The sequence below is a fragment of the Oreochromis aureus genome, linkage group 3 (genome assembly GCF_013358895.1).
Source record: "Oreochromis aureus strain Israel breed Guangdong linkage group 3, ZZ_aureus, whole genome shotgun sequence".
Taxonomy (NCBI): Eukaryota; Metazoa; Chordata; class Actinopteri; order Cichliformes; family Cichlidae; genus Oreochromis; species Oreochromis aureus.
The window spans coordinates 53,624,769-53,768,947 of NC_052944.1; the positions used below are offsets into that span (position 1 = coordinate 53,624,769).

The 144,179-nt window shown below is 39.1% G+C and overlaps 6 protein-coding genes across 9 annotated transcripts; 3 read left to right on the top strand and 3 right to left on the bottom strand.

Annotated features, from left to right (window-relative positions):
• Window positions 1-1,527: 1,527 nt before the first annotated feature.
• Window positions 1,528-30,598, bottom strand: LOC120434433 (butyrophilin subfamily 3 member A2-like). Of its 2 annotated transcripts, XM_039602531.1 has the most exons (7): window positions 30,486-30,595; window positions 5,394-5,484; window positions 4,856-5,197; window positions 3,908-4,186; window positions 3,702-3,821; window positions 2,000-2,526; window positions 1,528-1,871 (listed from the first exon to the last, which is right to left on the bottom strand). In XM_039602531.1, exons 1-7 carry the CDS (start codon window positions 30,498-30,500, stop codon window positions 1,857-1,859), a joined length of 1,389 nt encoding a protein of 462 aa, XP_039458465.1. In that variant the 5' UTR covers window positions 30,501-30,595; the 3' UTR covers window positions 1,528-1,856. The 2 variants fall into 2 exon arrangements, with proteins under 2 accessions (XP_039458465.1, XP_039458458.1); XM_039602524.1 differs by lacking the exon at window positions 1,528-1,871 and having other exon boundaries at window positions 1,893-2,526; window positions 30,486-30,598.
• A 7,380-nt stretch (window positions 30,599-37,978) lies between these two features.
• Window positions 37,979-44,993, bottom strand: LOC120434446 (butyrophilin subfamily 3 member A2-like). Its single transcript, XM_039602563.1, has 8 exons — window positions 44,893-44,993; window positions 44,153-44,313; window positions 42,638-42,725; window positions 42,111-42,449; window positions 41,168-41,446; window positions 39,519-39,638; window positions 38,593-39,117; window positions 37,979-38,464 (listed from the first exon to the last, which is right to left on the bottom strand). Exons 3-7 carry the CDS (start codon window positions 42,714-42,716, stop codon window positions 38,597-38,599), a joined length of 1,338 nt encoding a protein of 445 aa, XP_039458497.1. The 5' UTR covers window positions 42,717-42,725; window positions 44,153-44,313; window positions 44,893-44,993; the 3' UTR covers window positions 37,979-38,464; window positions 38,593-38,596.
• A 9,590-nt stretch (window positions 44,994-54,583) lies between these two features.
• Window positions 54,584-69,002, top strand: LOC120434450 (low affinity immunoglobulin gamma Fc region receptor II-b-like). 3 transcript variants are annotated; one of them, XM_039602572.1, is made up of 7 exons: window positions 54,584-55,364; window positions 55,595-55,654; window positions 55,939-56,205; window positions 56,649-56,894; window positions 57,110-57,277; window positions 67,943-68,012; window positions 68,240-69,002. In XM_039602572.1, the coding sequence occupies exons 1-7, from the start codon at window positions 55,334-55,336 to the stop codon at window positions 68,244-68,246; spliced, it is 849 nt and encodes a 282-aa protein (XP_039458506.1). In that variant the 5' UTR covers window positions 54,584-55,333; the 3' UTR covers window positions 68,247-69,002. The 3 variants fall into 3 exon arrangements, with proteins under 3 accessions (XP_039458506.1, XP_039458510.1, XP_039458516.1); XM_039602576.1 differs by having other exon boundaries at window positions 67,946-68,012; XM_039602582.1 differs by lacking the exon at window positions 55,595-55,654.
• A 6,225-nt stretch (window positions 69,003-75,227) lies between these two features.
• On the top strand, window positions 75,228-84,123 carry LOC120434447 (low affinity immunoglobulin gamma Fc region receptor II-like). The gene is made up of 10 exons (XM_039602569.1): window positions 75,228-75,258; window positions 76,248-76,279; window positions 76,387-76,446; window positions 77,437-77,703; window positions 78,070-78,321; window positions 79,803-79,964; window positions 80,093-80,143; window positions 81,324-81,422; window positions 82,955-83,020; window positions 83,464-84,123. Coding segments are annotated over exons 2-10 (1,050 nt in total). The 5' UTR covers window positions 75,228-75,258; window positions 76,248-76,278; the 3' UTR covers window positions 83,556-84,123.
• Window positions 84,124-92,597: 8,474 nt separating this feature from the next.
• Window positions 92,598-101,382, bottom strand: LOC116330720 (butyrophilin subfamily 3 member A2-like). Its single transcript, XM_039602557.1, has 7 exons — window positions 101,329-101,382; window positions 98,081-98,185; window positions 97,688-97,812; window positions 97,142-97,483; window positions 93,835-94,122; window positions 93,599-93,718; window positions 92,598-93,500 (listed from the first exon to the last, which is right to left on the bottom strand). The coding sequence occupies exons 3-7, from the start codon at window positions 97,794-97,796 to the stop codon at window positions 93,001-93,003; spliced, it is 1,359 nt and encodes a 452-aa protein (XP_039458491.1). The 5' UTR covers window positions 97,797-97,812; window positions 98,081-98,185; window positions 101,329-101,382; the 3' UTR covers window positions 92,598-93,000.
• A 5,752-nt stretch (window positions 101,383-107,134) lies between these two features.
• Window positions 107,135-115,852, top strand: LOC120434494 (low affinity immunoglobulin gamma Fc region receptor II-like). The gene is made up of 9 exons (XM_039602666.1): window positions 107,135-109,282; window positions 109,509-109,547; window positions 110,123-110,392; window positions 110,474-110,734; window positions 110,983-111,102; window positions 111,233-111,304; window positions 111,624-111,689; window positions 112,418-112,506; window positions 113,006-115,852. Exons 1-8 carry the CDS (start codon window positions 109,093-109,095, stop codon window positions 112,504-112,506), a joined length of 1,107 nt encoding a protein of 368 aa, XP_039458600.1. The 5' UTR covers window positions 107,135-109,092; the 3' UTR covers window positions 113,006-115,852.
• Window positions 115,853-144,179: the final 28,327 nt, after the last annotated feature.

Here is a 144,179-nt window from a genome sequence, read left to right on the forward strand (position 1 = left end):
TCATAGCCCGGCCCTGATACAGGCAGAGGCGTCCCCTCTGCCTTCTGTGGATTTCACACATCGCCTCCCGCTGTTACTATTCTGTCCGTCGGAACTGGATTGCCGGAAGTCTCGCGACGCCTCACAGGCAGGCCAGTCCTTCTATACATGTGCTCGTCTGCACCACACGTTCGGTTTCCTGTTCTTCGCTGTTCATGTGTCTCTCTCCGCCTTTGCGCTCACCATCTCCCTTAAGTCCGTTTACGGCCAATAGGTCACCTCGGGGGCACGCCCCCACCTCACAGGTGCACGCAATTATCTGTCCAATCCACAGTGGAATAAAAAAAGAATACTATACAGCGACACAAAACACAGTATAAACATGGGGATAAAATCATGCAATAAGAACATCAATAAACAATCATGCAAGAGCACTATAACAATAAAACATGCAAATAAAATCACTATGTAGCAATACACAGTCTGATTCAAAACAAAATATAAAAACACAATTTTCCACTGTGTGACATCTGTCTGACCTACATGATTTAACACAAAGTTTGTACTTTTAAACCTTAAATTCAATTTATTACATTTTCTTTGTTATTCTTAACATGCAGAATTTGTCTTCAGCACATTTTTATATGTAGATTCATTGTAACATAATCTCTTTTCAGACACTTTCTGAGATTAGTGGTTCCAGTGTGTCTCTTTCACCCCCATCCTGCACCACATGCACACGCATGTACACGCCACACACACACACACACACACACACACACACACACACACACACACCAAGGTCAGACTCTCGGTGAGGCCTGTTATTAGAAACACAAAACTGCCACGGATGAAGCTGCTCATGAGCACTCACACATTTCACCACAAAACTCAGTTATTTTTATTAAACTATGTTTGTCATTAATATATTCATTACATTTGTATTTCATTTATCTTGATTAAGAATAAAATGCTTAATTATTAGGAAATAGATGAAAGCTCTGTTTTAGAACTTTGATCACTTTTACTCACATGAGTCTGATTATTAAGAACTTTTAACATCTGTTAGCTGTGATGCGGAGGCAGCCGGGGTATTCTTTTCTACCCCAGGTCTCATGCAGACAATATATTTTCTTCTTCCTCTCACGGTGTAATTCTTACTTTCACACAGACAAAAGATTTAAAGAATCACAAAAATGTTTATCTCCTATGATAAAATACAGTCAAACTGCATTTCAGAATAACATCTGAGGGAAAGTTGGATTACATCATGGAGCAGCTCACTGCAGTCGTGAGTTCTCAGAATCGGCTCTCTGAGCACAAGAATGACAAGACCACAGAGCAAGTTTGATAACATCATGGAGAAGCTCGCGGCTCTCCAACGGGAGATTGAGAGACCAGTGTTGGTGTCGGCGTGTTAAAGAGCAGCTTTGAAATTCTCATGAGTTGCTCGCATAAAAGAAAAATCACCATTTATTGCAGCTATCCCTTCGGCGCCAGCTGTGGGCTCAAGGCTGGAGCTGAACAAAAACTCCCTGATAACGACTGTGTTTAGACTGTTCCTTCCCACTCAAGGCCACCTGGGTTGGCTGGAAGACTGTTTACTTAGCCTGGCAGGGCGAAGGACACTGTCTCAGCTGAACTATGGACACGCACACACATACATATACTGATATGCACACACTTCCATTTCACCATGGGGTCCCATTTCACTGCAGGGCAACCTGCATGTGGCGAATAAAGCCTTGATTGATTGATTGATTGTTTAAATGTATGTAGTATAAATTTAAAGCAAACAAATAAAGAAACATTAGGCATCACATTGCAAAATGACAGCAAGAGGAAAAAACAGCAAAATCCATGTTTTGTTTGTTGTGTTACTCTGTCCTTTGCTGAGGAAGAAAAGCAAAAAGACGAGTTAGGTTCATAACTGAAGACACTGGAAATGTAAACTGAACACAACACGACAGTTTGTCCATGTGATTTTAGCAAGAAATATATTAAAGAAAAACTTACACACCTGCTCAGTGTTTCTCACTTGTTTCTCTGACAGTTTCTTCTGAATCTCTTCTATTTCTTTCTCTTTCTCTCTCAAGTGTTTATTAATTTGTTCCTTATCTTTTTCTATTTTTCCCTTTTTTTCTGTCATTTGGATAATAATGTTCTCTGTTTCCTCCATTAGTTTTTCTGTCATCTTTAACAGTTCTTCATGTACTTCTGTTCTCTTTTCTAGGTTAACTTTTGTATCTCCACGCTTCTGCATTTTTTTCTCTCTGTCAGTTTTTGGTTCTATCTCCAACTTTTTCATGGCCTCTTTCATCTCTGTCTTGTCCTCCTGCAGTAGTGTGATGAGTTTTTCTCTCTGGTTCTTCAGAAATGTCTTCTGCTCCATCAGTTTTTCAATGGTTTGTCTGACATGTTTTAAGTCTTCCTCATTGTTCTGCAACTCATCTTCAAGTCTTTTCTTTTCCTCACATTCTCTGTGTGATTTCTCCTCCATCTCTGTTTGATGTAGTTCATTTACATCCTCATCATGTCTACTGATTTCTGTGTGATCAAATTGCAGGAAAAAATATTTGGAAAATAGGGAAAACATATGGGTCATTTTTATGTGTTCACATGTGTTGACAGTATTAATTTACTATACCAGTAATCAAATATAAATGGAAATAAACAGTCTGAAGCATTACTATAGAGACTGACACTATGGTTACCACCCTACAACAATGTAGAGTCTAGAACAAAAGTTTTCTTTTGAGAAGGACTGACTTTCAGATGTATTTCAAAATTCAGTGAAAATAGATTTTCAGAAATCACTAATGAAGGATATTTAAATTAACATTAGATGTACTGAAATTGCTATGCATGAATCAGAGAGGTTTGGCAAATTTTATTCAAAACCACATCTATCTGTTCATGCATATCTAATTTTCACATTTAATTTTCTTTCACTGCTTTGTTTATATGAGTAAACAAGTGCAAACATGACATTTTGGTCACAATTCCTATAACAAGGATAAAGCACAAAAAGTTTTAATTTATATTATTACTATAACTATAATTTTACAGTGGGTGATTTCCTCAAATATTTTTACCTTTGCCCCCAAAATGTCTCAGTCACATTAGAGGAAAACAATAGGAAGGCAACTTGTGGAATTTCTACACACTCAGCAGGTGGTTGTGGCAACCACCTTGGTCTTCTAGAGGTTGAGGGTGCTCTATGCTCCACTTTGATCACAAGGCAATTGCACAGGTTGCTAATAGGATGCAAACTGCCAACACAGCGTGCCTTGAACTAAGTCTAGTTACTCTCCTACAGACGGGCAACCACTTCCCAATAATTAACACTTAGTTTATAAATGCAGACAGAGAGTCAAGATATTGCAATCAATCTCAGTCAGTCTGCACTGATGAGACCAACGTTTCATGTCTTAACACATCTCTTTACAACACAGGACACAGGGTTATATTCCTTTATAAAAGTAAAGTTGCTGAGAGCCTCCAATTTTGCTAGTAAATCACTGTAATTTCTGCAATCTCCATCCACTCTTTTCCCTAGGGTCCCTTTAACATAACTGTTTGTGTTTGTGTCATTTTTATTTGAATCACGTTTCTACTACTTAGCCCTTAATTTTAAAGGCAGTTACACTAAAACAAGACATTAAAAAGTTCAGATGATAATTTGAGGTTGGGGTAAAAAGTGCTATGAAGTTTGAACTTACTGGTTTTCTTTTGTCCACGTTTCCATATTAGGATTGCTGCTGTCCCGACAGTTATTAAACAAACAGCCAAGTTGATGATAATGTGAACAGCAGTATTAGACTGGACCATAAAGAGATCACCTGTGAATATAAAGAGACAAAATGTTCTAGATTCTACTTTCTGTAACTGAAAATTAATGTGTGTCATTAAAAAAAAGCATTTCTACCTGAAACATGGATGTGTGTCTCTTTGATTTGACTGATATTCTTCTGTTGAACTTTGCAGCTGAAGCTGTAGCTCTGTCCTTTCTCCACAGTCACTTTACTGCTGACACTATAGAGCCCATCAGAACCTCTGACATTCTTTGTAGGTTCCACAGAAATAGGTTTTTCCTCACTGTCCACCCACAACATCTGAGGCTCTGGATACCAGCCATTAGATTTACACTCTAACACCATTTCATTTTTGACATTAGTGAGTTCTATGACTGGTGAGGAAACTGAACCTGCAAAGAAAAGAATGAATGAAAGCCAAAATATTGAAATGTAGTTGCCTATATATATATATATATATATATATATATATATATATATATATATATATATATATATATATATATATATATATATATATATATATATATCAGCTTTCCTCTGGTTCATCTTGGTAAAAGGGCCTCCTTGGCTGAATTGTTTTTCTCATAGGGCCAGATACCCCTCATTTAGTGGGTGCAAAGGTCCCCTGTGATTCTAAGTACTTTTGTTTTTTGTTATATATCTCCCTTATTTGTCCAGTTGCACTGCTTAATAACTTAGCTGCTCCATGTGCTACACTGGTCATGTTGTGTGCCCTAATGGCCAGAAAATCAGAATGCCAATGACTTTGTAGTCATTCCCTTGTCAGTTCATGTCAATATGCTCAGTCCAAATATCTGTCCAGGAAGTATTTTCTAGCCCAAGTAAGAGCTATTTTGGTTACCCAGAATAAATGCACTTCTATTCTCAACTCATATGTCTCTGTGAATGATTCACTTTCTATTGTAGCTGACCCAAGTGTTCCTTTATCCCTCTTGTCATTCTGTGCCCTTTGACCCTTAATATCTATGTTACTTAATTTCTTTCTTTACATCTAAATTGCAAAGTGAAGAAATTAATCTAAATGTAATTAAACTTACCTACAGCAAGCATCACCACAGTTTCTGCATTAAATTTAGGTACAAGGCATTTGTATGTTCCTGCATCAGAGAGTTTTACTGTGGAGAGTTTCAATGAAACGTCTCCACACTGCAGTTTGTTGACAGACAGTGATGTTCTTCCTGTGTACAAAGGATTCTGCTCAGTCAGAAGCTCCACACCCTCTCGCCTCACATAGACAGATCTAGGTTTGAGGTCAGTTCTGGACCAATCCACAGTCAGGTCAACAACATCCACAGCAGGTTCCAGGTGGCATGGCAAAGTGATGTCATCACCAATCATGGCCACTACTGGCTGAGTTGGACCAATCATCTGATGCTGACCTAAACAAATTTAGGGACACATACAGTTCAGCAGTTTTGTAATTGTGAAGATCAGGCTGAGTAAGATATGTAATTGATTTATTTAACTACATCAACATAAACTGTTGCTGTGACAGTGTGTGTTTTCATCATCTGTGTAAGACTACAGGTAAGCACTTTAAATTGTGGATTTTATAAATGTTTGTGTGCAACTTACCATCACAAGATTGTGTTAGAAAAAGGAGGACGACAACAACATGATGCAAAACCAAGAGATGTTTATTCTTTATAGGACTCATTCTAGATGTCTGCAAAAAAAAAAGGGGGGGGGGTGGCATAGCAACACACACGTTTTTATAATAAGCCATTCTCTGATAGAAAAAAATGAAACAGTGAAAGACTGATTTGTAGACTGTCACGGTAATATCACATTTGAAAAAAGTATTTAATTATGTTAAATTTATTTGTAATCATTTAGAAATGTGCTCCTTTCCAGGAGTAAGAGTAACAAGAGAGATCAAGGACATTGTAGGAAATCTGGACATTCAATTGAAAGACAAACTGTCAGGATCTGGAGACATGACTAGAAATTTCTATCAGGCACCCGAGTTCCTTGGTCTCCACCCCTGGGCAGAGCCATTGAGAGGTTTGTAGCTTGAACCTATTCGCTGGAACGTTGAAGACAATTTAATTACACAGCAAGCAAGACACGAAGTAGGCAAAGTTCTTTATGTTTCACGTGCACAGGAGAGAACCGGACAAACGCCGTTCCTTCGCTTGACCCCAGTTGCTCTCGTCCGCTCTCCCGTAACACTGCTCTTTTATTGTGGTTACATGAATATGCATAGGTTCATTAACATATGACATCTTACATAGGTATGCATGTGAACAAAGAATACCGTGTGTGTGTGTGTGTGTGTGTGTGTGTGTGTGTGTGTGTGTGTGTGTGACTCCCCAAAGCCATCCATCTAAACAAAATGCACTTAGACTAAAACACGTTTATCCTACCATAAAACAATAAGACAAGGTACGACCTCTCCCATGCTCCATAAATGTGGGGGGTGAATACCAGAATGCTCTGGAATGCACACAAAGCCTTTTACAGCCTACTGAAGATCACACATCCTATCATTACACAATCGATTATACACAGTGTTGGGAAGGTTACTTTTAAAATGTATTCCATTACAGAATACTGAATACATGCCCCAAAATGTATTCTGTAACGTATTCCGTTACGTTACTCAGTGAGAGTAACGTATTCTGAATACTTTGGATTACTTAATATATTATCGTGCTGTTTACAACTATGTGAATGTACTATTGCTGTGATTTATTACTGATACTGAAGGTCCGCGGCTCCGAACAGTAGTAAAGGGACCTCTGGCTAATACGGTGGGTTCCGTGTCGGGCTGGTAGCCAAAAACTAGCTTTACTTTGTTGTCTGGGTCAACTTTGCTTGCGGGAGACAGAGAGAGGCGTTGAAAGGCTGCGCCAACGGAACTTATTTTTTCCGGAGGAAAACACGAACACAGTGTACAGTTGAGTCTTAATAGCTTACTTACAGCTGGGCTCGTCAGGCACTCTTCTTGGCTGCTGTGGTTATTATTATATTTACATGCTTCCAGCTCCCGTTTTTGCTCCGTGACAGCTCGGACTTTTCCTTTCTCTCCCTCCCTCGCTCACAGACACATAACAGGTATGGCAGTCCATTCTCGCTGCAGCACGGACTACACTGCCCATGATGCTACATTCTTTAGGACCATGCCTGTAGCATTCTGCCTTTTAGCTTAGCACAACAACAACAACAACAACAACAAAAAAGTGCTCTCTCACCCAGGAAACACGCAGAGAGAGAGCGCGTCCCCCTGTAACCATGGCAACCGTAACGCTGCCGCCTGGAACAACAGAACGTAGCTGTCAAACAAACCCAAACAGTCCTGACCCGCGACAATATGAAACAGGAAAGTACCGCCGTGTAATCCATTTATTTCAATAAAGTAACTGTATTCTGAATACCACCTTTTTAAACGGTAACTGTAACGGAATACAGTTACTCATATTTTGTATTCTGAATACGTAACGGCGGTACATGTATTCCGTTACTCCCCAACACTGATTATACACCTCTAAGCATATATGGTTAAATATTTCTAAGCATAAATGACAATCACAATACAAAAACCTAACAGCCATCATCCATGCTGCAGTCCTGCACACCTGAAACTGATTCGGGGCAATCAGGTTGAGGATTTAAGGCCCCCTCAGACTCTCCTTCACCGCCAGTTTGTCAACGACCTCACGTTGGCATTGACTCTACGGCTTTTTACGCTCTTGTCACTTTTTCATTGTTAACCTTGGTGTCATGTGCTTTAGATTTCCGGGACCTTCATTGTCATCACCCTCAAACCCAGCTGTCCTTGGATTATCTTCATATTCAGGAAGAATACAAGGACCCTCACCTGCCTGCCCTCCAGCCTCACTCACCACCTTAGACACAGCAGAACTCAGGTCTGCCAGCCTTTCCACTACTCCCCTGGATTATCACCACCTGTCCCTCAAAGCGAGGTTCACGCCGGTCACCAGTAAGCATTATAAGTCAGTTCCACCTCTGCTAGGATACTCTGCACCTGCCGCCTTCTTAGCCCTGTTCTCTTTTCTTCCCAGACACAACCGCTCCGTTCCCGTCACAACCTGCTAAATCCCTGTTCACCTCCACTGGCCCACGGCTACATCGTTAGCAAAACCTTGCCACAAATTCACTTGTTGACTAAATAATAAACACTGCAAGAACGTTTGAGCCATCTCTGTTTGTAGTTATCTACAATCGAGTCCAATTTAGCTATCGGCCCGTGGCCATTGTGACACAAACTGGGAATTGTTGACTTTTTTTCTTAGCTCTTGATGAGAGTTACCATGTCATCTGGACACAGGCCAGTTACTCATCTTTAAGAAGTCATTAAACTACAAGCAAAATAACAAAAGCCCTTTTTACAAAATCAAAGGTCTGTAAAAATTTGCACATAAAATATGTTTTTGTTAATAAAACATTGGCTGTTTTACTGCGCCTTTTTCACATTTTCTGGTTGCCACATCTACTATTACCAGTAACCGCTAAAGAGATCAAATTAATAGAGCGATGAAAGTAGAGAGACAAGAGACATATGTAATATTGAGTTCAGTATATCCATGAGGTCCTCCTCCAATAAGCTGTGTCTGTGCATAGGTCATGGTTTCTATTGTCCTGTTTGCAATTAATACTTACTCTATTTAATGCTGATAGAAGATATGGATTTTGTTTCAAATTGCAAACTCTCCAAGTAGCTACCAATAACAGCATGTAATTAAAAGTTCACATTTTAAATATTTATGAATGCACAAGTATCCAGAAATAATAAATATCTTACTTTCACTCCTTAACTACAAAAAATTTTTCCGCGTACACACTCTTTTTGCCTTTGGTAACTGTAAATGCTTATGTGGACTAAGGAGCTTAGAAAGAAAAGCGTCTGGACTTCTTTAAGTTGCTTGAAGACGTTTCACCTCTCATCCGAGAAGCTTCTTCAGTTCTAAGGGTCAATGGTGGAGAGTCCCAGATTTAAACCCAGTGGGAGTTTCCCCGCCAAAGAGGGACAAAGGACCCCCTGGTGATCCTCTAATCACATGAGCCAAGGTGTGAAAGCAGGTGTGGGTCCTAATCAGCCAGAGTTTCGGGTGAGCTCATTGTGAAACCTGGCCCCACCCTATCATGTGATTTCCTGAGGTCAGATGGCCCAGGATGTGAGTGGGCATTAAGGCGTCTGGGGAGGGAACTCAAAACTGAATTATAAATGGCAGACAGTTGGTGTCGTAAACCACCGCCTCTGTTCAAAGATGGTCGCTCACAGTGGACGTAAATGGCTTCTTTCACTCCTCTTTCAAACCATCTGTCCTCTCTGTTCAAAATGTGAACGTTGGCATCCTCGAAAGAGTGACCTTTGTCCTTTAGATGCAGATGAACTGCTGAGTCTTGTCCTGTGGAGGTGGCTCTTCTATGTTGTGCCATGCGCTTGTGAAGTGGCTGTTTGGTTTCTCCGATGTAGAGGTCTGGGAATTCCTCGCTGCACTGTACAGCATACACCACGTTGTTAAGTTTGTGTTTAGGAGTTTTGTCTTTCGGGTGAACCAGTTTCTGTCTGAGTGTGTTGCTGGGTCTGAAGTACACTGGGATGTCGTGCTTGGAGAAAACTCTCCTGAGTTTCTCTGATACACCGGCTACATAGGGGATGACAACGTTGTCGCGTCTGTCTTTCTTATGCTCCATAGCTGGTGTCTGATCTTCTTTTCTGTGCATCTTTGCTGACTTTATAAATGCCATGGGCCATCTGACCTCAGAAAATCACATGATAGGGTGGGGCCAGGTTTCACAACGAGCTCACCCGAAACTCTGGCTGATTAGGACCCACACCCGCTTTCACACCTTGGCTCATGTGATTAGGTAGAGGATCACCAGGGGGTCCTTTGTCCCCCTTTGGGGGGGAAACTCCCACTAGGTTTAAATCTGGGACTCTCCACCATTGACCCTTAGAACTGAAGAAGCTTCTCGGATGAGACGTGAAACGTCTTCAAGCAACTCAAGAAGTCCAGACGCTTTTCTTTCTAAGCTCCTTAGTCTACGATGACCTGGATGACTGAGAACCTTCACAGACTAAATGCTTATGTGATTAATCAGATTTTATGTATTATAAACGCCTGCTAGATAATTTCGTAAGTAAAGTAAGTAAATAATCAAAATAAATAAAGAAGGAAATGATTACAGTGTAGCTTATATGGTAAAAATCTACATACCCGTTGACCTGCTTCAAACCATCACCACTGCTCAAAGAAAGTAGGTTGTAATAAAACAATCTGCACTCTCAGCCCAACCCTCTGTTAATAACGTGTGTTGACTTTATAGTTCCTGATATCAAAGGTCAGTTCTTTTCATAAAATAAGTTGAACTTTGTTTAAATGAACAAATGAATCAAATTGAAAGTTTAAGTCAGAGCTATGTTTTAACAGTTGAATATGTTTCAACATCGCACATGCTGTGAATTCCGTGTTGAGGAGTTTAGGAATAAACAAGGACATTATGTTTGTGAAAGGTGTCATATATAACTAACTGTGTACAAGGAGTGATATGAAACTCAAGGTGTAGTTTTATCAGTTAGTTAGTAGAGTGTTAGGTGAAAACAGAGAGAGAAAGACAGAAAAGAAACTGAAACACATTTTATGTTTAGATGTCTTTATGTAAAGTGTAGATATAATGCATACAGTTTTCTTGGTGTATGTATGCAAGAGCAGCACTTCAGTAATTGCATGAGCCATTCCATCAAATACAATTAATTGTTAAGGGTGTCAAAAAAGATGTTCTTAGCTATATTTGCATTGGGACTTTAAAATTATTCAACACCATGGCCATTCCTCATCTGAGAGAAAAAGCTTCAGCTCACTCACGGCACAGCTGGCAATTTTAAAAATAAGTGTTTTCTTAAAGAGAAACACTAGGACAAAAAATTTCTGAATGGCTGTTTTGGTCTCCAATCAGCTCGCTAGCTACTGTAGCAAAACCCAGGCAAATATCCCAGAATGCATTTTGTCCAAAACTAAAACGAGGCAATGGCGGAGGAATGCGGCTAAAAAGTTTGAAATATTACTTTTTCTGGATCACAAAATAAACTTCTTGTCATGTTTTGGGTGAGTCTGAGTAATTTTCCATAGCATCGGCTCTCCTACCCTGGGTGGAGCTCTCCTCGCTCCTCCCTGCTCCTCACCTGTTGGTAATTACTAGTGGTGTGAGATACTGCATATTTTGGTATCGATCTGATACCAAGTAAATACGGGCCAGTATCGCCGATACCAATACCGATACCGATACTTTTCAATAAATAAGGTGCCTCATTGAATTGCTAAATCGCAATTAATTTTCATGACCTTAAGTGTTTTTTGTGATTTTTTCCTTTTGTATTATTAATTACTTAAAATCCGGGACATAATTAGGAGAAATAATTAATTTATAATTAAATAAAAAATACTTTATTATTGTGGCGGCCGTGGTCTGCGATGCTGCTGCAGGTGAGATGGACTCACCTTCATTGCATCTACAATCATGCCTCACCGACTTAAAACCTGTGCGCTGCTTGTGCTGTTGTTGTTTTTGGTGTTGATGTGTACAGCTGGCAGCAGGAGGGCTGCAGCCGTTTAATGTAGGCTACTGTTACAGCAACCGTGTGATCACTGTAAGGGTGGACAGCGCACGGCTCGGGGTGAGCCGGAGGCTGGCGCGCCAGTGGGACCTGCCAAGCTGGAGATGGAGGTCGAGGTGCGCGGGGGTCCTGCCTGAGGGCGGCATGCTGTCCACTTCTGCCGTCTGCCCAGCTGCCTCTGAGCCCCGGCTCACTTTCACTCCTGCCTCTGTTTGCCATATGGGTGGCCATCAGGCCAGCTCCCGGGCTCCCACTGGAGGCGCGGGCGACCGCCAGAGTGGACACTTCCCCGTCGCTGGGCCGGGGCATGGGGCGCCGACGGTCCGGGCCGATTCCCTCACCTGCTCGCGGGGTGGGGGTATGTGGCAGGGCGTGTTCTGCGATGCCGCTGCAGGTTTGGTGGTGGTGATGTGTACGGCTGCCAGCGGTAGAGCTGCAGCCGTTGAATGTACTATTACAGCAACCGTGGGATTATTGTAAGAATAAATGATGTGAAGCATGAAAATGCCATCGGGTCTGCGGTGGTGGCGATCTTTTTTTTTTTTTTTTTTTTAAATCTTAAGTGCAGGCAAACCAGTAAACAAATTAAAACAAATACTGTTGATAAACTGTAATACAAAAATGACAATTAAAATTCTCAACAACAAAAACAATATATATTAAAGCTGCAAGCAGCGTTATGAGGGCCCTCGCACCCCGGCACGTCGGGCCACACCCAACACCTACAACCAGCACGTCCGATCTGATGTCACATTGATGGATTTCATGCCTAGAACCACCAGCTAACGATTCATCTCATTCAATCATTATTATAGTCGTCCCACTAGGTGGCGCTCTAACCATTACTGACAAATGGGATAACAAACATTTCCGACCTTGAGTCTCATCACGCCTGCGAACTTTGGGAGAGATTGGACATTGTGTTTTTGAGTGACAGCAGATTACTGCTTTTTGGCGAGGGATTGAAACTCCACGTGCCGCCATGGCCACCCCGTTTCCCTGAACGTAAAAAGCTTCGCAATTTAACATCACAAAGGTCTTTAGATTCCACGCACAGGAGATCGGGTTAATCTGATGAAATCCCTTGGAGGAGTTCGTCAAAGTATGAGGCCTGAAAAGAGGCGAAAAAGTGGCTAAAATTACACATTAATTTTAAAATGGCTGACTTCCTGTTGGATTTGGGATATTGCTCCAAGAGACTTTTTTGTACATCTTGATATCCTCCATAAGCTTACCAGGTTTCAGACTTATAAATAAAACACAGAGCAGGGGCTGATGTTTTGAAATTTTGTAGAGGCCGCTGTGGAGCCATTTTGCACTATTCAAGGAAAATGATCACATAACAACAAAGCCCTCATCACATTGGAGGTTTGGGCCAAATTCCAAGACTTTTAAAAATTCCCAAGCCCCTCAAAAGCCACTTCGTCTTTCATGGTGAACCGCGTTGCCACCAGGGTGCGCCGTTCAGTTTAAAGTCACAATTTTCGCACAGAAGCATCATGAAGGACTGATGGTGATACTCACCGCTTTTGAGGTGGCCACAATGAACCTGTGAAAATCAGTACAACAAAATGAAAGACATGACATTTCCTGTTGCCACTAGGTGGCGCTCTACGTATTCCTGACAATGGGCATATCAATCTGTTCAGGGCGGGTCTGACATCATCCCTTTAAAGTCTGGTACTGATCAGACTGGATTTCATTGAGTTATACTAATTTGTTTCTTCATGGCGAGATATCAAAGTTCGCCATGCTGCAGGGGTCACACCCTTTCGCGAAAACTCACAGTTTTCACTGTAAGCCAAGACCAACTCCTTAAGGCTTTCCTGGAAAAATTTGAGGCTGCAAATGTCACGCATCACAATACTATACCCCAAAGTGTAAAACATGACACTTCCTGTTCCCACTAGGTGGCGCTGTCCCTGGTGTCAAATATGGCAGTTGAAATATGTTCAGGGCTGGAGCCTTATCATATGTGTGCTCTTTGGTCCACGTCGGACCATGTATGAGGTAATGAGAGACAATAAGATTTTCATGGCGAGTCATCGAAATTCGCCGTGGCGCCACGTCCTCACCGTATCGCGAAAACTCAAAAGCTCCGCAATTTAACATGGCCCAGGTGTGTAGTTGGCACTGTCCAAATATGAAGTTTCTATGACAAAATCCCAAGGAGGAGTTCGAAAAAGTTCGAGGCATGGAAATGGCAAAATTGGAGCCAAAATGTCACCTTCACTTCGAAATGGCGGACTTCCTGTTGGGTCTGCGTCAATGGTCCCATTGACTTTTTGTTCGTCTTGGCATGATACACATGTGTGCCAAATTTCATACATGTAGCTCAAAAGATGTGTTCGTAGGGCTGCATTTAACAACGCATAGGTGGCGCTACAGAGCCATTTCCCAGTGCTCATATATAAAACCATTAAAATACAAAATTTTTCACCAGACCTGGCATGTGTGCAAAATTTCATGAGTTTTTGAGCATGTTAAAGCCCTCAAAAAGGCAATTCATTTCAATGAAAAATAATAATAATAATAATAATAATAATAATAATAATAATAATAATAATAATAAACAGAGCAGATACAATAGGGCCTTCGCACTCGAAGTGCTCGGGCCCTAATTATTAATATGTAAACAACTTAACAACCCCCAAAGTGTCTAAGTCACGTGACGTGTCAGCGCAACACCAAAACATAAGAGGGGGAGCAAAGTGTGCCTCCTCTCCGCTGTCACAGGAGCGGCGAGTCCAGCGACCTGGCTGTTTCGTTTTTGCCGAAAGCACAGCGTATCAAACAAGCAGAACTCAAAATAAAGAATCGATCTAACCAGGCTAGTATCGATCCGATACCGATCCCGACTTGGGATCGATACTATCGATATTTGGATCGATCCGCCCACCACTAGTAATTACTCCAGCAGTATTTATGACCAGTGCTCACAATGAACCTTCGCCAGATTGTCTGCTTGCTATAGTCAGTTCTCTGCCTCACATTTTGTCTTGAGTTCCTCAGCGTGTTTCACTTAACCCTTTTTTTTTCTGCTCGCTAGTCGGCACCTGGATATATTTTCCAACTCTCGCCATAGTCACGTCTCAGGATTCTGGTCTGCTGCTGCTGGTAAAACTCACTCTTGCTCATTGGTCGTGTCCAAAGTCATGGGCTGCATCCTCCTGAGGCCGCATTTGTAGACCGATTACCTCATAGCGATGCGCCGAAGGCTGTCCAAATTCGTAGACTCCTCCGAATGCAGCCGACAAATGCGTCCTCTTTTTTCCCCGAATTTGAAGGATGGGTCAGGTGTGTCCTTCGTGGCCTACCATATCCCAGAATTCAAATATCTGCTCGGTTTATCAAGATATCGCATATTTGCAAAAGTGCTTCGACGTTTTCGGAGACGTCTGCTACCCACCAGCTCGATAGGTAGCCGGGAGCTCGAGGGTCACTGAAGCCGCCGACAACAGCACAACTCCCGGCACATCATTTCATCAGATCACCGCGGACTTTCGCTACTCACGTTAAACGTAATATATAAGTCACTTAGACAACCTAAAAATGTTATTGTTGGACTTTTTTTCAGTGTTTTGTTTGTTCGTGAGTAAATCAGTTTGACTGAGATTAAAGTTATTAGATTAGATTAGATAAAATAAAACTTTATTAATCCTTCAGGTGGGTTCCTCCTTGGTTTTTACAGAGCTGACTAAACGTCAAACAGAAAACTGATTAAACAGAAGTGTGAGACTGTCAACAATTTACGCCAGTGTCCTGTTATATTTTACATAGCAAGGAGCAGACAGCCGAGTTTATTAAACTCCACCGAGACAGCGGTGACGCTAATCAGAAGGCTAGACCATCCAATTTCCCCAGCCGTTTACTTCTGGCCTACCTGACCTTCTGAGGAACCAGCCCACGTAGACCGCAAAGGCCGGGTCCTCAGGAGGATGCAGCCCATGAATTTGGACACGACCATTGTGTCAGATGTTTAGTTACCCCTCGGCCTCCTTTAGCAGTAATGATACTTGTAAGAAATGTAGCTTATTTGCAGCTCTGGAGGCCAGGATTACTGAATTGGAGACTCGGCTTCGCACCCTTCATTCTCCCGTAGCTTGCCAGGCCCCTGTAGCTGGTGCAGCCGAAGATAGCGTAGGCCCCGCTAGCTGTTTCCCGGCAGACCCCAAGCAGCTGGGGAAAGAGGGCGGCTGGGTGACGGTGAGGAGGAAACATAGTCTTAAACAGAAGCCCCAGGTACACCACCACCCTGTTCATGTGTCTAACCATTTTTCCCCACTCGGCGACACACCCGCCGGGGTCAAACTCTGGTAATTGGTGATTCTGTTCTCAGACACGTGAAGCTAGAGACACTGGCAACCATAGTCAATTGTCTTCCAGGGGCCAGAGCAGGCGACATTGAAGGAAATTTAAAACTGCTGGCTAAGGGTAAACGTAAATACAGTAAAATAATAATTCACGTCGGCAGTAATGACACCCGGTTACGCCAATTGGAGGTCACTAAAATCAATATTGAATCGGTGTGTAACTTTGCCAAAACAATTTCGGACTCTGTAGTTTTCTCTGGTCCCCTCCCCAATCAGACCAGGAGTGACATGTTTAGCCGCATGTTCTCCTTAAATTGCTGGCTATCTCAGTGGTGTCCCAGAAACGATGTGGGCTTCATAGATAATTGGCAAACCTTCTGGAGGAAACCTGGTCTTGTTAGGAGAGACGGCATCCATCCCACTTTGGATGGAGCAGCTCTCATTTCTAGAAATATGGACAAATTTATTAAACCACCCAAAATATGACTGTCCAGAGTTGGGACCAGGAAGCAGAGTTGCAGTCTTACACGCCTCTCTGTAGCTTCTCTCCTCCTGCTACCCCCCCCCAAAAAAACCCATCTCCATTGAGACTGTGTCAGTTCCCAAACAGACAAAAAACAAACTAAAAACCAGCAATAAACATTTTAAACATAAAAAAATCAAAAAGAAAGAACAATACAGTATCCACATCTGAACCAAAGAGTAAAACAGTGAAATGTGGATTATTAAATATTAGGTCTCTCTCCTCCAAGTCTCTGTTAGTACATGACTTAATAATTGATCAACAAATCGATTTACTCTGCCTTACAGAAACCCGGTTGCAGCAGGATGATTATGTTAGTTTAAATGAATCAACACCCCGAGTCATTCTAACTACCAGAAACCTCGAAGCACAGGCCGAGGGGCGGTGTGGCAGCAATTTTCACACCAGCCTATTAATTAACGAAAGACCAAGACAGACTTTTAATTCATTTGAAAGCTTGATGCTTAGCCTTGTCCACCCCAGCTGTAAAACTCAGAAACCAGTCTTACTTGTTATCATCTATCGTCCACCTGGGCCTTACTCAGAGTTTCTCTCTGATTTCTCAGACTTTTTATCTGATTTAGTGCTCAGCTCAGATAAAATAATTATTGTGGGTGATTTTAACATCCATGTAGATGCTAAGAATGACAGCCTCAACATTGCATTTAATCTGTTATTAGACTCAATTGGCTTCTCTCAAAATGTAAAAGAACCCACCCACCACTTTAATCACACTCTAGATCTTGTTTTAACATATGGCATAGAAACTGAACATTGAACAGTGTTTCCTGAAAACCCTCTCCTGTCTGATCATTTCCTGATAACATTTACATTTACAATAATTGATTACACAGCAGTGGAGAGTGGACTTTATCAAAGTAGATGTCTTTCTGAAAGCGCTGTAAGTAAGTTTAAGAATATAATCCACCCACTGTTATCATCTTCAATGCCCTGTACCAACACAGAGCAGAGCAGCTATCTGAATGCTACGCCAACAGAGGTCGATTATCTTGTTAATAATTTTACCTCCTCACTACGTACGACTCTGGATACTGTAGCTCCTGTGAAAACTAAGGCCTCAAATCCGAGGTACCTGACTCTGTGGTATAATTCTCAAACACGTAGCCTAAAGCAGATAACTCGTAAGCTGGAGAGGAAATGGCGTGTCACAAATTTAGAGGATCATCATTTAGCCTGGAGAAATAGTTTGCTGCTTTATAAGAAAGCCCTCCATAAAAGCCAGAACATCTTACTATTCGTCACTGATTGAAGAAAATAAGAACAACCCCAGGTTTCTCTTCAGCACTGTAGCCAGGCTGACAAAAAGTCAGAGCTCTACTGAGCCAACTATCCCTTTAACATTAACTAGTAATGACTTCATGAACTTCTTCACAAATAAAATTTTTATTAGAGAAAAAACTACCAATAATCATCTCACAGATGTAATATTATCTACAGCTACTTTTAGTACCATTGATGTTATTTTAGACTCTTTTTCTCCAATTGATCTTTCTGAGTTAACTTCAACGTGTCTTTTAGACCCCATTCCTACAAAACTGCTCAAAGAAGTCCTGCCATTAATTAATTCTTCGATCTTAAATATGATCAACCTATCTCAAATAATCGGCTATGTACCACAGGCCTTCAAGCTGGCTGTAGTTAAACCCTTACTCAAAAAGCCATCTCTAGACCCTGCAGTCTTAGCTAGTGTGGAATTACAGGGATTATTTTATATAACCATCATCTTTGTCATTGCATTAATTATCATTTCATCAAAGTGTTTATTGAAGTTGCTGGCATTATGTTATAATTTATATTATAGGGGTTATCATAATCAAATATTAACATGTTTATTACAGGTGCAGTTATAACTACTTTAAAATGATTGAGTTAAATATATACGTATCATAACTCATAGGCTGAGTACATGGTTACAGTAAAATAGTAGCTGAGCAAAGGCCTGAATGTATTCAGCTTCTTGTGGTATTTGAGTTTGCTTAGTTACAGGTGACGTAAGGATGTCCAGTCCATGGTGACCTCAAAGGCCTTAGGTCATCATCATATTCGGAAGAGTATGCCACAAGGAGGAACCTCTATGTTGCAGTTAATTCTTAAAATACATGAATGTTCTGTACATGCAAATTATGTGCTTGTAAACGCAAGAAGGGGCGTTACAATACCCTGATGTTATAAAAGCAATCTAGAGTGTATTTTGGGTAGAGATGTACAACTGTTTTGCAGTTTACACCTCTCCACGCTGCGTGTATTCATTAAAATCAATTGTTTGATTGACCTCTTCTGGACCATCATTGTTTTACTCTCGTCCTCAATTTCGGACCCGTAACATTTGGTGCATTGGCCGGTTGAGGGAGAAAAGTTGGAGGTTGAGACTGAGAGGGTCCAAGGTGCTCAAACAGGCAGACACGAGTCAGTGGTCGAAGTGAGTGGACATAAGCCGGCTTATTCAAAGGTAAGGCACTACCTGTTGAATTATTTCCAAACAGTGCTGAATTGGTTCTGACAAAATTGAAAGTCTACTCACTGAAAATTACTGGTGAAAGTCTGTTTTGATTTTGGTGAAAATCTCATGAGAATTGAAGTTGAAGTAATGATAATGTAAGGTTAAGTGACAGTACTGATTAAAGGAAATGCAGTTGGACTGCTAAGGAAAGAGAATTTAAAGTAGTTGGACTACTGAATTTAGGATATAGGTCATTTGAAATCTGTATATGGTAATACAGTCATAATTGAATATAAAGCTGGGCTTGGACATCAATACAGTCGGTTTTGTGGTTTCATAGGATGTCTTTAAAATACAAGTAAATTTCTGTAGAACGGAACTGTGGGAAGTTCTAAGAAAGTGCATTGTTCGGAGGTGACGCTCCCAATTTCCTGGGGCGCTCAGGATTTTCCGTTGGACGGGATAGTCCGATTGGCAATCGTGGACAACTGAGGACGGTCCAAAATAGCTACTGATTGGATCAGTTGACCGTTTGGAACGGTGTTTGCACTTTGTTTGGGTAATAAAGGTTGGACCTTGGGCGTTGGACGCTTTTAAATTTACTTAGGATATTTAGGGATTAGAGCAGATACAGTTTGGAACTGAGACTGTCATTGATTATCAAAAACTTGGAGTTTGTCCCTTGGAGGGTTAATTCAAATTTTGTCTAAATTATGTAGGTTGTGCAATTTAAGGCCTTGTAAATATTATTTAATTTATCAGACGTCTCTGTGTTATAATTTCTATGTTTGTATATAGGCTCTGTCTGCCACGGGCACTGCAGCAGGCTGTTTATTTTGAGAGTGTGTCTGTGTCTATGTAAATGAGATGCCTGTGACTTATTTAGAGTGACATTTCCTGTTTACTAATGAGTGGCTAATGACTGACTGCAGAGCCTGGGTTAAGGACGACTTATATTGGTGTTTTAAGGGAAGAATTGTTTTTATTTCTACTTTGTTGGTATTACGGTTGTTAATTATGATGACTACTTTATGATACATGTAGAATTGGAGTATGGGTTTTGCTTTACACGTCCTTGAACGACGTAATACTTGTTGAGAGTAATAGGACTCATGTTTTATTGACTCTTTGTAATCACACCGTGTTTTTTGACCAACATTTTATAACAGTTTGTGTAAATACACATGTTGGATTCAGGGTATTGTGTAATGATTGTGTGACTGATGCTACAAAACTGACCTAAAGAATGGTGATGTGTGTGGAGAAGCGGGGTGTGAGACGATGAGAGGTTTCAGTTTTCTTTTTCTTTTTTCTTTTGACTTGCTCTTTCTGATTATGGAAGGCATGTCCAAAATACTCGTATGAAAGCGTATTTTGTGTGATTTTAACTGTGTGAATGCTGTCAGTATTTGATTTGAGTGACTGGGTGATTTGTCTGAGTAAGTGAAAAGGGGAAGTCTGAGAGAGAGAAAGGCAGTGCGTGTGAGACGATTTATGGCGTCTGAAAGAGGTTAGAGCATTTAAAAGGTGTGTATGGAATAAAGGAGTGTGAAATATATTTTGTGTGTGATGAAAAGTAGGATGTGCTAAAGTTTGAAAGTGTTTTAATTCAAGAAAACAAAAAAAAAAACAAGGAGTTAGATTAGTTTGAGGAACAGGAACTATTGCTCTATGTACCGGGGCTGCAGCGACAGGAAATAGTGAACAGGAACTGTGCATGCCCATATATATGGGAACTGAGTGTGTACAGAAAGAACACAGAGAGAGAGATTTAACTCTAGGCACATGAAGCAAATGAAGCCTTTAAGAAAAAATGAATATAATACTAATTATATGGTTTAGTGTGTCAATACAGGTGGGCGTCTTTCAACTTTGCAACCTTGAGTTCAGCAGCAGAAAAGTAGATTAAAAGAATTGGGAGAATAAGCCAGTTTTGGCTCGAAATTGTGCGGCTGGATCTCTCACTTTGTCCCTGAAGCGGAGAAGAAGTTCAAAGGACAGTTAATCGCCTGATGAAGACCGATAGAACATCGTGGACTTGAATACAGCAGGCAAACGGCAGTGCCACTGATCCAGTAACACTGATGATGACTGACGACCAGCAGCAGCATGTAAGTGTACTGTAACATGTACTGTGAAAATACAGGCTGGGCAGTTGAACAGTGGGATAAAGAATTGTGGAAGAGCACTACACATTGAGTGATATTTTGCCATGCTGGGACTTAATCTGAAAGAAAGACTGTAAAGAAACAGAGAAGAAGACAGCAGCTGAGTTGAGACTGTGTTTGCGGGAGCTTTGAAGCCCGAACAGGACATTGTGCAGAGAGGACCAGTGAGAGATGAAGCTGGACGAGTTTGACTGCGAGAATATAGGATATAATTGGATTGAAAATTGAAACCTGAACTCATGAATTGTTTAGGGATGTCCACCATAGCATAACAAAGAGGTAAACATTAGAAAAGGTAAGAATAATGAAAGAAATAATTGTTATTACCTTAATGAATAGAAAACACACATACAAATTGTTACATGTGAGATTATTTTTGAAATGAATCAGAAGTGAGATAGTTTGAATCTAAAGCTCAGTGGTGAAATGCATAAATTAAATATGAATATATAGGATGCAATGAAGAAACAGCTTACACGTAGTGTACATTAACATGAATACATAGAAATGCAATGAGAAACTCAATGAATTAATTTAATGAAGAAGCAGTTTACACCCAATTAACATAAAATGCAGGGAAGAACACGCTTACATGCCTGGCATAATTGGTGTTTCTGACCAGAGACAGAGAAATGGGTTATTTAACCACTGGGGAATAATGAAAATGTCTTAGTTTTGTTATTTTCAGGAGTAAAGCAGACTTGGACCGGCTCTCCACAGCAGCAGTCGGAAGAAAGTTAGAGGTTAACATCTATGGATAAGTTAAGGCAAGTTTCTGGTTGAATTGTTCACAGCATGATGTGTCCAGGAACCTGAAAAGCAAGCCCCAGCTCCTGGCTGAAGACCAGGAGGGCGGTAATTTAAGGTGGGAAATCAAAATGTGGGTTAGTAACTCGGGGAAAAGAAAACTGACTGCTTAACTGGAGAGTTGGGAAGAAGTCTGGGAGACTGTGAAGTCATAGATGCAAAATAACATATACCCATACACACACAAACAGAAAATGCATTAACCTTATAAAGACAAGCTCCTGGAGCTTAATGAACAGATATTGATTAAAAACCTGGCTAAGAACATAAGCATATGCAATGAAGATCTGCTTGCTGCTTGTATGAGTGAGAGAATGGTGTGAATGGTTCATAAAATAGATGGAAAAACAAAAGAAAAGTGTCTATAAGAGTGACTCAGGAGTGCTCTTGCACTGAGTGATCAGAACAAGTGATTAGTATAGAAAGAAAATGAAAATAATTCAATAATGTGATAAAGTTTAAACATGTATTTCTTTTGCCAAGTTAAATTGTTGAGATATGGCTGAGTATGGAAAAAGTTTGAGAGCTTGTGTGAATGTGGACAGAGGAGCTTGCTGTGTGTGTGTGATTCAGGCCTTAAAGGAGGGGTAGATTGTTCAGAGGTGCAAATTTGATTAGGAGGTTTATAAATTAGTGTTGACACATTGTTGTAAGATCTTAGGCTGAATCTGAGTATGGTAAAGTGCCTAACCGGGGTTATTGTTGTGTACGAAACGGTGCAGCTTTTGGCGAGGTTTTCAGTGTGTCGAACGGGTGAAATTCAAGATTGTTGAAGATTTTTGAGGTTGTTGTTTTATTTTTAAAGAGGGAGTGTTAATAAACATGGACATGTTTAAGGGGTTTTGTAACAGTGCACTTATAAAGAAAAACCTGTCAGGTGATTTTGTTTTGTACTTTGATGAGCTAATACTCAGCTCTCTTTTTTCTCATTTTTGTTGTAAGCAGGCCTGCAAAAGAGTGGATAACAGCGCTGACAAAGTAAAAGGATTGCCGCGAGCCAATCCAGTCTAAAAGCAGAAAGAACTATTTTCTTAAAAACAAAGTAAAACAAATAAATGAGTTGATGTTGCTGAGAGTGAAGACTGAATATTTGCGAGATAGTCTCCACTGTCAGCAAGACCTGATGTTAATGCATGTGAGTGAATGTGTGTAAATGGATGGTGACTGGACGGACGAGGCAGACCATAGGGTGGACCGACTGGACACTGACAAAAGACTGGACTAAGGTTGGACACATGACTGATAACTGTTCTGTTTTAACTTTTCTGTTATAACACAGGTTGGATCATAAGTGGAAAACTGAGTATAAAAGGTGACGTTCTGGTTAACACACAGGTTTTGTTTCCAGGTCAAGGATGTAGGCTGTGGATGGAGCCAAGAAAGGATTTGACATGATGATTAATTTGATTTCATTCCTTAAATACAGGTTTGAAGGGCCGGAGCATGTATGCCTAATATGATAGGACTAACTTTTTTCTTTTAATTTCCTAAGGTTGAGTGAAGGATTTTGAGTTTGTAACACATGAGATGTGTCACAAAAAGGGGGGTGTTAATATATGCGATTAGCTACATGAAATGTGCTCTTTTAGGGTTACTAAGCAAATGTCTACGTGACCTTTCTGAGTTCTGAGAATAACTCTGTTAAGTTGACAGGAAACACGTCGAGACAGCAATATAGGGCAAATATGTTTGAGCTTGTAATTAAATGTGGGGCTTGAAAAGAGGAAGCAAATTTGGTACAGGACGTGCTTGAGATGATCAGACGAGAGAAAGGAGAAGAACAGAGCACAAATACACCGAGTTGTTTATATTACAAAGAAGATCAAAAGCTTGTTAGACACAGGTTATAATGGAAGCATAAAAGGGATGAGAGGAACTTTACATAACATAGAAATCCTGCAACAATTAGTAAATTGCCCAAACACAGTGTTCAGACCGGATATGCGCTACCCGTTAAAGGGGCGAAGAAATCAGGCCTAAGTTTGAAAAATGAAATGGGTTAACTCGATAGAGGATGTTTCCAAAGGTAGAGAAAATAATGTAGGACCTTTTACCAGGAGAAAGCTAACTGTATCTTTTACACTTTACAGTGTGCATTGAGGGAAGTCAGGAATAGTTTAAATTAGGATTGAAAAAAATTAAACTAGGTGAAAAGGGGGTGTAGCAAGTAGATTTAGGGCAGCTCACAGCCTGGCGTAAACGCAAGGTGCTGTCACACAGCTTAAGTTATTTGGTTGATTTATTTTATGACAAAATAATAACAAATGAAGAACAATACAGAATCCAAATCTGAACCAAAGAACAAAATAGTGAAATGTGGATTATTGGGTTTTTCTGTATATATGAAGTATTTGTAATGTGTATCTGCTAATGAAGGCTTGTAGAGGCCAGTTTATACTCACAAACAAGTGCTCAGCCAGACTGAAAAACAGGAAGCTTTAGTGCACAAGGCATATTAATAAATATAGACACAAAAAGAGGAACTCCCCATATAAACAACGTTCAAAAATGTGTGAAGTATAAAGTACCGAAATAACACTATATAAGTCACAGTTGATGATTCTAATGTTAAAGAGCTCTTGCAACTGGCGTCTGAGCTGTGCAGAGGTCTCTCTTAAGACAGGTACTTATGTAGGTTAGCATGAGGTTGAGTTAATTTTATACACAATGCATAACTGTGCTTGTTTAGAGTTGATGTTCTATCCAAGAGGGTTTTAAGCTTCACTGGTGAGAGTGTCCAGGTGATACATGTTGAAGGATGATGAGAACATAGCAGGTGAATTGCACGCACGCTTACAAACACACATGATTTATATATAGGCCAGGCCAAAGGCCTGGACTTGATGTAGCTTTCAACTTTACAGCTCCTAACTTGTAGGAATGGCGTGGAGTGTAATGAATGAATGCAAAACATGCTTACGGACACAAACATGATATGAGTTTATTTTACAGGGTAAAGGTGGACCACAGGTTGCTTTGTTTCTGCTTAGCAACTACTGAGGTAAAAGGTGTTAAAGATAAATATGCAATAAGTGAACAGGAAATGTGTAAGGGTGAGCCGGGTGAAACAAAATGTTGTAGATAATGGAAACTTGTCTAACGGGCATTAACAGTAACCCTTGCATGTTATGTATATGCTTGAGGCCAAAAGAGGCGTAAATCCAGATAGAAAACTTTGAAGTGTGCTTTTAGCGGAGATTTAGGCTGACATGGGGATGGTGTGCATTTTACTTGGGTTGTGTTTAATAAGACTAAAAGCGTTGCTCACACACATAAAAGTATTGAGATTGAATAAAGTTAATATAATGGATAGAGCCCAGAACATGATAATATATAAGTGAAATCAAATGCAATGTGTGATTTCACTTTTATTGGGAAAATAATTAGCCAAGAAATGTGTATTGAACTCTCCACATACTTTGAAACTGCGCAACTCTGAGTGGGCAATGTAATGAAGCAACTGTTACATATTTGCATTAAACTAGCCAACATAGACTCACCACCACATGATGTTGCCCTGCAGCGGGGGCAGAAAATCATTTGCAAACCAGGGATCTTAGGTTGATTATTATATTCTTACTTATGTACACACACACACACAGAAGGGAAAAATTTCAAAACAAAACAAAAAACAACTTCGCTTAACCTGTCAAGCACAGGAGTAAAATAAAAATCTCTTTGGGCTCTGTTAAAATTTCTTTAGTAAAAGTGTAAAAGGCCAAACCTAGGAGGCTGGGCAACCCGGAAAGTTCCTTGAGTATCAGGAGTTAATAGTCAGGAAACATTTCTCACATTAACACCTTATATCTGACAAATCATTGACTCATAGATGCAGATAGACATACAAGTGCACATACATCCAGATGTGCATTTAGACATTAAAAGTGTAGAGGCATGTACACACAGATTGGCAAACCGGTACAGAGTCTAGCTGAGGAGCTTAACAAAGCAGACGTGGAAGTAGGGTTTATCATTTTGCCTGATATGATATTGGGAACCAATTTTGAATAATGACAGGAACCTGAGATGAACACAGTAAGTTAGTAAGGTATAGCAGAGAAAGGTTGTTTGTTTTCTATCCCTTACAGGAGAAGATTTCCACTAGAGAGGGACCCAGGAAAGGAGCAGAGACCACTTAAGCATGAAGTGTTTTCAAGTGGGAGCTGGCGTTTTATTACTGGACCACCGAGAGGACATGAGGTTGTTGTCGGATTTGCTGAGTCAGGGGGCGGCTAGAGAGGGTCAGAGCGAAGGTAGTGGACCTGGGAATAGTGTAGTGACGTCTCTGGAAGAGACGTCAAAAGGGGGAATTGTGGAATTACAGGGATTATTTTATATAACCATCATCTTTGTCATTGCATTAATTATCATTTCATCAAAGTGTTTATTGAAGTTGCTGGCATTATGTTATAATTTATATTATAGGGGTTATCATAATCAAATATTAACATGTTTATTACAGGTGCAGTTATAACTACTTTAAAATGATTGAGTTAAATATATACGTATCATAACTCATAGGCTGAGTACATGGTTACAGTAAAATAGTAGCTGAGCAAAGGCCTGAATGTATTCAGCTTCTTGTGGTATTTGAGTTTGCTTAGTTACAGGTGACGTAAGGATGTCCAGTCCATGGTGACCTCAAAGGCCTTAGGTCATCATCATATTCGGAAGAGTATGCCACAAGGAGGAACCTCTATGTTGCAGTTAATTCTTAAAATACATGAATGTTCTGTACATGCAAATTATGTGCTTGTAAACGCAAGAAGGGGCGTTACAATACCCTGATGTTATAAAAGCAATCTAGAGTGTATTTTGGGTAGAGATGTACAACTGTTTTGCAGTTTACACCTCTCCACGCTGCGTGTATTCATTAAAATCAATTGTTTGATTGACCTCTTCTGGACCATCATTGTTTTACTCTCGTCCTCAATTTCGGACCCGTAACACTAGTTATAGGCCAACCTTCCTTTCATATCAAAAATCCTTGAAAGAGTAGTTGTCAAACAGCTAACATCATCTGCAGAGGAATGGCTTATTTGAAGAGTTTCAGTCAGGTTTCAGAGCTCATCACAGCACAGAAACAGCTTTAGTGAAGGTTACAAATGATCTTCTTATGGCCTCTGACAGTGGACTCATCTCTGTGCTTGTCTTGCTAGACCTTAGTGCTGCGTTCGATACTGTTGACCAATATATCCTATTAGAGCGATTAGAGCACGTTGTAGGTATTAAAGGCACTGCAGTGGTTTGTATCATATCTACCTAATAGACTCCAATTTGTACATGTAAATGGAGAGTCCTCTTCACACACTGAGGTCAATTATGGAGTTCCACAGGGTTCAGTGCTAGGACCAATTCAATTTACATTATACATGCTTCCCTTAGGCAGTATCATTTGAAGACATAGCATACATTTTCACTGCTATGCAGATGACACCCAGCTCTATCTATCCATGAAGCCAGATAACACACACCAATTAGTTAAACTGCAGAAATGTCTTAAAGACATAAAGACCTGGATGGCCGCTAACTTTCTGCTTCTTAATTCAGATAAAACTGAGGTTATTGTACTCGGCCCTGAAAATCTTAGAAATATGGTATCTAACCAGATTCTTACTCTGGATGGCATTACCTTGGCCTCCATTAATGCTGTGAGGAACCTTGTAGTCATTTTGGACCACGATATGTCCTTCAACGCACATATTAAACAAATATGTAAGACTGCTTTCTTCCATTTGTGCAACATCTCTAAAATTAGAAATATCCTGTCTCAGAGTGATGCTGAAAAACTAGTTCATGCATTCATTACTTCCAGGCTGGACTACTGTAATTCACTATTATCAGGATGTCCTAAAAACTCGCTGAAAAGTCTTCAGCTAATCCAAAATGCTGCAGCAAGAGTACTGACAGGGACTAGAAAGAGAGAGCATATTTCTCCTGTTTTGGCTTCCCTTCATTGGCTTCCTGTTAAATCCAGAATTGAATTCAAAATCCTGCTCCTCACATACAAGGTCTTAAATAATAAGGCCCCGTCTTATCTTAATGACCTTGTAGTACCATATCACCCTATTAGAGCACTTCACTCTTGCTCTGCAGGCCTACTTGTTGTTCCTAGAGTATTTAAAAGTAGAATGGGAGGGAGAGCCTTGAGTTTTCAGGCCCCTCTTCTGTGGAACCAGCTTCCAGTTTGGATTCAGGAGACAGACACTATCTCTACTTTCAAGATTAGGCTTAAAACTTTCCTTTTTGCTAAAGCATATAGTTAGGGCTGGGCCAGGTGACCTTGAATCCTCCCTTAGTTATGCTGCAATAGACGTAGGCTGCCGGGGATTCCCATGATGCATTGAGTTTTTTCTTTCCAGTGACCTTTCTCACTCACTATGTGTTAATAGACCTCTCTGCATCGAATCATATCTGTTATTAATCTCTGTCTCTCTTCCACAGCATGTCTTTATCCTGTTTTCCTTCTCTCACCCCAACCGGTCTCAGCAGATGGCCGCCCCTCCCTGAGCCTGGTTCTGCCGGAGGTTTCTTCCTGTTAAAAGGGAGTTTTTCCTTCCCACTGTCGCCGAAGTGCTTGCTCATAGGGGGTCATATGATTGTTGGGTTTTTTTTCTGTATCTATTATTGTGCGATCTACTGTACAATATAAAGCACCTTCAGGCGACTTTTGTTGTGATTTGGCGCTATATAGATAAAATTTAAATAAATAAATTTAATTGAATTGAATACTTGTGAATACTTTAATACAAGTGATATATGAAAACAAGCAGAAGAAATATTGTTGGTTAAGGTTTTTCTGGCAGATTTTGAGCGTGTAGATTTTTGTACACAAAGATATTGAAATGGTGCAAAATGCATAAGCAGAGTATGGATGACTAAAAGACTAACGGTGCGTTCACACCGGACGCGAAAGAGGCGAGCGAAAACGCCCAAACGCCCCTAATGTCACGCGTGCACATTTGCACCTCAAGCGTGTCCAGGGAAAATCCACCGCGCCTCAAAATTGCATCTTTCCACGCGCGTGAACCGGAAATGTGGGAGGAAGTTGTGCCAGATGTGTTGTGCTGCAGATGTCCTCTGAATAAACACATTATCTTGTTAGCGGAAAGGTATTTGTACATCAGTGGGAAAATATTGGGACAGTAGGCGGGCTTGCTAGCTTTTGCACGGTTTCATCGGGTCAGTCTGGAAATTAAAAAGCAGAATGAATGAACTTACCAGGTTGCCCAATCTCCTGACTAATGTGCCTCCAAGCTAGGTCCATTTTATTCCTGTCTCGGTAGAAGTAGCAACTTGCATCATTTAGCTCTGGATGATTAGCCACGGCACAGATGAGCTTTTCCTCCATACGGAGTGACTGGATCTGCCCCTTTGACCTAGTTACAGCCACGTCATCGGCCTCCTGATTGGTTGTCGGGGCGTGATTTGACACCGGAGTTCATATTTTCCAACTCAGCGTGTGCACAAAATGCAACACACGACCTGATGCGCGTGGTTTTCTTTCGCGAGTCACACGCGCCCCACGCGGTACACTGACGTGCGTTTCACGGGTTTTGGCGTTTTCCCGACGCAAATCTGCCTCCGCATTTTCGCCGGACGCGCAATCGCGTGTCATCGTGCTCTTTCCATTGACTTTACATGTGAACCTGACGCTCTGGCCGCCTCTTTCGCGTTCGGTGTGTGCGCACCGTAAGACACTCTAGATTTTTAAAGAAGATGTCGCGCAAAAATCCATGGTGCAAGCTATAACGCAGCTAAAATGTAGTCACATTCCTTTGTTTCACTGACTAGATTAACACTGCTGACATTGTACTAATGCCTGACTGTCACACTCCCACAACTGACTGCGGATGATATGTCATCATCAGGGTAACCGGTTTTGGGGTTTTTTTGTTTGTTTTTTTCAGCATGAACTGTGAGTCTTTGGGCTAGTGCTCTCACCCATCGAGCCAATACAATATTTTCCTTTGAAAGTAGAAAAGTGAGGTCTCTAGCTATGATTGACAGAGTGCAGAACAAACCTGATGAGTCTAAAGCTTAAAATCAACAAAACACCTCCAAACTTTCAGGATTTTTTCTGATGACTAAACTGACTCTTGTTCTCAAGAGTTTGTATCAAGCAGTCATTTTCAGAGGAGAAACCGAAACAATTCATGTGAGTTGACTCCACCCACTCTGTACACAGCAGACCAATCAGCACCAGCCTGTGGCATTGACAGAAAGAAAATCTGAGAAACCTGCTGCTGCAGTCAGCTCTGTGTTTTATCTCTGTTTGCTAGATACATTAAAGAAAAGCACAAAGGCTCAGCCAAGGTTAGAGATGACCCATCAAACACTCACTAAACTTAGACTATGACCTTTTATTTTGAATTTAACCTGCTCCATAGCAGTGTAACTTAGGTACATAACTAAAACTGAAAGCTCAGAGTTTCTTTTAAGTCACCTCGATGAGACAAAGTCCTGCTTTAAGTGCAGGTCTCTGCACGACTCCAAGAACAGTTCTTTATAAACATAAATACAGCTTTTCTCACACTTTGCTGCTACATTTGGAGCTTTGTGGAAGCTTTTAACAACTGACAGATACATTTGTCATCTTGTATGTGCTCACAGTTTGACAGAGAAACAACAGTCTGACTTTATCCAAAGTTTATTCAGTGACATGTAGAAAAAAATCACTTAGTTTTTTTTTCTTTTTTTTACCACATATTTCAGTGTTTTTTATAAGGTTCTTGTTTGTTTGTTCTCTGAATCAAAAACAAAACAACAAACAAAACAACAAAGAACCAAACAAATAAATAAAAAAGACTTACCACGGATAAAGACATAGTGATCCAAACTGTCGCTGTTAAAGTGAAATGAATCGTTGGAGCTGAGCAGGAAACAGGAACTGAGACAAGTATTAACGAGTCACTGCAAAGCAGACACTCGAGTCTGATCAGTTTCTAACGTTCATTGCTGCACATTCCTTTGTGTTTATCAGATAAACACTGAGCATGACGAACACAGGGACGGTTGACCTTGATTGCATATTGCATCAGATCAGTACAGATCATGTGTAGATAGCTCAGCAGTTTCTTATTACCTTCAACAAGGAGCTCATGTTTTTGGTAGTGTTTGCATTACGTTCTGTCTGTAAACACAACAGCTCTAAAAACTCTATAGGGTGTAGAGCAGGATGATGTTATAACAATCCATTAAAATCTGGTTTGCATCCACCAAGGTCTTCAAGGTCAACTTTATGACTTGTTGGTGGAACATTGACAAAAAGTCTTAAAATGTGTACACCTTTATAAGTGCACTGTGTAACAACATTTATAAAGTATAAAGATTTAAAATATCATGTCACGTTTGACCTCTGACCTCTCCCTGAGTTCAACAGATCAACCTGAAAGTCAAAGTAATGATAATGCTATATAGAGCTGTTTATTTAAAACTATGTCCCTGTTGGTACTGACAGCATGTAGGGAATGATACATGGGGATTGTAAATATCAGGTTACTTTAGTCTGACCTTTTCTTTAGGGTCAAATATGGTCAAACTTTCATAAAATGTATTTTATCTATAATTCAAATTCTACTGCCTTTATATTGGTGACATTTTTCATGACTTTATTTTGTGCACTACAGTAACAGGTTGCAACCACTTAAATACAAAACAGTACATGTACAATGTTCCTGAATGTTTTTAAATAAACTGTTTCTTATAAAAACCTTTTTGGTATTTATCATTAAAAATGTATTTGAGTCAAAATCAAATGAATGCTACACATGTTTCTATTTATGTGGATATAGTACTAATTATACTCGAAAATTATGTCATGTATATCAAATTAGTTTTTAAACATTTTAATATTCCTTGTATACATCTTTTGCAAAAAGTTTCTTTGGTGCCCCTTGCACCAAACTTTGATGTATTGCTGGTTACATACAGCCAATTTTGATTTTTGCGAATTAACCTTTTTGTGATATTGTTGTGGAGAACAAAAAACGGCTCAATTTATTAAAATGAGGAGATAATGATCACCTCTTCCCTGGGGTGAAGAATTTGGCCACTCTGGCATGGAGGTACAAGAATAAATCAATTTACACATCATATTAACATGAGTACGGTTTTATTAACCCTCATGCTGTACAGAACCTGTGATGTCCAGGTGGTATTCCTCTGGTGTTCTGCTGTGAAAACTTGTGGATTTAGGGATTAACATAGTTGCAATGTTTTCCTCTCTTCTCTTATTTAATGTGTGTGATCAGAACAATTCTGGAGAAGATGGGCCTACAGGGGAAAGTCACCCCCTTGCAGGCCAAAAAGAAATGGGATAACTTACAAAGTATCGATGTGTGTTATCAAGAAGATAATTCTTAAGAACACAAGTTAACCCTTTAAAACCGGTCGGAGTGGGCATGTTCCGTTTTGCGTAACTATTTTTAAATCCCTGTAGAACTGCAACCACGTAAGGTAGTGCAATATTTTTTTTTGCATATGAAACCGGAGGAGTTGTACTTACATCTTATGCCATCAGCTTGTTGTAGGTCACGGTTTCCTTCCACATATAGCTTTGCAAAAATTGCATAAAAAGTGCTTGCAGCAACAAAAACATAATATTCCAGAAACACACTTTGCCGATCTGATCAGCTGTTCATAACACTTCCTACGTTGGCATAGACGTCAGCGCGAACTAGCTCATGACCGCCATTATTGCCCGAAACAGGAATTGAAGCCATTTTTTAAAAATTTATTTATTTATTTATTTTTTTTACCTTCAGGGCCTTATAAGCCTATAGTTGTGTTTTTTAAAGTCATGTTTGACTTTATGCTTTTCTGTATCGTTTCTTCGGACTTAATGCATATATATTATTAAAATTTGGCCTATAACGGTTGTATTGATGTATAGCAACTTGAAATACTCCCAAAAATGGCACTACAGCATTTAAAAATATAAAGATAAGCTCTGGCGGACTTGGTTCTATGCTAGGTCTTAAAGGGTTAATAAATCTACAATTACTAAGAGTTGTTATGTTGTTTTTATTTGTCTATTGACATTTTTTGATTTCCTCTGCCTGTAGGATTGCAAGTATTCAGGGTCAGGAGAAGGAGTCAGTGGGAACCCCACTGCTGCTACTTGGCCCTGGTTTGCCCTCATGAATGAGGTAATAGGACAGATGCCTTCCATTAGGCCTCCTATCCTAATTTCCTCTCTCGGGGAGAGAGGAAATTAGGACACTCCAGGGCCAAGCACAGCAGTGGGTGACCAAAACAAAAGCTAGGGGGAAGAGAAAAAGAGGTAGGAATGATGAGCTGCTACACCTCATCAGAGAGGACATGAGAAAGCAAAAGAGAGGCTGAGGAGAGGAGAGCAGGGAGAGGACACACTGTTTTCAATTTCTGAAAGATTAGTTCCAAAATGAGAAATATATTTATTTGAATATATTTGTTACATTGTTACATGTGTTGTGTTACTTTAAAAGTTTTGTTATGAATAAATTGATTACAAAAAACAGTAATTGTCACTGAACTTTATTTACAGGTATTTGCAGCATGTATGAACATAACGCTAACTTTGTCATCAAATAAATATCCATATAAAATTGTTCAAAGTAAATAACAATAACAATTAAACAAGAATATTTCTAATACACCAACAATATTTAAAGAAAGAAAAACAATGTTTACAGTTTTTCACACAGGACTAAGCTGAGTGACCTGTTCCTGAACTGTTTCTTTAACAACTGTAATAGATTACAGGAAGTCTCTGGCAGTGTTGCTGAAGCTGCAAAGCAAGATCAGAAATGGATGGGGTGCTGCAACTGAGACCTGCGGTTTAGAGCTTTAGGATGCTTCCTCCCACTGTTTACTGCATCGTCCATCCACAGGGTTTGCAGGACTGGCTCAATCAACGGCTGCTACACCACTAAGATATGCAAGCAGGAGACGGTGGATGCTACATTACTACTAGTATAATACTTGTAACTCTTTAGCAGACAACAGTTTGATTAAGAAAAAGATTAAAAGAAGATTAGATTCTATAAGTTTCAAAGACATTTTGTCACGGTTTGCCGTGGCAAGCCGTGTGGGAATTATTTAGGACCAGGAAGCAGCAGCTCAGGTGCAGGTGAGTATTTATTGACAGGAGTGAAATAAACAACAATGGCGGGTGACATGAACAGGAAAACCTAAACTGGGTAAAACTAACAAAACAAACCAGAAACCAAGATGCAGGGAGGTCCGGGGAAATACACATGGAGAGACGCAGGGAGACCGAGGGGAAACAACACAGATGAACCAGCAACTACTAAGACAAAAGACACGACTAAAATACACTCAGAGAACACAGGGAGATTACACACAGGTGGGGGACACAGCTGGGAGAGATTAACCTGACGAGACAAGGGAGGCAAACTGAAAACACTCACATCAGATGCAGACCTTCACAATAAAACAGGAAACACATACACGCAATGCCACAACACACAGACTGGGGAACACAGAACATAGGAACATGAAACGTGAACAGGGAATGTACAAGAACCCCAAAATAACCAAAACCACAGAATAATAACATAAACACGGAGTCGCAGACTCCAGATCATGACACATTTAGTTTATATATTTTATATAACACAGTAAATGTGTACGGTCGTACACATGTTATGTGTTATATAACAGTCACTGTAATTATCCATGAAACTAGTAATTCCTAAATGCGTGTAGATAAAAAAAAAACATGCCAGTTTTTCTAGCTCCTCGAGAATTAAAAATGTACAAAAAAACCGAGCGACATTTCTGGGTCTATTTTAAAGTTTCCGCGCTGTGGCGCTAGTGACCAGAAAAATGCGGAGGTAAGGGCAGACTTGAATGAAGGCTGGAAGACTGTCCAATTTCATAGCCGCTCACTTCCGTCCTACCCGGCCGTCGAAGGATCCTACCTACGTGGAGCAGGTAGGTAGGATTCTTCGGAGCATCCTTCCCCTGAATTTGGACAGAGCAAACGAATCCTGCTACACATGTTCAAATACTCCTGCATAAGAAAGTCACTGGGAGCTGCTTTCATGTCACGGTGAAAATCTTTGGAGCAAAGCGTTAGAGGTCACCACATAAAGAAACAGCAGACAGAGAGTGTTTTCAGACTTCATCTCAAACACCAAAGAACTATTTCAGCTGGAGTTGTTGATCCATTTCCACTTTGCAGTAATCTTTTCTGTTCTCTGCTCGTCCATCACTGTTTGTTTGGATCAGCCACCAAACAGGACAAGAACAGACCACAGCAGACAGTGAGGTCTGCAGAAAACATCACTGCTGCAGAACTGACCTCCAATCGGGAAACAAGTGGGTATCGTCACTGCAGATCCATCACACCCATCACACTGTAACAGCTGCTAACCTCTGGCCAAAAACAAGGTAAAGCAAGCAGACGTGTACAGTTTCTTTCAACAGGCCATAAAAAACATGCTGAACCACAGCGTGTTGTTTATACACTTAACTGTACACACCCATGTATGTACTGTATATATAGTATAAACGAAGAGTTGTTATATTTTCATATTTGAGGTATTCCTCATAAAACATATTTGTGACATGAGGCCCTTTGCATTTTTATTTATATTTTCATTAATTTTAAGAAATTGGAGTTTTTGTATCACTTGTATCACTTTTGTATGCTTGCTCTGCATATACTGCAGAAGCTGGGTCTTCCCTCTGAAAGGCACAAGTTGTTCATCCACTGTAACACGATAAATGAGGATGAATGTATGCCTGCAGTTGACCAGGAACAGGCTCCATATGTAGCGGAAAGCTGCCATGTGGTTTGTTTTCAGTCGGTAGGCTCTGGTCCTCTTGTCATCAAAGTGCAAGAAACGGCGAATATCTTTAAATCTTTGAATTGACATAGTGGCCCTGTACAATGGGTTATGCAGAGGACTCCCAAAAAGCACACCGACTGGTACATCCCAGTTCTTCTCACTTCCTGCAAGAATGGTCAGTCAAATGAGGGCCAGGAGCTTATGTTTGATTACATTTTTCCACTCTTTTCCCCTGTCTGTGGCGACTCTTCATGCCTCCATGTTTGTGCATGTCAGCACCTCTTCTATTATATTATCAGACATGAACATCTTCCATGCATCTATTGGGGAGACAGTACTAAACCCAGGTGCAAGCCCTGGCCGTCTAATTCGTCTAATTCAGACCTTCCCAAAGTGTGGGGCCCATTGCAGGGGGGGCGCGGCATGAAAGAGGGGGGGAAACAAAACGCTTGGACACTGCTAGCACGGGGTGGCCACAGAAACGCAAAGCAGGAGATGAAGCATCCCTGAATATGTTTCCAAACCAACTTCATTCTAAGCCAAAGACTAGAAAATATGGTGAAGCATATCTTCCCTTTGGCTTCACCTGCACAAGTGCTGAGGTAGGTCTCCCCTGCAGAATTGGTTTTCCCTGTGTCGGGAGCAGCGCTGGGTTCTCCAAATCACAGACAAACAGTATCCCACAGCTGTTTATGCTTTTGAACCCATTTTGCACAGAGAGGCATTTTTTGAAAAATGTATTGATAGCAATGTTGAATATTATTACACAGGGGAAAAAAAACAACTACACGTAAAATAATTACACCGTGAGGCCTCTGCCTTTCTAAATGGAGGGACAGTAACTGCGTGAGTATATGTAAGCATCTAAAACCTGCAGACAGTCAGATAAACAGTATTTTGTCTCTATGTGCCATTCTGCAATTCATCTCATGTAAACAATAACGTGGCGCACAGCGTGACGTGAAAAAAGGCACATACCTTTGACGTGGCGTGATGAACTCTGTATTCCTTGTCCACACGTAAACGCAAAAAAGGAGTTTTAAAAAATCTCAGTTTTTGGTGATTCGAAATGCCGTTTACGTGTGGACGAAACAGCTGCGCTTTCAAAAATACCCGTGTAGGTGTGGACGTAGCGTGAAAGAGTTAGTAGTTTATTTTATTACTACCTGTAATTTATTGCAGATTACTTGTATTTGCTTAATTTTTTTACTAAGTGTTTGAGGTGTGAAATAAACCGCAATGGAGCAAAATATGGGTGTGTGTGGTTAGAGGATGTGCGTGCGTGCGAGCGTGCATGCGCGCGTGCGGTGGGGGGGCGCGAACATTTTTCTCTTAAACAAAGGGGGGCCCGGCAAAAAAAGTTTGGGAACCACTGGTCTAATTCATTCTGTTAGACTCAATATCCATTTCCTCTTCAGAGGACTCATCAGAGGACTCCTCTGTATCTGACTGGCCTTGTTCAGTGGGGGGGACAATAGTCTGGGTCCTCTATATCTGAGATGTCCGATTCTGAGTCAATGCCTCCGATGGCCTTTTCATCCCATCCGTCCTGGATCATTTGTAGGGCAAGGTCCATAGGGATTCTAGCTGGCCTCATAGCAGCCATGTTACTTTAGATATTTAAAAAAACATCAGAAAGTACAATGTTTGAAATGCACAGAAAACTATAAACAGATCTGCACATAAATGGTCCACAGGTGCGCATTCGCTGTAAAAATAAAAGACGCGTACCAGATAAGAAGTTGGAACGCGCATTTGCGTACATAAGATAATCTGGAGGAGGACAGACATTTGTTCAGAACTCTTAAAGATGTCGAAGAAGCAAGCTCCGTAAGCAATTACTTTGGTGTTCCTCCACCGCAAAAGGAGCTCATATTCTCGGAATTTCTTGGAATACTTTTACTTTTGACACCGAATGCGCACCTTCAGACCACTTATGTGCCGCCCTGACTATAAATCATGTATGTTACTGTGTAAAAATGAATTCGTGATCCATCAGATGTGTAAGTGGGACAGTCAGAGTTGCTAAGAATGAAAGTTTCATAGAAGATTCCATAGGAACTGCTTGGGGTCAGGATTTTGGTCCTCATAAGGGCTGTTGGTCCCAACAAGTATGGCTGACTTCCAAATTTTGGTCCCCACCAAGATAAGAATACATGGTTACACACAGATGTGCTTTCATCACTGATCAGTTTAGATGATTAAATCATCAGAATAAATTATAACAGTAAAATTATTATTAGAAATCAACTTAAATAATAAACACATCAATATATTTTTTTGTAACACAGAAAAAAAATTCAAGTAAAATAAACATCTGACTTCTTAGACAGATGTTCATCAAGTGAGTTTCTTCTGAATCTCTTCTATTTTGTTCTAAAGAAACAAAATACAATCTTCTATGATAAAATTCACTCAAAATGCATGTCTTGTTAAACTGTATATAGTATAAATTTAAAGCAAAAAAATATAGAAATATCAGGCATCACATTGCAAAATGACAGCACTGACAAAAATAACCCATGTTTTATTTGTTGTGTTACTCTGTCCTTCGCTGATTAAAACAAGGAGAGACACTAAAGACACTGGGAACGTAAATTGAACACAACACGACAGTTTGTACATGTGATTTTAGCAAGAAATATATTCCAGAAAAACTCATCCTGACTTCTTGGACAGTTGTTCATTGTTTCTCGCTTCTTTCTCTGACAGTTTCTTCTAAATCTCTTTCATTTCTTTATTTCTCTCTCAAGTGTATCCCCATGTGATGTCTGTCTTGTGTGTGTATGGTCGGGGGGGGGGTCCCATTTCACTGCAGGGCAACCTGCATGTGGCGAATAAAGCCTTGATTGATTGATTGATTGCTTAAATGTATATAGTATAAATTTAAAGCAAACAAAGAAAGAAACATTAGGTCTCACATTGCAAAATGACAGCAAGAGAAAAAAAACAGCAAAATCCATGTTTTGTTTGTTGTGTTACTCTGTCCTTTGCTGAGGAAGAAAAGCAAAAAAATGGGTTAGGTTCATAACTGACGACACTGGGAATGTAAACTGAACACAACACGACAGTTTGTACATGTGATTTTAGCAAGAAATATATTAAAGAAAAACGTACACACCTGCTCAGTGTTTCTCACTTGTTTCTCTGACAGTTTCTTCTAAATCTCTTTCATTTCTTTGTTTCTCTCTCAAGTGTTTAATAATTTGTTCCTTGTCTTTTTCTAGCTTTCCCTTTCTTTCTGTCATTTGGATTATAATGTTCTCTGTTTCCTCCATTAGCTTTTCTGTCATCTTTAACAGTTCTTCATGTACTTCTGTTCTCTTTTCTAGGTTAACTTTTTTATCTCCACGCTTCTGCATTCTTTTCTCTCTGTCAGTTTTTGGTTCTATCTCCAACTTTTTCACGGCCTCTTTCATCTCTGTCTTGTCCTCCTGCAGTAGTGTGATGAGTTTTTCTCTCTGGTTCTTCAGAAATGTCTTCTGCTCCATCAGTTTTTCAATGGTTTGTCTGACATGTTTTAAGTCTTCCTCATTGTTCTGCAACTCATCTTCAAGTCTTTTCTTTTCCTCACATTCTCTCTGTAATTTCTCCTCCATCTCTGTTTGATGTAGTTCATTTACATCCTCATCATGTATCCTGATTTCTGTGTGAATAAAAATGCAAAAAAAAAAATTTTCAAAAGTAATATCACTGAGAGCTAAAAAAAAAAAAAAAAAAAAACAGACTTGCTTGCTACAGTAAACATTTTTCCCTCAAAATTTCACACTTGCAGGGGAAAATGAAATCATAAACAACATCACAAAAAAGTTAAATAATTCGCACTGAAACAGTGTTAATGAAACCTAATAAATATCAGGTAGATATATATATTATGTTTTTAAGAAACATTTTAAACTAAAACACTAAAAAAATATAGATTATGTTGGTTCCAAAGGTAGGGATAAATTTAGTAATCAGTACGTGTTTAAAGTTCCAAACTACTGCATCCATGAATGTAATGATTATCTGCGTTTGTCAGAAAAGTTTGATAAAGTTAGAACTTACTGGTTTTCTTTTGTCCGCATTTCCATATTAGTAATACTGTTGTAACAATCACTATTAAGCAAACAGCTAGGTTGATAGTAATCTGAACAGCAGGATTACACTGGACCAAGTAGAATTCACCTTAAATCAGAAAGCACACAGAATATACTGTCTGTAAATAAGAAGTAATGTGAATAACTAATAAAGGCAGGCCATAGCTGGACTGGCCATCGGGCATACCGGGCATTTGCCCGGTGGGCCGATGGTGATTTTTCATTTTCATGGGCCGATGGGGGGTTTTTTTGTTTGTCTTTTGAAATGGTATAAAAAATGAAAGGTGGTGGATTGGCCAGATGTTGGCAGATGTGTAAAAATAGCTCAGTTGTTTGGTAGTGGCTATGGCGGAGCTTCCACTGAGGCCAGCAGGTGGATTAGGGAAAGGTGAGGCAGGAGGAGGAGAGACCTGAGGCAGCTGCAGGTGAACTGAACTTCAGGTAAGAAGTTATGACCTGCAGTCTATCTGGGTCAGATATAAACCAAGTTTAGGTGGAGTTTATTTTCGTTGTGCTGACTTTTTACAGTCAGTTACAATAACTCGTACTGCGTACTAGCTAGCATGACGGAGTTTCTATACAGCTGGGTGGGTGCTATGATGTTACTGATAGTGAACTTTATTTTATTCATAAGGGTAGTTAGTAGAGTTGCCCACCATCCCGTAAAAAATGGAATGGTCTCGTATTCAGAGAAAATACTACGTGTTTATTGTTGAGCTGAAAAGAAACAAAGTTTGTCCCGAACTTCAGCTAGAATGAAAAAAGACACAAAGCTGGATTTATTCTGTGTCTTTGCTGCACAGCTGCCGCTTCTTCTGTTATTCTCTCCCCCTCCCTCTCCTGTTGCTACTTCAATCACGAAACTGATCAATGATCAGCTGATCGGCTTTTCTCTCTTGTTTATTTATCGCCCACTTTGCGCCAGAAAGAGGAAATAAGCGAATGTCGCGTTAAACAACAGCAGCACGTTTAAGCTTGATCAGCTGTTGTTAGAATTTATTTAATATTACTTTCTAGTATCAGCTGATGTTTGCTGGAGCAACAGCCATAGAGCTGCTGGTCATGATATCGGTTTGGATATGTGGTGAGAGGAAACATGAAGATGAAACCAGGAGATGTCCTTACTGAATCATCAGAGCTGAACAGGTGATGGAGAAACAGGTTTACCTTTTAGGTGACATGGATGAGCTAAAGGGAAGTTATGAGCTATTTCTGAGAGACAAATAACACCAGGATCCTTTTCTACGTAGTTAACAGCTGGAAACTGTGCAGGGGACGGTCTAGCAAAGTTTTGCCACGGGGCCAGGTAGGGAAAATAACAGGAATGGGGGGGCACAAAGAAATACTTTTCTTTCTTATTCTCATTTAAAATGTCTAGCTTTTAATAAATAAATATCTGAATCTTACAACCAAAGTTTTAATCTTATGTAAAATGTATAGAAATCCTACATAAATACCAACAAGACATTTTACATCACTGTCACAATAGCGTTTGTTTTCATTCAAAGGCTTTTTGGCTCTTCCTATAATACCTGTTGGGCCGGTCTCTACTCAAAAAGCCCGGGCCGTTTTTTTGTCCCATTCCAGCCCTGAGTCAGTCATATATCATTTTTCTACCTGAAACATGCATATGTGCTTCTTCAATCTGGTTGATGTTCTTCTGTTGGACTCTGCAGGTGAGACTGTAGGTCTGTCTCTTGCTCACAGTCACAGTGCTGCTGACAGTATAGAGGCCATCAGAACCTTTGGCACTGTTTGTAGATTCAGCTGTGATTTGGTTTCCCTGACTGTTCAGCCAAAACACCTGAGGCTCTGGATACCAGCCGTTAGATTTGCATTTAAAGAAGATTTCATTTTTGACTTTGAATATCTCCACGACTACAGAAGAAACAGAACCTACAGAGGAAATAAGGGTAAAAGTTACTTGGAATGCAAAGTTCAGAATTAAAACATTTTTGAATTATTTCAATGGTTCATGTTAGTCCAAATTCCTTCCAGATTACCTTTGATTACCCTGTGGTCATGCCATATACTTAAGCTTTTTGTTGAAATGGTACAGTGGCCTAAATTGTAATTATAAATACTACTATGCTCTTTTAAAGATCCATCATGGTTGTCTGATTTAATCCTGTTACATGTTTAAATGTCCATCTGGTCAGGTCAAATGCTTTTTTCTTTTGTTGTCTTTTACCCACCTGCCCAAATGTTCCTCTCATTGGCCTTAACGCCCTATGAAATGTCTCTAATTCTAAATACCCTGACTATCTTCCACACTTCTCTGCTGTTAGTAAAATGCACTTCTTGAGAACTCAAACTATGCCATGCATCTGGTCAGTCCAAATCTCAATCCAGTTAGCTATGTTAGCTCAAGTAAGAACTAATCTGTCTTTCCCAAATTTTATTCAACTTATATACTCCTGTAGATGATTCCCTTCCCAGTAGAATATCCATCTTGTCATCCAAGGTAACCTTCTGGTATTTGTCAATATCCCATCCCTTAATGTTTTTCTTTTTTTCTTTTTTTCCTTTTTAAGAGCATATGGGATTGATGTCAACTTACCAACAACGAGCTCCATCCCAGTTTCTGCACCAATTTCAGGAACAAGGCAGTTATACATTCCTGCATCAGAGACTTGCACTTTGGAGAGTTTCAATGAAATGTCACCACATTTCAGTTTGTTGATAGACAGTGATGTTCTTCTGGAGTACAAAGCATTCTGAGTCAGGAGCTCCGCATCGTCCCGCTTTAAGTGGACAAATCTAGGTTTAAGGTCACGTCTAGACCATTCCACAGTCAGGTCAACAGCATCCCTAGCTGGTTCTAGCTGGCATGGTAAAATGATGTCATCCCCTGTCATTGCAACCAATGGTTGAGTTGGACCAATCATCTGAGACTGACCTGCGGATAAAGTATAATTAATAATAATTACACTTCATTTGGGTAATTTTTCTTGGGCTGCAGTTTCCCAGGTGGTGTTGTCTTCATATCTTTCTTCCAGTTGTCTTGCAACACTCCCATCACATATACACAAAAACTCTCACCACATTAAAATTATGTTCATTGTTCAGTATTACTCTGCAACTTACCTCCACAATGCCATGTTAGAAGAAGAAGGATGACATCATGATAGAAAACCAAGAGAAGCTTGTCCTTCATTGAACTCATTCTCGATTTCTGCATAGTAAAAAAAATATAAATAAATAAAAATATAAAAATGGGTATGGAAAGTATTCAGACCCCCTTAAATTTTTCACTCTTTGTTGTATTGCATTTTTGCAGATTTGGAGGAGGTAGAGCAGGTCATCTGCTAATCTGAAGGTTGGTGGTTGGATTTGCATGTAAGATTGAAAGCACACACCTAGAGAAAACATTCTGTGAATGAAGCCCTTTCAGTACTCAGAGTAGAAAATTGCTAAGAACATTTACCTGTGATATCAGTTACACAGTTTCAAATTTATACATATATTCTGTTGTGCTTATCTTTTGTTATTAAGGTTTTCAGTGCTGGTGCAGTTTGCATAATAAATGTGCTCAATAATGAAACAGATGTTGATTTAAAAGTAGTTTCACACACATGCATATAAATCACTCTTGGGGCTCCCTGGTGGTCACACCAGTTACAAAAAGACAATAATTTCGTGCATTAGCCTACAATGGCAAAATGGTTGAATCTGAGGGAATACAGTAAAAATGTCAAAAACCACAACTTTTCTTCAAAATAAAATGCTGGTTTTATACTACAACAGTACTACAAGAGACATTAAAAAAATGTGGTTTCAGTAGAAGTGAATGGGGCATTTTTGTGTCGAAAGACTACACAAAAATAATAATGGAATCAAATCAATGTTGTTGTTGTTCTTTGACATGCCCAAGAATCTAATCACCCCAATGTCCCATCCTCATCCTATTTATTACATGGAAAATTAGTTTTTCGTGAGTTTGTTTGAATAAATAATTAATACATCAGATGTTTAAACAGTCATTTAAAGGCTTAAAATCCTAAAAACAATTTAATGTTTTATAATTTTGAAAAGCACTCAATTTGATTAAGTGATTAATCAGAAGAGTATGGATGACATGTCAGAGTAAATGTGACTAAAAACAAGATTTCCTTCAAATTGTCACAATCTATAACACGGCCAACATGATTGCCAAATAAATAAAAGTCCTGAGAAGGGCATGTGGGTTTTTACAGTGTAGTAAACAGTAGTCACTCCCCTGTGGTTCACTCACAACAGTAACATTCTTACATTGTACTAATGCTTGACTATCACATTCCCACAACTGATCAAGGGTGATATGTTATCGCCAGGATAACCAGTTTTGTTTTTGTTCTTTCAGCATGAACCACGAGGTTTGGGCTGTTCCTTTCGCCTCTTGAGCTGCTGCTATATTTTCCTTTGAAAGCAGAAAAGTGAGGTCTCTAGCTATGATTGACAGAGTGCAGAACAAACCTGATGACTCTAAAGCTTAAAATCAACCAAACACCTCCAAACATCCAGGGTTTTTTCTGAGGAGGAAACTGTCTCTGCCCCCAAAGAACTGAAAAGTCGTGTTAACTGATGATTGTCACAGTTCAACACAGACAGGTACATACTCACTTTAATCTCAGTAAATTCAGCAAACGTGCTTCATCTTCAGTTGTTTCAGACAGCTGGGCTCCTGAGTTTGTATCAAGCAGTCATTTTCAAAGAAGAAACTGAGATTATTCATGTGAGTTGACTCCGCCCACTCTGTACACAGCAGACCAATCAGCACCAGCCTGTGGCATTGACAGAAAAAAAAATCTGAGAATGCTGCTGCTGCAGTCAGCTCTGTGTTTTATCTCTTTTTGGCAAATAAATTAAAGAAAAGCACAAAGGCTCAGCCAAGGCTGGAGGTGACCCATCAAGCACTCACCAGGAACACAGATAAGCTTAGACTATGACCTTTTATTTTGAAATTAAGCTGCTCCATAGCAGTGTAACTTAGGTACATAACTAAAACTGAAAGCTCAGAGTTTCTTTTAAGTCACCTCGATGAGACAAAGTCCTGCTTTAAGTGCAGGCCTCTGCACGATTCCAAGAACAGTTCTTTATAAACATAATACAGCTTTTTGCCGCTACATTTGGAGCTTTGTGGGAGCTTTTAATAACTGAAAACATTTGTCATCTTGTATGTGCTCACAGTTTGACAGAGAAACAACAGTCTGACTTTATTCAGAGTTTATTCAGTAACATGTAGAAAAAAATCCCTTTGTTTTTCACATTTTTAGTGTTTTGTTATAAGGTTCTTGTTTGTTTGTTCTCTGACTCAACACAAATGAAAAACAAAACAAACAAATTAAAAAAAAAAGACTTACCACAGATAAAGACCCTAGACGCTGACATAGTGATTCAATCTGTCACTCTCAAAGTGAAACAAGTCGCTGGAGCCGAGCAGGAAACGAAGACTGAGACAATGATTAACAAGTCACTGCAAACCAGACACTCGAGTCTGATCAGTTTCTAACGTTCATTGCAGCACATTCCTTGGTGTTTATCATATAAACACTGAGCATGACGAACACAGGGACGGTTGACCTTGATTGTACATTGCATCAGTTCAGTGCCGAATCCGATCATGTGTAAACCAAAGAGGAGCTCAAAATGGTTTCAGGAGTTTATTACCTTCAACAAGAAGCTCTTGTTTTTGGGAACATTTGCATTTCATTCTGTCTGTAAACACAACAGCTCTAAAAGTTTTGAATGTATTCTGATAAAACTCTGTAGGGTGTAGAGCAGGATCATGTTATAACAATCCAATAAAATCTGGCTTACATCTACTGAGGTCTTCACGGTAAACTTTATGAGTTGTTGGTTGAAAATTGACAAAAAGACTTAAAAGTCATTATTATGATTCTTAAAAGTGTGCTGTTTTTAAGAACAGCACACTTCTATATATATATTGTAAGTACAAAGACTTACAATATCATATCACATTTGACCTCTGACCTCTCCCCAAGTTCAGAAGTCATAGTAATGATAATGTTATGTTGAGCCATTTATTTAAAACTATGTCATTGTTGGTACTGACAGCATGTAGGGAATGATACGTGGGGATTGTAAATATCAGGTTACTTTGGACCTCTGACCTCTTCTTTAGGGTCAAATATAGTCAAACTTTCATAAAATGATTTTCATCTATGCTTCAAATTCTGTTGCCTTTATTATACTGCTGTGCTTCATGACTCTGTTTTGTGCATTAAAGTAACAGGTTACAACCATTTAAATACAAAACAGTACATGTACAATGTTCCTGAATGTTTTTTAAATAAATCTTTTTCTTATCAGTTATAAGTTATAAGTTATAAGTTTTTTTCACTTCATATTTATCATGTATATGAATTTGACTAAAAATCAAATGTATGCTACACATGTAGTCACATAAATAGAAAATAATTATATTTAAAATGATGTAAAGTATATAAGATTATACAGCGATCGTGGCTCAAAGAGTTGGCAGTTCATCTTGTAATCGGAAGGTTGCCGGTTCGAGCCCCGGCTCGGACAGTGTCGGCCGTTGTGTCCTTGGGCAAGACACTTCACCTACCGCCTACTGGTGCTGGCCACAGGGGCCAATGGCGCGATATGGTAGCCTTGCTTCTGTCAGTCTGCCCCAGGGCAGCTGTGGCTACGACTGTAGCTTGCCTCCAACCGTGAGTGAATGAATAGTGGAATTGTAAAGCACTTTGAGGGTCTCGAAAAGTGCTATATAAATGCAATCCATTATTATTGTTATTATTTTTAAAACACTCTCTGACATGTTTATATGCTGGAAGCAGAGGCTCCCACTCATGTGTGGAACAAGTCAGCGTCAGTGTTTTTAATGTTTTGACACTAAATTAAATGGTGACCTCTAGTGTCCAGCTCTGTTACTGCACTGAAAGGACGCAGCACAGCTGGAGCTCTGTGAGTTCAGCCTCTGAGGTCTTCAGGTGAACCGGCCCGTAGCTCCAGGTTGGCTGCAGAGTTTCTGACCTTAAAAGACAAACATCAGAGGTCTTTGTGATCAGATCAGGTTCTTTGTGTCCTTCCTTCATTTCCCGACTCTGACATCAGCTCACAGCTTCTAATGAGTGACTGGTGTTGAGATTCAAGATGAAATCCAAACTTCTGCTCAATAAGAAATGTTCAGGTTTTCTCTTCAGCAGCTTCCAAGATCTCTTCTTCTGACTCTTTGTGTCCAGCTGTTAGTTTCCACATGCTGAGGCTCTCTTCATCAAGGCCTCTACACTGGTGTGTGAGCACGAGTCACTCTGTTTAAAACAAAACACAACTGAATATCACAAGTTTAACAAACGTCAAAGCAGAGACGGGACAACAGAAACAATAATATTTGATGAAAGTGCTCTGATAGAGACTGACCTCTGTCTAAGTCAGTATCCACCTGCTCCACCCAGGATCAGCAGGATGAAGCAAACCACTGCAGCAGCAGCAGCGATCAGTCCTCCTTCGCCTAAAAATAAGAACGTCCCACAGAGGAGACATTACTGAAGTAGAACCTAAATGTGACCCGTGGTAGGTACCTATTTAAAATAGGACGGAGCCGTAGGCGCACAGTCAGTTAAAAAGAATTTAATTTTTAATACAAAATAAAAGTAACAATGTAACAGCGGCACTAAAAAACAATTAAAAACTTTACCTTATTTAAAAGCGATAAAACTGTATGATTGCCCGGGAGACAGGACAAGCGCTGCGGGAACCATTAAGAACAAATCAACATAACACAGGTTAAAAAGGACGGCAACTGACACACAACCCCAGATGGGCAAAAAAACTAGAAACAAACAAAAGCTTCAGTGCCGTCTTCACTCAGGCCCACCGCTGTGCATGCAGAAGCGGTGAGAAAAAAAAAAATTTGTTTTCCTGCAGCGCCTTTACCGTTCATGACTACATATATACATACATATATACATATATATATATATATATATATATATATATATATATAAAAAAAAACCCAGCACGCCTCACGGGCGGTTTATCCTTCAAGCTCGGGTCCTCTACCAGAGGCCTGGGAGCTTGAGGGTCCCTTGCAGTATCTTGGCTGTTCCCAGGACTGCGCTCTTCTGGACAGAGATCTCCGATGTTGTTCCCGGGATCTGCTGGAGCCACTCGCCTAGCTTGGGAGTCACCGCACCTAGTGCTCCGATTACCACGGGACCACCGTTACCTTCACCCTCCACATCCTCTCGAGCTCTTCTCTGAGCCCTTGGTATTTCTCCAGCTTCTCGTGTTCCTTCTTCCTGATATTGCTGTCATTCGAACCGCTACATCGATCACTACAGCCGTCTTCTTCTGTTTGTCTACCACCACTATGTCCGGTTGGTTAGCCACCACCATTTTGTCCGTCTGCATCTGGAAGTCCCACAGGATCTTAGCTCGGTCATTCTCCATCACCCTTGGGGCATCTCCCATTTTGACCTTGGGACTTCCAGGTTATACTCGGCACAGATGTTCCTGTACACTATGCCGCCCACTTGGTTATGGCGTTCCATGTATGCCTTGCCTGCTAGCATCTTGCACCCTGCTGTTATGTGCTGGATTGTCTCTGGGGCATCTTTACACAGCCTGCACCTGGGGTCTTGCCTGGTGTGATAGACCCCAGCCTCTATGGATCTTGTACTCAGAGCTTGTTCTTGTGCTGCCATGATTAGTGCCTCTGTGCTGTCTTTCAGTCCAGCTTTGTCCAGCCACTGGTAGGATTTCTGGATATCAGCCACCTCCTCTATCTGCCGGTGGTACATACCGTGCAGGGGCCTGTCCTTCCATGATGGTTCCTCGCCTTCCTCCTCTTTCTTGGGTTTCTGCTGCCTGAGGTATTCACTGAGCACACTGTCAGTTGGGGCCATCTTCGTGATGTATTCGTGGATGTTTCTTGTCTCATCCTGGACTGTGGTGCTGACACTCACCAGTCCTCGGCCCCTTCCTTCCGCTTAGCGTACAACCTCAGGGTGCTAGACTTGGGGTGAAACCCTCCATGCATGGTAAGGAGCTTTCTTGTCTTGATGTCAGTGGCTTCTATCTCCTCCTTTGGCCAGCCTATTACCCCAGCAGGGTACCTGATCACGGGCAGGGCGTAGGTGTTGATGGCCCGGATCTTGTTCTTACCATTCAGCTGACTCCTCAGGACTTGCCTGACCCTCTGCAGGTACTTGGTGGTTGCAGCTTTCCTAGCGGCCTCTTCATGGTTCCCATTCGCCTGTGGGATCCCCAGGTACTTGTAACTGTCCTCTATGTCTGCAATGTTGCCTTCTGGTAGTTCAATCCCTTCAGTTCTGACTACCTTCCCTCTCTTTGTTACCATCCGACTACACTTCTCCAGCCCGAATGACATTCCAATGTCATTGCTGTATAGCCTGGTAGTGTGTATCAGTGAATCGATGTCTCGTTCACTCTTGGCATACAGCTTGATGTCATCCATGTACAGGGGTTACATGAATAGGATGAGGGACCTATGGATTCTTCGATACCCAACATCCACAGTGACGGCGAAACAACTAGTAGCTCAGTGTTCCAACATTCGAAAGAAGGGACTGCTCTCACAGCTAGAGATTGACGAGGTACAACATAAATGCTACGGCAAGGAGGAGTCAGGACGCCAGGTCAGGGGAGATATCATCACCCCACCCGAGATTGGGTACATAGCCCCAAGTGCGATAGGAGAAGGATCGTTGAGTGCGAGAGGAACTGACCTGAAAGATAGGATCATGGCCAAGCTTGAAACCTGGACCCCCCCTAGCCGGTTACCAAGATTACATGAAGTACCCTCAGAAGGTCTGCTAGATGATGTTAATGCAGCGCTACGGACGATACCTACAACCACGATTACCGACACTAACAAGCTGATCTACACTACGGCAGCAGTGATCAGTGAGATGCTTGGCTACAAGTTGAACAGCCACAAGGGGCAGTACCCTCCATGGAGAAGGAGGCTAGAGGGCAAGATCAAAGTAGCACGGAGGAGGTTAGCCAACTAACGGAGTTGCAGAAAGGCGGGACAAAGAAGGTGCATAAGAAATACAGCAAGCTGTCCATACCTGAGGCCTTGAAACTGCCAAGCAACGACTCACAGCCTTGGCCAGCCGCTTGAGGAGGTACACCAGAGAGATAGAAGGCAGGAGAATAAACCAGCTGTTCTCCACAGAACCAGCAAAGGTGTACTCTCAGTGGCAAGGGAACAATAACAGAACAGCACCACCAAGGCTGGAGACGGAGCAATACTGGAAGAGCATATGGGAGAAGGACGCAACCCATAACGGCAATGCTCAGTGGCTAGTGGATCTGAGGGCAGACCATAGCGACCTCCCTGAACAGGGTCCGGTAACCATCACAGTGGCAGACATCCAAGAAAGGGTCTCCAGTATGAAGAGTTGGACAGCACCAGGGCCCGACATGGTTCACGCCTACTGGCTGAAGAAGCTGACTGCACTCCACGGCGTCTGGCAGCACAAATGAACCAGCTGCTAGTTAACGAGAGACACCGGAATGGCTAACCGAAGGTCGGACGGTCCTGATCCCCAAGGACCCCAAGAAGGACCGGTCCCATCCAACTACCGACCAATAACCTGCCTCAGTACTACATGGAAGCTCCTGTCAGGCATCATATCGGCTAAGATGAACAGGCACATGGGTCAATACATGAGCGGGGCACAGAAAGGGATTGGCAAGAATACCAGAGGCGCAAAACACCAGCTACTGGTAGACAGAACAGTCAGCCGAGACTGCAAGACCAGACTGACCAACCTGTGCACAGCCTGGATTGATTACAAGAAGGCCTATGACTCAATGCCCCACAGCTGGATACTGGAATGCCTAGAATTGTACAAGATCAACAGGACCCTAAGAGCCTTCATCAGGAACTCAATGGGGATGTGGCACACAACACTAGAGGCCAACTCAAGCCCATAGCACAAGTCACCATCAAGTGCGGGATCTACCAAGGAGATGCTCTGTCCCCACTGCTGTTCTGCATAGGCCTGGATATATATATGTATATATATATATATATATATATATATATATATATATATATATATATATATATATATATATATATATATATATATATATATATATATATATATATATATATATATATATATATATATATATATATATATATATATATATATATATATATATATATATATATATATATATATATATATATATATATATATATATATATATATATATATATATATATATATATATATATATATATATATATATATATATATATATATATATATATATATATATATATATATATATATATATATATATATATATATATATATATATATATATATATATATATATATATATATATATATATATATATATATATATATATATATATATATATATATATATATATATATATATACATATATATATATATATATATATATATATATATATATATATATATATATATATATATATATATATATATATATATATATATATATATATATATATATATATATATATATATATATATATATATATATATATATATATATATATATATATATATATATATATATATATATATATATATATATATATATATATATATATATATATATATATATATATATATATATATATATATATATATATATATATATATATATATAATATATATATATATATATATATAAAAAAGGGTTAAAATACTAAAAGAAACAACATTTGTAGTGCCTACTGATACAGAAAAAATAAAAAAAAAGACAAAACAATCGACAGCCGCAGCAGTCGGGCCGTCGACTTACACCAGTTTAAAACAAATTAAAACACTGATGTGTCGGGTCCTTTGCCCGCAACCAGAAATCCACCTGGCAAAGCAGCAGCTCGGTACTCTGTCCACAAGTTCGTGTCACACCCTAATAACTGTGGGTCAGTGGCGATGAAGTCCACTGTACCGTTCTCACGGGAGCAATGTTTCCCACCGTTCTAAAAGAAGTTTAGGGGAGAACCCATATCAGACTTTCATAGAAAGAAGTTACAAACAGCAACTTGCCCAACTTGGACTGAGCACTTGCAGCTTCAGGTTTGCAGAGAAAATGCCCAATTGCCCACACCTGCGCTTATCAAAGGAGCAAAGACCAGCTCCGCCCACCAGGGGCGGTTCCCAGACTCAGGTCTCACCTGTCACATAAAGTCTTTGCACTTTGATTCTGAAGTTGTTCCATGGTTAGTAGAAACAGGTTTTTTGCTGACAGGTGAAGCTCTGCCTCTTTTTATTTCATGTTACTGACCTGCTACCAGGTAGTGACAAACTATCCCTCCAACTTTTTTGTGTTGTTGCCATCAGCTTCAAACTGAGCTGATGTTTTTTTTCAATAAATAGTAAAAGGTCTCAATTTAAACACTTGGTGTTTTCTATGTTCTGCTGTGAATCAAATGAGTTTATGTGATTTGCAAATCACTGTTTTTATTTATATTTTCTACAAAGCTCCAACTTATTTGAGAATAGGGCATAAAACAGGTCACTGTTTATTGTGATCTTTACAAAGAATATTTTTACCTCTAATTTTGTTATTTTTCATTCACAGCTGCTGTTTGCAGAGGTCTGGATCGCAGCGCTGTTGTTGTCACCACAGTTTTAGCAACGTTTGACTGTGAAAAAAAAATGTTTTTAATTAACAGAGAGAGGAAAAAAAAACTTGGCTCTGTAACTCTGGGAGTAAACATCTGTATATTCCTTCACCTGAGAGCTCCACCTTCTTGATCTTGATCAATGTGTTGCAGCTTTTCAGGCAATCCTTGAAAAGCTCCATCCTACCAGATTTCGGTTTTAACAGTGCACATGCCTGTGCTGGCTCCGTGGATCTTCGGGGTCAGGAGGAAGGTCCAGTCTCCACCACTCATGGTCCTCTACCAGAGGCTCAACATGACATGGCAGGATGGCATGATTGTCATGAGTGGCCACGATTAGCTGAGATGAACTGATAAACATGAAACATTTTAGTGTTTTTAAAACAGGGTGAGGCTCAAATATTCACATATTCCCTGAGCATCCGGCCAGAGTCAAAGAGCCCTGCTACACATGTTCAAACACTACTGCATATTAGAGTCACTGATAGCTGACTCTCACATCATGGTGAAAATCTTTGTAACAAACCGATAGAGGAGGTCACAACATGAAGGAGTAGCAGACAGAGAACTGTTTCAGCTGAAGTTGTTGATCCATCTTCACTCTGCAGTAATCCTCTTTGTTCTCTGCTCATCCATCACAGCTTTTTTGGATCAGCCACCAAAAAGGACAAGAACAGACCACAGCAGACAGTGAGGTCTGCAGAAAACATCACTGCTGCGGAACTGACCTCCAATCAGGAAACAAGCAGGTATCATCACTGCAGACCCATCACACCCTGAACACTGTAACAGTTGCTAACCTCTGACATGTGTACGGTTTCTTTCCACAGGCTAAACTGTCTGTATTTAAAACATCCACCATACCTGCTGCCAGTGTTGGGGAGTAACGGAATACATGTACCGCCGTTACGTATTCAGAATACAAAATATGAGTAACTGTATTCCGTTACAGTTACCGTTTAAAAAGGTGGTATTCAGAATACAGTTACTTTGTTGAAATAAATGGATTACACGGCGGTACTTCCCTGTTTCATATTGTCGCGGGTCAGGACTGTTTGGGTTTGTTTGACAGCTACGTTCTGTTGTTCCAGGCGGCAGCGTTACGGTTGCCATGGTTACAGGGTGACGCTCTCTCTCTGCGTGTTTCCTGGGTGAGAGAGCGCTTTTTTGTTGTTGTTGTTGTGCTAAGCTAACAGGCAGAATGCTACAGGCATAGCTCTAAAGAATGTAGCCTCATGGGCAGTGTAGTCCGTGCTGCAGGGAGGATGGACTGCCATACACGTTATGTGTCTGTGAGCGAGGGAGGGAGAGAAAGGAAAAGTCCGAGCTGTCACGGAGCAAAAACGGGAGCTGGAAGCATGTAAATATAATAATAACCACTGCAGCCAAGAAGAGTGCCTGACGAGCCCATTTGTAAGTAAGCTATTAAGACTCGACTGTACACTGTGTTCGTGTTTTCCTCCGGAAAAAATAAGTTCCGTTGGAGCAGCCTTTCAACGCCTCTCTCTGTCTCTGGCAAGCAAAGTTGACCCAGACAACAAAGTAAAGCTAGTTTTCAGCTTCCAGCCCGACACGGAACCCGACGTATTAGCCAGAGGTCCCTTTACTACGGTTCGGAGCCGCGGACCTTCAGTAACAGTAATAAATCACAGCAATAGGACATTCATGTAGTTGTAAACAGCATGATAATATATTAAGTATTCCAAAGTATTCAGAATACGTTACTCTCATTGAGTAACGTAACGGAATACGTTACAGAATACATTTTGGGGCATGTATTCAGTATTCTGTAATGGAATACATTTTAAAAGTAACCTTCCCAACACTGCCTGCTGCTGAACCACAGCGTGCTGTTTATACTCCTTACTGTACACACCCGTGTATATACTGTATGTATAGAAAGCAATTATGCACTCTTTATTTATTCCATGATTTATTCCAAAAAATATAAATATTTAATGGAAACTGATTAAGAAAAAGCTGCTTTTTATTTAATTTTTCACATGTTAACCTTTCAAATATCTTCAGCAGAAATGAATAGCTGTTATTTGAATCTCAAATTTCTTTCTGAGCTTCCCGCTTAAAAACACCACACCCAAAATGAACAGTATTTCTTTGCTATAACAAACTCCATGTAAACAATCTTGGTATTAAAATAAAGCTATTGCATCTGGGTCACAGGGTGTCACTGTTGAGCTGCATATACACTGTAGATTTGAGCAATTTTGACAATTGTCCCCTACAGGACACCCTAGACCAAGTTCCCTGTTTGTGCTTGGCACAGAGTTTTCTGTGATTGCTTTGCAAAGTAAGCACTATCATGGCACTGTCATGACATTCCACATGGGTTTAGTTTAAAAATCAGTATTATACTTTGTAAAATGGTGATTGTCCAGTCAAACTATGAATATACTGTATTTATTGAGATGTTCATATACTGTCTGATGAGAGTGTGTTTATGTTTCATTTAGAAATGTCTGTGGCGAAATGGGGCTACACTTCTGCTTGCTAACAGAGGACTCATTGATGCAATGATGAAGAAGATGAAGATTTAGTTCTTCAGCTACAGTTTGCTAGTACCGTTGTTATGTAAATTTTGCCTCATACACGTACCTGAAACCAAAAAATGTTGTAAAGATGCCAGCAGCTGAGTTGGAGTTTTTTGTGCCCCAGTGTCTAAATAAGTGGTGTGGTCTGAACCACATATTGAATGCCTGTACCTGGCCGGTCTTTCTACTGTGCACTCCAATCCAAACCAAAATCGCACAACGCAGAATCAAGGGTGATCCTTGGACTGGCAGGGTTACATATACATGATTATTATGTGATCTTATACATTCTTCCGCTGCATAGAAACAGACATTTTTTAATCATGTGAAACAAAGAACAGTACATAAAACAATCACAATTAGGCTGAATTAGGGGCTTTTTGATTCGATTGCTTGTAAATAGAGTGGAAACCACATCCTTGTTTATCCTGTTATGCACACTGCTTATGTCCTTTTAGATGTTCTTTAAAACACAGAGCATTTCTCTCTCTCAAGAAGACTAAAACATGTCGGTGAGTTAACCAGAAACACAGGAAGAGGAAGTTCTTACAAACAACACAATCTCATTTCAGTCTGACACTCACACAGTCAGCAGAAAGACAACATGGAGATCAGAGCTGGTGATATCAGAGTCTGTGAGTACTGATCGTTGTCTATCTATACAAACATACTGAATCAACTATTGAAGAAATGCACGTATGAAATTAAAGGGCAAATTAACATATCTAAAACACACTCATAAATATTATTGAATTAATTATGGAATTTGTAACTGCTCAGTTCTAAATGCAGGAATCAACACTAATGATGAAGAAAAAATATTCAAAAAGTTGAAATGTTTAACTGTCATTCTTAATCCCTACAGTGATTAATGTGCTGTTGATCTCAGTTACAGTAGCTGAGTTCAGTGACTCTCAAACACATAGTAAGTAGTAAAAAATTCATATTGATCTATTTATAACAAAATTATAATAGGTAAATATTGTCTCATGACAATTTGAAAGGTACTTTTGGGCTAAAATAGAGCTGCAAAAGGATAATACATTCCAACACAACATTATATTAGAATACAACTTTGGAAAAAATCGGTATTTAAGAAAAACCTAAAAATACAACATACAAGTGCATTTGTTTCAGTAAATATAGTAATATTGTCCATTTGTGTGTTGAAAGACAGAAGCACTAACACATCTTGATTTTCTGTTTTAGATCCAGGTTTTCCTGAAGTTGTTCCAAACAGACAACAATTCTTTGAATTAGAATCTATAGCAATCAGCTGTGAAGGGCTAAATGGACTGACTGGATGGAGAGTGATGAAAAAGATAAATGGAGACATTAGAACATGTGCTCCAACCTGGGATAGAGCTACTGGGCCTTGCAATATTAGTAATGCATATCCAAAAACTGACAGTGGAGAATACTGGTGTGAAATGGGAAGAACACAAAGAAGCAACACTGTCAACATCACTGTAACTGGTATGCACATACACCAAAAAAAATATAAAAACATATTTAGTCCATCCACTTTTTAGATCTGTTGGTTTGGTATGTCATATACAGTTGTGCGTGCATGTGTGTGTGTGTGTGTGTGTGTGTGTGTGTGTGTGTGTGTGTGTGTGTGTGTGTTTAAACAGGTAAATAAGAATCATTTTACACATTTCTCTTAAGGAATGACATATGACCAATTTTTAGGTCAGTTGTTTTTGGTAGCAAATACAACACTATTAAGTTTAGAAATTAAGCATTACTCTGATAACAAAAGAATCTTCATCACAGTAAAGTTTGTATAATGTGTTATGCATTTTTTCTTAAAAATGATATATGACCTATTGCCTGTAGTATTTGAAAGATTACATATTTTCTTTAGAAATCAAGTTTTCTATGAGAAACGTTTTAAGTCATGTGCCATTCACATTCAGATGGTCCTGTGATCCTGGAGAGTCCTGCCTATCCTTTGTTGGAGGGAGATAATGTGACCCTGCTTTGTAAAAAGAAGCATGCACACCCCAATTTCACCGCTGAATTCTATAAAAATGGCGCCTTCATTGGGATTGGTTCAACAGGAAAGATGATGAACCCCATTGTCTCCAAGTCTGATGAAGGCTTCTACAAATGCAGCATCTCTAAGACTGAAGAATCACCAGAGAGCTGGCTAGCTGTTGGAAGTAAGTTAATTAAAAACCGTGTATCTAAAATGTATTTTAAAGCTTTGCATAAACATGAAGTTCATGTGTAGATAAGATAAGCATTATTTGATGAATGTATACCATAACTTGATGGTTTAGGGTTTGTGTTTTTTTTATATTAATATAAATTGTTTACATTTATTTACATCATTATAATTATCTCTAATACACAATGCATGCAATTATCTTTCCAGGAGCCGATGATCCACCTGAAGTGCTTCGCTTAGACCTCTACCTGGTGTTCGGCACCGGCTTCTGTGTTTTAATGGTGATTATTTTGCTCCTTCTGGCTGGAGTATTTCAACATCAGAAACATCAACAGACCATCAGACGTCACATAGAAGAAACTTCTTTGACACCAAGTATGGCTCATCATTAGCATGACTTCTTGTTTAGCTTTGAAACCAATAAACACACTATAAGCATTGATTGCACTGGTCCTCTCTGATGTCACTCCAGAGTAGAAATGAAGACTTACACCTTTTTTAGATTTTGCAGATTTTAAAAACTAATACATGCCCATGCTACATTTCTTTTAGAGTTTCAGAGTTTGTAATTTTAGGCTGTTCTTAGGTGGGTACTAGGTAACACAATAATGTCATAATCAATGTTCCCTCTAAGCTGCGCACGTGCGCAATTGCGCACAGCTGGCACGGTCTCTGCGCACAGAAAATCTGCGTTGCGCACAAGAAAAATCTAACCTGAATTGAAATTAAAATTAATACTTTAACAATTCTGTTTTGCAGTGTTAGTCAGTATGCTCCCGTATGGGATTAGAACAATGCCACCTTATCCCATAGTCCAGCCAATAATGCGATTCATATTCGTATATACGCATCTAATCAACGTCGTTAACAGGCTATGACAGCGTCCTTGTGTGCCGACACCGGTGTTTTAGCTAGCAAAGCGGCATGGCTGATGTGGAGTGAAGCCACGTTAATGACAACGTGCACAACCACTGGAGATGTGAGCAGGACAGACGGAACAATTGACGGAAAAAGTGTGGACTTTATACCAGTTTTTAAATTGTGTTGATAGGCCACGTAAAACCAGACTTATGATAAAAAAAAAAATCTGCAATGTTTGGTTTTCTTCCTGAATACTGTCGTTGTTTATATTTACTGCAGGAAGAAACTGTAAAAACTGTGTTTTATAAGGAAAACGCTGGAAAGCACTATCCACCTGTGAGCGAAACCAAAACCAAAACCCTCCCCCACCCTTTCCTATTGGTTGAAAAAAGTACCATGTCGACCAATCAAAAAATGATATGGGAAGTTGTTAAAAAACGGGGCAAAGTTTTAGGGGTGACGGCGGTGTTTTGAGATGTGAGAGATTTGTGACATTTAGCACAAATCTTGTGTAGTTAGTGTGTAGTGTAGTCAATAGTTGTGTTGTGTGTGTCAGAACAATGAGGCGACTGCTGAATGTTACAGGTGTTACAGGAGTGATACATCTCCTGTTGTCAGGCCTGCAGGTATCAGGCTGTTGTTCTCCTTTATCTCATAGTGGACAGAAATTATTTTTTGAAGTGGCACAAATAATTTATGTGGCATCAGATTTGATGCAGAACAGCTGATTGTTCTGTAAATAGTTTGAAATGTTTATTTAAAAATGCCTTGGCTGCATTTTTAGGTATAGAGCTGCAAAAAACGTTGTTGTTTGCCAAACTCAGTTGCTTTTTTTGAAGAAGTAACTATATAATAATTGCCCAACATTGGTCATTATTTACTGTATTTGGCAGACAGAGTTACAGGACTCTTTACCAGACCACATAATCATATTTATAATACAAGTTAGAGCTTTAAAAAAAAAAAAAAGAAAAAAGAAAGAATGTTGTGTTTTCAAACTTGGAGTTCAAATTATTTTTACTTCCAATAGTGTTACAGTTTTTCTCAGTTGCTTTGGTGCATTTCTCACAACAGAATAGATCTCTGCACCACTACTAAGGCTTTTCTCAAAACAATTAGTGCAAACTGCAAAACATGGTGGATAACTTGCAAAAGTGAGTCACTTCATCAAAAAGAAAAGTCAGTTGCTCAAAATAAGTAGTCAGTACTTCAAAAGCAAGTCCCTTAATCAAAACAGATAATATATTCATCAAAAGCAAGTACTTATATCAATCAAAGTGTCAGGGCTGTCACAATTACAAGTCATTACACCAGCACCTTTGGTCACAAAATCAAATGGTTTGAACATGTTCTCATTGTGACGGATTTCTTTGTAGGTGCTTCCCAATGACATGTGAAGTCTGGACAGCATGCATGGCATGTTGAAAACCATAAGCCTACCTTCTGACATGTCTCCCCAATGTGATGTTTGTGTAATGTTTGTCAGAAGGTTCCTTTGTAAGTGCGCATGCGCCATTAGCGTGCTGCCTGCTGTAACCCTAATTTCCCTCGGGATTACAGTTTTTCTCAGTCGCTTTGGTGCGTTTCTCAGATCAGAATTGAAATTCTCATAACTATTAGTTCAACCTCCACAACACTCAGTCATTTGTGCACATCATAGTAGCAATTTCTCCCCTCTCTGAACAAACTGCAAATGATCTTGGACATGAATCAGTTGCTTCCATACATTTCCCTGCTGCTTCCTGACATTTCCATTTGCTTATGTCATGTCAGTCAAAAGTAATCATACCTATGGATGCTGAATAGTCGTTCCCAATAAAACTAATAGTCATACATCCATTGCTTGAGTCATCACACACAAAATTGTTGAACTAGTTATCACATGCCAAATATTGGACATCTGTCAAGCAAATCCTATACCTTTCTGTATCATTTTTCCTGGAAATGGCTCCGAAATTGAACAATTGATCTCAGGTGAATTACAGCTGTCACTCATGAGGAGGCGTGTGAAAGTTCAGTTGTAACCAATGACAAACAACTTGTTCACTGTCAATTGTGGATGAATCCTGTGAATCCCCAATTGGCAAGCATATATAAACTGCGCAGGAGCTAGTGTGTACCATTTCTACACTTCTGTGACACAAAATGGAAGGTCAGCACCGTGGAAGAGGGGTGAGGATGCGGGGAGGAAGGGGAAGGGGAAGAGGGAGAAGAGGCAGATATAGGCGGATTCCTAATGAAATAAGGGCTACAATTGTGGACCATGTTGTCAATCACGGCCTCACCATGGAGGAGGCTGGTCGAAGGGTGCAACCCAATATTGGAAGAACTACTGTCAGTTCAATCATTCAAACATTCCGTAGGGAAAACAGGTATGCAAACAGTAATTCACTGTACTGTACTGTGCCATCTCAGACACATCACATGTTACTGTACTGTATTTGCAAATTCACAAAAGTCCACTCTGCACCACATAGGATTGTCAGACAACCTCGCGGAGGCGAAGAGGGCCCTTTTACCCCACAGCAAGAAGAAGCCATTTGTGCAATGGTCATTGCAAACAATGCAATAAAGCTGAGGGAAATACAAAGCGCTGTCATAGAGAACTACACGGTATTTGGCAATATTGAATCTGTTTCAATTTTAACAATTGACAGAGTACTCAAGAAGAATGAAATCCACATGAAGCAATTGTATAAAGTGCCATTTGAACGAAACACTGACAGGGTGAAGGAGATCCGTCACCAGTATGTGCAGGTAAAGCTGGTCTTCTATGTTCTGCACTGCAAACTGTTTTACAGTACTTCGTAGTTTCATGCAGTACACTTGCAATTCCACAGCACATACTCTACAATGTGTTTTACCAAATGCATGCATTACTGTTTGTTACTGTACACAGGCATATTGTGACATTGCATTTCTGTCTCTCTCTAAAGCGTGTACTGGAGCTGGAAGCCAGGGAAACACTACACACATTCATATATGTTGATGAGGCAGGTTTCAATCTGGCCAAAGGCAGAAGGCGTGGAAGAAATCGCATTGGACAGAGGGCAACCACTGAAGTCCCTGGTCAGCGCGGAGGGAATATTACCATGTGTGCAGCCATCTCAGACAACGGCGTCCTCACCCATATCCCCCTTCTTGGTCCATACAATACCCAACATCTCCTGACATTTTTAGACACTCTTTACAGGGACCTAGTCCCTGAGAATGAGAGAGGTGGAGGCCAACTCAGCAAGTATGTTGTTGTCTGGGATAATGTCCGTTTTCACCACTCCCATCAGGTCAGAGAGTGGTTTGCAGCACATGACAGAATTCTGGTTGAATATCTCCTCCATATTCCCCATTCCTTAATCCAATAGAGGAGTTTTTCTCTGCCTGGAGGTGGAAAGTTTATGACCGGCATCCACATGAGCAAATGGCCCTGCTAGCAGCCATGGATGCAGCATGTGACGACATCACAGCAGGGTCCTGCAGAGGATGGATTCGCCACTCCAGGAGATACTTTCCTCGCTGCATTGCGAGGGATAACATCTGTTGTGATGTAGATGAAAATATGTGGCCAGACAGACAGGAACGTCTGGATGTGCCAGAATGATTTACCGTACTGTTACATGTGCTGTTTATTGTTCACATTAGTGCACAGCTCTACCAAATGGGTGATTTTATGTTTACATGTATTCTACAGTGAACAAGTGACTGTAGCATATTTTTCTTTTGCACAATTCTGTAGGATTACAAACACTTCTATACAATGGAAATGTGAAACGTACGTATTCAGTGTCTCAGTTACTCCCAAGACTCCCATAACATCTACAGTGACTTCACTGCACATTTCAGATGGCTGTACAGGTAGGCCATAGTGCTGTCGTCAGCATTTTCAGGTGTCACCAATTGTTTTTGCAATGGGAAACACTGAAATTATAAACTGTCATAGTGGAAACATGACAATGCCATTTGACTATCTTGTTCATACAGATGGTGTCAAGACTTTTCATTTTGATGGCACTGGCAGTTTCATTGACATGGATACTTGCTTTTGCGGTATGGATAATCAATTCTGTGCATGTGACGTGCTTTTGCAGGCTATCCACTAGGTTTTGCAGTTTGCACTAATTGTTTTGGGAAATGCACTAACTGCTGTGCAAATGTTGATGGTGTTCTGAGAAACGCACCAAAGCGACTGAGAAAAACTGTAATAAAGTATATTGATTGATTGATTGATAAATTGTAAAGGAAAATCAAGACACTTCATATGCAGTCTTGATAATATTCAATTGAAATTGTGCACAGCATTGTGCAACTGGGGAAATACAGTAAATCAAACATTTTACAGCAAACATAAACTCACTTAGACAGTAAACCTTACTGCAGTAGTTATGAAACAAAAAAAACCCCCTGAGAGACAGACACTGTTGCATATCAACCATTGATATCTAGACGCTCCTGTCTGTCTGCCCACATATTTGCATCAACATCACAGCAAATGTCAGCTCTATCGATGCATCGGGGAAAGTATCTTCTGGAGTGTCGAATCCACCCTCTGCAGGACTCTGCTGTGATGTCATCACAAGCTGCATCCATAGCTGCTAGCAGGGTCATTTGGGTATGTGGATGCCTGTCATATACCTTCCACATCCAGGAAGAGAAAAACTCATCAATTGGATTTAGGAATGGAGTGTGAGGAGGAAGAAACTCCATAAGCATCCTGTCGTTTGCTGCAAACCACTGCCTGACTACAGCAGAGTGATGGAAGCTAACATTATCCCAAACCACTACATACATTGTCTGATTGTCACCAGGATCATCCCTTTCATTTTGTGGGATTAGGTCCCTATAAAGAGCGTCCAGAAAAGCCAACAGGTGTTGTGTATTGTATGCACCAATACGAGGAATATGGGTGTGAACGCCATTTTCTGAGATTGCTGCACACATTGTAATATTTCCTCCTCGTTGGCCTGGGACATCAATGGTGGCTCTTTCTCCAATGTGATTTCGTCCATGCCGTCTGCCTTTTGCGAGATTGAATCCCGCTTCGTCAAGATATACAAACGTGTGCAGGGGTTCCCTGGCCTCCAATTCCAGGATACGCTATACAAAGGATGAGAATAAAAAAGTCTGTAATGGTGCATTTGGCACAACAGATTGTACAGTGTGAATTGTAAAAAGGGTTACAGTAACATGCATAAATGTAAGTGCAGTACATGGCCTACACTTTTACAGTAAACAGAGGTACATATGCACGACAGTTCTTTGTATTTCTCTCAGTCTCAAAGCGGTGTTTGCAGCCACCATTGCACAAGTTCTTTCCTCTTGCTGTGGAGTCAAAAGTGGACCTCTTTCACCTCTTCTAGATTGTCTGGCAGTCCTTTTTGAGATGCAGATGAAAAAACACAAACATGAATAAGCGCAAACATGCTTACAGTAATTGTTACAGGACTATCATTCAAAACTCCTTTCTTTACAGCATTACTGTATTGTACCACAGCACACTGCGCCACACCTGGGCCAAGTCTGCGCTTCAGTTACAGTACGTCTATATGTAAAGATCTATAAGGTCATGTCCGAATGCAAGTCTCCTGTATGACTATGAAAGTGCAGAGCAAATTAGTTTGTGCTGAATACCTACATTACAGTATGCTCACCTGTTTTCCCGACGAAATGTCTGAATAATAGAACTTACAGTAGTTCTCCCAACATTTTATGACCAAGATGGCGGCACGTGAACAACGCGAGGCTCAGTGTCTCTCCAGAATCTGCTATTTAGCGGTTTTTTATCTACTTTTAACCGGATTATTCATCCAGAATTGCTGTGCGTTGCTGACCTACAGCAGACAAGAGATTCTGGACATCTGGACTCACAACTCCAACAGTTTTATCGCCGATCTCCGACTCATCCCAGAGATCTCCAGAACACCGGAGGCTGCCCACTCTCCCCGGCCGGGCGGAAGTGCACGCAGACGGCGCCGAGAACGTAAACAAAGGCGAGGTAGGCGCGGAGGGCTACGGGCTAAGCTAAAGCTAACACCACATCGGCTGCCTTTACCCAGTATTTTCCTCGCCAATGTCCGTTCTCTGGCAAACAAAATGGATGAGATACGGCTCACCATGACTAACAACAGACGGATTATGGATTCAAATGTCATGTTTTTCACTGAAACATGGTTGAACAACAGCTGCCCGGACAATGCTATCGAGTTAGCAGGACGCCACACACACCGAGCCGACAGGCTAGCAGATGACTCCGGCAAGACCAGAGGTGGAGGTTTGTGCATTTATATTAACAATGCTTGGTGCATGAACTCCACTACTACTGAGAGTCACTGCTCACCTAATGCGGAGTTTTAATGGTCAAATGCAGACCTTATTATCTCCCCAGAGAGCTCACTTCGATCATACTCACTGCAGTATATATCCCCCGACGCTAATGCTAGGTTGGCCATGAAAGAACTTTCTGCAGCCATTAACAAACACCAGAATAAACACCCGAGGCTGCTTTTATTGTTGCTGGCGACTTCAACCACACCAACTTAAAGACAGTCCTCCCCAGATTCCACCAACATGTCTCCTGCCACACCAGAGGAGACAAGACTTTAGACCATGTTTATTCCAACTTGGCTGGAGCCTACAAAGCAACACCCTCCCCACATTGGACAATCGGACCATCTCTCCTGTTCCTTACACCTAGGTATTCACCACTCATCCAACGTGTGAAACCTGCTGTGAGGACAATTAAAGTGTGGCCAGAGGGGACAGACGCAGTGCTCCAGGACAGATTTAAAAACACAGACTGGAATATGTTCACCAACACAGACTTGGACCAGTACGCCTCAACTGTACTGGATTACATCTCCGAAACCACAGACAGTGTCACCACCCAGAAACGGATCACCATGTACCCCAACCAGAAGCCTTGGATGAACCAGGATGTTCGTCTCCTCCTGAAGGCCCGCAACACTGCTTTTAGGTCAGGAGATGCACACGCCTACAGTACAGCCAGGGCTAATCTAAAGAAGGGCATCAAAAAAGCCAAACACCATTACAAAAAGAAGGTAGAAGAACACTTCTCTAACTCCAACCCCCGACGCATGTGGCAAGGACTCCAGACCATTACAGACTACAGGACCACCAAACCCTCCCCCGCATCCTCTGATGTCTCCTTCCTCAATGAGCTCAACAACTTTTATGCTCGTTTTGAGCGAGGGAACCCCACAACCACAACCATAACAGGCATGACGCCAGACCACCAACCTCTGACTCTCTCCCCCACCGATGTAGGAGCGGTGCTGAGCAGGATCAATGTACACAAGGCTGCAGGTCCTGATGGCATCCCCGGGCGTGTTCTCCGAGCGTGTTCTGGGGAGCTTGCAGGAGTGCTCACAGACATATTCAACCTGTCCTTGGCCCACGCTGTGGTACCGGCCTGCTTCAAATCCACCTCCATCGTCCCCATACCCAAAAACTCCAACCCATCTAGCCTCAACGACTACCGCCCAGTAGCACTCACCCCCATCATCACTAAGTGCTTAGAGCAGCTGGTCTTAGCACACTTCAAATCCTGTCTCCCCCCCACCCTGGACCCCCACCAATTTGCATACCGCCAGAACAGGAGCACAGAGGATGCAGTCTCCATCGCACTGCACTCTGTCCTCTCACACCTGGACAACAACAACACCTACGCCAGAATGCTGTTTATAGACTTCAGTTCAGCATTCAATACAATCCACCCCTCACAACTCATTAGGAAACTGACAGACCTGGGCATCAGTTCCCTCATCTGCAAATGGTTACTGGACTTCCTGACCAACCGCCCTCAACATGTCCGACTGGATAACCGCTGCTCATCAACAATCACAATGAACACCGGTGTACCACAAGGCTGTGTGATGAGCCCTTTCCTCTACTCCCTCTTCACCCACGACTGCAGACCTGCTGATGGTTCTAACACCATCATTAAGTTTGCAGATGACACCACGGTGATTGGCCTCATCAGTGACAACGATGAGGCCGCCTACAAGGAGGAGGTGGATCGTCTGGCTGAGTGGTGCGACACAAACAACCTGCTGCTTAACACTGAGAAGACTAAGGAGCTCATCGTGGACTACAGGAGGAATGCTGACCCACATTCACCCATCCACATTAAGGGGACGGCTGTGGAGCGTGTGAGCAGCTTCAAGTTCCTGGGAGTCCACATCTCCGAGGATCTCACCTGGACAACCAACTGCTCCAAGCTGGTCAAGAAGGCTCACCAGCGCCTCTTCTTCTTGAGGACTCTGAGGAAGAACCACCTGTCCTCAGACATCCTGGTGAACTTCTACCGCTGCACAATCGAGAGCATCCTGACCAGCTGTATAACAGTCTGGTACGGGAACTGCTCCGCCTCGGACCGGAAGGCGTTGCAGAGGGTCGTGAAAACTGCCCAGCACATCGCCGGAGCACCACTTCCTGCCATAAAGGACATCTACAGGAAGCGGTGTCTGAAAAGGGCTGGGAAAATCATCAGAGACCCCAGTCACCCATCACATGGACTCTTCACCCTCCTGCCCTCTGGGAGGCGCTACAGGAGCCTCCGGACTAAGACCACCAGGTACCGGAACAGCTTCTTCCCCACAGCTGTCAGACTCCTGAACTCTGCCTCCTGACATCTGACCCACATTAAACTCATGGACTGAACATACACACACCCACAACCACTAGCACTTTACCACTACTGTATAGTTCTGTGTAAATAATCATTCTGTACATATAATTTTTAATCCTACAACTGTTTATAACTTGCGTAGTTCACATTTCTGTATAACTGTATATCTCAGATTTCTGTATAGTTTTTATTTCATATTTATATCCTGTTCATAGCCTGTACATAGCCTGTACTCACTACAGCCTGTACATACTTATAGTTATAGAATATTCATAACATACTTCACACTGTGTACATTATAACATACCATAATAGACCCATTTCTGTAATTATACTTACACACCTATATTATTGCTAATATATATTGTAATATATCACGGCTAAAGCACTTTCTGGATAGATGCAAACTGCATTTCGTTGCCCTGTACCTGTGCATGTGCAATGACAATAAAGTTGAATTCTATTCTATTCTATTCTATTCTATTCTATTCTAACATTTGGCTGCACCCTTTGACCAGCCTCGGCCATTGTGAGGCCATGGTTTATCACACAAGTGTTGCCCTGATTTTGTCAGGAACGTGTCTATGTGGTTGGCAAAATGGGTGTACAAATTGTTTGACAAGATGTTCAACAATTTTGAGTGCACTGACACAAGCAATGAAATGAAGACTATTAGTTGTATGGACAATGACTATTCAGCCGGTACAAGTATAAATAATTGTGACATTCATGATGAACGCAAGGAGATAGTGATGAATAGCAAGTCAAAAGTGACCATTCTTTAGATATTTGTACTTACTCAACTGCTTCATGTCCAAAGGCATTTGCCGAAATGAACATGAAACCGCCACAAGGTTGTGCCAAAATGACTACATGTTGTGGAGGTTGAACTAACTGTTGTGCAAAGTGTAATTCTGTTGTGAGAAATGCACCAAACCAACTGAGAAAAACTGTAACATACTACACAGGTCATGAACATTTTTTTTTAAATTTCCATTGTAAGTGGGCTAAAGCAGTTAATTAAAAGTAGTCTAACATAAATGTAAATGCTGTAATTTGATTATTTTAATAAACCATGTAACTTGGATGGATTCGATGCTGGCATGACCACAGTGCACACGTCTGCTGTCGCTCACAGTGGTCCAAGAGACCACTCAGGGAGTTTGAGTGTTCGCTCAGACACATGAAAAATTAGAGGGAACATTGGTCATAATATAACATACATAGTTGAGGCTTTGTGAATACATATTGTATGCTACTGTCATGAAATTAAAATCATGCTGTCCTTTTTTTTAAGATGTTCTAGTGCTGAAACACTGTAAATTTGGCATTATTATTTGGTATGTTGTTGCTAGACAATATGATGATCTCATAATACTTACAAAATACATAGTACTTACATAATATCATAAATGTGTATATTTTATGTTACACTCTCTGTCCTTTGTGAATAGCCTTGACATGTGCTAGTCAAGCTGGGGAAACAATTTTCATCTTCCTCTGCAATGATCTTTGAACTTTCTATATTTCAATGTCAGCAGGGGCCAGCATGACTGAATACGCCCAAGTGACGCATACCCTCATTACAAGAAGCAAGGTTGATGAAAGGTAATTTGCCTAACATGTGAAAATTTTGTAACTATAACATCCGTAGCTGTTTAAAAAGCTAGTTGAAGAAACAATGTAATGATACAAAAAGAAAAATAAATGATTTTTTCAGCAGTCCATCAATTTTCTGCTCCAGACAGAAATTATTGGGCAAGACTTAAATTTATGTGATATTTTTGTGAGCATTTGTCTTGTCATTAATCAATTATTGTTACCCTGTGTTTCAGCAGCTGAATCTTCTTACAGAGAGAAAGGCAAACTTTACCAGCTTCTTTTTTAACAGAAGGTTGTGATATCTGAGAGTAACCACACCAGAAACCCAGATACAAAAGTGTATGTAGCTGAGCACCCTCAGTTCAACATGTAGGTTGTTTGAAGGCTGTGGAGTATCATAATGAATGTGCACATAAGATATATTTTTAACTGGTGGTCACATGCTCAGCCACTCGACAGCTTAAGTAGTGTGTCTGCAAGTGAAATAAAAAAAAAAGACAAGACGTTTTTAAACTTGGTACTTTAGTTTATTCATAATTGCATTTCATAAATGAACAAATTTTATTAGAGTAAATGATATAGAAGAGCAACAATTTATAAATTATGTCTTGTTTCAAATATAATTCATTTAAAAGAAAAAGAGTATTTTGAAATTTAATTGGTACTCAAAACAGAATCAACCGTAGCCAGCTGACTGGAAACAGTTCATGAAGGTACCAACTCAGCTTTAACAGAAAAGGGTTTGAAACGCTTCTTTTGTACAACCACAAATGAAGAATATATGAGTCTCTTATGTTATTTTTTTTGAGTTTTAATGTTATTGAAGCTATGGATGTATAGAAAGAAAACTGTCAAAAGAGTTGCATTTAGACACAAGACAATGAGCATTTCTGTGTTTATTAGCAGAATTTTAAAGTTTTAGATTTTGGTTTTATATAAACAGTGATTGTGTTGATTTATAATTGATAAAAAGGTGTCAGTTTGCATGAAATAAAACATGACCCCAACCACATGTCATTTCATTGTCTTTATTCTTCTCATGAAAGACGAAACTTCACCCACCTCACATCATCACTTCTAATTTAAAAGGTAGCAGTGTGTTAAAATTGAACATGAAAGAGAGAGACGGTTCTATTTACTCTGCCTCATTACAGGTATGAAAGTGCTGTTGCAATTTTTTAAAATATACTTACTGTGGCCTCTGTGGCAACACAATGTGACAAATGTAGTTTAAGACATGAAGCTAAAATGTCATAAGCCATCAACACAATGTTTATTTATAGGAAAAATTGTGAAAATATTGTAAACACAAGACTTGTCTTATGTGAAACAGTGAAGATGGGGTAAGGTAATTCTAAAACACATGTTGAATCTTGACATCTTGAAAGGGTAGTTGTCGAAACAGCTAACAGATCATCTGCAGAGGAATGGCTTATTTGAAGAGTTTCAGTCAGGTTTCAGAGCTCATCACAGCACAGAAACAGCTATAGTGAAGGTTGTTCATTGTATTTAGTTTCACTTCCCCTTTCCTGTCATTAGGTGCCAGCTGAACTCCCTCATGTATTTCCACTTCCCCTATCATCCCTGCGGGTATTTAGTCTCTGTGTTTCATTCAGTCTGCGTCGCGTCATCTGTTACCATCCCTGTCACTTTAGCTACACGTCATGATCCATAGTTCTTAAGACTCTGGTATTGGTCATGTTCATCGTTTTCTGCTCCTGTTGTGTTTTCATAGTCTTTCATGTACCAGGGTTAGGGTTTAGGTTATTGCCATAGTTTATGTTTGGTTATTTTTGCTTTACTGTTTACTGGCCCTAATAAAGGGCCCTGGGTCCTCCAAAACACCCACCGTGACAATCTATCCTTGAAGCCAGATAACACAAACCATTTAGTTAAATTCCAGCAATGTCTTAAAGACACAAAGAGCTGTTTGGACTCAAATTTTTAATTTTAAAAATCATTTTCTCAGTTAATATCATGGTTGTACTTGGTTCTCCTGGTTTTCATTAAAATGAAAACATGTTAACTAACAAAGTTTTGGATTTGGGAGGCAGACACTATCTCTGCTATTAGCATAAGGCTTAAAACTTTCCTTTTAGGGCTGGATCAGGTGACCCTGAATCCTCCTTTAGTTATGCTGAGTTTCTGCTGGATTTTTATATGTATATGTGTATATGTACAAAATGAGAAAAAGTTAAATTGCACAATAAATCTTTAAACAGTTTGAAGAAATAAAAAAGCCAGATGAAGCAAATATGATAGAAATTAAAAGTCATGTATGGAAATTAAAGTATTTGTCAGGTAATATAATATTTTTTTTACATTTTGTCCCATTCATTTTCTATGGCGGCCTCTTTTGACAGGGAACACCACAGATGTAACAAGGTTGATTAAAACACTCATAATTCAACAAAGGAGGTGCTCATCACTTTAATATGTTCAAGTGCATAGTGTGGAGGATGTCATAAGGCCTTAAAACGTGGAGCAATCTACCTCTCCACATTAGAAAGGCCCCAACTGTTACTCTTTTTAAATCACATTTTAAATCATATTTTTTCACTTTGGCTTTTAATACTGCATCAGAGTTACCAATTCTTTTATCCTAATTTTCTTTTAATTTTCTTACCTGTTGTTGATGTTAATGCCACTGTTTAATTATTACTTTGTACAGCACTTTGGTCAACTCTCTTCTGCGCCCGCGTACAGTAAGTCCAGTGTTTTACTGTCTCTGGTTGGGCATGTCACATACTGGGTGAAGGTGGGCAGTGTGGAGTTCATTGAGGATTGAATAAAGGCCTCTAATATTAGGAGAAGAGCTCTCAGAGATTGTGTCTGCAGTCTTCTGAGCACAGTATTCAAAGCGTCACAGGCTGCATCCACGTTCGCCAAGGGAGGGACATACGCTGTTATCACGATAACATGCGAGAATTCCCGGGGGATGTAGAACGGACATATACTAACGATTAACCGCTCAATGTCTCTGCTGCAGAGTTGTGCTTTCACAGTGATGTTCCCAGGGTTACCCCATCTGTCGTTCACAACGGTATTCCCTCTGTGACCAGGTTAGCGACGTGAACTCTTAAATTAATTAATTAATTAATTAATTAATGTATTTTTTTTTTTTATCAACAACAGAAAGAGTAGCTTTCTAGACATCTAATTTTAAGTCCACATTTTAAGTCTACATTTTAGAGATTTTACATTTTAGAGACATAATTGGAGAATACTGATGTGAAATTGGAGGGATGCACAGTCAACATACATAATTCATAATTCATAATATTCACATTTTTGGCATATTTAGTGGGATCCAGATATAAATTTGTTTCCCTGTTGATGAAACGGCATCTCTCTTTTAATGTATAGCATAGAATAGTTATGTACAGTGCATATGAGGCATGAGGAGAAAAAAAAGACATTTTGTAATAATTTATTCATGAATTGTAATGAAGCTTAAAAAATTATAATGATACCTGGGACAACATGCACTATATGGAAAAAAAAATATTATGCCACACCACTTAATCTGAATCTTTCCTAAAAATGTTGTGTGGAATAAAATGCCATAATGATTCAGGAGATTCTAAGCATTCTTTTAGCCTACAGCTTTAGCTGTACATTTTCACCTTAAATGTACAGTTCAGGTCTATGAAGTCCAGAAGGCCAAAACCACCTTTATCCTTAGGTCACAAGGCAATGATTTGTTCTTAGTCTCATTAAATCAAGCACCTATCCATGCTTCTACAAACCTGGTCACTGATTTAAAGGGTTGTACCGTAAAAGGAACAACACCATTTGTGAATCTCTTTCGTTCCTTGGAAAATTCCACAACATATGCTCTGTTATTTCAAAATGGCTTTGAGGAATCACAGCAACTCGGCCACAAAGTGGAAGAAAAAAACAGTTACAAAGCAGGGGTTAGAGCACATGTGTCAAAATCAAGGTCTGCGGCCCAGTGTACATTTATATCCGGCCTGCGAGATCATTTTATATAAATGTACTATTATTCATATGCATGGCCCAGCAATATGAGGCACTAATAATATACAAACTACAAATCCCATAATACAGCGCTGCAGCCTCCTTGCTGAACGCTAGGCTAACTGGGAACATTCCGGCGTCAATCAAGGCAAACTTCCATTACTGCAAAGCTAGCCGCTCACAATGATGGAGAGAAAAGTTGATTCTGAAAGGAGGGCCTTTCAGCACCGGCGGTGGGAGACTGAATATATGTTTACAGACATTGCCGGTAAACACGTGTCTTATTAGTGGAGCTAATGTGGCTGTAATTAAGGAATTTAATTTAAGATGGCACTACGACACAAAACCTCAGGATAAGCTGAAAAACCTAAATGCAGAGCAGAAACTACAGAAAGTAGAAGAGTCAAAGAAGAATCTGACATTTCAGCAGACTTTTTTCACCAGAGCAACAGTGTTGTGAAAGCAAGTTTTGTTGTAGCAGAGGAGATAGCGAAATCACCCTGGCTATTTACGAGGGAGAGTTTCTGAAGAGCTGCTCGGGTTGGTGAGATGGCCATGAACACAGTTGTGTGAAAGAAGCAAAAACTTTATTACATCCTCTCTTGCTGTGGATGAAAGTGTAGACATGATGGACATTGCACAGCTGACCATCTTCATCCGTGGAGAGGAAATATTGAACATTAAATCGATGCACGGGACAACGACATGAAAAGACATTTTTGAAAACGTATTTCAAAGTGTAACCAACATGAAACTGCCCTGGGACAAACTTGTTGGGAATTACAACAGATGTAGTGCTTGTGTTGTGCGGTGAAAAAAGTGGACTAGTCAGCAGGATGCGAGTAAAGATGCAGGAGGAGAAATATACCGGTGAGTTAACAGCATATCACTGGATCATACACCAAGAAAGGCTGTGTGGTAAAGTCCTAAAAACCGAACATGCAATTATCACCGTAACGCAAACCGTAAATTTAACTGAGTTGGGATAAAAATTCTTAATAGATTTTTTGAGCTCAGCAAGGAAATCTGTCAGTTCATGGACATGGCATGTATGATGCGGTGAAGGCATTTCAAGTGAAGCTGTCACAAATGCACCAGTGCAACCTGCCTCATTTTCTCTGTTGCCAAGTAATGTTGAACCAAGTCAGCAGACTTTGCTGAACTGCACCTGTGCAGATTCAGATGGAGCTGCAGTGTAATGACGTTCAAGGGAAAGTGCAACACTGAATGGGCCGCACAGTTTATTAGTTCCATTCCTGAGGCAATGCTCCTTCTACATGCTTGTGTATTCTTTCGTTCTTTTTTTTTCTGGGGTTTTGGCAGCATGTACATATTTCTAACTTGCATAATTTTGAGAGGACATGTTTTTATGAAGAGCAACATATTTAAAGTTAAAGTTTATTTTTTAAGTTTATTTAACACTTTAAAGCCGGTCAGAGCGGGCACGCTCCGTTTTGCGTAACTATTTTTAAATCCCAGTAGAACTGCAACCATGTAAGCTAGCACAATTAATTTTTTTTGCATATGAAACCGGAGGAGTTGTACTTACATCTTATGACATCAGTTGCCCTAGGTCACGGTTTCCTTCCACATATAGCTTTGCAAAAAATGCATAAAAAGCACTTGCAGCAACAAAAACATAATATTCCTGAGACACACTTTGCCGATCCGATCAGCTGTTCGTAACACTTCCTAGGCTGGAATAGATGTCAGCACCAACTATTGCATGTCTGCTATTACCTGCCCGAAACCTGAAGTGACGTGACATTCGCGGAAATGTAGTTTTTATTATTATTATTATTATTATCAGGGCCTTGCAAGCCTATAGTGGTGTTTTTAAAAGTTATCTTTGACTTTATGACTTTCTGTGTCATTTCTGGGAGGCTTAGAACTCAAATTGCACAGCTGGAAATAGTTTATTTTGATGCATATGCTTTTTTTTGCAAATTTGCACTATAATATTTATTTTTGTTTTTCCTGCAGTATATAAAAATTGGTGTATTTCAAAAATAAAACTATGAAGGCACTTAAATAAATTTCCTGTGGTGGGAAACTAGTTTGTGCAACTTTTTTGTATTTACAGTTTTGAGGGATAAGCTTCTTAAATTTCTCTAACTAGAAATATATGTTAAAAAAAATAAAAATGAATTTCATTTTTTTTGTAGTTTATTGCACTTTTTTGCAATTTCTGTAATTACTATGCACTTAATGCAACAATTATATTACATTTGGGCTATAATGGTTGTATTGATGTATAGCAACTTGAAATGCTCCCAAAAATGGCACTACAGCATGTAAAAATATAATATAAGCTCTGGCGGACTTGGTTCTATGGTAGGTCTTAAAGGGTTAATCTGGAATAATATCCCTGTCTGTTTTTTTTTTTTCATATTTATGTTTCAAAAGCATGGTTTTAGTGTGTTCAATAAATGTTTATCTTGTTTGGCCCGCGACCTAAAGTGTGCCTTGAGTTTTGGCCCCCTGTGCAATTGAGTTTGACACCCCTGGGTTAGAGGCATAGTGCTTTAACCTCCTAGGACCTGGCGTCCACATATGTGGACATCACATTTTGGGTTATTTACATAAAATACTCAATTTTGCTCTTCAAGTACCTGATATCCACTTACGAGGACATTATACTGCTACTGTTCCATCTAAACTTGAAAAGAATGTCTTCATATGTTGCTCTCAGTTTTCTTAGAAACAAAAATCAGGTAAAAAAAAAAAAAAAATCTTGTAACTCTTTGTTTTTACATTCACCGGGTCCCAATACCCTCAAATATCAAAGAGAAATTAAAAATGCATGCTGTGGAAGAGTTCAGATCTTAGGACATTAAAGTCCTCTCTATTACCAAAACTCTGCTGACTCAGTAACTGCAGAAATCTTAAACTATGGCATTACCATCAGCAAAAAAAACAAACAAAAAAACAAAAAACAAAAACTGTGCACTGTGGGTTTCTATGACTGAGCAGTTACTTTACTTTATTTTTTAAATTTTCAACATATCCCAAAAAGTAGGCTGAATTATCAAAATCTAAAATTGAGCAAACACAAAATTCAATGAATAAAAGGGCATGAAACAAATACTAGGCTGTAGGGACGTTTTCGTGCAATCGCTTGTGACTGAAATGGAACCCTGTTGGGCCTCAGTCACCACAGAAGCACAGGAAGAGGAAGTTCTTACAAAATAATATATCCTCAATTTAGTCTGATGCTCATGCAGTCAGCAGCAAGACAGCATGGGGGTCAGATTTCCCACCAGCAGACTTTGTGAGTACTGACATTGTCTTAAAAAAATACATGGACAGACTAAAGGGCGAATTAATATATCCAAAATACACCCATATATTTTCATGTATTTTTGTGGTGAGCTGTTTGTAACAGCTGTTTGTAACAGCTCACTAATAAATGCATAGGACTTATTATTAATGATGCAAAAATCCATGGTAATACTTTATAATATGAACCATAAATAAGGTGCAAGTACCCTATTCTAAGTCTGTGAATGTTCTCAGTCATACAGGTCATCGTACACTAAGGAGCTTGGAGAGAAAAGCGTCTGGACTTCTTTGAGTTGCGTGAAGACGTTTCACCTCTCATCCGAGAAGCTTCTTCAGTTCTAAGGGTCGATTGGTGGGGAGTCCCAGATTTAAACCTAGTGGGATTTTCCCCCCAAAGAGGGACAAAGATCCTCTACCTAATCACATGAGCCAAGGTGTGAAAGCAACTCAAAGAAGTCCAGACGCTTTTCTTTCCAAGCTCCTTAGTCTACCCTATTCTAACATGCATTTTGCAGCCAACAAGGCACAAATAAACCATACTTACATGCAGTTTTCAAGCAACAATTTGCAAGAAGCAATCAAAGAAGTACATTGTAAGTACAATTCATGTTTTTGAAGTAAACAATGAAACAAGTAGAATGTAAGAACTGTGTACTTTCTGAAATGTGAGCCATATTATGGAGTCACCTGCAAGACCCCCGAGACAATGAAACAATTACACTGTAGCACACATGACTAAGGCACAAGTAGCCTGTAATTTCATGTAACCAGTCAGGTTGTTGCAAGAGACAATAAAATAATTACATTGTTAGACCACAAGTATCCTGTAATGACATGTAATTTCATGTAACAAGTTTTGTACAGGAAACACTAAAATAATAACATAAAATTTAATTAAATCATTTTAATACTGGGTGATTTCATGGGAAAATTCTGGAAAAACAAAACAAAAACAACAACTGCATTTCTCCATCTTAGATCTTCTGCCTGTACTTTCCTGCAAAATGCAAGTAAGTACAGGGTACTTGCGCTTTATTAGCTAGCTGCGTTTAAAAGTGTTATCATAAACACTGACAAAAATATTAAATATTAAAACTCTCATTCTTAATCTTTTCAGTGCTGAATGTTCTGTTAATGTTGAGTATAGTAGCTGAATTCAGTGATTCTCAAACACATGGTAAGTTTTTAATTATTCATGTTTTTTCTGTGTTTTTAAGTGTCTCTCTGTGTGTAATAGTGTGTGTAATAGATTATATAATGTCTTAACAATCTGAATGGTTTTGAAACTAATGCAGTTGTTGTTTTCCAGCTAATGAAAAGAATGAAATTTGAATATATATAGAATGATCTTCTGAATATATTTAATGAAATGTGACATTACATTTCTTTGCATTTATTTTACTTATCTTGGCCTTTATGACTTATCTGGGATGTAAAATGGTATAATGGTTTCAGTGATATGGTATCATGTGTTATCATTCAATTCAATTCAATTCAATTTTATTTATATAGTGCCAAATCACAACAAAAGTCGCCTCAAGGCGCTTCATAGATACAGAGAAAAACCCAACAATCATATGACGCTCTTTGAGCAAGCACTTTGGCAACAGTGAGAAGGAAAAACTCCCTTTAGAAAAGGAAGAAACCTCCGGCAGAACCAGGCTCAGGGAGGGGCGGCCATCTGCTGCGACCGGAGGGGGTGAGAGATGGAAGACAGGATAAAGACATGCTGTAGAAGAGAGACAGAGATTAATAAAATATATGATTCAATGCAGAGAGGTCTATCATGTGCTTCAGCTTCTGCTTGACATGTTATCTCAGTTGACATCTCCGTTTTGATTGATACATTCTCTCAAGTATTGTGCAAAATCTTCTTTTCATAATCTTCATAAGTATTAGAAATGTTTCAATAATAAAAATATGATCTTCAAGGTGATGCAATATAGACTACAAATTATGTATACCATTTGCGGTTTGAACAGCTGTCACAAAACAGTTGTCAAACTCTTCAAACTACTGAAATAGTTCTGCTGTTGCTATTTTGTAAAGGCGGAGAATTCAGAAAACCTCAACACAAAACATGAGGTTCACTCATTCTATATATCCAAGTTTTATTCTATATATTCAGACACTGACAGAAGAGTCTTTATTTGATTTTGTGTCGCAGATTCAGGTTTTCCTCAAGTTGTTCCAAACAGACAGCAGTTCTTTAAATCAGAGCCTATCACTATCAGCTGTGAAGGGCTAAATGGGCTGACTGGATGGAGAGTGATGAAAAAGATAAATGGAGATGTTAGAACATGTGCTTCAACCTGGGAAGCATCGACTGGACCTTGCAAAATTAGTAATGCATATCCAACAACTGACAGCGGAGAATACTGGTGTGAAATGGGAGGAATACAAAAAAGCAACTCCGTCAATGTCACTGTAACTGGTAAGTACATAGAAATGAAATTATATGTTAACATATTTAGTCCATTCATCATTTTTTCCTGTTTAGTATGTCACTTACAGTAATGCACAATGTCATATTTGATATATATTTTCATAGCAGTAAGGTATAATTTGTCTTCATAAAATGCATCACCATCATAATAAAAAAAACATATAGATATATATTTACTGCATCTGCATTGTAATAATCAGAAGTAACATATGTTTTGAAAAAGATTTCTATTTAAAAATGATGTGAGCTATTATCGTTAGTAATGAATGAATATAATGAATGATTTCCATATATGTATAATTTTAACAAATATCACTTTTTGAAACAATAACTGTTATACATTCTGCCATTTAGATTTAGAGACTCATGTGATCCTGGAGATTCCCGCCCAACCTGTGATGCAGGGAGAAAACGTGACCTTGCATTGTAGAAAAAAGGATGCAAACTCCAACTACACTGCAAAATTCTATAAAAATGGCATCTCCATTGGGAGCAGCTCATCAGGAAACATAATGGCTCCCACTGTATCCAAATCTGATGAGGGACTTTACAAATGTAGCATTGCTGATGCTGGAGAATCACCGGAGAGCTGGCTAACTGTTGGAAGTAAGATGCATCAATATTTTCGAAATAAAATTGGAGACAAACTTTGTACCCGTGGCAGTAAAGACGGACCTGACCACACTTCAACACTTTTCAGCATCTTTATTTACTCAGTTGCTTGCGTCTTACACTCACAGCTGTAGCTTTTCAGCTGCCAGCCACATGTACACAACAGCAACACAGTCAGGACCCAGTTCACTCTCATATGCAGGGGAGGCGTGACGAGCTGATGCAGCTCAGGTTTATCAGTCTCACTCGCAGCCACACCACAGTACCCAAACTATATTTTAAAGCTTCATGATAAAGTGTGTAAATGACAATGTTCAAAGAGACATCAGAATGATGCCTTTACATGTCATTTTTGGAGGTTCAGTTCTGAAGTTGGTTGTTTTGTAACATAAGGCAACATCTTTATTTCGACATATCGATGTCCATAGGATTTCTGTACATAGGTATGTGTAGTCAAAATGTGGTCATTATTGACATCTCTTTGTTTTAACAACAAACTTTTAGGTTATATTGAAATATCTGAAGTTCTTGTGGTGTTATTCTTAGTTAGGGTTTAGTTGACGTTTAGTCTAGTTGTGTTTTCACCTATGTCTCTGTGTTTGTGTCTTTTCCTGTCTTCTGTCTTAGTCTGTCATAGGTTTCTTGTCTGCATGTTCATGTTGTCAAGTTTGTGTTATCATGTCTACGTCTCTACATGTTTCCTATTTTATTTTGAAAGTCTGGTGTTTCTTTGTTCAGTGTGTTTAGTTTTACTCTTCTCCTACGATGTTATGTTAATTTGTGTCAACTGTTTCACTATGTGTTTTCACTTCCCCCGATTACGTCCTGTGTGCATTTAGTCTGTGTGTTGTCATTTAGTCTTTGACAGGTCATCTGTTTTTCTTTCCTCCAAATCACGTCGAGATTAAGGCTTTCACGATTCTGCTCAGGTTATGTTCATGTTCATGCTTCTTGTCCACGTAAACTCTTCATAGTTTCTAACATAGAAATGTGCAGAATCGTGTTCATGTCACTGTTTTCATAGTCACTGTTTCTTCCGATTTAAGCCTTAGTTTAGTTTTGTCCTAGTTCTTTTTTTTTAACCTTGGTTTGTGTACTCATGTTGTCAGCCTCTATAAGAGGCTCACTTTTTGTTTATCCAAGTTGTTTGTTGTCTGTATTTGAGTCTATCATTCATGCAACACACAGTCAGCTCCAGCTGGCTGTGATGCCTTTTGTGGTCCCATGTTTCGTAGCACATCTTTTCTATTGGCTACAGGTTCATTTTTATGTAACTTTGTGTACAGTCATGTCCAGTTATCATGTGACTTGGACAAGTCATTAGAAAATGATTGGATCAGTATGCCACCTTTATTTATATATGTATATATATATATATATATATATATATATATATATATATATATATATGTATATGAGAGAGTAATTTAAAACATTTTAATCCTTTCTAATGCACGTTGCAATTATCTTTCCAGCAGGTCATCCTACAGTGCCTTACTTAGAGATCTACCTGGGGCTCTGCATTGGATTGGGTGTTTTATTGGTGGTCATTCTGCTAATACTGGTAGTAGTGTTTCAACGTAATAAACATCAACAAACCATCAGAAATGACACAGAAGAAACTTCTTTGACACCAGGTATGTTGACAGCATGTTCATCAAAACATGTCTTTTTATTTTATAACAATAAGCATGCATAGTGATTCCTGGTGGCCATCACTAATTAACTTTTTTTTCTTGTTGATTTTGTCTTTTTTTATAAACAGGTGCTCAAAATTCTACTGCCTCCTCTCAGCCTCCCTCTTCTCCACAAACAGGTCAGGAAGGCAAACATTTGTTTAGGAACAAAAAACATGTACAGGGTGGGCCATTTATATGGATACATTTACACATATAAATGGCCCATCCTGTACTTCAAATCTGCAGGATCATGGAAATCCAAAGTAGAAACACAGCACTTTAGTAAATCCTATACCTGAGGACATGCACCTGCTATTACATTGTTTGGTCTGTGATTTTTTTACCCTCAGCAGGTTTTTTTAGTGTTAATTTTGATATCAAATGTTTCATTTAGCTTTTAATTTAGTCTAATTTAATTTATTTTGTTTTGTGGATAAAACAACATTTAGGCATCAAAATCCTTTGAATTTTTTATCATGTCTTAGTTGACTGAATATGACTAATATTATAACAGACTTTTGATTAAATTGTTGAATAAAACATTATTTTGTTTTAGTCATAATTTAGTCAACTAAATTCATAGTTTTAGTCGACTCAATATCATAAGACTTTAGGAGACTAAAAATGTATTCAGCTGACTGAAATAGAAAATATAAAGGTTTGAAGTATTTTTACTGGTGTGAATTTCTCCAGACAACTTATTTTCCTTGACATAAAATGTATCTATATATCTACTCTTAAAATTTTGCCACATTTTCGTGAGACAGCGGGAGCACGAGAGCTAGATCTACCTCCCTCTCTGCAAAAAAAGGGCTTTACCATTTCACAGTATAACCTTACTGCACATGCAAGATTGGTCAATAAAATTAATATTAGCTTTTATTAGGCAGCATGCTGTTATCATGTATAATAACATTTTTTGAATATAAATTGCATGTTACAGTTATGAAACAACTTGTGTTGTGTTTTCATGTGGTAGAAGCATAAATCCTATAAATGTGTCCCACACTGCTGGTAGGTGGTTGCTAGGAAAGACAATGACATGGTAATCAGTAATATATATAAGAACTATCAGGGTCCTAAGATGTGAGTAATATAATAATAATTATGACAGTTAAATATCATTTAACTGGGGCAGCACGGTGGCCTGGTGGTTAGGACTGTTGCCGCATAGTAAGAAGGTCCCGAGTTCAATTCCACCATCAGGCCAGGGTCTATCTTAACTTAGAGATGGTTATCATATAGAGCAAGTGTCTAGAATGAGGTATTTAAAAAAATAACTAAATTGTCTGCCCATATCTGTATACTTTCTTTAAGGTTTGGCTTATCTCTATATTTCAGTGCCTGCAGTGGTAAGCAGAGCTGAACAAAACAATGAGACATATTCTGTCATCACAAAACCAAGCATGACCAAAGGTAATTTGCCTAAACTGGAAAACATTGAAGTCATAATACCCTTAATTGCTTACAGTTTTTTCTGATGGCTTAAGCACATTTTTTGTAACTATTGGCTATTTTTGCAAAACTCTACACACAAATAAGAAACTCTTCACCAAATCAGCAAAAACATTGTAGTTTTCTTATAAAAGCGAATAACCCTTGCTTAACTCTCCACACCTTTGTAGAAATGGTATTTTTGTATCCAACAGTTAACACAAGTCATCATATTAATAAGCACACAATGCACCAACTACACACTGATGGTAATAATGAAAAACACATCTGGCTTTGGCTTCTGGCTCTGTGCACAAGGTAGGCCATGTCAGATTGAGGTCATACTTTTGTCATAGATCCGTAAGCATAGAGGGATCCAAACTTCAAGTACTGGTGTTTATTCACACACATCAAAACAAACACAAGTGTTTATTTCCAAGTATAGGATTATTTGCAATCGCCATATTGACTATATGGGTTTCTTGGTCTGCAGTGAACATGCTTCCTCTGCCCCAGCATCTGGTCGTCTAGCAAATCTGTAAAGTAACAATTTCAGTATTTTTACATCTATGGTATTGTTGTGTTTCTCATTAGCATGGCAGTGCTACAAATCTTAGTGCAGAGTGACTGTACTAACCGACTCTCATTTCAAAATGTCCTTATGATGCTTGCTACAATGTAGCGGCTCGAGTTAGGCTGAACCCGTTGGCCAGCTTCCCTCAGGGTCACTCCATGGTTGATTACATGGTCCACTATTGTAGCTCTGATGTCATCAGCAATTCAATTTTCTCTTGTTACCCTTCCTCTCCCCCCTCCTCTCCCCCCTCCTCGTCTTCCTCTCCGCCCTCCTCGTCCTCGTCTTGCTCCTCCTTGTTCTTGTCGTCCTCTTCATCCTACTTCTTCCCCTCCACGTCCTCTTCCTCGGCCTCCTCTACTTCTCACTCTTCCTGCTCCCTCCATTGTAGTCCACACACACAGCTCACCTGTATTATAGTGGTTAGGCTGATTGCAAAGTGAACTAATTATCTAAAAAAAGTTTTCACATGTAACAGTGTGCCAGACAGTTGGCAAAATAGTGTAAATAACAGCCATAAATGTGTTTAGTTTTGCTAGGAGTGTGTTGATCATTTGGAAATTGAGTGTAAAGCAGTGAGTTGTGTTTACAGTTCTGCAAAAAGAGTGCTTTGCAGTGGATTGTAGCTACAGGTTGTCAAAGTGTGTGGCAAACTGAGTGCAAAGCAGTGTTTGTGCTTTTAGTTTTGCAAACTCAGTGAGTGGTTTTGCTATAAGTATTAATAGTTTTAGAAATTGTGCTATAAGAATCACAGTTAGGGTTTAAGCATTCAGAAAAAACTGTAAATGCCTAGTGGAAGAGAAATATCCTATCATATAAAAAGTAACATCTTCCACATGTCCACAAATGTCCCAGCCGGAAATAAGTGAGGACAATTTACATTTAAATGTAACGAAAAGAAAAGTCATTCTTATGATGTTTTGTTGTTATATGCCTGCAGAGGACCGTGCACTTGAATCAGTCCAGAAGACGTATGCTATGGTCAGAAAACCCAGAGATGTGAAAGGTAATTGACACTGAAAAATAGAATATTTAACATCCTTTATGCTCACGCCTATGTTTTGAGAACAACTAAAATGTATTTTAGTTTTTGTGCTTTAGGGGGATTTCTGACAGTAATGTTATATGTTTTTTCTTTTTTAAATTATATTTCTTTTAAACACAGCCTGTGTGTGTTTCATGCTGTTGATATTTTGAGCTTTGTTTTGTGGATCTCAGAAAAAAACCCACACAAGAAACTCACAGAAAAATATGTTGATGAGTCCCCTCAGTCTATCAGATTTAAAACAGTCACATAACACTGTTTTAAATTTGGGGCCTTAATTTGTCATAGTTGGCAACAAATTCGAAATAGTTGGTTCAAATATAGTTTCCAAAATTTCTGATAGCTTAGTTCTTAATTCAAAATAAATAATTAACTGTTTGGAAATTGATTGTGTCTCCAAACAGAGATGGCAGCTGCGAGCTGGTTGCAGAGAGGTACCAGTCAACGAATTACTAGCATGGATCCGGATAACTTTTACTGTTCAATACAAAACTAAAAATAAAGGAAATGCTAGTTATCAGAGTGCCTTTTATTTCCTTTGGTAAAAGTGGCATTTATATAAAATATAATGAAATTTTTTTGTGGTTATTAACACATTTCATTCCTTTTGTATAAACAGTTAATGTCTAATTGGTAAAAAGATGGTTGTTTATGGAAACTTGCAAACATCTCACCCTCATGGTTTGTTTTGTTAATTATCTCCATTCTTCATCTGAGAGTGAAACTGTCTGCCACCTCACATCATCATGTCTATTTTTAAGGGTAGCAGTTTTGTTTTAAAATAATTAAGCCCAGGGCTACTTGCTTTGCCTCATGCCTCATTATAAATATGAATACACTGTTGCAATTTTTCAATATACTCACTGTGGCTTCTGTGGCAACACAGTGTGTCAAATGTTAGTGTTGTGTCAGCTATCAACAGAATATCTGTTTAAAGATGGTGATACTTTCAACACAAGGTGTTAAAGTTGGGAGAATAACTTAAATGCAAAAAAGTCTGCATTTTGTTAGAAAAGAAATTTATCTAAGATGATTGTGTTGTTAATATAAATATATATATATATATATATATATATATATATATATATATATATATATATATATATAGATAGATAGATAGATAGATAGAAAGATAGATCGATTATTGATTAATATTATTAATTAATTATTAATTTCTATTTTTTCATGTGATTGGTTTGGAGTCTTATTAAAAACACTGGCCAAATAACTCATTTGTAGTTAATATAATTATTTTTTGTGTCTTTCTATCATGTACTGAGTGACTAATTATTGTTGCTATACCTAGTGAATTGACATAGTAAGGTATTTAATCTCAGAATTCTTTCCTCACACAACAGCACTATTTCTTCAGCATTGTGACCAGCACTACAAGTACTCTAAGTTGTGTTTTTTTCTCCTCCTGGTTTCAAGTCAGGAAACTTTTGAATGCAAAATGAATGTGATAACATCTACATCATAAACCTCCTTCGTTTAGTCACAAAAGAACGTAAAGGACACAAATGTGTTTACGCGGTACAGGTGATAAATCAATGTAAATGGGCAACATTTAGTACTCCAAGGTAGTAGTGAGACATGTTTTATGATTTAACCTCCTAAGACCTGCCGTCCACCAATGTTCCCTCTAAGCTGCGCACGTGCGCAATTGCGCACTGCTGGCTGTCTCTGCGCAAAGAAAATCTGCGTTGCGCACAAAAAAAAAAAAAAAATCTAACCTGAATTGAAATTAAAATTAATACTTCGACAATCCTGTTTTGCAGTGTTAGTCAGTGAGTGACTGGCTGCTCCCATAGATTAGATTAAAACGATGCCGCCTTATCCCATAGTTGAGCCAATAATGCGTATATAGGCAGCCAATCAACGTCATTGACTGGCTATGACAGCGTCCTTATGTGCCAACACCGGTGTTTTAGCTGGGAAAGAGGCGTGGCTGATGTGGAGTGAAGCCACGTTAATGACAACGTGTACAACCATTGGAGATGTGAGTAGGACAGACGGAACAATTGACGGGAAAAAGTGTGGACTTTATACCAGTTTTTAAATTGTGTTGATAGGCCACGTAAAACCAGAGTTGTGATTTCAACAAATATGCAATGTTTGCAATGCAATTCAATGTTTGGTTTTCTTCCTGAATAGGTTGTTTATATTTACTGTGGGAAGAAAGGCTCGAAAGCACTCTCCGCCTGTGAGCAAAAACAAACTCCACCCCCTCTACCTTTCCTATTCGTCCCAAAAAGTACCATTTCGACCAATCAAAAAATGATATGGCAACGAGGCATCTAGTTGTTAAGAAACGGGGGGAAGTTTTAGGAGTGACGGTGGCGTTTTGAGATGTGAGAGATTTGAGACGTTTAGCACAAATCTTTGTGTAGTTAGTGTGTAGTGTAGTCAATAGTTTTGTTGTGTGTGTCAGAACAATGAGGGACTGCTGAATGTTACAGGTGTTACACACTGTAAAAAGAAAATAGGTGAACCAACTTAATTGAATTGTTTCAATTGGTAACACCTAATTTAATTAAGCGCTTTGAAATGAAGTTAATACATTAGATAAATCAGTTGTGCACTCTAATGTATTAACTTCATTTCAAAGAACTTAATTAAATTAGGTGTTACCAATTGAAACAATTCAATTAAGTTGGTTCTTTTTTCAGTGCAGGAGTGATACATCTCCTGTTGTCAGGCCTGCAGGTATCAGGCTGTTGTTCTCCTTTATCTCATAGTGGACAGAAATAATTTTTTGGAACTGCACAAATAATTTGTGTGGCATCAGATTTGATGGAGAACAGCTGATTGTTCTGTAAATAGTTTGAAATGTTTATTTTAAAAAAAAACCTTGGCTGCATTTAAAAAAATAGCTGCAAAAAACTTGTTGTTTGGCAAACTGAGTTACTTTTTTGAAGAAGTAACTATATAATTAATTGCCCATCATTGGTCATTATATACTGTGTTTTGCAGACAGAGAGTTACAGGACTCTCTCCCAGACCACAGACTCATAATACAAGTCAGAGCTTTATAAAAAAATAAAGAATAAAAAAAACAAAGTTGTGTTTTCGAAATTGGAGTTCAAGTCATTTTTACTTCTAATAGTGTTAACATACTACACAGGTCAATGACTAGATTTTTTAAAATTTTCATTGTAAGTGGGCTAAAGCAGTTAATTACAAGTAGTCTAACATAAATGCAAACACTGTAATCTGATTATTTTTAATAAACCATGTAACTTGGATGGATTTGATGCTGGCGTGACCACAGTGCACACGTCTGATGTCGCTCACAGTGGTCCAAGGGATCGCTCAGGGAGTTTGTGTGTTCGCTCAGACAAGTGAAAAATTAGAGGGAACATTGCCATCCACATATGTGGACATCACATTTTAGGTTGTCTAGACCAAAATACTAAATTTTGCTCTACAAGGGCCTGATATCTACTTACGAGGACATTATACTGTCAGTGTTTCATTAAAATTTATAATTCATATGCGGATCTCATTTTTCTTAGAAACAAAAATCGTGTAAAAATAAATTGTTGATTCTTTGTTTTTACATTCATTGGGTCACAATCCAAATATCAAAGAGAAATTAAAAATGCATGCCGTGGAAGAGTTTGGGTCTTAGGAGGTTAAAGATGGTGAAAAGTAAATACACCATGTTTCATTCTGCCTTTTAACAAACACATCCATAAAAACACAATTTTCTATGTTTCTATGTATTTTCTGTGCTGGTTTGATGGAAGAGGATGCTAGGCACAGGATAAGATGGAGATCAGAAAACCGCTGTGGCAAATCTCAAAGGGAATAGTCGAAAAAAGAGCTTAGGCTGATGGACAGAGAAGTGCTGTTTTATCTGTGAAATAACCTTTTTTGACAACTGTTGCATTTTAGGGAGAAAATGAAATTAAGATCGTTAAATATCCAAGTCACCTCATCTGTCTCATCCAATGAAGGTCTAAGCACTAAAACATCAGGTTAATGAAGTGACTTGACGTGTTTTGTCTTTCTTTCTTTCACCTTGCAATATTCAAGAACTGTAAAGTAAAAATATCCTCCAAGTTGATTTGTAAAGTATCAGCTGGGTACTGTATAATGTTCAACTTTCAGTAAATATATTGTGAAACTGTTTAAGACAGTCATTTTTAGACATCATTGTGTATATTTACAGTATTTTATATAGCCATTTATTTAAGTAGCTATTAACTGGCAATAAGCTGAACAGGAAATTTTCTCATGTGGTTATCACCGTGTTCATCGGAATTTGTTTATTAAGAGATATCCATTCAGCATAACAGTTCTACCGTTTTTTTTTTCCTTTTATCTTTTCCTGTCAACTAGAAGATGTTGCTGATATGAAGAGCTATTAATACACTGACTGGTCATGCTAGTTTCACTTGTAACCATACTGAGGCTTAAAAACATGACATCATGTGACAGATCATAACTATCTTTAAATAGCTGGTGCATTTAATAGTGATAGTATTACATAAGTAGTACATTCTGCTGAGAATGTGAATTCTGCTGTCATGGTTCTGACTTATTTTACACTTTTAATGTCTTATTTGACATTTTGACACAACATTTCTGAAAATTATTATTTTATTATTATTATATACTGATAAAATATTAATATTTTTTTATATTATTGTTATTATTATTATAATAGACACTATCTCTACTTTTAAGATTAGGCTTCAATCTTTCCTTTTTGCTAAAGCATATAGTTAGGGCTGGACCAGGTGACCCTGAATCCTCCCTTAGTTTTGCTGCAATAGACGTAGGCTGCCGGGAATTCCCATGATGCATTGAGTTTTTCCCTTCCAGTCACCTTTCTCACTCACTATGTGTTAATAGACCTCTCTGCATTGAATCATATATGTTATTAATCTCTGTCTCTCTTCCACAGCATGTCTTTATCCTGTTTTCCTTCTCTCACCCCAACCGGTCGCAGCAGATGGCTGCCCCTACCTGATCCTGGTTCTGCCGGAGGTTTCTTCCTGTTAAAAGGGAGTTTTTCTTTCCCACTGTTGCCCAAGTGCTTGCTCATAGGGGGGTCATATGATTGTTGAGTTTTTCTCTGTATCTATGAATTGCCTTGAGGCAACTTTTGTTGCGATTTGGTGCTATATAAATAAAATTGAATTGAATTGAATGTAGAATGTGAATGCATGGACTGGTACATGGCACCAAAGTGCACGAATATTCAGTTTATATTAAAGTCATCATCAGTATTGGGTTATCATTACCAGTAAGAAAAGAAAAAAGCTACACAAAAATGTAATTTCCTCGACACAGGCAACTCCATCTTCCATCAGTATCTACTCATATATTTTTGTCATAAATCTTATAGCCACTAGAGGTCACTGAGGCATATTTTAATATTGTGTGAGTGGGGCAACTTAACCAATGCCTTCTACTGTGTTTATCTCTTGATGTTTTATTGATGAACTCTTTCCTGTAGTGGTTATGTCAATGTTAGAGACTCTTCAAATAAGTCCTTAAAAGAATTATGTGACAGTTTTTAGGCTTTACTTTTATGCCTCTAAATTTCCAAATTGGAGTTGCATTTGAGCTTCATTTGTGTTCTTTATTTTCTCCAGCTGTTCAAGAATTGTTTCTCAAGTCTAATTCTTTCTTCTTCTCTGCCATTACATGAACCGCATACACTACTGATTCCTTTTCGTGCATTTTTTTTTTTTATCAAGAACTTGCTTCATTAATTTAAGATCAGTTTTTGTTTCCTCATCTTGATTTATTTTCACAGACTGTATATTATTTTGTTCTGTTGGTTCCATATTTGTTACCAGATGACTCTGATTTTTATCTTGCTGTTTCTCTAGCTCCTTCACTTTGGAAGTAAGTTCATTAATATCTATTTCTAAATTACATTTATGATTCATTAATAATTGAACTGCCATTAACATAAAATGTAATAAATAAATCATATAATGCAAAAACAAACTACTCACAGTTCAACTTTTAACTATTTAAATTTTCACCTTTTTTCTTTTAAACAAATTTAAAGTGAAACAACACAAAACACTGCAAACCACAACACAATTAAATATAAATTAAAATATGAAAAGAAGATGCATATTCTCTGTCATATGGGCCTGCATGAATAAACTTTCTGAATCCTTTATCATCTGCAACTGAAAATAGTTGTGGATGATTACTATACCTTTCTAATGTGTACTCTCTGCAGTGTTTAAATGCTTACATATACACACACAGTCACTGTCCCTCCACACATACGACTCGGTTCTGCTTCTATGCCCCATCTTTGTTTACTATTTCCCACCGAGGCTTCTAGACTTCGGATTGGCCAACATTTCTACACGTTTAGGAATATATCGGCACCTGTTGCTTTGACATGCTCCTAGCAGCGTTTTCCTTCATTTCTGCATTTACATGTGGACGGGATTATTTTTTAAAACGAAAACGCAAAATCTCTGTTTTCAAAAATACTCGTGTACGTGTGGACGTAGCCTCAGAAGCTCGTACAAATTCCAAAACATGTAGAAAAGACAACAGAAGTGCTCCAGAATGCTAGGCGCACAGTGTTGAGCTTTTGTTACCTAGAGGCTACACAAGCCAGCAAGTACCAACGACCGGATTTGGTGTGTGGTAGTAGCAGGTAAATGAACATTTTTTTTTTTAATTATTTGATTATATATGAGTGCTTGTGTATAAATACACAAACAACACACATATGCTTTCAATTGTGTAATTTAAGTGATCTAGGTAGCTCTGTTTTGGAAGTTCAGTTCATGCTAGAAATGTGCGACGTGTTCTGTCTCTAGGGGCCACCGCATATATTTATATATAAATAAAACCACTTTTTTTTTACATTAGTAATTCCTTTTGTGCATAAATTAATTAAAGCAACAAAACAACCTGAAGATCCGGTTCGGAGCCGAAAGAGCCGGCTCTTTTTAGTGAGCCGAACCGAAAGAGCCGGTTCTCTAAAAAGAGTCGAAAATCCCGTCACTAGTCCCTGGCTCTCTTTCTCTCTCTCTCCCTCCCGCTCTGTTCCTGTGCTACTGCGACTGTAACTACCGCCCCTCCCCCTTCTGCCCAGCTCAAAGCACAACGCTCGCATGACGAGTGAATGGGGAAAAAAGTACGAGAGAGAGGGTGAGAGAACGGGGAAAAAAAACCCCACGGCTCTCGATAAGGAGCTGGCTCGCGTTGCTCACATCAAAGATCCGGCTCTAAGAGCCATTTCATTCGCGCAGGACGCACAGATAAAGGTTATACCGTCTTTACTGTGATTCCTTAGTTTAACAGCACAGTACAGCAACCACAGGCTTACAGAGCGGTGAGGGGGGTGTGGTCTGTGAACAGAACATATACAGAATACTGAATGTAATTTTTGGATTTGTTATTTTATAATTGTCATTTGTATTGATATTATATTAAGAAACATAATAATTTATGTTTGGAAGTATATAGTTGCATATTGAAAGAATGTCTCATCCTAGGAGGTCTGTAACAACTCTGTGTAGCATGAAAAGGGGAGTGCGTTCACTCCTCTTCAGAGTGTTCTGGCATAGATCACGCACGTCCTAGGGTCCTGGGAAAGGTCATATCTTCTCTTTATGATATATGGTATAGCAAACACACATATATCTGGTTAAGTATAAGAGACTTTTGTTTAGATATCCCGCTAGACTCCTGGGGAGTCTTCGCAGGATCACATCTTCACACACACACACACACACACTTACACAACGCACAGACAAGGTACTCTTTGTTCACATGTATACCTATGTAAGACGTCATATGTTCATGAACCTATGCATATTCATGTAACCACAACAAAAGGAGTGCTACAGGTAACCTGACTGAGGTCAGGTCTCCCTCATGCATGAGTAACACAAAGAACTTTGCCTGCTTGTGTCTTGCTTTGCTGTTTAGTTGAATTCCCTCAGTTCCAGCAGCGGGTTTGTGCTAGACAGACCCACCATTATTAAATATCTAAGTCATGAATTATGATTCATTAACTTTCTTCGAATCTAACCAGAACTGCAAATGGAAATTCCAATATGAACATCAGCATACATCTGCAAGTTTCATACACTACTCCCAAACCCTTACAGCACATGACATTGTGCTGTAAGGGTTTGTTATGTGACAGTTATGTGACAGATCATAACTGCCTTTAAATTTGTATAATTAATAGTAATTGTATATTTATTAAATGTATTTTGCTGATAATGTTAATTCTGCTATAAGCTACTAAAATGTTTTACCCATTTGAAATATTTTAATGTCTTGCTTCATATTTTTACACCAACCTTTATTAAAACTGATTTATTTTTTACGAAACAAGAAAGAAATACACACGTGTACATTTAAAGCAAAACTTAAGCTTTAGGAAGACAAAGTTAAAGACAGAAATTAAATGAGGATCTTATATTATCTAAAAATATATTTGAAAAAAATGTAACATTAAAAACGTTAAAAAAAGAGCAAAGACAACAAAAAGTTTAAAAAAGTAAGAGTATAATAGATAAGAATGAATGCATGACCTGGCACATGACACCAAATATGTAAAATCCTATATTATTAGGTTTATGTGCCCCAGGGCAGCTGTGGCTACAACTGTAGCTTGCCTCCATCAGTGTGTGAATGTGAGAGTGAATGAATAGTGGAATTGTAAAGTGCTTTGAGGGTCTCGAAAAGCACTAAATAAATGCAATCGATTAACATTATCATCATCATCATCATTATTATTATCTCCAGTATTCGTTGTACCTAACAGTAAGACAAAATTTTGCAGTCGACTGCTTCAAGTTTCACAGCATTTATATTTGTGAAAAGCAGTTTACACATGAGGTTTATCCTGGTATAACCCTATTTTTTTTTCAGTTTTATGCATTAGTGTTTGTTCATAACAAAATACCAAAGAGTTCATTTATAAAGAGAATTCAAATTATAATGTACAACTATCTATGAAATGTGTGGATATCGATTAGAATTTTATTAAAATGGAACAATAAAACTGTAATGTTTTTTGTGACTAAAAGAGCGCAACTCTCTTTTGACTCTGAAACACATTTCTCCTTGTATGCAGTTGTTATTAATCATATGACTACTAGAGGTCAAAAAAGGACATTTAAAATTATGTCACTCGGTCTCTCAACCAATTTCTGCTCCTGTGTTAATCTGGCGATGACAACCAACCATCTTCTGTAGAACAAATAAAATTCATCTTGTCTGTAGTCTAAGGAGCTTGGAAAGAAAAGCTTCTGGACTTCTTTAAGTTGCTTGAAGTCGTTTCACCTCTCATCCGAGAAGCTTTCACAGTTCTACGGTCAGATGGTGGATAGTCCCAGATTTAAACCCTGTGGGAGTCCCCCCCCCCCAAAGAGGTACAAAAGGACCCCCTGATGATCCTCGTCCTAATCACATGAGCCAAGGTGTGAAAGCGGGTGTGGGTCACAATCAGCCAGGGTTTCAGGTGAGCTCATTGTGAAGCCTGGCCCCACCCTATCATGTGATTTCCTGAGGTCAGATGGCCCAGGATGTGAGTGGGCATTAAGGGGTCTGGGAAGGGATCTCAAAATTGGATTATAGATGGCAGACAGTTGGTGTCGTAAACCACCGCCTCTGTTCAAAGATGGTCGCTCACAGTGGACGTAAATGGCCTCTTTTACTCCTCTGCTTGAAGACTGAAACATCTTCAAGCAACTTCAAGAAGTCCAGACGCTTTTCTTTCCAAGCTCCTTAGACTACAATGACCTGGATGACTGAGAACCTTTGCAGACACATCTTGTCTTTACTTTAGCTGCTGTTGTGGATTTGCTTTCATTCATGTAATATGTCCTGTAGTACTTGTTTCAATGTTAGAGACTGTAAATGTGTTACTTTTTGAACTGTGACATTATTAATTTAAGCAGACATTTATCAGTGTTTGTTAAGGTTTACATTTATGCCTCTGAATTCTCCCTCTGTGTTTGAGTTTTCTTTATAGTATCTTCTAACTCATTCTTCTTCTTTGCGATTACATCAACCACATACGATACTGAATTTATTTGTGTTTCCTTTTCATCTATTTCTTTTTCAATGTTTTTCTTCATTGTTTTAAAATTAGTTGTCTCTTCTTCATTTATTTTGTCAAATTTTAGGCTTTCTTGGTCTGCCGGTTTTTTATTATTTTTTACCAGCCGACTCTGATTTTCATTTTGCTGTTTCTGTAGATCACGCAGTGTCTTTTTAAGTTCATGAATATCATTGTCTAAATCATATTTATGAGCCATTAAAAATTGAACCACCACTATCAATTCAGTTTTGTCTTTCTCTTCTTTTTTAATCCGAGCATTGATGTTTTCTTGATCTATATTAAAGTCGACAGTGTCAACATCTTTTGTGAGATGATGTGTTTCTGTTCTCTCCTCAGTGAAGACCTGATCAGTTCTTGTGTTTCTGTCTGTTGTAGAAAAAAAAACAATTAAATTGACAGACATATGTTATGCCAACATTTTTTAAAGATATTTTTTAGTCACTTTTTCCAACAAGAAACTGTACCTTGACATTTGGAACGATATTTCCACACAACAAAGACAACTGCAAGAATAAGCAGGACTATCACAACTACACTTATGGCGATGTGACCAGCAGAACTACATGAAGAGTTAAATAAATCACCTGTAATGAGAACACCCAGAATATCAACAAGCAGACTGAAGCAATTTTACACACACACACACACACACACACACAAAAAAAAAAAAATACATATGACTAAATAACGTGTTTTTTACCAGGAACATGTATGTGTGTCTCTCTGCTCTGGTTGGTGTTCCTCTGTTGGACTCTGCAGGTGATGTTGTTGCTGTGTCTCTTCTCCACAGTCACTCTGCTGCTGACAGTATAGAGGTCATCAGGACCTCTGAGGGTCTCTGTAGGTCCAGCAGAGAGGAGGTTTCCCTCACCGTCCAACCACAGCAGCTCAGGCTCTGGATACCAGCCTGCAGACTCACACTGCAACACTACTTTACTGCTGTCCTCACTATTTCCCATTACAGTGATGATAAGTGATGAAACTACACCTAATGATTAGGAAAGGAGAAAACACATTGGTAACTATAACTAGTAGCAACACTACAGAGCCAAGATTAAAATTATTGCAATCACCAATTGTATTTAAAGCACTTAACAGTGACACGAAAAACACTAACTTCTATAATGTCCTGGCATAAAAAAAATAAGCTGCTGACATTCATGCGGAGCCTTCTTTAACATATCCTCCTGAGAACCAGCCTATTTATTTATTTCCTCTATCATTGGCATTTGTTCTTTGTCAATATCTTTTGACTTATTTTAGCTACAAAGATGCAGGAAATCACAAAAAGAGTTTATTGGGATGATTCCTTTTTCATTGGTTCTCAGGAAGATGTACCTTGACTGTAAACAGTCAAGCAACTGTAATGGCACTACATAATCAATGTATTTTTAGTTCAATTCAATTCAGCTTCAGCACAAAATCGCAACACCAGCCATCTCAAGGTGCTATATATTGCCAAGGCAGAGACATTTTAATACTAAAGGGAAAACCCCAACAATCCGATGATTCCCTATGATCAAGCACTTGGCAACAGTGGGAAGGAAAATTTCCCTTTAAACAGGAAGAAACCTCCAGTAAAACCAGGTTCAAGTAGGGGCAGCGATCTGCCATAACTGGCTGAGGATGATGGGAAGAAGGCAGGGAAAGATACACATTATAAGATCCTTATACTGTCCTCCACTGTTCCGTAAAAAAACCATAAGCAACGTAATTTGTGTGTTACCGATACGCATGAATACTTAAAGGTAGCCGTGTTACAGGCGCTGTTCGAGGAAAAAAGCATTTAAAGTATGTATTTTTGTATGTTACCATAACGTTTATGTTACCAAGTTTAATGTTACCTTACGGATTAAATTAAATGTTAAAAATCCTCACGTGTAATATTTCTGTGTAGATATCTCATATTACAAGTGAAACGCACAACATTGATTTTCTTTCTAAAAGTAGAGCATGCAGCTTTTAAACAGGTGTACTCTGTAGTCCAGGATTTACGGTACACACCCATTAACAGCCCCTCACACTCAGTTGTTTGCATTTGCTCTTGCTCAGATCTCTGCTGTGTAGTGATGTGCGGACCGATACTGAAATATCAATTCCTCCGATACCAGTCATTTATATTCTAGAATCCATTCTCACATTAAAATATCGATATTTTAGTAATTTGGGGTAAATTAGTAGTTTATCATTAACAGGAACACATTGGAAAGAAACTATATCATTTAGATTGTCTACATTGGAAGGAACTACTTCCTCTTCCGACTTTCATAGTCATGTGTGAAATACGGCTGTATAAATGTGTCGCAGCCCCTTGGCGTGCGCACTCACAACAATGGCTGAGTGTAAAAGGAGTCATGTGCACACGTATTTTACCTCCACAAACAGCCAAGACGCGGTCTGCGATACATGTGGCCAGACAGTGAGGTGTTGTGGCAACACCACTAACCTTGTCAAACACCTCAGAGTAAATCATATCACAGAATATGACAAGTGTATGTTGAGGTGAACTGAAGAGGAGGACAGGGACAAGTGCTGCTAGGGCAAGACAGACGTCTCTCAGGCAACATGCTCAAATAGTGCACAACTTCAGTTTTTTTTTTATTTCTATATGATAATTCTGCAAGTGATAAGAACAAGTTATCTGATGTCCTAAAATCATTATGAACCTATAATTTGAGATACAATAAAAGATAAAATTTAAAAAAATTAAGTTTTTGTACAAAGTATCGGTATCGGATCAGTATCATCAATACCACCCTGAATTTTACTTGGTATCGGATTAGAAAGGAAATCAGTGGTATCACACATCACTAGCTCTGTGTGCTCACAGACATCTGCCGACCTGCTCTCAGTGTGTCGTTTGCACTCACAACATCTTTGCTTCATGCACGCTCAACTTTCTTTACACCGCTATTAGTGTGCCACAAAACCAAGCAATCACAGAGTTGGATGGAAAAAATTCTCATTGGCTATTTTGGTCTCCAATAGGCTCACTAGCTAATGTAGCCAAACCGAGACAAATATCCCAGAATACATTTCATCTGAAACTCAAACAAGGCAGTTACGGAGGAACGCAGAGTGGCGGAGTTTAAAATATTACTCTTTCTCGATCACAAAATAAACTTTAAGATATTTTCAGACGAGAATGTTGCTGTGAAAACTTATTTGCTCGATTTATCAAGACATCACATATTTACAAAGGTGCTCTAACATTTTCGGCTGACCGGGTGGTCAAGAGGCAAACTCCTGGCACAGCGTTTTCACAGCGGGGGTCTTTCGCTACTCGGGTTAAACATGGTATATAAATCAGTTAGATAACTTCTAAATGTTAATGTTTGGTTTATTTCAGTGTTTGATTTTTTTCCAGACTAAATCGGTTTGGCTGAGATGAAAGTTCAGCTTCCTAACTGGACCGTTTTATTTAATACTGAAGTCTTACTTGGAGAGCTGATAGCAACAATTAGAATTCACTTGTTTCATTGTTAAACAATTGTTAAACTCTCATTTAACAATAGTTTTAGTTTTTTGGGATTCAATATATACATAATAACACAACAGAATGTAACAAAACCAGAGCAAAATGTTGTTTACAAGGAAAACTGATTCATATAAACATGAGTTGCCTTGGCTGAAATTGTAAAATAGAATAAGCAGGCCAATATGTGTCTTTTAGCTGAGAAAACAGCTTGACTTCATCTAAAATTATAGATGAATAATTTCCTCTTTCAGTGATGACATGCTAATTTTTCTTAGCAGTTTGTCATCATTTTGAGCACAAATATTGACTCTACTCTCATTAAACATTGTCATTGGTTTGATTTTAGTGCTATACCATATGTTCTTTTGCACATATTTAAAAAATAATAGCGCAGCATGGTATGTTTATTTTACGCTTATGATTTTATAATAGTAACATTGTATTTTTCTAAAGTAAATAATGACTGCTTATATTTCTAACATTAGATATCATCTTGAGCTTTCTGTACAAGGATTATATCTCCACTTACCAACAACAAGCTCAACACTGGCTTGTCCACTAAGTGCAGGACTGAAGCATTTGTATGATCCCCTATCTGACAGTTTCACTTTGGAGAGTTTTAATGAAATGTCTCCGAGCTTCAGGTTGTTAATGGGTAGTGACGTTCTTTCCATGTAGGCTTCATTTTTTTTATTCACGAGCTCCACACCGTCACGCCAAACATGGACAAATCTGGGTGTGAGGTCGGATCTTGTCCACTCTACTGTCATATCGGCAGCATTCACAGCAGGATCCAGATGACACGGTAAGACAGTGTCATCACCAACTATTGCCACAACTGGGTCAGATGGACCAACCACCTGAGACACACCTAAAGGAAAATTACAAATACGTGTTAAACATGTTAAAAAAAAGGGTTCAGAAGTCCAGGTGATGTAACCCTTTTATATTTGCTGTTTTAGCCTATGACATAAATTAAATGGCGAATTTCATCAATAACAGAAATATTTGTGTAATTAATAGATTAAGATTTGTTGCATAATTTTGTAACTCCATAAAGATAAGACTTATTTACCTCCACAAAAGTGTGCTAAGTGAAAGAAAAAAATAGAGTGATGAAAAAGAAAGACACAGATGGTCCCAAGTGGCATTTTACAGCATCGTCCATCCTTCAGGCGAAACATTGTAGAAGTTCGAAGACTAAAATGAAAAATATGGTAAAAAAAAAAAAAAAATTCACAAAAGGCACATAAAATTTAAAATTATTCATACAAATACTCACTATAAACAATTATGATTTGGCTTTTCACATTACAATTGTAGACATATACATCTTGAGGCAACTGGGGCAACTACAGAAGAGCCTTACCTGTAAATCATTAATAAAGAACAATCTGTACCTTGTTTAAGAGGCATATCAAAGCATTTAGAGTTTACTGGCTCTTTTGCCTGTGTGGGCGTGTCCTACCCTTTTTCCAGCCTTATGTAGCACCTCTGTGTAGAGCTGTTTCTCCACAGAGTGGAGGCACCCAGGCAATTGGTACTCAAGGCCAGAGAGCCTTTGTGTTACAGCCTGTGGACAGAGATTGTTCAGGTTGAAATTGGCAAGAGCAATCATGTATGTAGTCTTAATTTAGATATAAATTTTTGGCAAGCTGTAAAATTATTTTCTTTTCCCAAAAACAAAATACTCAAGTTGATTAATCAGATCTCCTTACAGGGATTTCAAATATAAAACTGACTTTTAAAGAAACAAAAAATAATTAAGTGTAGTGGTCTCTGGTGGACAGTTACAGTTTTTATTACCACGTTTTTCTTAGACAAATAAAAGGACATAAAAATCTGTTTTAGCCCGTATAGCAGGGAAATTGGTTAACTAGAACTAGGCAAACCAGGAAGAAACTCACAACTACAAGGAACACAGCAACATGGAACAACGCAACAACAATAACAGAGCCTAAATACACAAAGGATAACAAAGGAATGAGACACAGGAGGAAAACACAGCTGGGACAAATCTGAAAAAATGAGACAAGGAGGAAGCAAAATTGGAAACACTGAACACAAGACTTGGAACTAAATAAAATAAAACAGACAGAAACTCAGACTCAAGACACGTGAGATTAACACAGTGACTGGGGAGACAAATGAATAATCTTGGAGACGTAACATGTACAAGAGACATGGAAAAACAAAGAAACTGAATCATGAACAATACTAAATCACAGACTAAAGGAAGAGGAGCCAGAAGAAGTCACTTGATTCACTAAAATGAGATGTTACAATCCCTGATAATGCATTGCTTCAAATGGGGAAAGTCTTGAGCGATGGCTGCTATGAGGAAAGGTAGCCCAGAAACTTTACCAGCGGGACACATCGTTGTGTGCCTGAACTTTTTGTTTTTTACCTTCCTTGGTTAGGGTTAGAAATTAGAGATCTTATCTAGATTATAATATTAAAATATTTGGGACACATCATCAGTTGTGGACCTTGGATTAATTGTGTGTTTCGGCCATTATCACTAGACACCCTCATCCAAGGAGGCCCTGCCAGGGTTGATCAGTGTCACTGGTTTATGTTAAATGGTATTTTTCTTCTACTTTCTTCTGTTTAGTTTTTTACAATTTTTTTTTTTTTTTTCATAAATTCACTGCAAAATTAGAAGTAATACTTGCCTCTTTAATATTTAAGGAGCCTCACTTCTTCAAAGGGACAGAAAAGGTAGAAATAGAAGAGAGCAGAGAGGAGAGCCGGAAGGGGGGCACCTGATCTGCTATCCCACACCTCCCCGCCAGATCGGGCTATAGGCTCTACCTCCCCACTGCCTCCCAGAAAAGGGAAAAAGATTAGAAGGGAGAAGAGCGGAACATTTTTTTTCTTCCTCCGTTAGGTTTCACTACCATGAGGTTAGCTGCACAGCCCCCACGAGGCCCTGAGACAGCTATATGAGTCAACGAGTAAAATTTCTAGTGGTAGGTGTTCTACCCTTTTGACACGCTCAACTGAGGCAGGCCAACCACGGGTTGATCAATCCTGGGCGTGTGTCTTGCGGTTAACTGACTGCCTTAGCAGCCCAAGTGATGTCAGCCCTCTTTTGCCACAGCCAGTGACTGGTCCTCTCAGCAGTGTTAGCTAATATGCCAAGTTGGCATACTGCAGCTTCTTACGCTCAAATGCTTTCTAAATTGCATCCTTCCACAGTACTGTCAGCTCAGTGACCTAAACACGTTTTCAGGAGTTAGACCAAAGGACGTGGTCTGGTCGCAGAGTAGTTGTTACGATCTCTGTAGGAAAAATTAACTTCTGATCCAAGTCACTCATCCAAGTGGATGAGTGAGGAAACATTTCTCCCACTGAAAATGCTACATCCAAATAAATAGAGTCAACCTTTTAGGGACTAAATCCCAGAGGATAAGTTAAACCTGAAAATTACTGGGTCACTGGGTCACAGGTACAGTGCCATGACAATGGTTAAATTCAAGACTACTATTTGCAATAAAGGTATTTACACATAAAACAGAACATTATTTTTTAGCATTTATAGGCAAGGTCTGTAAATAAATATTCATGTAGGATTTGCTAGTACTTTACACTGCATTGAATTCAAGTCTGTTTAACACCCTGGTTATTTATTTATTTATTTTTTGTTCTCAGTTTTAGACATCATCCTGAGAACTAAAGAAAAATTAATATTCCCGTTTAACTTCATGTGACTTCCTGTCTCTTTGCAACGAAAAGAAGCCACCCAAACATATGAGATATCATTGAAAAGCCCAGGATGTCCTCTATTTCATACATCGGGACTTAGTGGGGTAGCTCAAATAATTCAAAAAATATAGATTAAGAACAAATTTCCATTACATAGAGCATAAATAAATAGCCTCGGGAGGCTTGGGAGGATATAGGCATGTTTTTCTGGCTGAACAGAAAATTCTCCTTATCTTAGATTTCCTGGAATCTACCTGCGCTGTACTCTGAGTGCCTGTATTTTCCTGCTTCTCATCTTTCAGTCTCTTTATTGTCTTCACTTGTTTATCCTCACCTGTTATTATCATTCTAACCCCTTCATTTAATTTAAAAGGCCGTCAGTTTTCTGTAGACATTATTTGATCTCTGTTTTTGCCTTCTCCAGCTCTTGAGCTACTGCAGTCAGCTCTGTGTTTTATCTCTATTTGGCAAATAGATTAAAGAAAAACATAAAGGCTCAGCCAAGGCTGGAGGTGAACCATCAAATGCTCACCAGGAGCACTGATCAGCTTAGACTATGACCTTTTAGTTTTAAATTAACCTGCTCCATGTCAGTGTAACTTAAGCACATAACAAAACTGAAGGCTCAGAGTTTCTTTTAAGTCACCTCAATGAGACAAAGCCCTGCTTTAAGTGCAGGTCTCTGCACGATTCCAAGGACAGTTCGTTATAAACATAATTACTTTTCTCACACTTTTCTGTAACATTTGGAGCTTTGTGGAAGCTTTTAACTGATAAAATTTATCATCTTGTATGTGCTCATGGTCTGTCAGAGAAAAAACAGCTTGACTTTATTTAAAGTTTATTCAGTGACATGTAGAAAAAATCCCTCTTCTTTTTTTTTACTACATTTTTAGTGTTTTGTCACAAGGTTCTTTTTTTGTTTGTTCTGTGACTCAAAAACTAAAACTAAACAAAAACCAAACAAACACAAAAGAAACCAAACAAACAAATAAAAAGAAGACTTACCACAGATAAAGACCCCAGACTCCGACACACTGATCCAGACTGTCGCTGTCAAAGTGAAATGACTTATTGGAGCCGAGCAGGAAACAGGAACTGACACAAGAATTAATGAGTCACTGCAAGCCGACAATCCAGTCTGATCACCTTCTAGCATTCCTTGGTCTATTCATCAGGTAAACACTAAGCACTATGAACACAGGGACAGTTTCACTTGTGTAAATCATATGTAAACCAAGGACGAGCAATTGTTTCCTCAGTTTCTTATTACCTTCAACAAGGATCTCATGATTTTGCCAGCATTTGCTTTTCATTCTTTCTGTAAACACAACAGCTCTAAAAGTTTTTGAATGTATTCTGGTAAAACTCGGTAGGGTGTAGAGCAGGATCATGTTAAAACAATCCATTAAAATCTGGCTTAAATCCACCGACGTCTTCAAGGTCAACTTTATGACTTGTTGGTGGAAAATTGACAAAAAAGCCTTAAAAGTTGATGATTCTAAAAACTGTGCTGTGCTGTGTAATATCAACATTTATAAAATATAAAGATTTAAAATATCATATCACATTTGACCTCTGACCCTAAGTTCAACGGATGAACCTGAAAGTTAAAGTAATGATAATGATATATAGATCGGTGCGTTGGTGGTTCTTTGTGTCTGGGGGTGGGCGTCCAGGTACACACCGGCTCACTCCTTGGTGGCTGCTTATCGGGGCCTGGAGCCTGGGGCTTGCTCGGGCCTCTTCGGGGGTGGGGTGCCCTCGGCCTCTCGGCCTGGGGCTCAGTCACTCTGGCGCAGCTGGCTGCCGGCGGAGCTCCCGGGCACGTCACTGCAACCCCCCTGGCTTCTGCTCCGCGGCTGCTGAGTGACCCCTCATCTGGGACTCTCCTCAGCTCTTTCTGGGATAGTGGTGCAGCTGCCCCTCTGTTGGTCTTCCTTGGTCTCTTGTGTTCTGGGGGCCTCTGGATGTCTGGAGTTTTGATCTCCTCCATACCTGCTTCATGCCCTGGAGAACGGGGCAGTGGCCCCCCACACCCTCTAACAGATCATTACATGAAGGAACCTTTTTAAAAACAAGTGCGTCCATGCTCACAGGTGCACACACGGGTGCTCACACACACAAACTACACCCTTTTTGGCTCTGTAAGGAAGGAAGTATTATTATTTTTTTGTTATTTTTATTATTTCCATTTATTATTTTATTCTTATTAATTCTATTTTTATTATTTTGTTATTACTGTTGCATCATAATCATATAGCAAGCATTTGCATTGATACATTTATTGAAGTATTGATATTGTATTCATAGGTTGAACATATTGGCACCCAATTAATCAGTCTTTATTACAGGTCCAGTAAGAACCACTTTAAACTGTGGAGTTGAATCTATAATTCTAAAGGCTTTTGAATGTTTTTTATATTCTTACACTGAAGTCCAGACTTCAGTGGGTGAGAGACTGAGTTGCAGGCTGACAGGAAACGCCAGGCTTTGCAAAAGTGAAACCGAAAGCAGAGTCTGAGTGCTTGTATTCATGTATACATTTTATTAAATTTTAAGTAGTGGCATTTGATTGAAACATTTGTTTAACACATTTCACATATGAGTCAAGATTATTACATACAGGATAAGGGCCTCGGTTTGGTTGCATAAGCAAGAGGTCAAAGACAGTTCAAGTGAGGCTAACACACACATAGTGTATATATATATATATATATAGAGGGAGAGAGAGAGAGAGAGAGAGAGAGAGTATCTGATTATTTGCACAGGAGGCTCCACTATCAGCAAAAATCTCGTGTGAATGTGTGTGACTGGACAAAGGTGGGGATGAATAAATGTGGACAAACAATTTACTATGCCAGCAAGAGAAAGGTAATGCTTTGTTTTGCTTTTGCCATAAGCAGGAGGAGTGGAAGACTTGATTCTGGGGATGCTGATAACACACACATACACCCACATACAGTTAGTGAGTTCATTTTGTAGGTGAAAGTTAAGCATGCTTTGCTAGATCTGCATTTTCATGTCTGTGTATACGTGACTGTCTGATGAAGAAGCAGGTGCAAGATGTTCCAGAAGCTATGCTTGAGCTGTGGTGGAGGGACTGCACCTGCGGGAGGATGGCAGCGAGTGTTCTTTTAAACTATGTTAAAAGTCATTGTGGTTTTGATTTGAGGTACACATGTATTGAATCATTTGACGTAGAAAGGACGTCGGTAAATATACCTTGACAAATAAAACCATTGTTGTGATGTTGTGGGTTCAGAGATCAAGGCTGTCTGCGTGCAGGCTTCATCTCTCCACACGTGTGTATCAATAAATCGCTTGACTTAACCTCCTGAACTGATGTGGTTATTCTCCTCCGTCGTCCCCCTCAAGTTTAGTGTAAAGGCTTATTAATAAGGCATATTAATAAAATAAAATACAGGAATTTAATTTTAAATATGTTTAACCTATCTATAATAATCGGCTATGTACCACAGGTTTCATTTTCATACATTTTCACTGCTATGCATACTGTAATCCATTACTATCAGGAAGTCCTAAAACTCCTAAAAATCCTTCAGTTAATCCAAAATGTCGCAGCACGAGTACTGACAGGGACTAGAAAGAGAGAACATATTTCTCCTGTATTGGCTTATCAAATCCAGAATTGACTCGAAAATCTTGCTCCTCAAATAAAATGTCCTAAATAATCAGACCCCATCTTATCTTAATGACCTTGTAGTACCACCTCACCCTATTAGAGCACTTCGCTCTCCAGGGGAGGGAGAGGTGATGAACTGTATGCCTCTTCTGCATTGGCATACAGTAAGTCCAGTGTTTTATTGTCTCTGGTTGGGCAGGTCACATACTGGGTGAAGGTGGGCAGCAGTGTTGGTCAAGTTACTTGAAAAAAGTAATCAGTTACTAATTACTGATTACTTCCCCCAAAAAGTAATCCCGTTACTTTACTGATTACTTATTTTCAAAAGTAATCAATTACTTAGTTACTTAGTTACTTAGTTACTTTTTAAAAACACGATTTACAACCTGAATAGGTGATAAAGCGATAGATCTTTCAGCCCAATTCTACTTTTTCTGCATAATTCATCATACAAAATGTAATCAAATGGAAAAGTCTCTTTTAAAACTTGTTTTATTAGTTTTAATCTTTTAACTTTATGCATCAAGCAAAAATTAAATTATATGCAACATTCTCTGACTGGAAGAAATTTGTTTAACATTTAAACCTATTTTCTGCACATTCCAGCACATAAAATATTTTTTGTGTTTACACTCACTCTTTCAAATAGATGCAAGTAAAACACAGCAGAAAATAAATAAAATCAAAGACTAGCGGTCCTGTTGCTCTATTTTCACCTGTAAAGCAGGACTGGGGTAGGCGGAGGAGGTTTACCCTGGTGCAGGTGTGCTGCAGCGGTCAGTGGAAGAATCCGCGAGAGTTTCTCTGTGAATTTCACATTACGTCGTAGTACACTCGGTGCTTGCTTGGAAGTTTAGGGGTTTTTTCGCTGTAAAAGAAGTTTTCTTCCCACGCACAACGGACACTAATGTTTTTGTCACTTTTATGGACTCAAACTCAAAATAAGGTCAGTACTTCCACGCTTTAAACGCTGCATGCTACACTCTGTCCCGCACTCGATATATTATGATCTGCAGACAGCTGTTGTCACGAACGTCGCACTCGCTTACGTCACTGTTATGAGACGTTCTCGCAAAAAATCACGGTTTTAGTAACGCAGTAACGCAGCGTTCCTACGTGAAAGTAACGGTAATCTAATTACCGTTTTTGCAATAGTAATCCCTTACATTACTCGTTACTTGAAAAAAGTAATCAGATTACAGTAACGCGTTACAAGTAACGCGTTACTGCCCATCTCTGGTGGGCAGTGTGGAGTCCAGTGAGGCATGATTAAAGTCCCCTGATATTATGAGAAGGGCTCTCGGAGATTGTGTTTGCAGTCTGCTGACCACAGTGTGGAGAGAGTCACAGGCTGCATCCGCGTTGGCCGAGAGGGGGGCATACGCTGTTATCGCGATAACATGCGAGAATTCCCGGAGCAGGTAGTACGGATGCATGCAAAGCAGTGTTTTTGCTTTTAGTTTTGCAAACTTAGTGAGTGGTTTTGCTATAAGTATTAATAGTTTTAGAAATTGTGCAACAAGAATCAAAGTTAGGGTTTAAGCATTCAGAAAAAACTGTAAGCAATTGTTGGTATTTTGAAGGGATGGTATGAAAACAGTTTTTTTTAATGTCTTGCTGCATTTTGTAAAAGTTCATACTGAAATTAAAAAAAAAAAAAACTACTAAAAGCTACTCTATTATATATGTATGCAAAAAATACACTGCACCCAAAATATTTTGCAATTCAGCAATACTGACCTTTTTAGTTTAACTTTTAGCAGAACTTTAAAGTACTTAAAGTATTTAAAGTAATAAAAGTAATATTAGAGTAATATATGTAATATATATGTAATATATAAAGTAATAATAAAAAGTAATTTACAATGCAATTTTATGCATTTTAAAAAAACTCTGGTTCTGAATAAAAGTAAGTATAAGTGCAATATCAGTACAAAGTAATGTTTTTATTCAACAACTTAAAAAAGCTGATTGTAGAATGGACCCTTTTATACTTATAGCTGAAAATAAATAGACATCCAGAGTGGAAAGCAGTGCAAATAAATGCAAACACGGCTTCATGACACTCATCTTTTATCAAGATGGATTTCAGTGTAAATCATTTCTATCACATTTAACCTGAATTTTGTACAATTTCCATACAAAACTGTATTTTTCATAAATTTATTTTAGAACCACAAAACTGTTAAGCCTGCAACACTGCTTTTCGTAAAACCTGAGTCTATTCATCGTATGGTCAGACTTAGCAATGACAACAGATGGGAATGCTTTACAAACATTAAGAACTTACATACCTGCTTTACTTGTCTTGGTTGGCCTGCTCGGAGATGAAATGCTGGTTTGGCAGCACCAAGTGACACTCCAGATGCTCCAAATGCTTTCAGTGTGAAGTAACTCTTTCATGTGACGGATACTGCTCATACTGCTGAGGTTACTACCTGGATTATGTCATGTCGTAAGTTTTGTGAGGTGCTTTTTACATACAAGGTCTTAAATAATCAGGCCCCATCTTATCTTAATGACCTTGTAGTACCATATCACCCTATTAGAGCACTTCGCTCTCACACTGCAGGCCTACTTGTTGTTCCTAGAGTATTTAAAAGTAGAATGGGAGGCAGAGCCTTCAGTTTTCAGGCCCCTCTTCTGTGGAACCAGCTTCCAGTTTGGATTCGGGAGACAGACACTATCTCTACTTTCAAGATTAGGCTTAAAACTTTCCTTTTTGCTAAAGCATATAGTTAGGGCTGGACCAGGTGACCCTGAATCCTCCCTTAGTTATGCTGCAATAGACGTAGGCTGCCGGGGATTCCCATGATGCATTGAGTTTTTCCTTTCCAGTCACCTTTCTCACTCACTATGTGTTAATAGACCTCTCTGCATCGAATCATATCTGTTATTAATCTCTGTCTCTCTTCCACAGCATGTCTTTATCCTGTTTTCCTTCTCTCACCCCAACCGGTCTCAGCAGATGGCCCCGCCCCTCCCTGAGCCTGGTTCTGCCGGAGGTTTCTTCCTGTTAAAAGGGAGTTTTTCCTTCCCACTGTTGCCAAAGTGCTTGCTCATAGGGGGTCATATGATTGTTGAGTTTTTCTCTGTACCTATGAAGCACCTTGAGGCGACTTTTGTTGTGGTTTGGCGCTATATAAATAAAATTTAATTTAATTTAATTGCTTTTGTGATATTTAAAGGATTGGATTACATTTTTATTTTTCACTGATCTCCGACCCAGTAATTTAGGTCAGGATTGGACTGATATCGATGCTGTATATTGGATCAGTCTATCTCTAGTAGATACCACCGTGGTCTCGCAGAGAATCATACCCACAACTATTCCTTCTATATGGAGGTCTCTGATGAATTATTAGTTGAAGGTGTGGGAAACGGGGAGACCAGGAAGGCAAATCTTCAGAAAGGGGCCTCCCAAATTATTTGTGCAAGATGCCTCCAAATCTGTTGACAGTCACTGGGTGAGGCAGTGGCCTTTTTAATTATTGTGTTATTAGTTTTATACTATTTTAAATTAAGCTAAAAAAGAAGGGCTCAAATGATGAAGAAGAAAAGAGAACAGAATATTTAGGACTGCCAGGACCTTCAGTTTAAGCACTGTTGTCTTTGATTGTTATTTATGATGCTAAACACAAGGCCCAGAAGATAAGATAAGATAAGATACCTTTATTAGTCCCACAAGGGGAAATTTCATGTTAAGGCCGCCGACCTATTGCACGCAATGGTGGCGGCGATGAAGTCATGTCGAGTAATTTGTGATTTTCTGAAGGTATCTCAACACTGTTTTGACCTATATGTTGAAAATATGTGCTTATACTCTAATGGGTGTGTGATATATCTAGAAGCTGGTCCACTGAAATAAGTCAGGTGCAGTGGTTAATGTGTTTTTCTTGTTTGTTTCAAGCTTATGTACTTGATATTTGATTTTCTTTTAGAAATATAAATATTTCTAAAATATATATTGCTTTAGGCTTGATAATAAAGTGACTCGTCCTATGAGCTTCACCATGGTGTGATCAAAAGCTAGAATGATGCTATTGATCGAGACAGAGAGCAGGAGAGAGAGATTTAGAGAGAGAGGCAGACTAAGTCTTGAAGGTCATTTTAAGTGATAAATAGCAGAAGTAGGGATTCAAAAGCCAATTCGTAAGTCAAATAATATTTTTAGAACATCTTTATTCTGTTTTTATTTACTGATTCCTTTGACATTACTCCAACATGTCACTAGGTGGCGCATGGCACTAAGGAGAAATGGAAGCCCTGTTAGATGCAAGTGCCTCCAGCTGTAAACAAGCTCATGCTCTGCCCCTCTTTATTATAATATACTGGCAACATAACCCTCAAGAAGGCACCATCCAGACCTCTGTGTCTCATATAGAAGACCCCTTTTCTCCCTCTCCTAAGAAATCCTTAAAGCAGTCCAGTCTTATTTACCTTTTAAACTGATGATAACATCGTGTGTGTTGCTGTGTGGGAAAATGTCTACACTGCTTCATGATGTACTTATACATGTATTGAAAGGTACTGCCAGTACTACGGAGGCATTGACTTGTAAATTCGTCTCTGCACACTTGCAGTGTAATATGTATATGTAAAGATAGTTTTAAGCACATTCTGAGGTACGCATTGCTGCAACATTTCCACTGCAGATTACGACCAGTTTAGTTCAGTGCTATGAATCAAACGTAAAAAAAAAGTGAATATGAAATGACTACACGTTGTGCTGAAGGCAGCACTAGTGTGACTTTCTGGTTATAAATGGAATTTCTGAGGTTTAACCCATATAACAGCAGCTCTGGTTGTTTGAAAATTATTTAGAGTTGTTTCAAGTCTGTTTTTGTGTCTGATGCAAAACATCGCTGAGCTCAGTGTTTGTCTCTGTGTCAGACTGTGAGAACACAGCTTTGTTGTTGACTCTGGTGTCCCACCAGTTTAATATCTGTACAATTACACAGTGCAAAATATTCATTTATTCAATGCTTTTGCATTAGTGAGGAATTTCAATCACTTAAAGCTACTTGAGTTTTTTTTTTTTAGTGCTACCATGGAAATTTAGTTATAAGCTGTTAGGATTAATGTGACTGGCAAGGTTGTCACTGGTATAATGCAAGCATAAAAAGATGAATGTTAAATGGCTACAAATAGATTTGAAAGCATCAGTATGTGCTCTGCCTCACCCACCACAGCAACAGCTCTGCTTCTCTGAAAACTATTTTCACATAGTTGTTTCACAAAGGTCATACAGGAAGCATCTATTGGTTGGTCTGCGGCAAGACATCATGGAGGTCAGAGCTCTGTGCATCAGACTGTGTAAGTACTGTCTCAGTTTATACATTAAAATGAAACTATAAAGAGTTTGTTAAGGTTAACAATGTTGTTAAAATGCTGTGATGATTTAAAGCTTTCACGTAGCAGAAACATGTAGTCACACCTTAGAAATGTAATAAGGAATAGCACTGTTAACTCTAAGAGTTGGCAAGTCTAAACATGTCTGAAGATGTGGGTACATCTTATAGTAACTATTTGGTCTTTTTAGTGATGACTGTGCTGATTCTACTGTGTGCACAGAAAGTTGGTGAGTAACATCTGTTTCCTTATTTATCATTTTGTGATTGGAGGAAAAGATGGTTTATTTAAACACCAAAAAGAACATTTTGGTCAATCACCACCTCTACTGGGTTTGGTCACAAAAGCTGTAATGCACATTTTATTGGTTATCACATTTTTAATTTACAACTTAAATCCATATTTTTGGACTGTGGGAGGAAGCCGTGGAGAACCAATGCATATACAGGGAGAACATGCAAACTCAACAAAGAAAGACCCTGGCCTGGTGGAACTGAACTCATAGCCGTCTTGCTCTGAGGCAACAGTGGTAATCACCATGTCACCATGCTGCCACCTGCACTTAGTGGGGATAGGTTAATTGGAAACTCTAAATTGCCCATAGGTGTGAATGCGGGAGTGAATGTGAGTGCAAATGGTTGTCTGTGTCTATGTGTTAGCCCTGTGACAGATTGGCAATCTGTCCAGGGTGTACCCCGCCTCTGGCCTTTAGACTGCTGGGAAAGGTTCCAACTTAAGTCCAGCACTTTGTTATTTCAGCAATAACATTGAATCTTTTTTTGTATTTTGTCATTTTTTTCTCAGATGCAATTTTTCTTCGTATTGATCCAAACAAATCCCAGTTTTTTGAATATGAGTCAGTTAGTTTTTACTGTGAAGAGCCTTCTCATGGAGATGTATTATATAAGGTGAAGGAGGAAGTAGAGCAATGCAACAAAACCACTAAGAAAACAACAGTAATAACAACAGAATCAAAGTGCACCATTCATCCTCTTTATGCAAGTGACAGTGGAGAATACTGGTGTGGGACAGCAGGAGGGAAGAGAAGCAACATTATCAACATCACTGTCACTGGTATGATTTAGTGAAGGCAGTATTTTGTCACAAACAAACACAAGTTCAACATTTTATAACTTGAAATCACTTGTCATTCAGCTGGTTCTGTGATCCTGGAGATTCCTGCTGTTCCTGTGATGGAGGGAGAAGCTGTGACTCTGCGCTGCAGAAACAAGACGTCTTCATCCAATACCGCAGCTGATTTCTACAAAAATGGAGTTCACAACAGCAGCAGCTCCTCAAGAAGCATGACCATCCACAAAGTTTTAAAGTCTGATGAAGGACTTTACAAGTGCAAGATCTCAGGAGGTGGAGAATCACCAGAGAGCTGGCTGTCTGTCTATCTGCCATGTCTCATAGGTGAGAAACAGCAATGTTTCAAAATAATTATACATATGTGTGATGCAAATATTTGCAAAGCTTTTCAATATGTTTGTTTCTTTGTGGGGTTAATCATCAGTTATTGAAGAAGGATCTTTGAACCTTTTAGAGGACTTTGGTACAAGAGATGTAACATTTAAAACATGCAAGTGCGAAATTATTATTAGTGAAATTTATACTTAATCTTTCTTCAAACTCACCAAATGTCAATTCAACAACTTATCTAGACAGTCACAACAAGAGGAGTCACTGTGCCGCTACTACACCTTGGATCGTTGCCACTATTTTACTGAGCACTCTGATTGCAGTGGTGGGACTCTATCACTTCCGCAAAGATTGGTACAGAGGTAAAAAAGGGGGAAAATATATATATGCTTTATTCTTCAGTTGCTAATGTTTCTTCAGTTTCTTTAACTACTCTATTCATCTGTTTTGATTATTGGTTATTGCAGTTATTTTTCCTTTTTTTTACTGCAGCTTTGGTCTATTGGTCAACAATGGCATATGGTTCAGGCTCAACAGAAGATCAAACAGGACAGAACACAAACAGTAAGAATGCCTTTACTATTAGGGTGCACTAGCAAGCCTCCCTTTATTAGAATCAAATAAAGAACTTTTAGAGTTACGTTAGATAAGTTTCTCATAAGAAATCTTTTTATTTTATTTTATTTTATTTACTTATTTTTTTAATTTTATTTATTTAATTTAATTTTGTTTTATTTTATTTTATTTTTACCTTATTTAAGAATAACTGTGTAATCTGGTGTGATACTTTCCTATTATTCATGATGAGTGGCAGACATGGGTTGTAATTACTGATGTTGCTGTGGTTTTCTCCTCCCTCACTCCCACTGTTTGTCTCCATCAGATGAAGTTGAATTGTGTCCTAATCCAGTTTATGATTCTTTGGGCCAGGGTGACACTCAACCTCTGGGTAAGAATCATTGTGATATTATAGTGTAATTCTGCACATAATATTTAGTTAAATCTGGTCTACCCTCTAGAATTTTCCGTAACCCCACAGCTGTGTCATCAGTACCACTCATCTTTCAACTCTTCATTATCTTCATAGCTGCCCTCATTTCCTCCTTACTAATCCTCTGCACTTCCTGATTCACTAAGTTTCCTCGATCTGCCCTCCCCGCTCTCTTATTTGCTGATCCCTTCCTTTGTATGCTCGCCTACACTTATTCATTCTGCCATCAAGTCTAATCACCTTCTTTGGTCTGTCGACCAAACACCTTGGCATTTTACCTAACAGAAGATGTTTCAGCACAGCCATTTTGATTGTTTCACAAAACCATTCTTCTGCCTAATACTGCAAAGAAATGAGCTGCTAGCATAGTATCACATTGTTGCCAAAATATACTTTACTATGACTAATTGGTTTTGCTACGTAGGCATTGTTACATGTCTTCCCTCTGTTGATTACCCCATTATATACATTTCAGTGCAACATTATAGCACTAAAATCACAAACTGTTATTTTGTATTCCTTTAATAATTATTTTGATAGTAAATTGTTCTCCCTGTTTATTGCACCTATTATCACAATTAAAACAATGTTATTCCTGAGATGTGATGAAAAGTGTTGTAAATAAGTGTTTTAATTAGATACAATTTTGTTAACCAACATATTCAATTTCATCTCTCTTCAAACAGAAACAGTGAAAACCACAGTTGCATACATGGCTTCACCAGGTATCTACCAAGCTGTGGCAGAGGATCCTTGCTATTCTACAATACCATAGGTAAGACTGAGAACAATGAGTCCTTATGCTCCGTATTCACCTAATACGTGATGAATGGTTGAGACTAATGAATTACTGATGAATCACTGGTTGCAACACCATTTTTTGTGATACCTGGCAATGAGTCTTTGACTTCAAAATGGTTTTGCAACTCTTTCCAGATGACTTTGTTTCTCCATGCTTTAGTTTCTTTTCAATCGTGGCATGATCATGTTGCTCTTTAACCTGCTTCTCTGGTCCTTTTTAAGTGATTTTTTGATTCAGTAAGAGTGGCAATATTCATGTCTGGGTATGACTAGTGAAGCTGAAGTCACTGTTCCAAAAAATAACATTTAATAACAAACTTGTTTTACAATAGATATCAATGTTTCTTGGCATTAGTTAGTACATGAGTCTTTTGTAACATAACTGTATCATAGACACTAAAAATTCAAATATAAAACAAACAAAATGTTACATTTATTTCATCCACTCATTCTTTTTTGCTCCTTGATTTCAGTGTTGCTGTTGGGTTGGAGCCGATCCTAGGAAAGGTATACCTTGGACAGGTCGCCAGTCTATCATGAGTCTGTAGCATGTCCTCAACTTGTGGAGGCATCATGGGATATTTGTGAACATACCCATGTAAACCACTGATCTCCGCCAACTCTGCCTTGAACAACACCCCAGGCTAAACCAGGACCAGGGTTTTGATAAATTGGATAAGTCCACCACAGCCCAGTGTGTATGCCCTTGGCACCTTACCAGATTGCTGTATTTCCCTCCTGGACTGAGATCATCCTCATCAGTGGAGGTGGGCAGCTTCCTGCAAGTTGGAAGGACCACACTTAGCCACTAAGGAATAAAAGCAGATGAAAAAGGGCTGATTCATTAACATTTGGTGACCAGAAGGTTGGTGGTTCAATCCGTGGTGGCTCCAGTCTGCATGCCAAAGATCCTTGGGCAAGATATTAACACCAAGTTGCTCTCTGATGCATCCATCAGAGTGTGAATGCTAAAAAAGCACTTAAGCATAGAAAAAAAAGTGCTTTTGTTACTGGATGAATAACGCATGTTGTATAAAGTGCTTTGAGTACTCTGGGAGAGTAGACTCAGAATCAGTTCATAGACATAACATGCAGACCCCGTATAAAAAGCCATCAGCTGGCCCAAGAAATCATAATTACACTATGAAAATGAAATATAAAATTTGTAAACTGTAATCACTCCCAACCTTTTGTAAGATAAATCTCACTTTAAATTATCAATCATAACTTGAAATTAAAAGTTGCTGTTTATCAACTGATGCCATACGGTTTTTATGGTTTTTTATACTGTTCAGAATTTTTTTTTCTGTACTTTGTCTTAAACTTTACAGAGAGAGCAAGAGAGACAGATACATGAAAGAAAAGCTTTGAAAAACATGCTCAGGTATGAGTGAGACTGAAAACATGGAAGTAACTCAGAATTATCCGGTTTTGTTTATCCTCTATTATTTGTCAGTTAAAACCAATTGTTGATCACATTAAATAATAGCTAAATCATCTGCAGGTCATTTTTTCTAGGTTTCTTTCTTAGTTACAAATGAGACCCGGAAAAACAAAGGGAAATAGTCATCTTTCAAACCTATGTTACTATGGTCAAACCATAAACATGATTGTGGATAAAATAATTAATTGATTGCTAATGATATATTTTAGAAAACTGCTTTAATATCAAATTTAATATAATTATTCCTTTACTTGTTCAACACACGTGAATGTGTTATTCATGGACATGTAGCACATGTATAATTTTATTTTATTTAGGTTTAATGATCACTTGATGGAATTCAACAATAAACTGAATCTTCTTTTTTTTCAGATGCAGTTTCTCTTTGTATTGTTCCAAACAGATTACAGTTCTTTCAAAATATAAACGGTGACATTTTATTGTGAAGGCGTCGTTTATTGTGTATAAAATGAAAACAGACTGCTGTAGCAAAATTAATAAGTCAGCACAAGAAGGATCATTCTGCATCTTTAAACCTGTTTGTACAGTTGACAGTTGAAAGTACTGAGACTGAAGGAGGAAAGAAGCAATATTATCAACATCTCTGCCACTGGTACGTTTGCAGAAAGAACATTATTTTATGATTAACCTTAATAAAAGTTAATATAAAATAAATATCAAATGCAGACTTGGTGTACTGATCAACTGATGTTCAAAGTGAGTATCAGAATGGGCAAGGAAAATAATTTAACTAACGTTGCTCACTGACAATATGGCCAGATACAGCATTAATGTGGAGTGAGTCAATCTTAACTATATATATTCAGTATCTGTAAATATTTGAGCTACAGTGTGGAAGTGGGTGATCTGATTTTCATCCAAAAAATCATAAATTTTTAGCTTAGTTCAAAAAATTAATACAACAAATCCATCCGCTGAAATTGTGACTTAGTCATGACTATAGTGAACAGCAAACATCATCACTGATGTTACTGTAGTTACCTGTCTCTGTGTCTTTCCAACATAAGATGAATGTGAACTGTCCTCTAGACCCATAACTAGACTTTAGGCCTGTGTGACACTCAACTGTGATTAAAACCTGTTTTAATAATGATATTTATATTAAGCAATATTAAAAACTTTGCCAAGTACTTTGCAACAAAGGTAAATAAGTATTTTATTAAGCAAAAATGTGGCATCCAACTGATTTAATTCCACCTGTTGTCACAGCAGAACCAGGAACCATCGCAGAAATGCCCTCAGTGGGTCCCTACCAACCTATAGCAGAAAATCATTAATTGACTCACAAAAGAAAACCAATGTTTAAATTCAAGAGCACATTGTTGTCTGATATGCTGAAAAGAAAATAGCTTAGTTTCTTTTTGTTCTGCACTTCCTTTATGCCTTACAGTGAGCAGCGGTTTATCCAGCTTGTACTTGAACAAGCTGTACAGTACATTTTCAGATCAGGTTTGGTGTGCATGTCTATAAATTGATATAGCTTGTGTGCATTCATTTAGCTACAGATGCAAGCCAGACCCATGTGGTTCTTAGTATATATAAAGTTTGAATACTAACCAAAGCACATGTTTGTTATTTAGATGTTGAACTTAACTGTCTTTGTGTTTTTACAAGTGTATGAATGCTGTTATAAGAAAAGAGCTGCACTGGGTTTCAAAGACACTCACTGTGGTTAACTTCTAATCTTAAAGTGTTTTTAAACTTTTTTTTTTCTGAAACAGGCACACTAAGCTTGTGGTCAGCTGTCAAATATACCTGTGAAGCATGACTCTGTGCATGTCTGTAACTGAAATATGGTTGATTGCCCAACAGTGAAAAAGTGGTGTCTTGTTTAATGCTACAGCCACGTCTACTCAATAAAGCCAAAGACTTTCTATATTTGTTTGGTCAGACTGTGTGAAAGCAGATGACAGGAGCTCAGTGGGTGTTAGTGATGCTATGGTAATGAAGGCAAGTGAGGTGGTGCACAAATAGTCTTTATTTCTTGTGAAGAATATCAAATCTGATTTTCAACTTTTTGATCCAGATGCCATCCAGAAACTCAACCTGATCTGGAGATACTCCCTGATCTAAATTCTATTCTAGGCCCAAAACTAACAAAAAAGGAGAACTGCAATGTGTATGGACCTTCCCTTATGGCCAGCATTCGGTGACCCTCTCCCACTGCACTTTCATTCATAAATTATCAAAATTAGAAATGTTAAGTATTAATCCCTGACAACAATTGCTTTTGATAAAGTAAACATTTATACAACATAAAGCTTTTTTACTTACAGGTATATGGTATTGATATATTCCGCAAACTCTGGCTGAGTACACACAGACCTCCACAATGCTAAAGCTGTTTTTCTTTAGATAGTTTGGTGATGACGGGTTATCTGGTAAAGATCACAGATCAGTATTTGAGAAAAAACCTTTGCTCTGCTCCCATCTAATGGCTATTGTTGGTATTGCTATGCAAGGTGACCAGAAAAATAAAAAAACGGCACAGTATCTAGAGACTTACTAAATCTGCATAAAAAACTATGAAGGGGGGGGGGTGTCTGTGGGCGTGTGGCAAAGTTTTATCTATTGACGCTTTCATTTTCCAGCTCAAATTGTCCTCTAGGAGTAAAGATAAGCCTTGAGGTATCATTAAAAGGAAAAAACAATGTGCACTGTCCCCTTTTCAGATTTGGTACACCGTAAAAAAAAAAAAAAAAAAAAATCCTAAAAAAACCCAGTAATATTCCGGCAGCTGGGGCGCCAAAATAATACCATAAAATAACAGAAAATAACTTCCCCATGAAAATACGGTTATTTTCAGTAATGACAATACAGTTTGTTGCCCTAATTTCACATGGGATTTTGCCTCTTTCACGTGCTTTTAAACATTAAATTAGGAACAATTTAATGTAATTAAACAATGAAATTACCTATAAACAAGGTCAATGAATGCGGCAATATGAATAATAATACTTAAATGTACAGAAATATAAAGTTAACAGTTGGTTTAAATAATAATGGATTGCATTCATATAGTGCTTTATGAGATCCTCAAAGCGCTTTACAATTCCACTTTATAATTCCCCTTTGGCCATCACCAGTAGGTGGTAGGTGAAGTGTCTTGCCCAAGGACACAACGACCCAGAGTGTCCGAGCCGGGGCTCGAACTGGCAACCTTCTGATTACAAGGTGAACTGTCAACTCTTGAGCCACGATCGCCCTAAACAACAATGATAATAATAATTATTTGATGTACAAAAAGTTTATACAAATCATTTAATATATTTTTCCATAGCATTGCATTTGAATTTAACAGTTCAATCTTTCAAATAATGGACAAATATTTTTGAAATTATGATACATTTGTGAATGTATTTTAACAATCTAAATATGCATATGTACAGACAAATACATTTAAAAAGCAAGAAAATTATGTTTTATTACATTTACAGTGATTTTCCGTTAATTTACATTTGAAATGTAAAATCACAGTCTATTTATGTGAATTTAATGATATTCTAGAACAACAGTACAAAACTGTAAAATACTTTTATATTACAATTTTTCTTTACAGTGTAACAGGGCAGAGGTCATATCATACTGGATGCTCTGTGAGTTTTTAATATATATTTACATGACTAATGCATGTTACTCATTTTACTAATGCATGAAAACACTATTTAAACTACAAGTCAAAAAAATTGGACACACTTTCTCATTTAATGTTTTTTTTCTTTATTTTTAATACTCTCAAAATTGTAGATACAAAATAAAGACACCAAATATGTTAAGCTAAATATATGGAATTATGTAGCAAAGACAAAAATATGCATAACTCTAAATATGTCTTATAATATAGATTCCTCAAAGTAGTCACTGTTTGTTAACTGCACTGCAAACCTTTGGCCTTCTCTCAATGAGCTTCATAATGTAGTCACCTCAAATACTTCTCACTTCACAGGTGTGCCGTGTCAGGGATCATTTGTGGAATTTCTTGCTTTCTTAATGGGGTTGGGACCATAAGTTGTGTTGTGCATAAGTCAGGTTGGTACACAGCTGACAGCCCTATTTGACAGCAGGTAGAATTCATATTATGGCAAGAACCAATCAGCTAAGTAAAGAGAAATGACAGTCCATCATTACTTTAAGAAATGAAGGTCAGTCAGTGTGGAAAATTGCTAAAACTTCAAATGTGACCCCAAGTGCAGTCGCAAAACGACAAATCTGTCACACATGAGGACCGCCCCAGGAGAGAAGAGACCAAGAGTGACCTCTGCTGCTGGGGATAAATTCATCCGAGTGGCCAGTCTCAAAAATTGCAAGTTTTTGCAAGTTACAGCATCTCAGATTATAGCCCAGACAAATACCACACAGAGTTCCAGACACATCTCCACATCAGCTGTTCAGAGCAGACAGTGTCAATCAGACCTTTATGGTCAAATTGCTGCTAAAAAACACTCCTAAGGAAAGCAACAAGCAGAAGAGATTTGTTTGGGCCAAGAAACACAATTAGAGCAGTGGAAATCTGCGCTTTGGTCTGATGAGTCCAAATTTGAGAGGTTTGGTTTTACCTGTCTTTTTAAATGGGCTGGTTACAGGACTTTTCTACTCTACATGACCTTTCAAAGAACGTTTTCCATTGAGAGTCACTGACATACTGCATCACAGTATGGTACGGCATCTGCACCAAGGCAGATAAAGCGAGGCTTCAGAGAGTAGTCAAGGCAGCACAGAAGATCATCAGCTGCCCTCTCCCCTCCCTGATGGACATTCATTCCTCCCGTTGCCTCAGCAGAGCAGCAAACATCATCAAAGACAGCTCCCACCCTGGTTTTGTCCTGTTCAACATGCTTCCCTCAGGGAAGCGCTACAGGTGTATCAGCACAAAGGCCCACAGACTCACAAATAGATTCTTCCCAAAGGCCATAACCACCCTGAACTCACACATGCACTGACGACACAGGTCGACAGTTGATTTTCTGCTATCCAAGGACTTTCCTCTATACACAGACTACACAACTACTATCACCATTGTGCAATATTTAATTTACGTGCGACTTTCTGCACCAAAGACTCCTGCATTTTGGGTCCTGATTTCCCCCTCATCACCACGGTCTGCCAGCGCAGCAGTAACACATTTATGTGCAATAACCCTGACTGTAAATATATAAAGCTATTTATTTTTTTTCGGATTTTATATTGGTATATTTGATATTTTTTGAATACTTTTCATATTTTTTTGTATATGTATATAGTGCTGCAGAACTGTGCACCTCACCCCCTTTATATTCCCACATGTCTGCACTCAGAAGGAGATGCTCTGTATCTCATTGTGCATGTGTATAGTAACAATACAATGCATTCTAATCTATTCTATACAGTATACATCATTTACCGATGTACACCAGGACTTTTTTTTATGCTTAAGTGCTTACTATCCAACATTCACAGACATTAATACTCAAATGAATGCAATTAAGAGCAATTTGGATTAGTATGTTGTCGGAATATTTGGCATGTAGAGTGGAACAGCCAGGGATCTCACTAACCCGCCAATTAGTAGATAACCGGCTGTGACCCGTGACTTTATGTTTGTATGTATTTAAAACAAATATTTTGTCAGATAGTTTATTATATATTATACTGTATAGTTAGATTTTTATTGGCAAACAATATCAACCACATGTAGTATTTGTCCAAATATATTTAACTTGCAATATGTATTTAAGAAAATTTGCAATGCTGGTTGATGGAGTGTTGATTCAAAGGTGCTCAGTTTTAAACTCTTGTAATTGTTAATGTTTAAGAGAAACTACCTTTGAACACTTTCTGTCACTGAATCTTGCAGTAAATCCTGCTATTATATATTAGAGTGATTTTTAAATAATTTGTAACTTTGTAATATACAATTAGTTCAGTCTGTTACTGTTCTTGTTGCACTGGAACAGCCACATAATTTCCTTGGGGATTAATAATGTATTCTGATTCTGATTATTTCCTGTTAAATGGTCCAGTCATATTTACAAGCTAAGATAGCACGTGTGTATATTAACATTTAATGCTATAATAATGTTGCCATAACTAATGCTGCCAAATATCTGTGTTTTAAAGTTTCTGCAGGTCACAAGACCAGGCTGCTGACTGCTTTTGCACCTCTGTTTTCTCATCACACTGAAGTCACATGTTCTAACTTGCCCACAAACTGTCACGCAAAACTCAGCTTGCTTTATCCTTCGGGTTAAACTGTGTTTGTTCACTGGGAACTGCGTGCAGACAGGAACTTTTAAGGCTAGAACATGTTGTGCCATTACAAACTGGCTTTTGGCAAACACAATGTGCTGCCAGCATTTACAAAAAGAGCGTGCAGTGACAAGATTGAGCATTACATGTGGGAACTGTTGCATATGTACCCGTGGGAGTTCCTTTCTCCAGGCTCAAAATGCAGGAATGAGAGTGATTAAACCTGTTATGTTCGTTTCTTAGGTGCATTTCTTATGGAGCTGCTACCTTGTGTCTCTCGGATCTAACAGTACTCAGCTCTTATCAAATTTTAGACAGTCCTTGCCAAAGTTGGTTAAATTGTCTTAAAATGTCTCTCCCAAAAAAGCTAGATGAACAGAATTAACCTTTTGGGACTCAAATTTTATTACTCTGGTGAAAATGTTTGCAGAGACTCGAGAGCCATTGAAGCCCATAGCTTTGCTGTTTATTCATCCCTTGACTTATAAACCCCAGCCAGGATGAGGGCCCAAATAGCCATCTAAATCCATGCAGACTGATTCTAGTCACCTCCTTCCAATCATCCATCTTCCTCTGACAGTTCGTTAGATATCACAAGTTTGTCTGTCTGTATCTGGAAGTCCCACAGGATCTTACCTCATTCAAAACCACCCTAGGGGACGTGTCCCATTTTGACCTCAGGTCTACCAGGCCATACTCAGCACAGATGTTCCTATATACTTTTCTGGATACTCAGTTATGGCCTTCCATGTATGCCCTGCCTGCTAGCATCTTGCACCCTGCTGTTATGTGCTGGAATCACATGTTAGACTGTGGCCATCTTCTTACCCCATGGATCTTGTTTGACTCATCCTGGATAGTGGTTCTGACACTCACTAGTCCAGGGGTCTGCAACCTTTAACACCCAAAGAGCCATTTGGACCTGGTTTCCATGCAAAAGAAAACACTGGGAGCCGCAAATACTTTTTGACATCTAAAATGAAGATAACACTGTATATATTTTTTTTTACCTTTATGCTTTGTGTGAACAACTAAGGTGTGTTGCTTATGAAATCCATGAAGTGCTACAGAAAGAATTACATTTTATTTATGTAATTAACACATTTTGAACTCTTAAAGAAATATAACAAAAGCAAAGACACCCAGCTGAACTAAAATGATCCATGTAGCAAACAAAAACCGTTGTTAGCCGCCACCCTTATATCGCCTTTGGGCTTTTGGAGCCTTGGCCAGGCTTTTAAAAACTAATTGGAAAAAAAGCACTATGCTGCTAAAAAATGAAAACTAGATATTTCCAAAATTCTGCCTAAATATGTATTTTACCTGGTTAATGTGTGTGGTGGGGCGTCGTCTGCAACGCCGCTTCAGGGTAGGTGGACGCACCTGAGCGGCACCCGCAATCATGCCTCGCCGCCTTAACATCTGTGCCATCTATGCTGTTGTGTTGGTATGCGTCAGCAACTGTGTGTGAAAAGTGTTCAATAAAGAGATGCTGAAAAGCAGCGGGTCTGCCGTGGTATGTTTACAATGTAACTTCTGCTCCTCAACCTCTGCGCACAGCGTCTGCAAATCGGGGCTGTGCGAAGTCACTTTCATCTTTACGCAGGACTGTAAGCTGTCATCTGTGAGGCGTGAGCAGTGTTTGTTTTTAACATAGTTCACGGTGGAGAACAGCTGCTGACATAATGTGGCTCCAAAGAACCATAATTGGCCTACCTGGGGTTGAAAGTCTCAATAAATGCACGGCGTTTCGGCGGGTGTGACGCTTATTTTGACCGATGAAAAAAATAATAGAATATAATTTTTATATTTCAATATCAGAATGATCTTCCAATTTAGAACTACAAGTTAAAAAAGAACTAAACACAAATAAAATACACTTCAGCTAAATGCTTGTAATTTATTTTCTTAAACCACGCGGAGCCACACTATAAGGACTAAAGAGCGGCATGCGGCTCCGGAGCCGCAGGTGTCCGAGCCCTGCACTAGTCCTTGGCGTCTTTCCCTCTGCTTAGCATGCAGCCCCAGGTTGCTGAACGTGGGGTGAAGCACTCCAGGCATGGTAATGAGAGAGACACAATGTCAGCACAAACGGCCATCTAATGGAAAAACAACTTTAACTTGTTTGTGCACTCTTACTGGCAACTTTTCAAAGTCTTAGCTTATTTATTATACCCTCCTTTCCACGGAAAAGAACAGACAAATGTTTGCACAATTTTTAGGGTGCAGACAAAAGGCAATTCTTCTTAGTGGAAAGCATGCCACAGAGATCTGTTACTTTACGTGCAAACATTTCTTAAATACACAACTATTAGCTGGTTGATCTTGTCATGTTCACTGTTTTTACATGTTAAGAGACAAGTTTTTGTTTAACCTTTTGTTGATGAGTTAAAGAGTAGTTGTTATGGACAGGTATTCAGATTGCTGAAGTTTAAACACTAAACATGTTATTATGAAAAAGCTATTTGTTGCTGCTCTCTTTGGTAGCTCTGCATGTTTGATTTACGCTTTACGCCAGAGGCCCTTCCTAGGAAACTGAACCATCTGGAATTGAACCAGCAAACTTTTATTTGCCAATCATAACAGTAGTAATATAGCTATGGCTCTTTGGCTCTGAAAGACACAGAGGCTAATAGTTTTTTAAACAGAGTACCACAAACAACATGTATTCCTTTAGAAATAAACTTTTCTTGTGATACTTCTAAAAAAACACATATTCACACATAGCCACACTAGCACTGTATCAACCCCCAATGTTCCTTTAATGCAACTAGCCCTATAATTATCTACTAGTCACAAACACACTGCAACAGTAAGACTCAATGATTACACATAGATGATTTAACTGCTTTAGGAGCATTTTACTTTTCTTTAGCGCTCCGAAAAGACACAGAGGCTAATAGTTTTTAAACAGAGTGCCACAAACAACATGTATTCTTTCAGAAATAAACTTTTCTTGTGATACTTCTAAAAACTACATATTCTTAACTAGCCACACTCTGCAACAGTAAGACTTGATTATTAGACAGAGGGGTTACAGGTAGGGGCCCAAAAGCCAGCAAAACAAGTCATAAAACAATAAAAGCGGCTTCCTTATCAAGAGCATCCCAGCACTCACACATCCCAACTGTAGTTCCATAGTTTCCACCTTTTTTTCATTACAAACAGTTCCTTTATCTCACCATGTCAGTGGTCAACTGAAACCATGACCAACCCCGGATGGTAATGACACCTCCTAGTGGTCTGGTCTAGCGCTTATACATATAAAACGGACTCTTTACCAATTTGGAACACCAACAGAGTGACCTAAGGAACACAGACACCTCTAACTAAGGAGTGCAGGATGACGTCTGTATCAACCATGACGAGCAGCCAGGACATCGCCCAAGCCACAGCTGCTCTAGGTACGTCTACAGGCGTATGCACCCGAGGCCCTCATCGTAAAAAGCAACGCTGTGAAAACGCCGTAGATGGGACTGAGTTTAAATTAGAATATCGAGGCAGTAATGGGTATGTGTATACCGTTAAATATACCAGCGGAGCAGTTATACTTCGTGTAGATTGTGGTGAGGGAGTGTTTTGGGGGGAGTCACAAGTCATGTCTACTAAAAACTGGAAACTCTTTCGCACTGTTGTTTGTGCGGACTTGGACAATGTGGGCTTCCCAGAGATGCTGTATGTTTAACAGTGGAACAGTCCAACAGGCCCTGAGCTTTACAGGGCGAGGCTGATCGTTTCAACCACAGCCCCGATGACTTTATTTTTCTCAGTGTATGTGATGACAGGGAAAGTCTTATTGCTGCCAGAGGGGTTGAAAACTGGAGGTTAAATCCTTACCCTCTGAGCATAGAAGAGAGCACTACATGTTTTTTATACAGTGGTGCGACTGGAGAGCTATGCTGCGTCTGTTTAGCCAGATTGACGACACCATCAAGAGGGATAGTCTCAACACTGCGTACGAGGATATTAGAAAACGCCTTGTTTTTGATGATTTTGCGACTTGTCCGAAGACTGGTATGCCTTCTACCCTGTGCAAACCTAAAATCATAAGGCCGTCTGACAACTAAATAAACCAAATGGTAGGTGAAATATGTGTGTGTGTGTGTGTATCTATGCAACAAAATATAACATCTTTTTATTGTTCTCATTTTCAGAGGGAGACATGCTAGCATGGGACCTCTCAGACTAGCCAGACTCCCCACCACCAGCGTTGCTAATCCAGACCCCACCACCTCCTTCCCCCTCTCCAAAGTTGCTGCAGGATCCTACAGGATCAGGTCCGTTTGAGGAAACCATTATCGACATCAAGCTTGCAACCAACCACCTGGTGATGTTGGCGCTAAACGCCTTTCTACAGGAAACATGCTACAGATGTCAAACAGCTCATCCCAGTCAACTACAAAACAGCTGCTTGCTCGAATTGCCTGAGTATTACTTTGACACCCACTATGATGATGTGATGCTAAGGCTCAAGACATTCCGATTCATCCCCGCCATACGCCTGTTTGTACGCTCGTACACAGTCGATGGGACTGGAACACAATTCAGCAGGATTGCAGAACACACCATGACTGAACTGAGATCATCACAACATATAGTATGCGCAATTAACGACAATATTGCACTGCTGTTAGAAGCAAGTCGTTATGCCCGTCGTGTTAAACCAGTCATGCTTCACATGATTGGTAACTACTGGGCTGGGAGACATCTGGTTTAATGTGTGTTGTTCAGTATTCATCGTCTGTGTGAATGAAATAAAAAAGACATGTTAACACCAACATCTTAGTCATTTGTGGCCGACTTTGCTTCCCGCACAGAGCGTTTCTGACCTACGGGCGCTGCTTATACAATAGAGAAAAGCAACAATACAGCGTGTTTCTCTGCTCCAAGACATCAGTGGGCCTTTCACACGGTAAGCATGTCTGTTATACCCAGCGCATAAATGTCTGTATGTCAGTGCTGATTATTCAAACCCTGTTTAAAATGTGACACATATGTTGTCCGAAAACAAATCCTCTAAATTTGCAAAGTTACTGATTTAAAACTATATTTTCGAATTTTTAGTTGCATGTCAAACATATGATAGACTCTTAAGCATATTTATATAGCTACATTCACAATGGTATAACCATGCACCAATGCACTTTAATGCAAGCCTCTGAACTGTATGTTAATAAGTACATGAAGTGTACCTCTACCTCTATAGCTGAAAACAGTTTGTATCCGCACTCTGAGGGTCTGCTGAATTGCTTTTAATATGGCGCTTTTTACGAACTGCAGATGATGAATTCCTCTTTATTGGAGAAAGTGTCCTTAAGCTATTGTTGCTCATACTTACTGAGTTCCCTAGCTACTTCCTTACTAGGTCAGTAAACTTTTTGAAAAGGAAAGTGTTGTAGATTTAAAGAAACATCCTAATTGAAGCAAAGGCAAAAAAATTTGAATGAATTTTATGTGACTGTTCATATTAAAGCCAACAAGTGAAAATCCAAAACCGGCTCCAATCCTTTGTATTAATGATCCCCCCCTCTCTCTCTCTCTCTCTCTCTGTGTGTGTGTGTGTGTGTGTGTGTGTGTGTGTGTGGGTGTGTGCCCACACAGAACGAAGGTCACGGCAGGAGCTTTTTTCAAACGCATTTCCAATCAGTTTTTTACAAGAAGTGTAGCTCATACGATGGTATAAATGTATTATTTGCGATACTTTATAAATATGAAACTTTAAAGATTTTGAGTTCATGCACATTGTGAATCAAGAATCTAAATATTTGTGTCACAATGATTTCTATAAAAGCATGTTGTTTATGGGGATAATGTAACAAATCTATTGTGGACCCTATTAATGATCAATGGTAATTGAAGAGGAAGCTGAACCCTGGCTCAGGACATTTTCATGACAAGTGACAGCGCAGACATCTACTAATGAGAGAACATGTTTTATCATCATAAACACGGTGATATGAAGCATCGTTAAAGTGTCACTTAAGTAATGTTGTCAACAAATCCTAATCATCTAAATGGGCCATTTATCATCTTGTAAAATGTTCCCTCTGCTTATGTTGTACATCTCCCCCGACACTCTCTGCTTCACCTGCCCTGTGCAGCTGGTCCAACCGCTGCCTCCTTAAACTGGTGTGTTTGAATCTCTTGAGCTCTGTTGTGAACTTCACACAAAGTTTGTGGTGACAAAATCAACCTGACGAGGATCTCGTTTGAAAAACACACACTCACGAGACAAAATAAAAAACAGACTGCTCAAAGCAAAAGCAGAGCCCTCACAGCTGGTAGTACAAAAACACAGTGACAACGTGTATATTAGATACCCTCACACCAAAAGCATAAATATAAAAAATGAAATCTCCAAGAATATCACAAAAATGTCATTGAGGGGGGTGTTACAGTGAAAAAAAAAAAAAAAAGCAGCCAAATTTTAATCTGAAAAATGTTGAATTTTAGTAAAAACAATGCACTGTAGTAGAGCTGGGCGATAAAACGATAACGATATGTATTGCGAAATAACTTTTTCTTGATAGAAAAATTAAACTATTGCGAAAGGCCTCATCTCTCTTGTCCTCTTAAAAAAAAAAAAAGAACAGCCAATCCAAATTAAGTAGCGCATAGCCGAACCAATCACAGCCGCAGCGTCACGTCACGTGACTTGTTACGTACAGCACAAGCGCCAAGGCGCACATGTGTATTTGTTTTTGCAGCCGTGCAGCCCGGGTAATGAAGGAAATGAGTTTGCCGACTAGAGAAAAATCAACCGAGAGCGTGAGCGAAGGTTACGAAGAAAAAAACAGATGATGGTTCCAATGCCGGAGAGCTTGTCGAACGGAAGGGCCACAGAAGTTCCGTGAGTGTGAAGGTATTTCGGCTATTTCAAGTCTGACAAAAACAGAGTAGCGCGCACTGTAAATTGTGCCGAAAGCAAGTCTGGAAATACAATAAAGCGGTGCATGCTCAATCTCTGACTGAAAGCGCTAATTCGTCATTCGGCTTTTGTCAGACTAAAGTAACTGTTAAAACTGTTTGAAAAGCTAAGCTATACAACAAGGAGAGATTGAGAATTTCCTTTTAGTTCTCAGTTTATTTGATATTGACAAAAGTTAGTCAATTTTGTCTGTTCTTCTGTAAAACGACCTAAGATTTATTTTTAGAATTAATGTTTTGTTTCTAAGTGGAATTACAATTTAGTGGTCTGTTTTGTTTGTTCTATTTTGAAACTTAAACGCTTTAGCAGCTGCCTTTTGTGTAGTTTGCAATATTTGCCTTTATTTATCTGAAACTGAAGTCTCATGTTCATTTAGTACATCTACCCTGTTGAACTTATTATGGGAAATAAATATTTTAATTAAAACAAGCTGCAGATTATTTCACATTTTACTTGTGAGCAACAGCACATTTAAATCTTACAAATATAGTTATTTGGCTTATATCGTGATATATATCGTTATCGCCTGAAATGAAAAAAACATATCGTGATATGAAAAAATCTTATATCGCCCAGCTCTACACTGTAGTTTGATGCTGTTGTTACAGACAAAGCGGATGTTTAAAGCCTTTGGACGCGCATTTGAAATGCAGTAATTGTCCTTATGGGCTGGAAACATAAAGGTCATAAAATGAATTTTGAGAGAGGCTAAAAACTATTGAACAACAGCGATGTTAGTCTGATCCAAAATTTGAATGTACATGTGTTGAAGGTGCGGGTCTTGTTGAATTATTAAACATACTTTCTTTAATTTTTCAAGCCACATAAACCAAAACTTTTAATTTTCTTCCGCTTGAATATTGGTCTCGGGTATCTCTACTTATCATTGCTGAGTCAGTTTTCTGTTTGTGCTACTTTTTTCAAGGAGCAGTCGAATATTGGTAAGGGTGACTTTATGTGTTTAGTTACTTACTTAAGTGGAAGTACTGTGGAATGTTTTACCTTACATACATAGATCTGACAGTACAGGTTCTGAGGTAACTGTTTACAAGATGTTATAATCTATTCAAAGGTTCTTTGCAATTTTACATTGATAAACATTATCCTTAACATATTTGGCCCACATAAAGTACCATGGCCATCATACTGTCATTTAGAGTTGTTTAAATAACTCGTGTCTTAAGTCCTTCCATCACACAGAAAATTTAAAAAAAACCCCACATGGTTCACTTTTATATCACAAAATGTTAGAAATATAAGCCGTTCATAACAACCTGAAAGGTTGGGAGTTTAAAATGCAAAACCAATGGAAGCAGAAGTAGAAGACTGTAATGTCACAGAGCACACGTTGTCTATTATTGTGTAGACATTTATAAATAAGAGCTTAATAAAGATGCTTAATTTCTTAAGAAATATGCAGGTGGAGTGATCTTTATCAAAAGTAGAAGTTACATCTGTGGCTAAACCATTGTCCCCAAAAACTTTAAAAATCTACTGTGTGTGAGGCTGTGTAAGTAAAGCTTGCCCTTCACACCCGCGTGTAACAAACCATTTGTTGGGGGTTGTGGATTTGACACCTCAGCATTGTGAAAGTGTGGAAACATGTTTGTGGCTGAGCATAAGATTTCTGCTTACAACTTAGAATCTCAGTTCTAAATGAAATTCAGATGTTTTTTTAAGTATGGCTAATGTATTATTTGACTTGTAAGGCATACACACACACACACACACACACACACAAGAACAACAACAACACAGAGAAGAAGAAGAGGGGGTAGTTTTACTATGCATCATAAAAACGCAATCATGCATCTTCCAACTGTATCTTTCTGTTCTGGCTTTAGAATCATTGGTTGTTTACTGATCCGTACTTTGGGAGTCATACTGTTGTGATACTGGGGAGAAAAGGGTAAGGTTTGATAGACTAAACCATTACACACACACACACACAAAACTTCAAAAACCTTAAGAGTGAGTGAGACTGCTAGCTGTGTCGTTCAGCAATAAACTTATCTACAAATGTGTTAGTAAAGAGTGACGTGTACTTCTGTCCCATTAAGCAACGGTTTAACAAATTTCACTGCAAACTATAAAAGGAATCTGAATTTAAATAGAACATAATAGTGATGGATTAAGTGCAGGAAACACTAGTATAAGGTGTCTATGGAACAATTCTCCTTCAACGTTCAAAATGACCAAAGTGAGGACTACAGGTGTTTCTCTCAGTTGGTTGTGTTTAGGGAAAAAGCAGCTAAATACAGTGAGACTGCTCCACATTGTTAGTGAGTTAACTCTGGATATCTGTAGGTTTTGTCAAACTTGGAGTGAACAAAAGCAGAAAAACAGTAAAAGATTCAGACAGTGAAAGAGTGATTTATTTCATGAACACAATGAAACATTTTACAGTCCACAGAGCAAAGTAGCATACATGATAAATAGATACACATAACACGGACAGTGAGAAGTAAAACTCATCGTCTTACCACATGTTATATTCTGTAAACTTAAAATAAAAAACAGAAATTAGAGTTTAGTGTTTTAAAGTAATCTATTAAAAAAACATGAGTCAACATTACTGAAGTGACACTTTAACGATGCTTCATATCACAGTGTTTATGATGGTAAAACATGTTCTCTCATTAGTAGATGTCTGCGCTGTCACTTGTCATGAAAATGTCCAGAGCCGGGGTTCAGCTTCCTCTTCAATTACCATTGATCATTAATAGGACGCACAAAAGATTTGTCACATTATCCCCATAAACAACATGCTTTTATAGAAATCATTGTGACACAAATATTTAGATTCTTGATTCACAATGTGCATGAACTCAAAATCTTTAGAGTTTCATATTTATAAAGTATCGCAAAGAATACATTTATAGGGGAGACCGGGGATAGTTGTAACATTTTTGACATTTCTGTCTGTAAATTGGAGCTCTTTTAAGGTAGTGGATTCAAAATGTAATGCAAAGTATTTACATGTCTCTGCTATTAAATAGTGCAGCCATTTTCTCTGCAGCCCAATTACCCATTGCATGGTATGGTCTCAAACACAAAGAGTGAAATGTTACAATTAACCCCATAGTCTGGGTTAGTTGTAACATCCTGGGGTGAAATGTAGCACAATGAAATAAGGGTACTGACAAAACATTAACATGTAATCTTTTTTCAACACATGAATGCACATAGAGCCATTTATGTAGCTATGTGTGTGTGACAGAATGCAGAAATCTAGCTTTTGAACATATTCCAACCCCCCAAAAAAGACAAATTATGGAATTTTCTGCAACTGAATATTTCATTAATTTTGGTTGGTCTTCCTTGAGTTTGGCCTCATTGGCTCAGTGGGCATTATAACCTACAACTCTTGCACCAGTTTTAAACATAACAATGAAGCTAAAAAAATGTAGTTGTTCACCAGCATCACAATTCCATTACTTTTTATCATGGCTTACCTTGGTGTGGTTTGCAAAGTGCTTCAGAAAGATGAGGAAATCTGTTTCTTGCACCCATCCTGATTTATTTCCACTGCCAATACTTCCTACTGGTCCATCTCTGACACAGTGGTCTGCATAATGTATGTGTGGGAACACAAACAGTGGAGGAATTGTGTTGCCAATGGCATTAACCGCATATACAAAGGCGACCAGTGAACCTCTCTCTGCTGATGTCGTTGCCCCAACTTGTTTAATATAAGTTAAAGTAATAGTCTGGTAAGTTGTAACATCTGCATTATTGTTACAACTAACCCAGACTGTTGCTGTTACAACTGACCCAGACTCCTATAGCCATGAACTAGCTAAGATTACAGTCAATGGCTAAAACATTAGCACTAAAGACCTACACAGAATATATCCCCATAGACATACAAATAACATAATTTAAGTTTGATGAGTTTAACTGCAAAGCAGATAATACTATTAGAAATTGAAATAAAGTAGAAAAACTTACTTTTTGGCATACAAATTACTTTTTTTCGTGTTAAATTCTCTGTGTTTATAAAAATGTGCTGATTTTTCACATGTGATAGCAGAACTGAATTGGGCATGTACAGGATCAATCACATAATTTGAAACTTAGCCCTGATTGGAGAAATTGGAAGTGTTACAACTGACCCACGTTACATCTATCCCCGGTCTCCCCTACCATTGTATGAGCTACACTTCTTGTAAAAAACTGATTGGAAATGCGTTTGAAAAAAGCTCCTGCCGTGACCTTCCTTCTGTGAGGGCACACACACACACACACACACACACACAGAAAGAGAGAGAGAGAGAGAGGGGGAGATCATTAATACAAAGGATTGGAGCCGGTTTTGGATTTTCACTTGTTGTTGGCTTTAATATGAACAGTCACATAAAATTCATTCAATTTTTTTTGCTTTTGCTTCAATTAGGATGTTTCTTTAAATCTACAACACTTTCCTTTTCAAAAAGTTTACTGACATAGTAAAGAAGTAGCTAGGGAACTCAGTAAGTATGAGCAACAATAGCTTAAGGACACTTTCTCCAATAAAGAGGAATTCATCATCTGCAGTTCGTAAAAAGTGCCATATTAAAAGCAATTCAGCAGACCCTCAGAGTGCGGATACAAACTGTTTTCAAGTCAAGTCAAGTCAAGTTGGCTTTATTGTCACTTCAACCATATACAGTTTGTACACAGTGAAGTGAAACAACGTTCCTCCAGGGCCAAGGTGCTACATGCAACATAAATTTACAACATAAATTAACAGAAAAACACTAAACTAGCTAACTAGAGACAGGACAGACTGACCTAACATAAATTACAACATAAATTAACAAAAACTAACTATCTAACTAAAACTATCTAACTAGGTAGGTAGTGCAAAGGAAACACTAAACATACTTGGTAGGTAGGTAGTGCAAAGGAAACCGTAAACATACTTGGTATGTAGGTAGTGCAGGAACAGTAAACATAAAAATATTGTGCAAAAAGAGCATATACAGGTTGATGTGTAAGTCCAGTCTCAATGCTTTGAGGTAGTTCAGTTGAGCTGAGTGATAGAGTGTGTGTGTGTGTGTGTGTGTGTGTGTGTGTGTGTGTGTGTGTGTGTGTGTGTGTGTGTTTATCAGTCCAGTCCCTTTTTGTTGAGGAGACGGATGGCTTGTGGAAAGAAGCTGTTGCACAGTCTGGATGTGTGTGCCCGAATGCTTCGGTACCTTTTTCCAGATGGCAGGAGTGTGAAGAGTGTGTGAGAGGGGTGTGTCCAATCAGCCACAATGCTGGTGGCTTTGCGAATGCAGCGTGTGGTGTAGATGTCCTTAATAGAGGGGAGAGAGACCCCGATGATCTTCTCTGCTGTTCCCACTATCCGCTGTAGGGTCTTGCGGTCCGATATGGCACAGTTCCCAAACCAGGCAGTGATACAGCCACTCAGGATGCTCTCGATAGTTCCTCTATAGAAGGTGGTCAGGATCGGTGGTGGAAGCTGGGCCTTTCTCAGTCTTCTCAGAAAGAAGAGATGCTGTTGGGCTTTCTTGTGCAGGAAGCTGGTGTTGAGGGACCAGCCGAGGTCCTTCTCCAGGTGGACGCCCAGGAATTTGGTGCTGTCGACGATCTCCACAGAGGAGCCGTTGATGCTCAGCGGTGAATGGTCGCCTCGTGTCCTCCTAAAGTCAACAACCATCTCTTTTGTCTTGTCAACATTCAGAGACAGGTTGTTGTCTTTACACCAGTCCGTTAGCCTCTGCACTTCCTCTCTGTACGCTGACTCATCGTTCTTGCTAATGAGACCCACCACGGTCGTGTCATCAGCGAACTTAATGATGTGATTTGAACTGTGTGTTGCTACACAGTCATGAGTCAGCAGTGTGAACAGCAGAGGACTGAGCACACAGCCTTGTGGGGCCCCAGTGCTCAGTGTGGTGGTGCTGGAGGTGCAGTTCCCGATCCATACTGACTGAGGCCTTCCGGTCAGAAAGTCCAGGATCCAGTTGCAGAGGGAGGTGTTCAGGCCCAACAGGCTCAGCTTTCCGATCAGTTGTTGGGGGATGATCGTGTTGAATGCTGAGCTGAAATCTATTTACAGCATTCGAATGTGTCTGTCCATTTTGTCCAAGTGTGTGAGGGCAAGATGGAGTGCAGTGGAGATGGCGTCATCCGTTGAGTGGTTATGGCGGTATGCAAATTGCAGTGGGTCCAGTGAGGGGGGCAGCAGGGTCTTGATGTGTCTCATGACGAGCCGCTCGAAGCACTTCATGATGGTGGGTGTAAGTGCAACAGGACGGTAGTTGTTGAGACAGGACACAGAAGACTTCTTGGGCACGGGGACGATGGTGGTGGCCTTGAAGCACATGGGAACGACGGCACTGCTCAGAGAGATGTTGAAGATGTCGGTGAGAACATCTGCCAGCTGTTCAGCACATTCTCTGAGCACTCTGCCTGGGATGTTGTCTGGTCCAGCAGCTTTACGTGGGTTGACTCTGCGTAGAGTTTTCCTCACCTCAGCTGTAGTGAGACACAGCACCTGATCGTTCGGAGGAGGGGTGGACTTCCTCGCCGCCACGTCGTTCTGCCTGTCGAACCGAGCGTAGAAGTTGTTCAGCGCATCTGGGAGGGAGCCATCACCATCACAGGCAGGTGATGTCGTCCTGTAGTTAGTGATGGCTTGTAAGCCCTGCCACATGCGCCGTGTGTCGCCGCTGTCCTTGAAGTGGTTGTGGATTCTCTGGGTGTGTGCACGCTTGGCCTCTCTGATGGCCCGAGAAAGTTCGGCCCTAGCTCTACTAAGCGCCACCTTATCACCCGCTTTGAAGGCAGAGTCTCGGGTCCTCAGAAGTGCACGCACTTCCGCAGTAATCCACGGTTTCTGGTTGGGTCGTGAGATGATGGTCTTGGAGACAGTGATGTCATCGGTGCACTTGTTGATGTAGCTGGACACTGATGACGTGTACTCCTCCAAGTCAGTGAAGTCACCGTAAGTTGCAGCCTCTCTAAACATGTTCCAGTCAGTGCTCTCAAAACAGTCCTGAAGAGCAGAGGTGGCTCCTGCTGGCCAGGTTTTCACCTGCTTCAGCTATAGAGGTAGAGGTACACTTCATGTACTTATCAACATACAGTTCAGAGGCTTGCATTAAAGTGCATTGGTGCATGGTTATACCATTGTGAATGTAGCTATATAAATATGCTTAAGAGTCTATCATATGTTTGACATGCAACTAAAAATTCGAAAATATAGTTTTAAATCAGTAACTTTGCAAATTTAGAGGAATTGTTTTCGGACAACATATGTGTCACATTTTAAACAGGGTTTGAATAATCAGCACTGACATACAGACATTTATGCGCTGGGTATAACAGACATGCTTACCGTGTGAAAGACCCGCGGATGTCTTGGAGCAGAGAAACACGCTGTATTGTTGCTTTTCTCTATTGTATAAGCAGCGCCCGTAGGTCAGAAACGCTCTGTGCGGGAAGCAAAGTAGGCCACAAATGACTAAGATGTTGGTGTTAACATGTCTTTTTTATTTCATTCACACAGACGATGAATACTGAACAACACACATTAAACCAGATGTCTCCCAGCCCAGTAGTTACCAATCATGTGAAGCATGACTGGTTTAACACGACGGGCATAACGACTTGCTTCTAACAGCAGTGCAATATTGTCGTTAATTGCGCATACTATATGTTGTGATGATCTCAGTTCAGTCATGGTGTGTTCTGCAATCCTGCTGAATTGTGTTCCAGTCCCATCGACTGTGTACGAGCGTACAAACAGGCGTATGGCGGGGATGAATCAGAATGTCTTGAGCCTTAGCATCACATCATCATAGTGGGTGTCAAAGTAATACTCGGGCAATTCGAGCAAGCAGCTGTGTTGCAGTTGACTGGGTTGAGCCGTTTGACATCCGTAGCATGTTTCCTGTAGAAAGGCGTTTAGCGCCAACATCACCAGGTGGTTGGTTGCAAGCTTGATGTCGATAATGGTTTCCTCAAACGGACCTGATCCTGTAGGATCCTGCAGCAACTGTGGAGAGGGGGGAGGAGGTGGTGGGGTCTGGATTAGCAACGCTGGTGGTGGGGAGTCTGGCTAGTCTGAGAGGTCCCATGCTAGCATGTCTCCCTCTGAAAATGAGAACAATAAAAAGATGTTGTATTTTGTTGCATAGATACACACACACACATATTTCACCTACCATCCATCCATCCATCCATTCACTTCCGCTTATCCTTTTCAGGGTCGCGGGGGGCGCTGGAGCCTATCCCAGCTGTCATAGGGCGAGAGGCGGGGTACACCCTGGACAGGTCGCCAGTCTGTCACAGGGCTAACACACAGGGACAGACAACCATTCACACTCACATTCACTCACACCTATGGGCAATTTAGATTATCCAATTAACCTATCCCCTCAAACTGCATGTCTTTGGACGGTGGGAGGAAGCCGGAGTACCCGGAGGGAACCCACGCAAACACGGGGAGAACATGCAAACTCCACACAGAAAGACCCCGGCCTGATGGTGGAATTGAACTCGGGACCTTCTTGCTGTGCGGCAACAGTGCTAACCACCGTGCCACCGTGCTGCCCATATATGGTTTATTTAGTTGTCAGACGGCCTTATGATTTTAGGTTTGCACAGGGTAGAAGGCATACCAGTCTTCGGACAAGTCGCAAAATCATCAAAAACAAGGCGTTTTCTAATACCCTTGTACGCAGTGTTGAGACTATCCCTCTTGATGGTGTCGTCAATCTGGCTAAACAGACGCAGCATAGCTCTCCAGTCGCACCACTGTATAAAAAACATGTCCTTAAACCATGTAGTGCTCTCTTCTATGCTCAGAGGGTAAGGATTTAACCTCCAGTTTTCAACCCCTCTGGCAGGTATAAAACTTTCCCTGTCATCACATACACTGAGAAAAATAAAGTCATCGGGGCTGCGGTTAAAACGATCAGCCTCGACCCTGTAAAGCTCAGGGCCTGTTGGACTGTTCCACTGGGAAACATACAGCATCTCTGGGAAGCCCACATTGTCCAAGTCCGCACAAACAACAGTGCGAAAGAGTTTCCAGTTTTTAGTAGACATGACTTGTGACTCCCCCCAAAACACTCCCTCACCACAATCTACACGAAGTATAACTGCTCCGCTGGTATATTTAACGGTATACACATACCCATTACTGCCTCGATATTCTAATTTAAACTCAGTCTCATCTACGGCGTTTTCACAGCGTTGCTTTTTACGATGAGGGCCTCGGGTGCATACGCCTGTAGACGTACCTAGAGCGGCTGTGGCTTGGGCGATGTCCTGGCTGCTCGTCATGGTTGATACCGACGTTCCTAATCTAGTTAAATTAAATGCTGTGTGGGAATACGCGGTTTTTAGAAGTATCACAAGAAAAGTTTATTTCTAAAGGGATACCTGTTATTTGCGGCACTCTGTTTAAAAACTACTAGGCCCTGTGTCTTTCAGAGTGCCAAAAGAATGTGAAATTCTCCTAAACTAGTTAAATTAAATCATCTATGTGTAAAGAACAGAGCGCTGAGATCTATACAATCCTTAAAAACAGTTTAATTAAAACACATAGTGGTTTCATTAAATAAAACGCTGTTAAACACATGTGATCTCACATGACCCCCTGAACTTACATGCATGTGCAAAGCCCGTACACGCGTACACGCACTCACATGGACGAGCAGGGTTGGGGGTGGGGGGTGGGGTGAGAGGTGGGGTGTGGGGGGCAAAAAAGCCATAGCTACGTATATTACTACTCATAAGGATTAATAATTACATTGGTGGAGGCCTGGAAACTTTTTATAATAATCGATGTAATATTTTCATTCAGTAACATGTAAAACAAATATATAACTGACATTCATGATGATTTCGTTTTTCAAACTAAACATTGCGCCTGCATAAACACATTCGACATTTAGTAAACAACTGGTTTAGCCCTTGTATGGTATTTGGGTCAAATTATGTTTAGCTTTAGGTTTTTTTTCTGTGACAAATATTTACAAAGTAAAAATAATAACTGAGGACATATGCTACTATACCCAACACATTTACATTTGCACTCTAACCTCCATCATCTGCAAACCAATTTGTTTTTCCATATTTTCTAGCTCTATATACCTCACACCTGCACATCAAGTGGTTATGCCAGAAGAGATAAATACTTCTACATCACAGTACAGTCTTTCACCCTTAACATAACCAAAGGATTTAGCTGTCAGACGACTTTAGAGCTCATGTTTGAAGAGAGACAGGCACACAGCAATGTGGAAGCGGAAGATAGGAAGAAGAGAGGAAGTCTTATACTATGAGGATAATTTTGAAATCAGTCAATCAAAAAACAAATCAAAGCCCAGAATCATTCTAAAGTCTTCAGATTCTGAAAGTGAATCTGAAGATGGACATCACTTGGAAATCCCCAGTCTAGTCTAATCAGTCTTCAAAGGAGACATATTTTCAGTGACTAGTAGAAAGATGTGGACATCATTAATTTGTTTGCGTACTTTGAGATCCCCTGCTTTGCTGGTGTCTACAGGTCAAGAGGGAGTTGAAGCTAGAAGGAGGAGCTGCTGAAAGAAACTAGAGGACTAGGTTCTAGATGTGTCTGAAGACCTCACGGCCACATGTTTTTTTTCACGTCATACAACTTGGTACAGTACAGCGGAGAATGATTGGAACACATATTAATAAACACATATTAATGTTAAAGAAGACATTGTCTCAAGCCATTTTTTCGAAGATAAGGGAGATAAGCTTTATGGTGTGGATTCGAAGCACTGAAACTTGCACATATTTATTACAGATGCATTGAAGCTAATCGGGATATTTACTGTCAATCTGTGGCTGCGATTAATCACTTTACTGGAAACTTTATTAACTAGTAACTTCATCAGTCATGACAGAAGCTAATATTTCTGTCCCAACATCGTTTAAACAGTAACAGCTTTACTACAACATAAGCTAATGTTTACACCGTAACTTTAAGCTAGCACCATAAAGACGGTAAAACACGTAATAATATCTACAAATGCATCTTAAAGCTGTTATATTAGCACTCGGTGTATTACTAACATAACCACATTAACATTATTGACACTCGCTGACTTTTAATAGTCATTCTATAAATGCTGTCCGTTTAAATGGTCTTACCTGTAACACTGCTGTATCCACCGGATTCCAGCCAGAGTGGATTCTGGAGTCTTCCCACGCTCCTGTTACTGATCCTCCATCTGGATGGATGATAACAACCTTCTGAACAATCTAGCAGGTGGATGGCCCATATCTATGGGACTGATTTCTGCTAATAACGCCCCTTGTATGTACTGATAACATCCGAAGCGGGTGGATAAAGTCACCCAGTCGCTAGCTGTGCCATTACCCAGCATACACCTCTCCCTCCATAAATACAATAAACGATACAAAAGTAATAGCTGTATTTAATTTATCTGCTGTATCTGCTGTTTCTCAAGTATTTGTTTACATTATATAATATATTGTGTTCAGTACACGTCACTACAATGTGATTTTGGAAATGTATAAATATACGGACAACAGGCTCTTCCGCGGAAATCTCTTGTCGTCAATAAACAACGTTTAGGGATCAGTATAGTATTCAATAAGAGGACCCTGCACGTCAATTCTCGACGCGAGGGGGGTACCCTGCGCGTTGATAAGTGAAGAAGAGGGAGCCTGACCATGCGTCACACATTTGACGAGTTGGGAGTGAGAACGTGTTGGTCTTGGAGGATGACTTTTAAGCTGAAAATTATTACAGCATCAGAAAAAGACTCCTCACCCCTCGCTTCATTCCTTCGATTCAACGTCTGCTGATTGCTCGCAACATCAAAATGGACAACGTCAAAGTCTGCACGGTGGCAGAGACTCTCTTGCACGAACTGAAATCGGTAAGGAAAGTCTTTGATGCCATCGCCGAGGTATACGACAATCTGGTGGGGTTGGACGTGGTGAAAATTGGACAGCTACGCTTGGTCACAGAGTGTTACAAAGGAGGCCGCTAATGTTTTCTCTGAAACACTGATTCTTTCCAAAAAAAACCCCCAAAACGCATTGTACCGTATGTTTCAAACAGCTACCCTGCTTATGTTTTTTTTCAAACATTGTGTTGGTATAACTTTAATGTGGTAATATGCTTTTGTTTGTATGATTTGGCACCTTCTTGTGGCCACAGTTGGTACTTGGGAAGTTGTTATGCCCAGCTAGTTTGCTACAAGTGCTCAGTGGAGGTGAAACCTTTGCCCACGCATGCCTGTAAGTTTCCATTACGTACTATCACCTTAACTATCGGATTTGTGATGCATGTGTAAATTGAGTATACTGAGTTACTATTTCAGCTGTATAGTCATTACTCATTTGTTAAGCTATTTGTGTGCTAGCGACTGTATGTTAGCATGTGTTTGCTAACTTGCTATGAGCAATAATGCTAGTTAACTGAAGGTGATGTTTATGTTTAATTTAGGCAACCTTAAGATTTATGTTTTTGCTGGTTGTCATTAAAAGTAAGTTTCAATTAGTACATTATGTATGCTCAGTGAATGAGAAGGTAATTATCTGTTTTGTGTTTATTTAGTTTTACAAAAAGAAAAGAGAAAGGAGAGAAAATGAAAATGGATACGGGATACCATGTATAAGAAGCCTTAAGTAAGATGGCATTGTAAACTGGAGATGCAGATCGAAGTAAAGAAGAATCTCAGTTCAAAGCATTCTCTTCTTCTCATTCTTTTCACTGTCTGTCAAACTGGATAAGCTAAATCACGCCCACATCTAATGAGGACAGAACAAACATGTATCCAGATTTTTCTTTCTTAAAATGTGTAACCTGCATTTTGCCACATTTTTAAAAGCATGTATCCTTTTTCAAACATGTATCCTACATTTAGCGCATTTTTAAAACATGTATCCTGATATGGCCACCCTTCCACGGCCCTGACAAATTACCCGAATCACTATGGGATAAGGATGGGGACTTACCCTATGTACCCACGTAAACGGTGATGAATTGTGAAGTTACAATTCTTTTCTGTAAAAAAAGCATTTTTATTTTGTATATAAATAAATGTTGATGTTGTGCGACGGGATTGTGTGCTTCAGTTTTACTTATAATGTGCCAAATCACTACAACAGACGGCTCAAGACGATGCCGTCCAGAGTAAGGATCTTGTTAGCCACAGTGTTTCCAAGATTTTCAAGTCCCATTACAATAACCTCAGTTTTATCTGAACTTAGAAGCAGAAAATTAAAGCTCATTATGTATCTAAAACATCTCAACAGTTTAACCAATTAAAGTGGGTATCATCTGCATAGCAGTGAAAATGTATGCTATGCCTTCTAAGCATGTATAATGTCAATAGAACTGGTCTTTGCACAGAAGCCCGTGAAGCTTCATAATTAACCTCAGTGTGTGTGAAGAGGACTCTCCATTTAATAATAGCTGTAATAAAATGTTATGGTCAGCGGTATCAAATGCTGCAATTTGGTCTAGCAAGAAAGATTTCAACATTTCAATATGAATGAAGGCTGAAAACTGATTAGATTAATTTTTGATGACCTTTTCTGTGGTTCTTCAAGTTTGTAACACCGAACATATTAAAGGATGATTTAAGGCTGTTTTGGGCTTAAGGTTCACAGGAACAATTTAATTAGACAGCCATTTACTATTTTTCTTTATTTTCTTGCTTTCATCACTGACATGTTCAATATGATAACTATATCAGGTGAGAAAATAAACCCTGTGTAGTTAAAAAAAAAACAACTTTAATTTAATCAAACTGAAATGTTTCTGAACTCTAATGGACGTGTCTTTTAATCTTGTCAACAAGACTATGGTACCAAATCAACTTGATGAAGATCTCCTTTGAAAAATACATACTCATGAGACAAAGTAAAAGCAGAGCCCTCACAGCTGGTAGTACAAAACACAGTTACAACTTGTGTATTAGATACCCTCACTCCAAAAGCATATTTCTATATATATGGAATCTCCAAGAATATCATCCTAAAATGGCATTCAGGGGTTGTTACAGTAAAATAAAGAAATTTTTAAAGAGCAGAAAAATTTTCATCTGAGAAAGTTGAATTTTAGTAAAAACAATGCTATGTAGCTTGATACTGTCGTTACAGACAAAGTGGATGTTTAAAAGTCTTTTGTATGAAGCGTTTGAAATGCAATACGTGTCCTTATCAGCTGGAAATATTAATGCCAGAACTCACAACACGATACTTTTTACTTCATGTACAGGGTTTCCAAAATAACTTTTATTTCAAGTAAACAAACTAATACATTTGATTCAGGTAAAACAGATCATCACATTTATTCTTGTAAAGGGTTTTCTAAAAAGTTTTATTTCATGTAAAGCGTTTCCAAGGCTGTTAGCCGCGTTGCCCTGTATTGAACTTATTTACAGTGTGTCAGTAAAGGGTGACATGCACTTCTGGCCCCTGTGTTGAATGAGCCCATGTTGGGTTTGTGAATTTGACACCTTAAGGTTTTGAAGTTGGGGATACATGCTCCTGGTGAGCATACGATGTCTGATATCAGCTTGACATCTCAGTTATAAATGGAATTCAAAATGTTTTTGGAAGTATGACTAATGTATAATCTGACTTCTAAGGTACACACGCCAAGGCCTAGAAGACAAGGGGACAGTTTACTTCGTGCTATAAAAACACAAACCTTAATCTTTGATCTTCCAACTTTATCTTTCTGTTCTGGTTTAAGAGTCTCTGTTTATTGAGTCGTACTTTGGGAATCACCCTGTTGTGAGACACGGGTGCGCTGGGAGAGAATATGGCATTATACAAGCAGAGTGTTTTGGCTGTATCAGTAGATCTAAGAAATACACTTGTTATTGATTATTAAAAAGAGTTAGCTGTGGTGCAGGTTTAATTTATATATTTTTTTAAAGACAGCTTTATACCGATAGTGCAGGCATTTTTTACTTAAGTAGAAGTATAGCTGCTAGCGTCAGAAATACTCAAGTAAAAGTTTGATAATGTATGGGCTCAGAAATGTGCTTAAAGTAAGAAAGTCAAAGTAGTAACCTAGCTGAATATTGTCCTGTAATAAAATAATATTAGTAGGTGAGACGAGACTACAAACTTAGTCTGGTGGTGAAAAGGCACAAGAGGCTCAGAGGCACATTTGGCAGCCGGGGTTAGAGCTCAGAGACCCTGAGCCTGGTGGTTGGGCTAGCAACATGGTCTGGTGAAAGAGTCTAACATCCATGGTGTTGCGCCTGATAAAAACAAAACAAACAAACAAACAAACAAAAAACCTATAAACTAACCCCCTTGTTTAGAGGTGGTTGTCAGTTTGCTGGGATTTTTAGAGACGCTGAGAGTGAGAGAGATCATGTTCTACATTACTTTAAAAGTGATTTTCAGAGCTGTTGATGTATGAAACAGTGTCCATAGAGACATGGATCAACTCTGTTTATGGCATTGAGTGTTAAATTGTGACAGTTTCAATAAAGCCTGCAAAATTCTTGCATTTATACTGGTGAGCAAGGAAAAATTAGACGTTGGTTGTACTATTGAAAATCAGTTTCATAAAAAACCAATTAAACAGATATGAAGAAGAATGTGTTTGTAAAACTAGCGGTAAAGTATGGGAACTATAAGGCAGACTGTTTCTGCTTTCAAAACAGTTTGTGTTGTTAATCCTGAATGATTCTTGGTGACAACATTTTACTCCACACACATTTGGAAAATCGCATAGTTTGACAATAAATATCCCAGTAAAGATGCTTTATTTCTTAATAAATATGCAGACGGAGTGATCTTTTTCTTTCACCCCAACCGGTCACAGCAGATGGCCGCCCCTCCCTGAGCCTGGTTCTGCCGGAGGTTTCTTCCTGTTAAAAAGGGAGTTTTTCCTTCCCACTGTTGCCAAAGTGCTTGCTCATAGGGGGTCATATGATTGTTGGGTTTTTCTCTGTATTTATTATTGTGCGATCTACTGTACAATATAAAGCGCCTTGAGGCGACTTTTGTTGTGATTTGGCGCTATATAAATAAAATTGAATTGAATTGAATCTTTATCAAAAGTAGAAGTTATATCTGTAGCTAAACCGTTGTACACAAGAACTTTAAAAATCTATAGTGTGTGAGGTTGTGTAAGTATGGGGTGGCTTGCCCTTCTTGCCCACGTGTGACAAACCATCTGTTGGATCATGGATTTGACATCTTAACATTGTGAAAGTGGGGAAACATACTCCTGGCTGAGCATAAGATTTCTGCTTACAACTTAGAATCTCAGTTCTAAATGAAATTAAAAATGTTTTTCTAAGTATGGCTAATGTATACTTTGACTTCTAAGGCATTCACACACACACACACACACACACACACACACACACGTGAACAACATCAACACAGAGAAGAAGAAGAGGGGGTAGTTTACTATGCATCATAAAAACCCCCGCAATCATTAATCTTCCAACTGTATATTTCTGTTCTGACTTTAGAGTCCTTGTTTGTTTACTGAGCCGTACTTTAGGAGTCGTACTGTTGTGATACTGGGAGAAAAGGGTCAGGTGTGAGAGGCTAAACCATTACACACAAAACTTCAAAAACCTAAAGAGTGAGTGAGACTGCTAGCTGTGTTGTCCAGCAATAAACTTATCTACAAATGTGTTAGTAAAGAGTGACGTGTACTTCTGTCCCATTAAGCAACGGTTTAACAAATTTCACTGCAAACTATAAAAGGAATCTGGATTTAAATAGAACATAGTAGTGATGGATTAAGTGTAGGAAACACTAGTATAAGGTGTCTATGGAACAAATCTCCTTCAACATTCACAATGACCAAAGTGGATGACTACAGACATTTCTCTCAGTCAACTGATTGTGTTTATGGTAAAAGCAGCTAAATACACTGAGACTGCTCCACACTGTTAGTGAGTTAACTCTGAATGTCTGAGGGTTTTGTCAACTTGGAGTGAACAAAAGCAGAAAAACAGTAAAAGATTCAGACATTGAAAGTCTGGTTTATTTCATGAATACAATGAAACATTTTACAGTCCACAGAGCAAAGTAG

Bases quoted from the DNA above. Each gene is read 5' to 3' on its own strand.
- LOC120434433 (XM_039602524.1), bottom strand. The intron at 5,198-5,393 runs GTAAGTTGCACA...AAATTTGTTTAG, and splicing joins TCTAACACAATCTTGTGATG to GTCAGCATCAGATGATTGGT. The intron at 3,822-3,907 runs GTAGAAATGCTT...TTATATTCACAG, and splicing joins GACACACATCCATGTTTCAG to GTGATCTCTTTATGGTCCAG.
- LOC120434450 (XM_039602572.1), top strand. From the start codon at position 55,334: ATGGAGATCAGAGCTGGTGATATCAGAGTCT. The intron at 55,365-55,594 runs GTGAGTACTGAT...TAATCCCTACAG, and splicing joins AGCTGGTGATATCAGAGTCT to TGATTAATGTGCTGTTGATC. The intron at 57,278-67,942 runs GTATGGCTCATC...TTTCAATGTCAG, and splicing joins AGAAACTTCTTTGACACCAA to CAGGGGCCAGCATGACTGAA.
- LOC116330720 (XM_039602557.1), bottom strand. From the start codon at position 97,796: ATGTTTCGCCTGAAGGATGGACGATGCTGTAAAATGCCACTTGGGACC. The intron at 97,484-97,687 runs GTAAATAAGTCT...ATTTTCCTTTAG, and splicing joins CTTAGCACACTTTTGTGGAG to GTGTGTCTCAGGTGGTTGGT. The intron at 93,719-93,834 runs GTAAAAAACACG...TTCTCATTACAG, and splicing joins GACACACATACATGTTCCTG to GTGATTTATTTAACTCTTCA.
- LOC120434447 (XM_039602569.1), top strand. The intron at 76,447-77,436 runs GTAAGTTTTTAA...TTTGTGTCGCAG, and splicing joins CAGTGATTCTCAAACACATG to ATTCAGGTTTTCCTCAAGTT. The intron at 77,704-78,069 runs GTAAGTACATAG...TCTGCCATTTAG, and splicing joins CGTCAATGTCACTGTAACTG to ATTTAGAGACTCATGTGATC.
- LOC120434446 (XM_039602563.1), bottom strand. From the start codon at position 42,716: ATGAGTTCAATGAAGGACAAGCTTCTCTTGGTTTTCTATCATGATGTC. The intron at 42,450-42,637 runs GTAAGTTGCAGA...CTTTATCCGCAG, and splicing joins TCTAACATGGCATTGTGGAG to GTCAGTCTCAGATGATTGGT. The intron at 39,639-41,167 runs GTAGAAAAATGA...TTCTGATTTAAG, and splicing joins AGCACATATGCATGTTTCAG to GTGAATTCTACTTGGTCCAG.
- LOC120434494 (XM_039602666.1), top strand. From the start codon at position 109,093: ATGAATGTTAAATGGCTACAAATAGATTTGAAAGCATCAGTATGTGCT. The intron at 111,305-111,623 runs GTAAGAATGCCT...TGTCTCCATCAG, and splicing joins AACAGGACAGAACACAAACA to ATGAAGTTGAATTGTGTCCT. The intron at 111,690-112,417 runs GTAAGAATCATT...CTCTTCAAACAG, and splicing joins GGGTGACACTCAACCTCTGG to AAACAGTGAAAACCACAGTT.